This window comes from Poeciliopsis prolifica, unplaced genomic scaffold (assembly GCF_027474105.1).
Source record: "Poeciliopsis prolifica strain line A6 unplaced genomic scaffold, Auburn_PproV2 SCAFFOLD005, whole genome shotgun sequence".
Classification (NCBI taxonomy): domain Eukaryota; kingdom Metazoa; phylum Chordata; class Actinopteri; order Cyprinodontiformes; family Poeciliidae; genus Poeciliopsis; species Poeciliopsis prolifica.
Genome location: NW_026562380.1, coordinates 17,881,079 through 18,002,782, shown reverse-complemented (window position 1 = coordinate 18,002,782; position 121,704 = coordinate 17,881,079). Strand labels below are relative to the sequence as shown.

General features: G+C 40.9%; 7 protein-coding genes across 13 annotated transcripts; 5 read left to right on the top strand and 2 right to left on the bottom strand.

The window, feature by feature from the left end:
* Positions 1-12,792: 12,792 nt before the first annotated feature.
* On the bottom strand, positions 12,793-52,925 carry abch1 (ATP-binding cassette, sub-family H, member 1). Of its 5 annotated transcripts, none has more exons than XM_055029265.1 (23): positions 52,838-52,925; positions 51,439-51,586; positions 51,138-51,270; positions 38,128-38,340; positions 34,193-34,341; positions 31,197-31,356; positions 30,353-30,507; positions 29,222-29,329; positions 27,724-27,817; positions 26,137-26,211; positions 25,763-25,940; positions 24,401-24,497; positions 24,142-24,316; positions 22,881-22,981; positions 19,936-20,006; positions 19,801-19,850; positions 19,540-19,596; positions 19,027-19,097; positions 18,799-18,887; positions 17,779-17,882; positions 14,880-15,039; positions 13,795-13,899; positions 12,793-13,010 (listed from the first exon to the last, which is right to left on the bottom strand). In XM_055029265.1, the coding sequence occupies exons 4-23, from the start codon at positions 38,203-38,205 to the stop codon at positions 12,904-12,906; spliced, it is 2,184 nt and encodes a 727-aa protein (XP_054885240.1). In that variant the 5' UTR covers positions 38,206-38,340; positions 51,138-51,270; positions 51,439-51,586; positions 52,838-52,925; the 3' UTR covers positions 12,793-12,903. The 5 variants fall into 5 exon arrangements, with proteins under 5 accessions (XP_054885240.1, XP_054885242.1, XP_054885241.1 ...); XM_055029267.1 differs by having other exon boundaries at positions 38,128-38,276; XM_055029266.1 differs by lacking the exons at positions 51,138-51,270; positions 51,439-51,586; positions 52,838-52,925 and adding an exon at positions 38,708-38,774.
* Positions 41,044-51,094, top strand: LOC129359572 (galectin-related protein B-like). Its single transcript, XM_055029271.1, has 5 exons — positions 41,044-41,283; positions 41,812-41,898; positions 42,023-42,111; positions 43,069-43,255; positions 45,756-51,094. Exons 1-5 carry the CDS (start codon positions 41,050-41,052, stop codon positions 45,897-45,899), a joined length of 741 nt encoding a protein of 246 aa, XP_054885246.1. The 5' UTR covers positions 41,044-41,049; the 3' UTR covers positions 45,900-51,094.
* Positions 52,926-52,941: 16 nt separating the features above from the next.
* LOC129359571 (zinc finger and SCAN domain-containing protein 12-like) lies at positions 52,942-54,960 on the top strand. The gene is made up of 2 exons (XM_055029270.1): positions 52,942-53,140; positions 53,966-54,960. The coding sequence occupies exons 1-2, from the start codon at positions 52,942-52,944 to the stop codon at positions 54,652-54,654; spliced, it is 888 nt and encodes a 295-aa protein (XP_054885245.1). The 3' UTR covers positions 54,655-54,960.
* Positions 54,961-56,013: 1,053 nt separating this feature from the next.
* On the top strand, positions 56,014-57,678 carry LOC129359807 (zinc finger protein 271-like). The gene is made up of 2 exons (XM_055029707.1): positions 56,014-56,371; positions 56,579-57,678. The coding sequence occupies exons 1-2, from the start codon at positions 56,173-56,175 to the stop codon at positions 57,361-57,363; spliced, it is 984 nt and encodes a 327-aa protein (XP_054885682.1). The 5' UTR covers positions 56,014-56,172; the 3' UTR covers positions 57,364-57,678.
* A 931-nt stretch (positions 57,679-58,609) lies between these two features.
* Positions 58,610-67,455, top strand: aftphb (aftiphilin b). Its single transcript, XM_055030046.1, has 11 exons — positions 58,610-58,731; positions 58,887-59,030; positions 60,838-62,006; positions 62,104-62,270; positions 63,277-63,403; positions 63,502-63,558; positions 64,152-64,268; positions 64,342-64,399; positions 66,719-66,805; positions 66,915-67,038; positions 67,160-67,455. The coding sequence occupies exons 3-11, from the start codon at positions 60,873-60,875 to the stop codon at positions 67,302-67,304; spliced, it is 2,016 nt and encodes a 671-aa protein (XP_054886021.1). The 5' UTR covers positions 58,610-58,731; positions 58,887-59,030; positions 60,838-60,872; the 3' UTR covers positions 67,305-67,455.
* A 1,614-nt stretch (positions 67,456-69,069) lies between these two features.
* Positions 69,070-83,428, top strand: LOC129359640 (actin-related protein 2-B). 2 transcript variants are annotated; one of them, XM_055029413.1, is made up of 10 exons: positions 69,070-69,218; positions 71,900-72,010; positions 72,291-72,305; positions 73,992-74,207; positions 74,415-74,487; positions 76,278-76,414; positions 76,528-76,677; positions 78,774-78,919; positions 79,179-79,311; positions 81,919-83,428. In XM_055029413.1, the coding sequence occupies exons 1-10, from the start codon at positions 69,171-69,173 to the stop codon at positions 82,087-82,089; spliced, it is 1,200 nt and encodes a 399-aa protein (XP_054885388.1). In that variant the 5' UTR covers positions 69,070-69,170; the 3' UTR covers positions 82,090-83,428. The 2 variants fall into 2 exon arrangements, with proteins under 2 accessions (XP_054885388.1, XP_054885389.1); XM_055029414.1 differs by lacking the exon at positions 72,291-72,305 and having other exon boundaries at positions 69,071-69,218.
* Positions 83,429-86,559: 3,131 nt separating this feature from the next.
* Positions 86,560-119,124, bottom strand: LOC129359728 (sprouty-related, EVH1 domain-containing protein 2-like). 2 transcript variants are annotated; one of them, XM_055029572.1, is made up of 6 exons: positions 118,511-119,124; positions 98,893-99,082; positions 98,637-98,805; positions 97,256-97,320; positions 91,683-91,841; positions 86,560-90,808 (listed from the first exon to the last, which is right to left on the bottom strand). In XM_055029572.1, the coding sequence occupies exons 1-6, from the start codon at positions 118,534-118,536 to the stop codon at positions 90,032-90,034; spliced, it is 1,386 nt and encodes a 461-aa protein (XP_054885547.1). In that variant the 5' UTR covers positions 118,537-119,124; the 3' UTR covers positions 86,560-90,031. The 2 variants fall into 2 exon arrangements, with proteins under 2 accessions (XP_054885547.1, XP_054885546.1); XM_055029571.1 differs by lacking the exon at positions 118,511-119,124 and adding an exon at positions 117,547-118,487.
* Between the last annotated feature and the right edge of the window lie 2,580 nt (positions 119,125-121,704).

The following is a 121,704-nucleotide window of genomic DNA, read 5'->3' as shown; positions in this document are numbered from 1 at the left end:
TAGCGGGTGGGGGTTAATTCACTTATGGCATTGTTTTATTTATTTTTTTTAAATGTCTATACATATTTTTAAATGTACTTTTTCTTCCAGCAGTCAGTCTTTCTAAACAAGCCAAACTAGCTTAGACTTTCATCAATTTTATGTCATGAACTTTGAAATTGAGTCAAATCTCATGGCTAATATTTACATAGCTAATATATAAATAATTAAAAGATTTCAAAAACATGGAAATTAGTTAAATGATAATCATAAAAGTATCAGAAATGAAAAATCTTAATGGGAATTATGGCTTGAGAGCTAGAACCTCTTGTTATCTTATGAATTATTTTTTTAGAATTAAAGCAAGGTACTTAGATTAGTAAAAAAAAAATTTAAGCAATTTGTTTTTACATCTTTTTAAATGTTTTCTTACAGCCACAAACTTCCGTGTAATTTACCAGAATTTTATAAAACTTACATTAATGCACACTTTTCGGGCTGAAGGAAATACATAAACATTTGTTTGTTTTTTCAAACAATAATCTGAAAAGTGTGGCATGCATTTATCCTAGTCTCCCTTATTCCCAGACCTAAAAACAACTTCCACTGCGACAAACATGGAGAAAGTGGACATGCAGCATTTTGCAGATGAAAGATGGAAGCAGCACAGGCAGTTACACAAGCCAGGTCTCATTCCAGTAACATCCGCCCCTGATGAGCCTGTAAGCACTGCAGCATGTTGGCGTTTGTGTTACCAGATGAGTGTCAGGTGTTTCTAGTGAACCATGTTTTGTTTCATGGTTGAAGTCACGTGCCTGTCCTGTTGACTCAGTGTTGAACCTACACACTCACAAACAGATAAGACTTGTGTTTTGTTTTTGTTTTGTCATCCGGATGTGCAGCTGACTCCACCAGAACGCTGACAGCGATGCATAATTCATGGAAAGCTGAGTTTGTCATTGGAACGCTTTGAATCTATAGCTCTCCTGTAAAATTGCCCTCTACATTTCACCAAAGTGTCGCATCAGTAGCCGCTCCCAAAAAGTGTCGCTCCAACGCCAGAGTCTCCTCTGATGGCTGATTGACGAGCGCTAGCGCCATAGCTGAATTATGAATATATTCGTACATTTTTACATCCGTTGCTGTTTTTTTAATGACTTATCAGGCGAACAAGCTTATTTGTGTGTGATTTTTATTGAATTTCTTATTTGACGTAAATACAACATTGTGACATTGTGTGTATTTGCCGTTAGCGTAGACAACGATTTGCACACATTTGTAATGGAAACGCTACTGCCTAAAGCTGCGTCCACACTGCAGCTTGAAGTGACCCAATTCAGATTTTTTTTTTGTCTAATTGGATTTCTTTGCCATGGCCGTTCACACTTCCAAAGGAGCAAACGACCTGAAAATGTCTGGGAAGTCCAGTTCACATTTCAACCAGGAAGTCAGAATTTCCCAGTCGCAAAATAACAGAGGGCACAGTGACGTCAGCGTTCTGCCAAACGCCATAAAAAGAAGAGCTCAGTGTTTTCTGAAGTAAACATGAATGCTAAAGGTGGAGCATATTTGAAGTCGTTGGAGCTAGAATATGAACCACTTCATCCTCATTATAGTCCGACATGGTTGATGTTTTTCTTCCCACTTGCGTGTATCAGGACGCAGAATAGTGACATCAGTCGAGTATCAGTGACGTTCAGGTCGGACGAATGCGACCTGGAAGTTTAGGTCACATTTGAATCGGATGTGCATTCGAAAAAAATCCGTCCTGAGTTGGGCAGATGAAAAGATCAAATACCAGGTCAAAAAAATAAAATTATTACTTGGAATTGGGTCACTTCAGGCTGCAGTGTGAACGCAGCCCAGGTACAGGACAAGTTTGCAAAAATTAGGGTTTGCTTGAACCCTTTGCGCTGCACTGAGAAATCACTTTAGGTAGAGACCAGGTAGATCTCTCCGTCCCCTCCACACAGCAGTAACACAAGCCAGACTCGATCGACGCATCCAAAAGTGAGACAGACTTCACTTTTGTACCCACCGAGCTGCTTTAAAGCACATACTTATATCTGCCAATAAAATACACGCCTGCTGCTACACTGGTTGCCATAAGCGAGAGGCGGTCATTACAGGTTAAAGTGGTTTTCAACCAGCTGCAGAGACTTAAGGGAGACTTTATGACTGTGACTCAAGAAACCATCTGTGCCTCTGCGCACACAAACACACACGCACACACTGCCTCCTGCACGCTTGTTGCATAATCTTTGCTCACATTTTAATCAGTGTTTGAATCGTGCTGTTTGTGTTGCCACGGTTACAGCGGATACACCTTTCCTGGACGTCTCCAGGGGCGGTGAGCAGCAGACACACCTTCCTTTGATTGCACGGGTGAAGGAAGGCACGGCGGTCGGTTCAGCTCCCTCCTGATTGATGTTTTGACAAGAGCTTTTCTTCTCAGCAGGCCTCACTTTCTGCAAGCAGAACCAGGGAACTGTGAACTTGTACACACTGATATGCATCTTCAGATTCCACAGTTATGTGTTTGCACAGAAGCAGGACTTGTCGCAAGAAGTTAGAAACCAGAACAGAAAAGTTGCGTGGTATGGAGGAATTTTTCTGCCGTAACCCAAGAATTTTCTCCATGGCGTCGATGCCTTCTGTATAGCAAAAGGCGACCAAAAAGGCTTTTCACATTGAATTAAGTGGATTCAGATTCCTGCAGTGACTGACAGCAGTCAATAATTTTACGAAAAGTGATAGCAGTTGAATGCTAGTCCTTTTGTAAAAGCAACAATAGCTGCATTTCCTTTACAAATGTACGCAAAACCGTGCCGATTTTCCGTTAGTCGAAAAAATAAAATTTTGCAATTGCAGTATTTCCATTAAATAAGAAATGCAGTCAAAGTGATGAATGTGTTTGTTCATGTGATAAGTCATTAAAAACAACATGCAGGCCATCATCCTCCTGCCACTTCCTGTCGACTTCTTCTTTGTGGTTGTCGGCAGTAGCAACATCCGGGTGTTGATCTCATGACGTGGCAAAACGTTTTATTGGAAAACAAAAAGTTTTTGTTTAATTGTTTCCACAAATTTATTTTCAAAAGCATGTTCAATAGATAATTTAAAATTCTAATTATTTTTTTGATCTTTTTAAATCAAATCAGTTCAGAATTACGTTATTGACCACAAAAGAAAATTAAACATTATAAATTTTATCAATACAAGTTTCTTCATAGAGTCATTGCAGATAGTGATGGCTGTGGGCAGGAACGGTCTGCTCTCCTGTAGCAGTCTGTATCGCAGTGTTATTGTGACTTCGTTTCCTTGTGGCATGTATACTGAGATGCTGACCGACATTTGCCATTTAAGTAAAATGGGTTTAGCGCCGCAGATATTACCTGGCCGTTTGAAAAAAGACAATGTATAACTTTTTGCTAAATATGCACTACAGGAAATCTGTTGTCATTTTTCAAAAGCACATCTCTTATTCCAATTTTTAGCTTTTAAAATAACAAAAAATGAGAAAAACTCCTTCAAAAAGGCGACGGCTACATTTTCTTATTCGGGATGTTAATTTGCACTTAGTGTCCAGACTAATAATGAGGAAAACATGTCTACATAAAAAATAACTGATACTTTTAGAGTCACTCCATGAAGTAATTATTTCATGAAAACAATGGAAAAATAGCTAAAATCTGCATTTAAGTTTACACCTGTTTTTCAGACTTCAGTTGTTTCTTTATTGTTTTTAGTATAAGTTCTTAAGAACCATTGTAAATGGTCCAAAGAGCCACTTGGCAAATGTCCTGAACATTTTTGCATTACAACTTCTGCTGTTTTCTTTTTCTTTTTTCATTTTACTCCTGAGAAATGCTTGAAATGTGTCTGTGCAATATGTTTGATAAGTAGCTGTCACTTTTTGAGTTGAATTGCAACATAAGTCCATTTCTTAGGGTTCACCAGTATGCAGCCCAAACAGTCACACGGTAACCTAAAGTGAGTAAACATATCTTCCTGACTTTCTGACATCTGTCTAAACTAATAGATTATGCAGGATTAAAATGCAGACTTAAAGGTTTGTGCAACCGGTCTTGTGGAAGCTTGTCCTGTACCGCAGAAACTGATGTCTGACCTCAGCAGTTGGAGACAATTTAAAGTTGATTTAAAGCAGACCTCTGAACCACTTCTGTGATTTCTTTCTTTTTTTCTTTTTGAAGAAATGCAGATTAAAAATAACTTTTATTTTCACCAACTGGAGCCTTATGACAAAAGATTTGTACTCCCAGTAACATGCTCGTTAACAGGTCTTCAAATCAGGGCTGGCACATATGGCTAAGGGGCGCAAAGCGGCTGACTGGGGCCCCCGCAGCATTAGATGGGGGACCCTACAAGGCAAGTGCACACCATTAGGGTCCCCCAAAGACATGGGTGATGCATCAAAACAATTTCGAAATTGTTTTTAAAGCTGTTGCACAACTTAAGGTTAATTTCTTTCTGATGACGGCTGCTGTCACTGTTGGGGAAACATAATATATCAAACTTGTTTACTGTAAACTATATTTGATGTTACTTCCAAAAAGTTAAAATAATATGACACACTAAAATACCATTCAGCATTTCAAGTTCAAACAGATTTTTGTGGGATTTGTTTCTCCTGTCAGCATAAAATTAACAGCCACAATAGCACTTGTATGATGTAAGCCAACTTCAAATGATGCTAACGTCAGCAGGTATGTAGAGAGTAACTTAGCATCTGGTGTTGGCACGTCGGCATGGGGAGCACACACTGAAAATCTGCTCAGGGTCCCAAAAAGATTTGGACTGGCCCTGCTCCACATCATTTGGCCAAAGTGTGCGGGTCAGTGCAGCCTCCGTCCATGTTTGCCCGATAGAGGAAAACATAGCAACGGCCATTCAACGGCACGTGAGGGGCAGGAGGAGCATGAGGGCCCAGCCACAGAGAAAAAAAACAAAAACAAAATAAAAACACACAAAAAAAGAAAGAAGAAAAGAAAGAAAGAAAGAAAGTGTTCACTGGTGTGACAGGATTATGTGATACAAACATGCTACGCTCGCACGCAGCCAAATATTAAATAACACCGCTGTCCTGTGTTTGAGGGGCCGAGCCGAGCTGCTATGGTGACAGTAACCATGCGCAGGGTAATGTTTACTGAATGTTTGGTGTATCACAAAGCAGAGCGACTGGACCAGATGAATCAAGAGAGAGAGAGAGTGTGTGTGTGTGTGTGTGTGTGTGTGTGTGCATTTGCAAAACTGACTGCTTATTTTTTTCTACTATTCAGCATTGCTCTCATGCATTCACTGTCCACGTTGTGACCGGGCACCAGCTTAACATTGCTGCTCTGCACAAACACTCACACATGATCAAGTGTGCATTTTCATTTATTTCAGAGATTATTTTTTTGCAACACATGAAGTAGGGTGGTTCCACGGCGTTGCTAAATTGCCCTGCAAATAATTGAGGGAAGATTTCAAAAATACCTCCTGCATGTTAGTCACTCACAGGACAAAAGTGATTTTTTTTCTTTTCTTTTTCTTGTAAGCCTTAAGATATGAAGACTGAAGCGATTACGGGCACTTTCAAAAGATAAGGCTGAAACCACAGATTTATACTGCTTAGAAAGACAAGTAGTCATTTTTCTCTTGCTTTCTGACAAATCAGATGAGCTTGTTCTGCTTATGTTCAGCTAGGATTAAAGAAAGTATTTCCCTTGCTTCTCTTTCCACTTAATTCCTGTGAAACCGAGATAAGGACTTTGTGACGACGACCCCAAATTATTGACTTAGTTGTCAAGTCGTTTTATAACAAATTTGCAGGTATGGTTAGGATGGCCATCGATTTGTGAGACGCATTTGTGGCCGCGCTGTAATTTCCTTGTGTGATGTGTAATATGATGTCACATAATGCCATTTCCTTCTGCTGCCGTCAATTTTGTGAACAGCCTCTGCTGCATCAAAACGCACAGTTGGTGAGGCTCGCAAACCTCCCCCCTTTTCCTCCAGACGTAATGATGACCATTACTTGATTTAATGACCATCTAATTATGACAAAAAACTTGATTTTAATAGTTTTGTTCCCATGTGCGTTGACTTCCTTATGTTGCTTCTGAGGTAATGCTTTCGTTTTCCCTCTCATGCCAGCTCCAAATTTGTTTGAAATTGGATTCAGTTTAATTCAATTCAAAGATACTTTATTGACTTTCTTTCATTTGGTTTGCCTTTTTAAGTCACTGGTTAGAGGTTGGATTTGATAAGCTATTTAATGATGTTTATATACTAAATATAATTTTCATCTTATGTTGATTTTCTTGTCAGTTCCTACATCTTTCTGCAGGAAAGATGGAGTTTAGAGGACAAGAATGATATTCCTGTTTGTCATTCTTCACAAACAGGAATGAGATGTGACATTAAATTTATTGTCAAAATTATTACATTAGTAATTAAATAATGAATGAATTAGGGTTACGTAATCGATTCCACAATATTAATCAATTCTTTACCTCAGAAAGTATTGATTTTTCATCTGTGAGAATTGATTAATTAAATCCTACTTCTTGGTTTTATGTCAGATGCACATGAATGAAATGACATGTGATGAAACATCCGGTTACAATTAAAAAATGAAGTAGATAAATGATCTACTCCAAGTGAATAACACAGTTAGGTTGCTTTTCTGCATAACCAAATACACAAAGCCACACAATTACCTTTAAACAAAGCAAATGTAGAATAAAAACAACTTTTATTGCACCAGTCTTACATTTGTAATTAATTCAATACGAGTCTATGGAACAGTCACAAAATATCACCAAAATCCCTCTGTCCTTGTATCATGAGCAGAATATCGCATATCGTATCGTGAGGTTATTGTATCGCTACAGCCTTAGAATGAATTCCATATTTCACTGTTAGATTTCCTAATTAACCTTTTAGTAATTATAATGTTTTAAATAGTATTTAATTAAAGAAACTAAACATCAACAAGCAAAAATGAAATCTAAGTTCTTGACGGGAATTCTAAAGATAAAAGTTTGAATATTTAAAGTATCAGAAGAAACTACAAGGTTTTTGTGTATGATTTAGATTTTGGATATCTGATCATTTCACTTCTAAAAAATGTCTTGTTTAAAGTGAAATAATCTGCCAGTGGAACTACTACTTTTTAAAATTATATATGTATATATTAAGTAATTATTAACTTAAAACAAGCTCCCATATCTTGATTAAAAGTTAGTTGTTAGTTTTGCCGCATTAGAAACTAGACTAAAAATATTTGATATGATTCTGTGCTTTCGTGTTTTTGCTGTACACTGAAAGTCTTCTTAGCTTCTTAACCACCAAAGAAAGGCAAATATTTTTAAAGAGCTTCTTCTAAAATGTACTGACTTGGATCTAAATAGAGATGTCATGAACACCTTTTCCCCGAGTCTTCGTCAGAGTGAGCTGATCTCCCAACAAAATGAGTTTTACGAGTCTTTTCAGCGCAAATTTGCATTTGTTGGAACAAGTGAACACGCTTCCTTTAGGCATCTGGAAATTGTGAGGATGAGCCAAACTTGTGGAGGTACACAGTTTTCTGATTGCTTTTGATTTCAACAAGGAAGCAATGTGTCCTCAAGGTCTTGCCTTAAAGGACACTGATAAGTATACTGCTAGTTTTCCTATAAATCAGAAAATTATAGACACAAGGGCTCATCATCTTGGGTTATCCCAGGGTGTTTCAGGGAGGAGTAATCATAAACTGCTGGTATATATTTGAGTTGGATTTGTTTTCAGATAGCACCACTGAGCTTTGGCCTTAGATGAATTAACTTGAACTTCAAATACTCATATGATATTCATTCAGACCTTGCAGGCAACTCTTCTTTTCCCGGTACGCAAAGTGAAGAAATGAAGTTCAGTTGGGTTGGGGCACTCTGATGAAATCACTTCACAAATTTTCAACATGAGAAAAGTTATCATGTATTCCACCGACTATATTAACTGTGTTTCTTTGATTTCACTGATCTATTGTTGATTAAACCGAGGAAATTGAATGCAAACCGACTCCTTGTGCTTCCCAGAGTTGAGCATTTTATAAATATAATCATACGATGTGTTTTGGAATGATTGGTGGTGATGCGAACCAGATGTGGACAGCTGTAAATTGCATTTAACTGCAGAATTCCCCATAAATGAAAGCTTGGCAAACACGTGGCTCACTTTCATCACTGCAGGATGTATGACTCTCACTGTAGCAAATTGTTTGTACATTCTGTCCACGTTGCATCATGTGTAAACTGGGGCTGTGTGCTGCGTGAACGCTACAGTTCCTATGGTCCGCAGAGTGTCATTGAACGTAATTACGCTGTAATTACTCTATAACTGGAAATGGTGTTGTCACCGAGCTCAACAACCGCTGTAGATGACTATGGACAGGCAACCTTCTCATTTCATTCTTCTTCTAGCAGGAGGACGATGCGTAAAAGACTTTCACTGTTTGAAACACACTGAACTGTGATTGTTTAAAATTTGACAGATGCGTTCTGCAGATTGGGGTTGTTTAGTGTACAGACAGCATAGCTGAGCTTTCTATTCTAACTTTATTGACCCTGACTAACTCTGGAGTGGATCGTTTTGTGTTTAACAGAGGTTCTTTAAAACACAATTGGAGAACAACGGAGCATTTATTTTAATGGTGAAAACACAAAACGTCTTCAGGAAAACCACTAAGATAGTAAAACGAGGAAACCTCAGTTACAGATTTAATAAACGTGAACATTTAGAACTAATTCTTCTAATTCCCGTTTGGAAAAACTATTTTCACCAACCACAAATTTGACATTTTCAGTTTTCACACTGCTAGAATCTTGTCTCATCTTGTTCTCACGACTTCATTCATTTTGTCGTTTTGTAAGCTGAGTGTTTCTGGTTGGATTCTGGTCTTCAGCATCTACAGGGCCTTTGCTGTGAATATCACAGCAATCATTTAGAAATATTTGTATGGAATTTGTATAAAATTTGCCTTAATCTATGATATGAAATGTGACTTTTTATTGATTGCTGTATTGATCACGGACTATTATTTGACATCATGCAGACCCAATGTTTTTGACCAATTTTGAGAAAAAGTCAAAATAAGGAAAAAATGTGGGGATCTGTGGATTTTCTGTGGATTTTGCAAATTGGTGAAAACCAGTGATGTCTTTTATATAATCTGGAGTCTAGATTTGGTTTGACACATGCGGTTTAATGGTACAAAATAAATGTCACATCAAAGCTGGATGTCTCTGGCATGTTAATTGTGATGTGTTGACCTTTGAGAAGGTCACCACTAGCCTTTAATTACCTGGATATGTTAAGGTAATTAAAGGCTTGTAGCTCTACATGATCATTTCTGAGGTTGATTTTAATTTCATTTCATTGTTGTGCATTTAATTAACTCTAGTTTAACTTTTCTCTTTTGGTTTCTCTTCCTCTCAATTGAACTCTATGCGTTACACACACAGAGTTCAAACAGTGAGCCACGCCCAGTCGGGTAGAGACAGATCAAAAACGAATCCATGGCAACGGGCCACACAACCAAGCGAGCAAGGCGTGATGTAACCCGCGTGCCTTTGGCCGTCCGTCACCTCCAGGTGTTTCTGCAACCGCAACATCAGCAGCGACAACAAAGAGGAGGGACTTTTTTTTTGCTTTCCCAACGACATTTATTGTTTCAGAATAAACGAACGGGACTTCATCCAAGCACGTCTGCTGCGGCAGCGCACACGAGCCACAACACAGGAGTGTAAATTCACACAGGTGGAGGCATTTTAACCAAAAAATAAAAAATAAATGAAGAAAAGTTACATTTTAAATCAAAATGGGCAACTTCTGATCAATAGACGCCCCCCGCGTGGCTTGGCTTTGACAGTGGTTTTTGCAAGTATTGGGCAGGATTTCCAATTTGAAGGGTGCGCATGTTCAAAACCAGTCTCATCATGAGACTATTTCAATAATAACAATAAAAAAAGAGCAAATTTGAACAGAAATCACCACCGAATTGCAAAGTTTAAACATGGTTTTTGGCAATGATGACCTCACAGTCCAAATATAGTTTCTTTACATAAAAATGATGTTTAAACAAGCCATACCTGTGAGCCCAGAGAGAGAGCACCTCTAAATATGTTTCACAAAAGTTCAATATTGTGACAGGATCAGACCCAGGCACAAAAACGTTATTATATTAAAGTATATTATCCTTAAGGAGCTTATTAATGACTGTCTGAGCATGTGATCACCCGGTTCTATCAAACAATAGCTCAACATTCTCAGTAGAATATGAACACTGAACTCATTGACAGTGGAGGTTGCTCCGATATACAGTAACCCAACAGGAACAAGTGTTCAGAGAAACCTCCGCCAGCAAAAACACACTCCGATTTATTACATGCACATAACTGTAAACACTTTGAATCTTCAGCTGGCACAAACATGTGATGCTGTTTCCACAGACGATGGATTGAGATTGTCAATCTCTGAGGAAGCGTTGTAAAAAATTAAAATTAAAAGACGGTTTTCCACTGGTTTAGGTTGATTTCACCAGACCGCTTTCAGAGCAATAGTCAGGTACAGATGATGTATTTTCCCTTCGTTATTAGTTAAGTATTTCCAAATTGAACTGACAGCTTAACTGTGACTTATGAAACATTCAGGCACACAACGTCTCCACGATTCAGGGGCTGAAGTAGTTTCCTGTCTGCACGCTTTAGAAAACGTAGCGAGGAGCACGTTTTAAACCAGACATTTTAAACCAGATCTTTTGGGCACTTTGCTTTATTGCTTTTTGCTTGCCACGTCTGCAAAATGTAAAATTCACCTCATTTCAATGGTTAAATAATCTAACGCCAACGGGGTGATTCGCAGCCGGGGACGGGAAGACGAGACATCTCTCTCATCTCTTTCAAATGTTGCTCATTGTTGACGGAAACAACAATGAGCAATGAGAACGGCCTCCACTCTGTCCAGCAAGCTGTGAAGGCTGCAAAGAAAAATACTGAAAAGCCGTCAGAAGGGCTGGAGAAACTCCGATCAGAGGCGAGCATCCGTTTTTTACAGTTCCGAAAACGAAGAGTTCGCGAGTCTTAATGAGATTTCTGATTTCTTAAACAGAAGCGAAGCAGCTCTACAGTTCAGAGCCGAGTCACTTAGAATCACAATTAGTTATAATACAGCAGTGTTTGCAGGTTTCTACAGCGCCTGAATTGCACACAACACATGCAAAGCAACAGAAAACCAATTCCGGTGGAAGTGATGTTAGTTTTTTCCCCCTCCGTCGCTCAGGCCGCCCCCTTCGTTGTGCTGATCTGGGTGGCGACCCGTATTGCACATATCAAAACTCACCACTGCAGCAAAACCAGTTTAGAGATTAAAAGAAAGTTTGGTTCATTGGTGTCACATTACCAAAAATAATCAATACAGCTGTGTTTTTAGGCGTTGAGAAAATATAATTGTATAAATCCCACCTATAAAAACCGATCCATGTTGATAGACCGTTATACGTCATTCAAAATGTGGCTTTTCGACTACAGGTATTTGTCACCATATCAGCAGGACAGAAAAACACATTTTCTGACTTATAAACTTTCCCACTTATTTTGTTTTTCCTTCTTTCTCTGTATTTAACCCCCTAAAGACTCACTCCTGTGTGCTTAAGTTTTCTAGGACTCCTTCAGAAAAAAAAGTTATAAAATATCAAGTTTTTTGACATTTACATTTTTTATATATGAAAAAAAGAAAAAAAAGCATGGATGCTGACGGCTCGAGAGCGGCCTCCACTCTGTCCGGCAAAGTAGAGGGTTTGTGAAAAATATCAAGTCGCAGGACAGAAAAAAAAAAAAAACAATAAAAAAAAAGATCAATTCCCCACCACCAACATTTTCCCTCCTCTAGGAGATACAGGCACAAAGTTATGAGGAACACCACCGACCAAAGCTGAAGAAGAACGACACGTTGAGCACCAAAAGGTCACCGCTTCCCTTCGTGATCCGACGGGAACGATGGGCTCAACATAAACACACCGAGCAAGCAGCGAGAGAGACGCTGTGGGAAGAAGCCTTCACGGGTGAGGCAATCATCACTTTTTTTACTTCCGTCTGCATTCACACTCCATTGTGCAATGATCTCAGTTTCCTGCTTGGAAAAAGAGAAGTTTTCTCCCAGTTTTGTGCTCCTCCTCTTGAAAGTTTCCTTCATTTTCTCCGGTGCCCGTCTTATCTTCATCGTAGCACGGACGGCGCGGACCTCGAATATCCATCCCTTACAGTCAACGTGTTTGTGTGTTTTTCTCTTTTTATATCAAAAATCGAACAATACGGTCTTCATTCATTCTAAAGTGTCAAACAGAAAAATCTCTCGGCATTAAGTCAAAAGGCAAAAAAATGAGAAAGAATAGGAATCAAAAAGTGACCCTGAGTCAGTTCGCGGCTGATCACAGGATGAAGGTTTTCGAGAAACCGCATGTAGAAGTGCGAACGAACATTGACTGCTGCTACTTTGTTTTTTCTACTGAAGCATCTTGAATTTAGACTTTGAACAGAGCAAACCAGCTACTGCAGGATCAGTGTGTGTGTGTGTGTGTGTGCCGAGTGTGTGTGTGTGTGTGTGTGTGTGTGTGTGTGTGTGTGTGTGTGTGTGGGTGGGTGGTGTGTGTGTGTGTGTGTGTGTGTGTGTGTGTGTGTGTGTGTGTGTGTGTGTGTGTGTGTGTGTGTGTTAGGTTGTGTCAGAGAGACGACCAGCAGGAGGGAGATATCTCCCTCTCTTCTCCCCATTTTTCCTCTTTATTTCTTCTGCTTTGCCTTCTCCGCAGGCGGGAGGTCCAAGGGTTGTTGTCGGCTCCTGATCCGTCTCCACTCGAGACGGCGTCTTCCGAGGGGACGGAGGCTGTCACGTTCTCAGCTTTAGGATGACGGTGGCCAGGATCAGGAAGAATGTGTTCCAGCCCAGGGTGACGGCAAAACCTCGCCACACCATCATCTCGGACATCCCCCAGCCTGGGCAGAAGATTGGCTACGCATTAAAATTATATTTCTGGACAAGACAAGTCAAACGAATAATCAGAAACGCCAACAACAGTTTGCAACAACAGCCTGGGCTTTTTTTTTTTGTACCTCACTACGCAAGACTCCACTGTTGAAGAAAACCACAATGACGCGTGTTTAAAATTCACATCAGAGCATCTGGAGAAGCGAATCAATTACTTGCTCTGTATGTTCTTTGAACTATTTGGACGTCCTTGCAAAAAACATATATGCAGTGGAAATGGACCTGGAATATCTTCAAGATTTATAGACAGTTGCGTCAAAATCATGCCTAAACAAAGGAAGGCTAGTTTCTCAATATAAGGGATGCTTAAAAATTCTCATTCCAGGAAGAGGCTTTTCTACCACGTATTGGATGGATTTGTTCAATAAATATTTCTTATGCAGCTACATTTTATCATTCATAATTTAAGGGGTGTTTTTTTTTAAACATGTTTTATTTACTTTGATTACCAATATCTAGAGCATTTCAGGCTCAGAAAACTCGACAGTTTACAGTTTTTGAGCACGTTCTTCCAGCTGTTTGGTAATTCATTCCTTAAAGTGAAGTGAGGTCATGACAAAAATTGGCACACAGAACGAGAGCCTTACATTACTTCCAAGGAACCCGAGTTACCCAGAATCGAAGGCTGATAAATGATTTAGACCCAATGCTTGTGTCATAGACGACGGTAGAAATGAAGTTGTTGGCCTGAGCCTCACGCGGCAGCGGTGTCAGTGTTCGCACACATGTTACCTCTGTACATGATGCAGCGCAGGGATTCGGAAGCATAGGTCTGAGGAAGAGCCAGGCTGAGGTAGCGGAGAGGATACGGGATGCACTCCACAGGCCAGATGATACCTGCAGCACAGGACGGAGAGGACGCAGGGTAAGATAATGGATGAATAAAAAATGCAAACGACAAGTTTGGAGTCATCGCTCATTTTTTTATATTTGTGTTTGAAGAAGGGATTTTTTTTTCTAGTAGGTTTTGCCGTTCTCGAGTTCAGTTTCGTACAAGATGACGGAAACCTGAAATCGTTTTCCAATCGCTGATTGCTCCGCACAATAATGATAGCAATCTGTTGTGTTGGAGTTATTTTTACAGTAGGGCAAAAACTCAAAGTCAACCATTTTCCGAATTGGAGAACTGTATTTCGAAACACGGAGACTTTTAGCAGCAAACAGAAAGGCTAAATGTATTTCAAAACGGAAAGCCAGAAATAGAAGAGATGAAGATCATTTTAAGATATAAAGTCTGACTATTTAGTAGCAAATCAAATAAATTTGAATGTTTCAGAAGTTGTGGACAAATCATTCATTGTTATAATTATAATGTCAAACAAAATTATTTATGAAAATTTGATCCTATTACTGCTTTTTGTGTAATTTTGTTTCTGCTTTTTTAAACATTGAAAAGCAACATAAAGACACCGTTCTCAAGTAATTTGACTGATATTTAGTATTTATGTTAAAAGCTTTAACTATTTGTGCGTCGGCTCTCGTTTTAATACGAAGTGGCGGATACTGCCTTTCTTGTTTGGATTCGATCACCAAGTATTTACATTTTCAATGTGTGTGCCTCAGTATCCTCACCATCAAATCCAGAAATATGTGCTATTTTCTATGACTTGAACTATCTTCAGATCAGGTCTTCTGAACAAATATGGTCCCCGCATCCTGGCTGACATCCAGCTCACAACGATCTTTAATCAGAGGCTCATACTTAACCCAGCAATCAGCCGCCAGCTGTGACTTTGGAGTCTGACAGGCGATGACACCCGAGGCGGTTTTACGACAGACACCCCCCAACTACCCTTCCCCCCTGAGTCTCTGCTTACCGCTCAGGATGAGGTTCGGGTAGAAGATGCCCAGGGCGGCCTGGTTGGCACTCTGCTCGTCGTCGATCCCCGCCGAGATGACGAGGCCGAAGGAGATTCCCGTGACGCCCTGCAGCACGATCAGACAAATGACCAGCAGCAGGGAGCCTTCGTTCGGCATCTGTGAAGAGAGGGGGACAGAAACATAGCACAGTGAGGAAGTGCAACACGCTCAAACACTACGCATCGTTGTGATTTTTGTTTTTTAAAGGCCTTGTCATGTTTCGCCGGGTCACAAAGTTCAAGCAGCCGCTCTTTCCGCCACCAGAGTGAGGCGGAGCAGCTGCTGCTGCGTTTACAGCTGCTGCTGCGTTTACAGCTGCCAGATGGCTTCTGCTGCTGCAGACCAGTCCTTTAAAAACATGACCCATAAATGCTAAATGCATCACTTGCACATTATTGCACCTTTTTGCTGTGGTGAAGTGGGGAGGTGTTTTATTGCTAAACAGGCTGTCCCTCTGCTCCCTGTCATCACGTTCAGTATGCGAAAGCACGGAGGACGGGGTTATGCTGAGACACTTTTGATTCGGTAATGTGCATTCAGTGAACAAGCTGTACAAGAAAACAGTGAAAAATGTAAAAACCAAGGAGATGATATTGACGAGTCAAACTGAAAACCACAGCATTTCCATAGGATTAACACACAGTAACTGGGTCGAGTTATGTTTTCAGATGTATTGGTACTTATTGATACTTTCATTGAACAAAATGACAACTCTGATAATACGGACAGTTTTTTTTAAAGTATTAATTGGGATTTATCGTGACAACGATAAATTAAAATTCTTACCGTGATCAACGATTTATCACAATAAACGATAAGATAATTGCTCCTAGCGAACATTATGAGGGATCTCACGGAAGTAAAAACATATGTTCCTAAACAAGCGTAATTATCCCTATTTCAGATGAAAAACCAGAACAGACTTTGGAAATGCTTCCATGAGTTTAAAGAGCTCATTTTATCAAAAAATGACAAAAATAAAGATCTGCAGGGATCCACGCGCTCTCTGACCTTCTGATGATACGGCGTAAAAAATCTAAGCAAAAACAGACACAAGAAACGACAAGCGTGACTCTGCTTGGATGTGAATAAATACAATTAGAGGCGAAACGAGACTCCTGAAAACCAGGCAGAGGTTTGGGCAGGACCCAGCTGCGAGGAGTCGAGGTGATAAACTCTCCAAAGTTGACTGGAATGTTTGCGTTGCTCCTGGGAGCTCTAAGACACCATCCGTCTCCCCTGACAACGTGCAAAAATAGACCCGCACCCAGAGGCCACATGACCACACGGTTGCCACAGCAATCGCAGGCTGTTGTGGTGGCGATCCTGCGGCGATCCCTGGATACGGGCGATGCAGGAAGTGATTTATGAAGCAGCGCTCTCTTTGGATTTCAGCACCTTAATTAACACGGTTCTGAGCAGGCCTATATGCATTCACACACACTCAGAGGGGAGGACACACACTCTTCTGTTATGGGTAAGACAAACAATGAGTTTATTGAGGACACGTGTTCAAGAACTTTGGGTTTTTGCCATTTTTTTGTGGAGGTGGACTTCAAACTCCGTCCTCTTCAGTCTGAAAGCTTCTTTCTCTATTGATTTTATGAACACACACACACACACACATGCTGACATGCACACATAGAGTGGATCAATCCAGACTCATGCTGCAATGGTGTGTTGTTCTCACGCCGGACTCGACCTTCACTACCGTCAGACTCTGTTGCACACGCAGAAGAAACGCTGATTCCTCACAGAGCGCGCCGCCGTAATGGAAAATAAATCTCAGCTGGTATTGAAAAGCTGTTTGCTGGCTGCAGTGGATTCTTATTAACATAATTACGTCTCTCCTACTTGCCACAGGTAAAGTCGGACTTTTTGTCGACGCAGTAAAAATGCAAATGAACTCCTGGGAAGGCCTGTGAAGGCTGGCGAATCATTAACCTCCAGCGTGTCGGACATGTTTCCCACACGTCAAAACCAAAGCGTGTTCGTAGTGACTTTGGTCAGTCCACTACTGTTTTATTGTTGTTTTTCTTCCTTCTCACTTTTGCGGTTCCTGGGATTTTATGAGACAGACACATTTATGAGTTTATTTGCGGATTTCTCTTCATCTCCTCCTTCTGTTGGAGTTGCAGCTGCGATTCATTTTCACTTTGGGCCAAATCAAGACCAAGAATGTTCTCAAAGGACCAGTTTGCCAGGATCTATTGGTAACACACTCTTAAAGTATGCTGTTTTTGCATTCGATAAGTACTTCTTATAATTAAGTAACCCTGAACATCTTTTAACAGCGATCGCAATTGTTTTTGTGAACGGGGGTGGCGTCAGAGGACTGGTGACGTAGCTGCTATAATACGGGACATTTATGGGAAAATATTAATACGGAAGCACAGCAGTAAACACAGCATACTGTACTTTCCCAGGAGTCTTGACAGGTATGAGCAGAAGTGTAGTAAAAGGGAGAACTACTGCCACCTTCAGGTGAGACTTGGCATCACTTAAATCCAATGTTTTTGCCTGTGTTGGCGGAAACATTTGCTATAAACGCTGAAAAAATAAATGTGTTGCTGTTGATTTCGTCCAAAAAGTGTTGCAGCTGATGGATGTCGTTTGGTGTGACGAATCTAAAGGGCCACTTAAAAATATACGGTGGGCCAGATCTGGCCCGGGAGTCTCAAGTTTGACACGTTTGTCCGGAGCTCATTCTCCTTTTGCAAACTAGCGCAAGTTCTGGACGGGGAACATCGGTTCTAAAAATGGCCAAAATCTGTCTTTTGACCTAAACACTTTTTTTTTTTTTTTAGATCAATAAAATTGCTTAGCGTGAGTGCGGCGTTTGCTCCCCAAGCCAACCTTGAAGACGAGCAGGATGAAGAGCAGCATCAGGGTGATCTGGACGCTGATGACGAAGAGCTGGGAGAAGAGGTGAGCCAGCATCGTCTCCAGGGAGCTCACACCTGACGGAGCGAAGAACAGGAAAGAATCTGCAGCTGAAAACCTTTTCAAAGACTAAAAATGACAGCGGTTTGAGGCAACTTCCACTTGAGACCAGACAATTACATTTCCAGACTATTTTATAAAATTAGAGGACATTTTGTTTCTTATTCAAACCAAGAAAACTTAAATTAAAGCCATGAAATAATCTCTGCTTATTTCTCAATTATTCCTCACTTTTTCTGGGAAAAAAAAAAAAAAGACAAGTTGCAAGTTGGACTATTTTGAGTGTGGAACTCAATTTACCAAGGAGCTAATAGGACAGAAAAGCAGCATTTTGCTATGACTAAATCCTGTTCAAACAACAATTTCAGTAAATTCAGAGTCATCAGATTATCGGCCAACACCAGTGTGATTTTTCTAAATGGGAAAAAAAAGCGACTGAAAACATTTGTTCCAAGTTTTCTGTTGGCAGCTTCACCCTCACCTGTGATCATGTTCTTCCCTCTACTGGCCACGTGTCAGATTACACCTAAATGATGCATCGCCTGGATTTTCATCAATAACTTATGAGTGGCAGCATCGCTGTTATCAACTTTTAGAAGTTTCTATAGATCTGGAGATTGTTAACAAACGCTTTATTTCCTACGCTAAACTGTTAAAAGCAGCAAAGTAAGATAAAGACCAGCTTTAATTTTTCAGAAAAAATATTTATTTTGTAGAAAGTGTTCATTTCCTGTATGATTTCATGTTTTCATCTTGTATTTATTTGTCATTTAAAAGTGATAGTTTGTTATGTGTTAGAAATATTTTTGATTTCATATTTTTTTTTTTTCTTTTTAAAACATTTTTCTACATAATTAAAGTCTGCACTTGCTCCTAGCATTCTTTATTCATGGATGCTCTGCTACGAGAGCAAATGAAGGTTTGGTTTCTCACCTGCCACCCAGCACCTGTCCAGAAGCCCCTCCTTCCTCTCCAGGACAAAGGAGAGCGCCGTCAGACCCACAGCCAGGTAGAAGGAGATGCTGCAGGAACAGAGGCGAGTCAGAGAAAGAGGGACTTGTTCCTTTCAGCGTTTCCCGGCGATGTGCCACGGCAGAGGTTATAAATGAACAAATTCGGACGCAAGCAATACAAAACCGGAGTGGCCCGCTCATCACTGACCTCAGGACGGCTCCGGGAGTCACATAGGTGGTAAAATCCATGTCCAGGCTTCCGTAGATCGGCTCCTCGAACTGGGAAATGACCAGAAAGGGTTTCAATCTACCTGATGCTGCAAAACAGCAAACCTTCTCACACTGCTGATGATTAGAGAGGGCGATATGGACCTCGAATTTTGTGGTAATACTTTGTGACACTATTGTGATAACGATAAAGACAATGATAGAAAAAAAAAAACTATTTATGACCTTTTAGGTTTAAATAGTTCTGCATGGCATTCACAAACATTGCTCTAAGAAAACATTCACAACTCAGCAACTGCATTTAATCATAGTTTAAAATTTTTTGCATTTATTTTCATTAACTGAAATTTATCATGTCAACGATAAATCAAAACTCAAATGGATGATTGCGAAAATAATTTTCCATTGTACTTATCAGTTACAACAAGCATCGTTAAATATTAATCGATCATGATGAATATGTTCTTGTGTAATTTTCCTTGAGGTCGCTTACTTTCACCGGTAGAGCAGCCAGGTACGCCAAAGAGCCCATTTTATAATCCACAAAAGCCTGCAGGCAGATCATAAATAATGTTAATATTGAACTCACACGAAATCATAACAATGGTTTCATCAGGAAGCAGGAAATTTGATAGTTTCTGTTTGGTAAAACTAAAGTTTGGGGAACAATGAATAACAGCCGACATTAAAAGAGGAAGGTCACTCATTGGGTGAAGTGCGTCCAGCTTTCGATCGCATCTTGTCCATGTTGTACCTGAAACGCCTGGTGCAGCTGCTTCTGCAGCATGAGGCCGATCTGCCGATCTGTGCAGCGACGAAGCTTCAGGTCAGTTCGGCGTTTTCCGTCAAAACAAACAAACTTAACACTGAAAACAAGAGCGTGTCTCACTGGTCAGGTCCAGCCAGACGTGCACCGATCCGCCGTCGATCACTTCCTTGGAAACATGCCGCTGCAGAAACCTGTGAAACCAGGAAAACAGTTTCTTTCAGTAAAGGCTCAAAACCTTCCTGTTTAGAGTTGCTTTAAAACCATGATAAATGGAACACTGACCAACATGGCTGACGTGCATTCCTGATTTTGACGGTGGCTCTGGACAGACTGAGTTAATGTTTGTTCCCGGTTTCTCAAATTGTTTTTTCTGGCTTTTTATTTTTGTGTTTTTATGATATAAAGCACTTCGAACTGTCTTGTTGCTAAAATGTGCCATGCAAATAAACTTGATTGACTGATTATGTTCTCCTTAACCTAAATATATTTTTATTAAATATATATATATAAAAAGATTGGTAAGCTAATAATCAAGTCTAAAATAAGCTCTGATTCATCTTACTCTTTTTTTCGAACCAATCTTTTGCTTATTGTGCTTTTTGTTTCTCTTTGTTTGCTCCTTTTGTTGAACTCCAACTAAATATCAAGGTGACGTTTTATTGCAGTATTAACGATGGTAGTAATTGATGCATTGAGGGATGAGTGTGTGGCTGGAGGTTAGTTTCACTAACAGGAACTTGAAAGGTCAGCTGGGCTAAATTTTCCACCCACGGCGAATCTGAGAGTCTGTCAGCCACACTTCTTCTGCTTTCAGCCAAATCAATAGATCTACAAATAACATCTCCAACCAGAGGAAACTCAAGACGTGTTTTTAACTCGGACTGAGAACATGCCACTGGCTTATGCTCGGCTTATGAATTCGATTTTATTTTCCGCAAAAATAATCATTTTGCCTTTTAAGCAGCTTTCTACTGTTGGTTTTCCCATCCACTTTCCTTAAGAACCGTAATTGTTTCCATTTAACCAAATTACTTTAAATTATTTAAAAAATATATTCTTACTGGAAGTATTTGGTGCTTTTTTTTCTAAATTAAACCTTGTTTTTTTTTTTCATATATAGACAGCTGTAACTGTGACATCATCGGGACGGTGGATCAGAGGTACGGTGAGGAAATAAACGGAACCAAACGAAAGTGTGAAACTTTCCAGAAATCCCTGCTGAACTGAAAAGAGCATCTAAACCCGATCCAATTTATTGGCTGACCCATTTATCGGTTATATTGATTGTTGTGTGCTAATGACAGGCTTCTGGTAATCTATGTCTGAGAACATCAAAGTCACCTTTGGAGTCTGCTTGAGGCCCTATTTGTCGACCTCAGGCTGTTTTGTTTCACTCAAGCGGGTTGGTCACATCAGCACCTCGAGGCTCACAGAAAACCGCCGTCTGATTGGCTGACACCCTAAAACCAGACCCCGCCCAGATGTTTTAAGGACAGGAAGGACCAGAATGGCGACCTGCGACTCCCATGCTGCTATTCGCACAGAAAACAAAAACTGGGGACTCTGACTCATGTTCACATGACCGCAGTTCCGATGAACTCGAGTGGCTCAAAGTGAGACTCGAGAGAAATAGTGCCAAGAAAACAAACCAAAAAAACCCAACACTGTGACATATCGTTTTACTGCTGGTAGGAAAAACCATGTAACCCACGAAAACATGTCTGGTTATAAACAACACATTAGTGTTAGGGTTAAGGTTAGGGTTTCAGCTGTGGACGGTCATGCTGCCATCTGCTGAGCAGCTCTACTGCACATATAGTGGGTCAAAGGTCAGAAAGGTCAAACAAAAGGCAGGGAAACAAGTTTCACAACCAGACTGGCCAGGCGGTTCTCTGCACATACAGTTTATGCGGGTCTCCAAGCAACTACGTATATGTACTTTAGCCATGAGCTGGAGGAATTTGTTTTCTGCTTGACACTGCGGCGTGCTTTGGCAGAGCCGGTCCGAACCGGTAGCGTGTTTGCGTAACGACTGAACACCTGTTGGACTGACAGCGCACGGTCGATGCAGATGAACAGCGAGAGCGCCGGTTTGTGAAACCGAAACCCTCACAGTGACAGAAGACAGGAAGGAAAACAGGATGTGTGTTTTCAGAAGCTTTTGATAAATGCAGCTGAACCATGGAGTCGGATGAAACCTTTGTTTTGTTTTGTTTTTCTGGTAGCTGTTCAGTGATGTGTGATTACATATATATTTATATTAGTGTCCAGAATTATACTTCTAATTATGATCATGTTGTAGATCCTTTTAAATTCAAATTTTGGTCAACAAATGAACTTCTAATAACTAATTTGCCTTTTCAGACCAGAGCTCAAAACAAAAATAAAAAAAAAAGCGTTTTGCATCAATTCATACGGAACTTCATTATGTTTCATTAAATTCTATGTCTATAGCACAATTTCATTACACTATTACATCAGGCGGTGTTACAATGCCCGAGTCGAAGAGTTGCTCCAATTACAAAATTCTGAGTGAAAAGGCTTGAATATACAAAACAAAACAAAACAAAACGACTAAACTTAACAATCACAAATCCCTTTCCTTCTTCTTCTCTATTGCTTTGTGTTCCTCTATCAGATAACAGAGGAGTTTAAAGCATCAGAATATGACAAAATGTATAAAAAACATCCAGGGGATTGAAAGCCTCAGCGGGAAACTGTAAACGTCTTGGCGAAGTACAGAGGAGACTCCCGACGGCAGTAGACGTGTATCTGACGGGTAACACTAGCCGAGCGGAGAGACGCGAGAGCTTTTAGTGGAGAGTGGGGGTAGATTTACGAGCGACACGGACTCTCCAACACAAACAGAACGACCTACAGAGGAATTAATACGACCAGTCAGTCAAACAAGAGATCGTCTGTTGTCGTCTAATTATTAATGATGTTACTGTGCCAAATATTTTGTGTATTTCACCCAAACTTTGGTATTTCGCTGTGTCGACTCGCGCAGTGTGATCAAAACCAGATGTATTCAGATGAGGTCATGTCATTAGAGATCGTCTCACCGTTTGGTCAAGTAATTGGTGAAGTTCTGTCCAAAGCCGATGACCCCCCAGAACTCCCCTTTATGGACCCCTTCGAACGCCTCGTTGTGGGGCAGGGGGACCTGTAAACACGAAAAAATAAAAATAAGCAGTTTATTTATGGCTCGTTTCATTTTTCTGCCATTTGAAGTGAAACGTCTCTACACTCTCAGGTCTGGACATAACTGTAAGGTTTTTTTCCCCAAACGTTCAATTACCTAACATGCAGAAAGTCACAGGGGCAGTGGTGCCGACATGGGCCCTGGAGGGCCGACGTCCTGCGTGTCTTAGTTCTCTCCCCGGTGGTACCACTGCACTAGGGAAACTGAGTTTTGTGCACAGCACATTTAAATCCAGTTTGATGTTGCATGTCATATCTAGATACGTTTTAAAATCTAAAAACTACCGGACCGAAAGAGCTGGACTACCAACATCAATCCAGACGAACCAGAGGTGTTTTTATGACCTACTGTATCAAATGCAGCTCTCAGGTCTGACAGAACCCAAACATGTTTGGGAAGAAGACGAGTCTTAAAAATAAAATACTGCAAAGGTTCCAGCAACACGTCGAAAGGAAAATATGGGAAAATGGAAGGAATTGTGAAGGTAAACGTGATTCCAGGTGTTTGAAAGTTTGTCCAGGTTAAGAAAATTGGATTTAACGACGCCCTGGACCGGCTGCTCACAGACTAGAAGATAAAAAAACTACACTATTCTGAAAACTCTCATAATCTGTGACAATTTGTGTCAGTTTGTACTCTGTGTGGTCCATGTGCAGCACGGCAGTTTTCTGAAAGGCTGCGGTTCCTCCACAAATAGAACGAAACTTTCCTAGAAGAAAGGAAGTTTGATCTGTTGGGAAGGAGAACTGAAACTCTGCTGGTCAAGTTTGAATCAAAACACACACACACACACACACGAATGCACACACACACACACACACACACACACCTGCACATTTAAGTGACTAAGTACAGTAACTGCTACCTTCGTAGGAGTTATAAATAAAAAGTAAGGAGATTTCTGTTTGGCTGTTTATTTGCAGTAAATGATAGTCGAGTCAAGACAAAACCTATGATTAAAGTATTTAAGGTCAACTTATTTTCATTTTTTAAAAATGAAGGAATTTAAGTCATATTAAGGATGCACGGACAACCCGGATGCTCTAAGTGAAAACTAAAGCGGGATCGAGCCGGAGAACATCGGCTCGTTGGAATCGCACTCCCCAGAAGCGAAGGAGTACCTGAATCACGCTGGAGTTATCCAGGAAGGACAGCAGCAACTGGCTGAACGAGCTGGATGGGGGGCTGGTGTCGTTGTTCACCACAGCCACCGTGATCCCCTTCGGATCTCCGCCGACGCACAGGCAGATGAGCGAGATCTGGATGACCGGCAGCAGGAACTGGAAGCACAGCGAGCTGCAAGCCCGCAGGAGACCCGACCAGTCAATCTTCTGCTGTTATTGATCGGAAATAAAACTGAAAATACAAAAAAGGAAATACCCTGGCATTCTCTTCATCCGCACCATTGTTTTGATGAACAGCGCTGCGATGTTTCTCCCCTTTGGCAGGACGTGTCTGGCCCGCGCCTTCCAGCCCACTGAGCATCAAATCACAGAAAAGTAATCCGCGATGCTTTGGGAGAACAGCAAGTTAACGTAGATGTGACTGTATAGCACAAGCTGATTGAGCCATGATGTAAGCGCCGCCTTACAGTTCAGGTGATGGGTGGCACCAGGGCACTTTAACAAAACAAATAGTCTGATTTTGTCGTTGGGAAGGTGATCGATTGCTGCAGGTCCAAAACTTCTAACAGGGTTTGAAGGCAAAAGTGAAAGAAAAAAAAGGAATCCAGTTTTCAAAATGTTTAGGTCTTGATTGAAATGAAAATCATTTAGTCAATTCTGTGCAACAACAGGTCTCTTTTCCTTTGTATGTTTTTCTATTCTTTTCTCTAAATCGACTACATGTGCAGATAGAAGCTGCACTTTGGACACCCAAACCATGCATCATTTCCCTTCTATTCTGAATTAGATTGTCACCTAAAAAAGCAATAAAGTCTAAGTAAGTTTGAAACATTTACATTACAAAACACTGATAATGAATGAGCTGACTCTCTATTTTGACTTGCCATGTTTATAGATTCTGAAGAGACTGATCTGCATAGCTTGAAAAACATGAATGTGCTCCAGAGTAGAAAAAAAATATTACTGAAGTGACAAAAACCACAAAAAAAAACCAAACAAAAAATAACAAAACACTTTTTCCAAAGAAGGTCCAGGACAGATAGACGCCAGCGACCTGGCGCCGAACACATTTCCTGAACAGACATGATCCCACTTCATACCGTATCTGTCGTCTCCAGAACGCACTAATGCCTGGATAAGGTCTTCCTGATAAACTGAACTTAGAGCTGCTATTAAAGGCCGTATCGCGACATGGAATCACAAGGCCTGAAGTCATAAAGCGGCTCTGCTCAGACAAATATGGAGCCATAAACCCGAACGCGTTCAGATAAGGTTCCACTTTAATTAAGGAGACGGAACGAAACGATTGGGCACTAAAAGATGGAAGCTTTTAAAGTCTCAAATTCAGATTGCAAGCATAGATATTCATTTGACTTCTATTTAATGTTTATTCAACCAGGTCTTGACTGGGATTTTGTAAAACCGATCCTTGGTCACAATTAGACATATTTTGGAACAACATTGGGAGACATGAGCCTGCAAAATGTTTTCATCAGGAGGGTAAAAAAAACAAACAAACTTGAAATTATGACACTTATTCTGATAACTTTAGTTCATGGAGTTTCATTAAAAAACCCCAAAACATTATACCTGGAATACATCGTGCATACATCGGTACCTGTACATTTAGGAACTTCTTCCACAGGCGTAGGCACAACCGCCAGGATTGGCTGACTCTCATCCCGGCCATTCGCAAACGTCTGGCTTTTCTCCAGAGTTTCGCTCTCTGAGCTGGATTCCTGCGAGGAGTTCTGGTCCAACGACTCGCACAGCTGCAAGAAGGCATGCTCCAAGGTCTGGAAACAGCCCGGAACCAAGGTCAGAACGAGCTGCGGCGCATGTGGTTGTATGAGAACAGCTCACAGAGCAGAGAGCGGTCACCTTCTCTCCGTTTATTTCCCCCCTTCTTAGTCACGTTTCAGTCATTAGAAAGCAGAACCGACTCACTGACTCCGACAGGAGCCACACACCTGAGACCTGGAGAGTACTCACCGTGGCACTGTGCTTCTTCATGACTGCATCTGGAGGACCTTCTGCCAGCAAATGGCCGTTTCTCATCAGACCAACCTTAAGAAAATGAGAGAAAAAAAAAACATTCATAGGAGAATACTTTGATTTCGGTCTCAGTGTTTGTCCAGCAGCAAACCTTTTATAAAGACAACAAGTTAATGGACACACTAAATACACAACCGGCCCCTATGAAAGGAAGCTGATATCTAGACTATCTATTATGTTCCTGAAAGTGGTTGAGAGCACAAACAGAAAGAAGGAAATGAAAGTTATGATCCCCGTCGTATAAGAGAAATAAACTGAAATGTGAGGAAAAAACAGGTAGAACTACAACAGAGAGACTTGGGATTTCAACTAGACCTGCTCTAATGACAGGAAACAGTGCAAGCAGATAAAGGAGCAAGTTGAACTTAAAAAAACAAAGCATTTCGATGTGATGACAGATTTTATGTATTTAGTTTTTGTGACTGTTGGGCGGACAACTTGTATTATTCAAGCTTACGGTGTTTTCCGATAGTCTGAATTCCTTTTGAACGCTGCCGTGTTTTATCACATTAATCCACAAACCTCCGCATGTTTTATGTGATAGACCACCAATAAGAAATGCTACAAGGTTTTCTTTCAGAACTTGAAAATCCACTCTGATCAAAATATGGCAGATATGGTGAACGAAATCGTCGTCGTCAATTAGCTCAGCTGAACCTGCTCTCTCCATACACTAATCTACACCACATAGCTTTGGTTGGATTACAGGAAAGCTAATCTGCATTGCAAACATTCACTTGCAATTTAACTTCTTGGATTTTGTAAAGGAGATTACTTATAAAATGGTACATGAACTCAAAGAATTATTGGATTTCTGGTGAACCTGCAGTCAGGTTTCTGAGAAAGCGACTCGACGTTAATATGAAGGCAAAGGGCTTCTTGATTTCCTAACATCCTTTTCATGCAAATGTGATCATTCTTATGTCCTCTATTTTCAACTTTAAGTTTTACAAAACTCAAGAAATGTTTTTTAAGTCAATTTGAGCAAAGATCCGTCACCAAACTGTGACCTATGTTGAGCATTCGCTGTGCATTTTAATTCCTTACTTTGTTCCTTTTCATCCTATTTGGAAAACCCAATGTTTGTCCCCAGTGTCCTCCAGCTGAGGCGGATCTACCTGGTATGAACTTCAACTCTTTATCATCGGTGACAACAAGTATAAGGGCTGGTTAACGTTTAAAAATAACAAGCCACTGCCGTTTTGCAGCACGTTTAAACTCGCTTAAAGCCGTTATTAATTATGGCAGCGATCTACACCGCATGAAATCTGCCAACCAGAGCAGAAGATGTAAATAAACACACAAGTGAGCCTTTGTGCGTCCCCATCCCACCGTCCCCTTGCCGAACTTGAACTCATGATCCTGCTGTCAAAACTAATAAAAACTACAATTCATCTCCAGACTCATTATTCTGTTTTGATCTGTAGACGTTCTGATAGTTCTCTCTCATGCCTGGCTCGGCTGCATCCGTCTGTTCGTTTTGTCGCAGTGTGTACACATGCGCGCTTGTTCATATCTGCTTACCACGTTGGCTTGCCTGGCCTCCTCTATATAATGCGTAGTAATGATGACAGAGACTTTCCCCGTCTTCACAATCTCCACCAGATGTTGCCAGATCCTAGAACCAAAGATGAAAAAAAAAAAAAAAAACACAACATGTCACATGACTCCTGACTTGTGCATGAACGGAGTTTTCCTGAACTCGCGGCTCACATGTTTTACCGGCCAGACCGTGTCATTATGCAACAACACCACAGCAACACCCAGCGGGGCTGGATTACAAAAGAAAAAAAAACATGTCCGCCTTTCTCAGGAATAATCTAAACCGCTCGTGTTGACCTTAACTGGTGAAACTTTTCACCCTTCTGCCAGTGCAACATTACTATCAGCAGGTTAGCAGAGTGCTAGGCATGAACCGGCCCTGTTGGTGTGAAGGTGATATAATCTGTGCTGATTATCTTTTGGAAAGATAAACTGAACTTCAAACCATCATAAAAAGTGGCTTCAGACGAATCAACTAATCCTAAAACTAATCCATCAATGCTGAAAATACTGAATAATAAAATATGGTGTATTTGTGGCTGATCATAATTACATAATAAGGTGCTTTAGGCATGTAATTTAAGTATTCATATTCAACAAATAAATGGAAACTAACTCTTTATTCGTCATGTTTTTATAGATCTGTCCAGGGTGGACACAACCTTCACACTGCAAAAACTCAAAATCTTGCCATGTTTTTGTTTTTATCTAGTTTATACTGCAAATATTTTACTACACTGGAAATAAGACAAATTTTGAGCAAGATGATGGAGCTTGTTTTAAGTCAATAATTCCTTAATATCTATGAAAAATGTACCAGATCATCTGACAGATTACTTATAGATTCTTATAGATGCTCAACGTTATCATACTGAGAGAATATCTTACTGATGTTCTGCAGATAACATAAAGCAGTTCGGAAAAAAAAAACAAAAGCTACGGCAATAAACTTAAGTTGATGACTAGAGCAATCAGCAACAAATGATATTGTGGTATAAAAGGATTTAACATGAGGTTTTGATTATTGATTTATGAGACGGCATGGTTCCAAAGAAACATTTTCCAGCTGATAAAGTTGATAGTACAGTTTAATGTAAATACTTTCTTGCTCATCTAATCTCAAGCTTCTGGAACTGAGATTATATTCATCGTCATGTCGAAAACTATTTATCCGATCGTCTGTGCTGAAATTAAACTTATCACCAGAAAGAAAAAAAAGATATAGATAAAAGCCTGTTAAACACATAAAAAAGAGACATTTGTTTAGAAAGACAACAATCTAAACAGAAACTATCAGTATTACTTTTTGTAAAAAAAAAAAGTAAAATCCAACTAAAATACAAATCCAGTTCAAACCAGATATTTACATGCATAGATAAAGACGCGGAATTATACAAAACTTTTAGCTTTGAACTGATTGTGAAGCGCAGTCTGCAGACCTGCTGCATGACTCACAGAGAACAGACAGGCGGCTACATACTTGGCTCTAAGCACGGGGTCCACTCCGACCGTTGGTTCATCCAAGATGAGCAGCTCAGGATTCTGCAGCAAGGCAGCTCCGAGAGACACCCTCCGCCTCTGACCCCCGCTGTGACACACAGGGACAAAACGTGAGACAAAAACACACAGGAAGATCCTTCGCCAGTGTCGCCGGTTGATCTCATGCATGCCGCTCGATCCAGAGGAAGGTGAAAAGGTGGGAGCTGGAAGCTTCCAGAACAAAGCGGTCAAGACAAACCTGCCTGGTGGGACTATGGTAAACAACAGCTAACCACAGGGGTGACATCATCAAAAAACAAGCTCTTTATATCTAATATTTAGCAAATCACAAGTCAGCAAATACATCTAACATTGCATTTTAAACATATATGACATAATAAAATAACTAAACGCACAAAACACCATGGTAATGGCCACATATGGTGCCTGTTTGTGCATGCCATTCATATCTTTAGTGAGGCGCGTATTATGGAATTTTCCATATTAGGCCACAGCATTCACACCCGCATAATAAGACTTCACTACTAAGTAAGGTAGAGTTGCAGAGAGATCAGAAAACACAAGCTGAAACTATATATATATATATATATATATTTGAATATATCTTTTTTTTTTCCAAATGAAGCTTTGTCCCTTCATCTTTTCAACATATAATACCAGAGGACACTGAAGCGAATTTTTACACCAAATTAAAGAGAAACAAGAGAACTTTTTTAGCATCAGAACTGTGGTAGAGCTAATATAGAACACAACAACGTAAAAAAGTGAAACTTAATGAAATATAGTTTCACCGAGTTTAAGTAATAGTAAGCCTAACAAGGGATTTCAGTTCTGTCAACACTGCTGCGAACATGATAGTCATAAAGAGGCAGCATAATTTAACTTTCCCCCGTGGGCTTATCAGACAAGCTCTGACCGCTTTGTTGCTTTACAGCCTCTCAAGAGAAGATATCATGTTTGTCCGCACTAATACAGATCATTCGAGGTTCAAAGTCCACAGCACATTATTAACCGGCTGTATCGTACGATAAACTGCTTTTAGCCTCGACCAGGTGCAAGATTTAGTCGTTACTAAATGCAAAGTGCCTGTAAAGTGGTAAATGAGTTTTACCTGAGATTTCGGACCAGGCTGTTTTTCTGAGGTAGATGCAGGAAGTCAATGAGGAAGTTCATGCGTGTTTGGGTTTCCTTCGATGTCAGGCCATGGATTCGTCCGAAGAAAGTCAAGGTGTCGCTAATGGTGAACTCGTTGTACAGCGCCAGGTCCTGCGCAACACAAACATACCCATGTTGTAACTCGTTTGTGTGTTTTTCTACACTAGAAGCAATGAAACCCTCAGCGGACGTCTTAGGATTTCAGTCTTTCCACATGATGTTGCATGATTCTTTTAAGAACACATGAATTTACCATTTATTGGTGACATCGCTTGTTGAGTTGTAAGAGAAAAACATCTAGGCATCAAAGAAAAGTAACATAATGCCACATTGTCACATGTCAGTTATTTCTTTCTATATGGGTCACACTGTGTGGATGAACAGGACGCTTAAGGTAACGTGAAGACAGATAGCATGCAGCTGCCCGGATCTGAACTCTAGTTTGACAGTAACGAGTTCACAATGCAGGTTCACATAGCCTAGCAGCACAGTTTCTAAAGGCCTGTAGCGAGGCAGGGATTTTTGGTCATAAAGAGCAGCTCACTGACATAAAAGCTGGGTCCAGAGTTTTCTGTAAAAAACACTGACATAAAAACTGACCTGAAATCTTCCACACTCCTTCACTTATGAAACTGTTATGTGAGGAATATGTGGATTTTTAACAAGCTCAAAATCAAAACCTTGTCCTAAGATTTTTCCATAGTTTTTTTTTTTTTTTTTTTGAGTTAATGTGTTTGTTTTTCAAAACATTCAAGAACTTTGAGTAAATGACTGTAAGGGAGCTGAGTATTGCAGTGTACCTGTGGCATGTATCCAACCATCTTCCCTGGGACCTCGTGTCCAGGAAATCCAGGCGGCTTCCCTAACACAGTGATGTGTCCTCTTGATATTTTCAGCGTTCCTACGATACATTTTAACAGTGTCGTTTTTCCACATCCGCTGGGACCCAGAAGGCCATAACTGCAAAACAAAATCATGAGCAATTCACGCATGAGCGTAAAACTGAAGAAGATTTTTACGACAAACAAGGTAAAAAAAAAACATCTACTACTAGCACATTCTGTAACAATTTCTGTTGCACACATGTCACTTGGCTTACCAGGTCAGGATGCAAGCTGCGTTGAAGATGATCATGTTAGAGAAACTAAAGGCTTTGGGTGAGACATAATCATGAACCTAAGGGGCCACGTCAGGTATAAATTTTGCTTGGTGTCTGAGTTTTCAGTGCAGATTCTCAGCTTCTGAATATTTTCTGTGTTTGCTAAAACGCTGAAAATTATTATTTTATCCATCTACATAAATACGGAAAAAACTTAACAACAATGAAAATAATCAAATAGGTCTTGGTTAGAGTGCATGGAAACACAACGTTTTGTTTAGTTATATGAATAACTAAACCTGAATACCTTGGTGAAGAGGCAAAATTATTCCTTGTTTTGAAGCATTTAGCAAAAAATGTATAACTGTTGTTGTGCCATAAGTCACTTGAATTTTTAGTAAAAATTCTATTTTCTTATTGTTTACTAGTCTATCATAGTTATATCACAATTTTTGCTTATTTAGCTTAACTATAAGAGTAGAGATGCAAGGATAACTCAGCCAAGCTAAATGGAGAAAATGACATGTAAACCCTTGTAAAATGTCATTATGATTAGACAATATTTAAATATTTATAAGTAAAAATGGACCGCGTATTGTAGATTTATTTTTATTGAAAAGAATATGACACTCTGAGAAAGATAACTTGAAATAAAATTTATGGAAATTATTCAGGGCTGTGAATAATTTAGCTTAGAATAAAAAGTATTAATTTATCTATTTTTACAGTAAAACATAATCCAATGAGAGTCTTAATTTTTTAAAAGTAAAAACTGTTTTAATTTTTAGATCCATTAAAGTTTCTAAGTCTTAAAAACATGTTTATGACAAGATGCACAAGCAGTTTGGACTTCCTGGGCCTGTTTTTAAAGAAAGGGTCTATTTCCCTAATTTTAGCTGTAATTACATTTGATGCTACTCTAAGAAGAAAATCTGAGCTCTTAGAATTTTTCATGCTGTTTTAACAACCACAAGGATGAAAATATTATCACCATAAACAAGTTAATAATAACACGGTTTCTGGTTTTTTTACACAATAATTAAAGCGGAAAACAAAAGTTGTCAGGTTTGAAGATTGAAAGTTTGATTTTTATCATTCTATACTAAATCAAGACATGCTGTCACGGCATACTTTGCATATTCTTAATATCAATACCGTACACATACAGACAAATGTGTTCTTTTACCCTGGCTAGAACAAGAACAAGTCCTAATAAACTAAAGTGCAAAACTCTGGGTTCCTCATAGCTCCCTCTCACTGCGGTGTTTGATTGTGATAGCTGGGCACTGCGAGACAAAAGGTTCTCAATAGAATATGTGTCCAGGAAAACTTGTAAGAACCCCTCAAGCCAGGATTGCAAGAACAAAATAATGTCATTCTTTTCTTGCTTCCCTGGGAGGGAGAACAAAGCTGCCTGTTCTCCTAGTGAATTGGCTTTCAAGCATACATGAAATATTTTAATGACTGTTGCGACTCTTTGAATGTTACGTAATCATTTTGAGAAACACCATGTCATGATGATGATATGTTATTTTCAGTGAACTGTGATTTAAGCAGCATATAGTGCAGCCTTTATGGTTTTTCTCTTTGCAGCAAACAAGCGAGGTACGGTGCAAGATGTGATTATTGTGCTAAATGATTTAACACAGTCTGAAGACGTCTTGCAATGTTTGCAAGGCACTTAACTTATAAGATTCTGCACAGTGAATTTGAATCATTATTTTGTGCATGTTTGAGGCAGATAGATAAGAACCCTTGTTGACATGGTATTCTTTTCTTTGCAGAATCAGTACAAGAGTGACCTGTAATCTGAACCTGAACATATTTCCGAGTGAACTGTACTTTTGTCATTCAAAGAATTTAGGTCAATATTGAAAAAAGTCACATGTAAATCCTCTATGACTGGGCTCAGAAATGACAAAGACAAACAGCGGCGACAGTGGACAAAAGACAGAAACCAGAAGCTAATATTCCAAGACGTTGAAGGCCGCAGTGTCACAGAACAGCATGTTTTCTTTGCTATCTCATCTCTAACTCCATTAGGACTTAGGAGAGATGGAATTTTCCTCTTCACAAAAACCAGCCAAGAGGTATGTACCGGCGGTACCCTGATTTCTAAGCAGGAAGATCACGAGTTTGGCGACTGATTAGTCAAATGAATGACAAAAGGAGAGGGCGAGCGGCCTGCCAGCAGCTCTCTCGAGAATGCAAACATCATTTGCATGGTGAGCAAAGCTTGGATGACCAGGAAGAGTACAAATCCCTGACTTAATGACTGCCAGTGCTACAAGGAGGAACGCCTTGTAGCAATCAAACTCTGATATGGACCAGAGATCTGAAACCAAAGTTTCAGTTCGACTGAAGTGAACTCTAGCAAATCTAGATAGTGGGAAAAATTACTCATGGTGTTTTACCAAAGACAAAAGAAAAAACCTACAACTGCTAATTTCTCACACCACTCCATTTTGTTTACATTTCATGAAGAAAGTGTTTTCTTCATTGGTTCTTAGTGCAGTGCCATCACAGGCAGGGGAGTAAACAAGTTTTTCAAAGGATTCAGTTTGTCTGACACAGTACAGAATGAAAGCAAACCTTTCCAACTAAAAATGTAACAAATATTGTAATGTTGGTTCCCAATCGAACCGAGTCTGATGGACGGTCAGGTGTGAAAATTCCCTCAAGCGTAACATTACTCACATCTGTCCCTGTGGTACGGACAGGTTAAGGTTGGACAGGACCTTTAGCTTTCCGTACGACCGGCATACATCTCGGCACAGGATTGCAAAGTTGTCCGGTGCAGCAGGCAGAGACACGTCCGCATCGTTTTTCATGTTTCCCTCTGTCATCTGGAAGAGAGCGGACAGTTTATTAAAGGACATCAGTGAAAGTTCATACTACGGATCACTTGTCCTTTACTCAGCTCCACATCAAATATTTGCACCTTACAATCTGTGCTTTATCTCTGCAAAATACCTGAATTCAGCAAACCTTTGCACATTTTTTAAAGACTGCAACCAATTTAGAGCAACACATTCCTGGCATTTTCCACGGCAGATGCAATCTACTATATAGATAAGATTTATAATAGCAAATTCTTGGTTAAATAATTGAGTTTCTAAAAAAAAAACTGGAGTTATTCTTTTTCTTACAATAATGTCAAAAACAAAATATACCCATGTATATTGTGTTTATACCTGGTTATAAACACAATACTTATGACTAATGAAACTACCCAAAACATACACGAGGTTTCATTTTTTGTTGTTGTTTGAGCTGCTGTCCTGGCTTTGTGAAAGTCCATTGCTAAGAGAGAATATATAAAATCTCCCCACTGTCCACCAGCATTCCTTGAATTTCTTCATGTTTGTCATTGTGAGCATGTTTACAAATCTTACGTTTAAGACGGAGAAAGAAATGCCACAGGAGCACATTTTCTACTTACCTTTTGGCATATTTTGGTTCCAGGAACATTGTTTGCCAAATGTAAATCAGTTCATTGGGGCTTCGTATGAAAAAGCAAAAACATTTCTGCACACAACAAATTTATTTTGTGGAAATGCCCACTCGTTTCTCAAGTTACAACATGCATCTTTGTCTATCTTGGCAAATATTTATAAAAGTGTTTTGCTGCTGCTTAAAAAAAAAGCTAATTTGTTGTTTCACAAAGAGGCTCAATACTGAAATCATTAATTTTGAGAAACTCCTTCAAGCTTATTTTCCATCAATTATTATGAAGTAAAGAGCAACAAACCAGCATGTTAGGTTTGTTTGGCGGCTTGAATAGCTCCATTAACTGTGTCAAAAGGAAATGATTGATAGGTTGGTGACCTTATGACACCCAGAGACCACTGAGTTCACTCTGCATTGTCTTCTAGACGCAGATTCATGACTGTTGTACTATCAAAGGCACAGACAAAGAAGTTTTCACCAATCATTTTGTACTCTGTAATCAAGCCTGTCCTTATTTTCATTAGATTCCTGTAGAAGTTCAGATTGAAGTTTGTCGAAAGACAGTTTTTAAATTGGCAAATCCATAGTCAGGTTGGGAAATCATCAGAAAAATAAGACATTTAAACAAAGAGGCATCAAATTTTTTTATATCAGCTGAATTGAGGTAGCAGTCTGATCAGAGTTTTTGCAGTCTGCACTCAGTCAAAAGTCTGTTTGGACTTCTTCTGTGGTTACAATATGTACTAAAAAAGTGTCGGAGATGAGTTGTGTTTTGGAACACTGCAATAAGGTCAGCATGGTCATTTGTCTAATACAGACAGGATTGCTCAGATCCGAGTTGTATCTAAAGGAATAAACTTTCCCATATGTGGTGAATTGGCCTGGATGGGGCAAAATGAAGGCTGTAATTTGTAAGTTTCCGTTCTTCAGTTTCCTCAGTCTGGTCAATCAGGTGTCTGAAGGCGAACAAGCCATCTGTTTCTGGAACCTTTTCTTTTCCCAGAGATTTATTCATCATTTTATTTGCTAAGAATGCAAAACCTAGTGGAACATTTAGATCACTTAGAAAATTAATACATCCCAGAGTTTAATACTATAAATGCAGCAACCAGTGCCTTGTTTTTGGTGCAGTTTCTGTTTTGCTGCACAGGCATGTCTAACCTTTACACAAGTGTATTCACAGAATATACTTGTATTAAAATTCACAGTTTATTCATTGTTAATCACATAATTTATCCTCCATCAATATTTTAAAAGTTTTATTCATGCTCTCGGACAAATCTTTGACTGAAATAATGTGCTTTAAACGTATGAACTTTCACTGCCGAATGGAAAAAAGAAGAATGGATTCAAGTGGTGCACGACACTCAGAGACCTTCTTTGAGTTTCATTCCTACAGAAGCTGTTCTATCCAAAGTGCCCTGATGCAATCTGCTGGAAAAAAACAAACTTTGTTTGTTTGACCTCTACTTCCAGACGCACTCACCAAACCACTTAGGGTGAGATCCAGGTCCAATCTTTCAGAATTTGCAGGCAGGAACCCAAACTATGTTGCCCCTTAACCTGAAAAGCACCAAAGAAGCATCACGTCGCAAAGCATCTTCAGGAACGTTCTCAGAGATTCCTCGCAATATGCTTGCATCACCGCCTTCCAGCCATCAGGACACAAATTATGAGGTTCCAAAAACAACCAGGAACCCAGTAAGCTGTAATCACAGCATTTCTTTTGCGGCTTCCCCCCAACTAACTTCCTCCTTTAATCCAGAATTTCTCATTTTCCAGCAGGGAGATTAGAGGGATTGCACTGCATAATCTGGAGCATTTGCTTGGTCTTTGCCACTGTAGCCTAAATATTTCACTCTTAAAATATCTCTGTTCTGCTTGAGAGGAACCCTACATTTGTATACATATGTAGAAACTAAACTGTATAAGAAATGTTGACATTGCACTGCTGATGAAGATTAGATGGAGAATTCCAGCAATAAGACTCACCCAGTACAGAAGACGTGGGTAGAAAGTGAACGATCCAGAGGCGGCAGAGCAACTGACTCCTAACTGAGATCTCACTCTGAAGGCATTCAATTAGGAGCATGTGAACATCAGTTGACACAAACATCTCAACTAAGCAGAAGAACAGGTTTTTGGTCACGAGCCAGCAGGTGGAGAAAGGCATGCTTCCTTCTTTAATAAATACTCAGTTATAATAGCACACACGTGCACACACACAGAGCTAAATCTAACCCTTCACCAAAAAACAAGGCTTCATTTTATGGGGTCCATGCTTTGTGTCCCATAAGGATCAATAGGTCCCCACAGCTTGGTGCATATAAGGTGAACGGTCCTTACAAAGTAACAAATACAAGAACACGTTTTGCTCTTCATCGTTCAGCAGCTGTCTTCCAATTCACCGATTTGAAAATAATAATCAAAATAATAATGATGAAGATGACTTTTTTTTAGCTCCTAATTTCCGACTTTGATCCGAATCCAGATGCCTTTGCTCCAATCAGAAGGCGGGTTGTAATTAATGGAAACACTGCACCGGTTCCCTGCACTGTGAGAACCCATTCCTCCCTCTGATACTGACCCAAGTGAACCCAACGGGTCTGCTCTCATCCACCGCTCGCCCCGCTGGGGCGATCAGGAAGAATTCCTACCTCTCCTGCCAAGTCGTTTGGGACTTGCGTCACCGCCGGGTGAAAGAAAACCAGCTCTCCTGCGTAGACTCTAAAAAGCGGAAAGCCGCGGCCAGTAAAAGAGAACCGACAGCTCAGAGGCCGGCCAATCACCGAGTATTTATGAGCTACGCTTCGGGCCGACCCTCCACTTTCACTTCTCCTGACACATCAGCGCGTCACGCAGGATGTGAGCCACCGATGTCTCCCCCACCCCCGCCTCCATCCAACACCACCTGCGATAATTCGCATCCTTTCTCCCTTTGCGCATTGACCTATCCATAAATATTTGACACATAAACTTCGTCATCGCATGAGAGAAAACCCCAAAACCATGACACGGCTGCTTCTGGTTGCGCGCATCCAGCGGAGTTGAACTCCATCCCGGTGCAGCGGCGCATCAAGGCCCGCTCTATGGAAGGAGTAGCGCCTCGCTGCGCACCGCAAGCAATTTTTCTTTATGCATTTTTTTTAAATTGTTATTATTTTTAATCAAAAGCAACTTACCAGCTGCTCCCGCATCTCGGTGGAGTATGCTGGGCCGGTGATGGTCGCATCTTTCCGGCCGGAAGCCTCCGCAGCCATGGCAGCCGCAGCGAGGAGGAGGAGGAGGAAGAGGAGGAGGAGGGAGCTGAACACCGGTCAGGAGACTGGATCTGTGCAGCAGAGAGCGCCACGGAGGGGCGACAGCAAGGAGAGGCTCCAACTGCTTTCTAACAACTGGAACATAATTGTTATTTTCACCCACAAATGATCACACAGTGCATATTTCTGCAACAGAGTTGCCATAGAAGAGAGCATGACGGTAAAATAAAAAAAAAAAGAATTCCCGTCTGACCCGAACATTTTCTACGGGAGACCGGGGGGGTCAAACTGAGCTGACCCCGCAGCAAGGAAACCAGCTCCACTTCGTTTGTGCCCACAAATGCTACACTTCTATCTCCGTTTCACAAAGCATCACTGATACATGGAACCAATTTGAAAATATGTTATGGTCTAAACTTATATTTTATTTTAAATTCACCTTCAAGATTGAAATGTGTCTTTTAAGAAATAAAAGCCTAACAATGTTACCCATGGTTCTTACCTTTACAAATTTCATTAAATAATGCCTTCTCCCTAACTATTTGGTCACATGATCAATGTTGTTTTTTTGTTGTTTTTTTACTGTTTCCTAGCAACAATCAGTGGCTCTCCCTCTAGGTATTTTATTGGATTTTTTTTTTCTCGATGCAGCAACAAAAGTAGGACGTAATTTTGATGTTGAGGTGAACAAAATGCTTTACTAATCAAATCTGAAAAGTGTGGCATGCATTTCCCCCTTAATGCCGATTCTTGTGAATGAAAGTGCGGCCAAGTTCATCTAGATCCAGCTGTTTCTGTGAAGGCTTCAAAGGTTAGTTAGAGGACAGTAGTGACATGTCAGGAATAAGCTGAAGTCAAGTCATACAACAAAGATTGGGTTGTTTCATCCAGATAAGAGCAAAATCTAGCTTTTTAGGTTCTGCACGGAGCAAAAACACATACGGAGCACAATCAACTTTTATACAGAAGTGTCTGTCCAAGGTTCAGAGTCAGCAGCTCTGGGACTTGAGCCTGCACAGAGCAGACAGAAAAAAAACTAAACAAAAACTTCTGAGCCGTGTTATCAGGCTCGAAGGCTGCCATGCCCACGCTTCGTTCCTCTCCGGACGCACACACTCCTCCGTCGGCACATCGCTTTCACTTCAGCTGCTAAGGCCTCTTCATGTGCACTCGTGCATGTTCTTTTTTTGAAAATTTTACATGGGTGGGAACATACTGCTACGTATTTGATGGTAATGTTATTTAATATTTGTGGATTTGCACACTTGCTGAGTGTTCAACAGAAGCAAAGAGCCAGTGGCGACAGCTTGACATCGTCGCACAACAGGTGTGTCAAAGTCCAGGTTTGTTTGGGCCTCCTTTGGGTCATGAATGTTCCCAAAGGTCTGGTCGTGTCAGAAGGGATCGATAAATAAAACCCATTAAGAGACTGTTAAAACATTCATAACCAACTGTTCCTTCTTGAAGCACTTCTTAAAATTAAGTACAATTTTTACATTTTTCTTTTTTTTTTTTAAAATGTGTTCTTTCAGTACATTTTATTTAGTCAACAAGTCATTTTCTCCCAGCATTCATTGCAGTTTAATTCATCCTATGCCGGGCTTGACTTTGCGGTCACTATGGCAACCAGTAACAGTCAGCCCACCCGTCAGGTCTGCGATTTATTCACGAGCACATTTTATCATAACACGTGTTGTATTTGTCTTTCACTGCTATCCTCGTTAACCTTTCAGTTATTCAGTTCAATTCAAATGTACTTTGTTTAGGCCGACGGGAAATTAAAAGTTGCTGCAAACTCGTTTAGCAGATAATGATGGCTGTGCACAAAATGAAAGCGAAGCAAAAATTTTAATTAAACAGATGTGTTCAATTTTTTTTTTTTTTTACAACCATTAATTGTTCTGTTTCACTGCAGTTAGTGTAGGTTTGTTGTAGAAGTAGCTGGACGTGACTGTTCAGTATGCTCCAATTTTTTTTTTTTTTTATTAAAATGAATATTTCAGTTGCCAGTTGTGTGATAATCTTTGAATTTTTAATACATTAATTGGGGGATAATTTTACCTTCTACATCTTCTTCTTCATCTTGTTATTATTATTATTAGGCTATTATTTTTTTTTTTACAAAGAATCAAGAAAATGATGGCCAACTCTGAGCGTCCTCTTCACGAGACTGTCACAGAAAAACATTATCTTCAGTCAGAGGCCTCTTCTATTTTGCTGTGAAGCAGACTGCTACAAGAAGTCCTGTCACAATAACCCTTTAACCAATCTTGACAGATTTAAATTAGACACAATATTTATTTATTTATTTCCCAATGAAGTAGCCTATACGCTTGCGTTTTTTAGTTTGTATTGTTGTAACGTCTCTAAATGTCCACGCGGGGGCAGAGTGGCTCAATTAACCCAAAGCAGACAGGCGAGAGAAACTGGAGCGTGTTTTATTGGTCAAACCCGAGAGGGCAAAAAAAAAAAAATCTTAAAAATCAATTAACTTAATTTAGCAGGATTTTTTTTTTATGTGCGCATATGCATTTGCGCAATTTTTGGTTGTATTTTGTGCAGCTCATTGCCCTCTGATGCGTCTAAAAGTTTACTTTAAAAGCTCCCCACTTTGTATCACGTTCAGACTTTTTACTCCTCCAACCTCCTCCAGCCTGCTGACAGCGCCGAAAACAAACCCAAAGAGCGCGTCGGCCTAATCGGCTGAAGATCTGTCCGATGATTAGCTCTCTCCGACAGACGGGGATTAAAGCTGTCGGCCTCTAATTATTATAAAGCATTCGTCAGCACATTTATCCTCCCTTTTCAGGAGCCGACAGTAAAAAGCGGAGGCGGGCAGTGTGGATGTCCTGCTCGGTGCTCTTTCTCTCCTCTCTCCGCCGCGCGCGTGTGTGTGTGTGCGTGTGCGTGTGTCTGAGGCGAGGCCTGGAGCCGACCGACGTCGGGGGACGCAGGAACTGGGAAATCCTCCCGAGGCAAGACGCGCCACTCCGCTCCCTCCCTCCTTCCCTCCCCACGCTCGCATCCTGTGCTTTTCGGCTCAAGATGGCGGTGCAGGCAGCAGAAAAGGACGGAATAGTGAGTATTCCCAAAGCCACACCGGGCGATAGGAACCGTAGGTGGAAAGAGTGGGACCGGGGGTTGGGGGGATTGCTTTCATTTGAGCGTTCGGTAGGGATTGCTTGGTAATGCGCATCGTTATCTGGACGTGGAAGTGCTGTAAACGTGGACCAGAGTGCAAAAAAAAAAAAAAAAAAAAAAAACTAGAGGAGGGTGGGTGGAGGTGAGGTGGTGGTGGGGGTGTCTCCTCTTTCATCCAACCATCATCCCCTGCGTGGGGCCACAGGAGGGGGGAGGAGATGAGGAGATCCATCCCGGTCGTAGCGGCATCCCTTCACCCCGCGCCGCGCGGTGCTCAACACGCCATCAGCTCCTCCAAAACCTGCCGGATCGTCATTGTGTTGCGAACCGCGTCGCGCAGCGAGGGTCCCGCGGCAATCATCAATTATTGATCACGCGCAGGCCCGCAGCCTCTCGGTGGGTCTCTGACCCTCGGCCCCTGCTTGCGTATCGGCTCCTGATTTGTGTTCTGGTGTCCTTTTCAAGAACATGGACGGGGATCACACGCTGAACGACTCGCCGGAGAACCCCGGTCTGATCTCACCCGACAAGGAGGATTTATCCCGTCTTTTGGTAAGAAGTCCCTCCGCACAACCCCCAGCACCTTTGTTTGAATCGGGCTTTGAAGAGTGTACCGTCGTACCCCAGTGTTTGATTTGTGTATTTGTTTGGGTGGGTGTGGTGGTGTTGTGCGCAGACGGTGCCTTTCAGCGGGCGCATCCGCGGCGGAATGCGACCGGGGAAGAAGATCATAGTGATGGGGATCATCGACCTGGAGCCACACAGGTGAGATAAGGCCTCAGTCCTACCCTGCACGTCTGCAACGCTCTGAATACAAATCTGATTGGTATCTAAGATAAAATGTTTTTTTTTTCCTTCTTTTTCTTTTCTCCCCTCCACTTTGTCAAACTTGCACATTCAGTTCATGAGGGCAGTGGAGCTTTAAATATGCAGAGATAGGGCGTTTCCTCACCAGCAGGAAGAACAGAAAAGAGGGGAGCGAGGGGGGTGTAGGGGAAAATATGAGGAATAAAACCCCAGTGAGTCAGATTTTGTTTGGGTGTGTCTTTTACCCTTCATGGAGTCTTGTGTTGAATTTGATGAGGGGGGGGAAAAAAATCCTCTCCATGACCTCATCTTTCCTGCTGCTGGCAGAGAATTCAGAGTCCAAAGTTCATGTGAAAAATAAGAGCTGCTCCAACAAGCTGTTTGTTTTGCTTTCTTCTTCTTCTTTTTATTTTTTCGATGCGTCTTGGAAAGTTTGCAGCAAGGATGAGATGCTTGAGAACGTATGAACTGCACAGCTGCAGGGGAGGGAGGAGAAACAGAAACCGTAGCGTGAGGGATTATGCATAATTAACACACACGCTCACAGTTTGCTCTTCGACAGCAACAGCAGAATTATTCATATGTCTCATCCCAGATTAGTTGCGGACGTGGACATGTTTATTGCCCCCAATGGTGAAGATGAGTTAAAAAGCCTAGAAATGAACACATCTTTTATTGAAGTGGTTCAGTGTGAGAAACATATGTTAAGTAATCGTTTAGCATGTCTTCACGGGGAATAAATATGATGCGACACCTAGAGCCATTTCCTAAAATGGGGAGCGTAAGGGAAGACGTTGGATAACCTGGGAAGATTAAAAGCTAAATACATTTCAAGGCTCTTTACCAGAGGTGCCAACATAATAGTCCATTTTTGGATCTACTGTCTGACTCCAACATGTTATATTGTCTCCTCAGCTTCGACGTCAGCCTGACCTGCGGACGGGATTTGGAAAAGGATGACCCGTCGTTCGACGTGGCCCTGAAACTCACCGCTAGCTTCAGCAACCGGCAGTTTCTGCGGCGCGCCCGCGTCTCAGGGAAATGGACAGATGAGGAAGCTTCCACCGCCTACTTCCCTTTCATCCCTGACCAGCCTTTTAGGGTAAGAGCTTCTTCGCTGTTAGTATCTCGGCATAAGAAGAGGTAGTCCCAGAGATCTTCCAGGAGTTTCCCAAACTTGGAGGTCAGGGAATTGAACACCAGAACCAAAGACCGAGACAGAATTTAGGGAGTTTATGTGCTGATGACACAAAATGACAAAAGTTCCTTTTTTGGCTCCGAAAGACTCAAATTGAACAATTTACATTTGACATGCCTTGACTTTTATAAAAAAAATAAACATAAACATTAACAGTAGTTCAAAAAACACTCTTCAGTGTGGAAGTGGAAAGAAGACCCTTTCTGTATCAGTGAAGTGTTTAAAAACATGAGAAAACATGAAGGCTGTTGAAAGCTTCCTGGAAGGAAGATGGATTTTAAAATTGAAAACAACTGAACTGGTTGCTCAGCTGGAAGAGGGGAAGCGCCTAATATCATGCAAATCACGTAGGGAAGGAATGGAGACAGGTCGACATCACCATCCTGTCAAGCCCATTAGGCAACAGAAGGTAACAGGAAGTGGAATCTACTAAAGTAAAGTTGCTAGGTTTCTTCTACTTTTGAAGAATCCAGTTGTCTTTGTCAGCAAACTGGGTAAAAAAATAAATGTTGACGATGTTTTGGGAACCTCACAGTTAAGGCCACGATCTCCTCCCGACTCTACATTTGAGTAAACAGAGACTTTTGTTGGCTAAGAACGGTAGAAACATTCCGATTGGTATCGGATAAAATTGGTCATTTCTGTTGATTACCTACCAAAATCAGTGATCAAAAATCATCTGGAAGATCTCCAATCGGCACCTCTTCATTCCTCTCAGCACTAAAACCGAAACAAAGGGCAGAAACCCTGTGCGCCATCACGTGTGTCTAATGTTAACGCAGCCTGCGTGTGTGAAAATGTGTAGTGGTGTGTTTACAAAAACAGCATCAGCTGCTCACATATAGGATGAAGTCAGTGCTGGGGGCGCTTCGGGTTGAACGGCTGCGACTCATCACTGCTGGACACGAGGGGCCCAGATGCTCACTCACATTCCGCTCTAATAAATTATGAATCACGATCAGCCAGAAATAGTTTGAGTTTAAAGTTATCCCGGGCGTCCGCGTTAATATGTGTTGCGTCTAGGCGTCCTTCCTGCTTCTCGCTGCCGACTCTGTGACAAAGCGATCGTTGCTTGCGGTGGGTGTCAGGAGCTGGAGCCTGGAGATTACAGCTGTTTGCTCGAAACAAAGTGGAGGCATGTGGACAGACACATGATGATCTGTGGTTTTTACAGTGAAAAGGCTTTTTTTTTTTTTTTCCCGCCCCACTGATCTCTTTATGGAAACAGGCCTGTTATTGGCAGGGAGAGCTTACTTTCGTCTAAGGAGTGGGTGGATGCCGACCAGTGTGGTTTATGTGTTTATTGCTGTATTTGGTCAAAAGTTGAACTTGCTGTGATCGTGAGGCATCCTTTGTGCCATGCTTCAGGTCAAAAAGAACAAGTGGAGAAGCACAAGTGGAAAAACATGACCTTTTTTTTTTAAAAAAAATGCAAGAAACAAGGATGATTTAATTACTTTTCGAATGATGAATGTGTAAAACCTTTCATTAAAAAACTTGCTGTAAAACCATAAAGCCAAAAGGTGATGCAATATCTCTCTCTGGCTAACACATTAATTGTTTTCCGGTGCAATAAGCGGCATTTCATGAAGTCAATTTTTTCTCGTTTGTCACTTTGAAAGCACAAACTCTCGAATGGATTTTCACTGAGATCTGAAGACAAAGAGAAAGCAGCCCAGCTTTGTCAAATGAAGGGAAGATTGTACATATTTTTTTAATTTAAATAATAATAGCAAAATCTTAAAAAGGTTTGAGGGTCATGTCTCTGACATCTCTGCATGTTTAGAGACAAAAAAAAAAATCTCCATTCTTCTAAGCAAAAGTTAGTCAGGATGGAGTGTATGTGAATGGCAAATCCTAAATCTAGCCACACACTCAAAGTCAAATGTGAGTCTGTGCTTTGACTAGACCATTCAGTAACCTTAATATGCTTTAATCTAAACCATTCCGTCGTGGCTTCAGGAGCATGTTTAGTGCTTTGCTAATTTCAGCTTTTGTTTTACTAGTTCCACTGGTAGATCTTTTTTTCACTTGCAGGACAGTTTTCCCAAGTTATAAATAATCTGCCAGTGGAACCTCACTTTAAAAAAATAAAAAATAATAATAATATATATATATATATATATATATATATATATATATATATATATATATATATATATATATATATACCATTCTTTGCTTAAAACAAGCTCCTGTATCTTGGTGAAAAGTTGTTAAAAGTTAGTTTTGTCTTATTTCAAGTGTGCAATGATACATTCACTAGAAATTTTCGGGCGAAAATGTCATTTGCCAAATTAAGACTCGCACCGTTTTTTTTTGTTGTTTTTTTTTTTGTTTTAGGCCTTTTGCTTCTGCTTCCCTTTGTTTGATCTGCTTCCTTTTTCTCCTTCCGTTCCTGCAGATTGAGATCCACTGCGAGCACCAACGCTTCCGGATATTCGTAGACGGACACCAGCTCTTTGACTTTTATCACAAAGTAAAATCCTTGCCCTCAATCGACACAGTACGGATACAAGGAGACCTACAGATCACCAAGCTCGGTTAACGCTCCCTGCTCTTCCCTCTCGCAGGAGATCAATTTTGTGTGTGTGTGTGTGTGAAGCAAAGACTTGATCGCAAATGACCGCATGCATACACACACACACGCACACTAGCGCATTGCATCGTCGCTGGTAAGCCATCACACAGCGCTGCAGCAGCAGCATTCCATATTGGGTGTGAAAAAGCTCTCTGTTTAGGATTTCTCAACTTTTTTCTTCAGTTGTTCAGTTTTTTTTCCCTTTTTTTTTGTTTTTAACTTTATATATGATCACTAATTTAAGTTCTAAAACCTTCATAAGTGAAAGCAAACCTCTAAAATAGATTGTTTGGGAGGATAATTTGAGTTCAAGATTGGAAAATGACTGCTTGTTTTGATTATGATCTCTGCGTTCAAGGGATGCTTTGATAGAAATTATACTTCAGATGAAAAAAATAAATCTGCTCATATAAGTCAAGCAAATTTTCCAGTAACTGCTGCACAATGAGTTTTACTCCGGATAAAACTGATGTCAGTAGAAATATCACGTTTTTTTTTTCCCCCCCGCTCTGTGTTTTGTTTCAATTTTTTTCAAAGCTCAGAGATGTCAGTTCAGTTCAAATTTAGTCTTATAACTGCAAAGCTAAAACTTTCCGGCCTGTTTGTTACTTTCCGCCGTTGCACTTTCAACTCTTGTGCTGTCCATGAAGTTTATCCTAGTTTATGATGTGCTGCACCCTCCCCGACCCAAATACCCAAAAACCAGGATTATGTCGAGATGTCCCATATTGCCATGTGCTGCGTTGGATTTCGAGCGACTCCTGCAGACGGAGAGCAGAAAATCATGTCGAAATGACTTATTTTGCGTAATTGGCTTGACTTCAAGAAGTCCTTCGAACCTGAAAGCAGCACCACGTCATTAGTGGTGTTTTGAATGTACGATGTGTATGTTTCCATGGTCGTGCAGACGACAGAGCGACGTACATAATGAATTTAAAACCTTCAAGAGTTCGGTTGTTTTTGCAGTGTGGCTGTCGATGTCAGAGTACAGGAACGTGTTGTGTGTTTGTTATTTGTGTTTTCTGAATCGTTCCACGCCAGCTCATTGCGAGGCAGAACTTTAATGCCACCAGCAGCTCCTTCTGAAGTCTTACCAGTGACAATGCGATGCACCAGTCTGTCACTGACTGTCCCACTACGTTTTTTTTCCTCGGTTATGACAATGCTGCACTAATTGTTGTAGTGAAACCGCTAAAAGTCGTAGCTCCCGGTGGTGCTGCGATTGCTCCTCTTCCAGTATTTAAAGTTTTCACAGGGTTGTAAGTTCCTGCTGAAGCTCCGTAAGATGAAATGTGCAAAAATTTCACAGAGAAAGCAAAAGCTGTGGGTTGCCAGGTTGGGATATGCTGATTAAAACATAATGCATTTTAATTAGCATATAAAGCGTATTTTGTTACTGAGTGGCCAATTCAGTTTATTGAGTATTATTTAAAAGAATTCCATATTCGGCATAGATTTTGCATCCAGTTTGTCTTTGAATTCAGAAGGCGTATCTGGAAATTACATCACAATTTGTTGAATTGTTAACTATTATTAGTAAATAATGCAATTATCTCCACTCAATGTGCTTGTACACTAAAGAGACGTATTCACAAGCCGATATCGAAGAGTGCTGTTTGTGGTTGGGTTTAATGTGATGCAAAAACAGTTTGTTGCTGCAATGTTTACTATATTTATTTGGTGACTGAAGTTGGGGCTGTTGGATTCCTCCAGCTTTATAAAAACAAATTATTTTAAAAATCGCACACATGAAATCTGTTCCGGAAAAGTTTTCACCCATATTAGCTGGAATAAATACGCCTCTCTGTGTTGTTGTAAACATACCAGGCCCACAGAGGGCGGTGTAGGGCGAAGCTAAAACCAATGTCAGCCAATCAGGTTGCTTGAAAACAACCACAACTTCCTGTTAGGGATTAAACATGGCGCCAGGAGGCTCATTTTTGTGGGTTGAACTACTTTCAAAATCGTATTAGAATATGAAGTTAAAACACAAGACGATGTTGATTGGCAATCATCTCAAAGCGAACATGTGGATATGTTGACTCATGAACACGCAGGACTCTTAAGTCTCTGTTTCACCCATATACACACGGAAAGACAAATATGGAGGAGGTTTTTTAAACATAGATTTTGGTCTGAGTTTATATAAATGTGATACTTTAGTGATATTAAACAGTTTTTGTGATTGAGAAAGGCCAAAATGAATGTTTCCTTGATATCCGGCAATGTGTGGACAGGGTCTAAAATTCAAACAAAACTAGAGAACAATGTTTTGTTTAGTCTTTTTTCTTGTGAAGGATATGTTTAGGAAATTTTTATAGAAAGAAATTTGCCACAAATTTGACCTCGGGGCACCATCTGGTGTGCTCCATGTTGATCACAAAGAGTTGAAAGGTTTTTCTGTCGTTGCTGCTGTAAATCTGGAAGAAGCCATGACATCTGTGCCCTAAGCGGTGCCGAGAACTTCATCCACCGTATCGCTTTTTACACATCTTCCTTTTCTCCTTATGCCGCAAACATCAAAATCTGCACTAACTGTTCATTCTCTCCCTACTGTAGCAATAAATGACGTTGCCGCTGTGTGAGCGAAGGCTGCTCTGATGCAGGGCGCCTCTTTGAACTTTGAACTCTTCCTGAGTTCAGTGCTTGTTCTTCGCTGGCAGGCGCTGGTTTATTTTGGACACAAACAGGAAGCGCGCGCGGTGCGGTATGCGAGTGCGCCGAGAGGTCAGATGAGATCTGTACATGATGTGTATTTGTGCATTGATGGTGTGTGGTATACTTTCTTACGTTTTTGTTTTTCAGGTTTACAAACAATGACTTTTTTTTACTGCCTCAACGTGTTGATATGGTCTCCGTGACGAGTGGGAGTGACTCGGTGGTACGGTGCTGGTGGTAGATGTGTGTTCAGCTCGGTGTCATGTTCGTGGGTCGCTCGGCTGTCGCGCAGTTTGCAGAGTTGACTGCTGCAGGAATTATGGGGGAGGGAGATAAACAATTGAGAAATTATAGCTCTGTGTTTATGTCAAGCTTTCTCAGCTGGGACTCTCTGCTCTAGTCACAATTGGCCATTTGCAAGTTTGTTTATTTGTTTTTTAGTTGGTTGTACAAGGCACGGGTCTAAATCAGATCCTCATGGTATAACATTGCCAGAACCAAAGTCTTTTAAGATAAAAACAAGTGCATTGCAAGCTAGGGTTGCTTTTACTTAACACCATAAATGTTCCTACTGCTGATAAAATAGTGGAGGATATTACAAGTTTAATGATTACGAAACAAAGACCTGAGCAAAAAAACGACTCCTGAAATTAATGCTGATCTTGGTTGGATGGATCTTTTTGGGTAGGATTGTCAGTCTTACAGGAGGCTTATCGTGCAAAATTTGTATTCTGCACATTTTTTGTACTTCCGTTCGAGTTTCTATTGCTTCTAAAAACAGCACAAGTACTTTGGAGGAAAAAAAAAATCCACCCAGATGTTTTTTTGGTGACTGGAAAAATACCAAAGTCCTCCACAAAGTAACGATGCAAATCAGCAGGAACTGAGCCTCACCTAGTAACCCAAGCGGAACTCCAGCACGTTGGTCAGCTGGTTTTTACCAGTGTGTGTACAATGCCTGCTGGAAAAGACGAGAGTTTTGTTGTTGACTCAGCATTCAGACACCAGTTGCTACGTTCTTGCTGGTTGCACTAGAAGCGCTACTAATTATTTTCAAAGACGTACGGTTGTATAATTACAGATTTGTTTTGTTATTTTCACATGAGTATAAACATTGAGCTGGAGGGCGTGGCCAGCAGCAGCTCATTTGGATTTAAAGTGACAAAAGGCCCGAAAACGCCTCATTCTGAAATATAAATGTTTTTTTTAATAGACCTATCTTAATCTGCTCCCATAAAAGTGTTAATCAGTGCTTCTTTATTTGTTACACCGTCACTGGATAAAAGCATTTCTACACAGTAGAAACAAGAAAACAAATGACGGTGTGCAACAACGGGTGTGAGAGGGGCAGCAGGTCCATCGCAGCCAAACCCAACTGTTGCACTTTCTCGACCATCTCATCGAAAAGAAAAACGTCAAACTGTTACCAACAATATTCAAGAAACTTTATCGTTTTTTGGGGCAGGGGGGTTTCTGTTTTTTTTTTTTTTTTTTTTTTAGAAACCTTGACCCCGGTATCCATGCCATGCCGAGGTCGTAACCATGTCTGCAGAACATGGGTGCACAGCACATAGCAACCCTGTGGGGTACTCTTATGTTCCTTCTTTGTTCTGTTGCACTTTAACCCCACTTTCGAGACTCCCGGTTTGGTACGTGCGCTCAGAAAGCTTCTGTTCTGTACTTGTTGATCTCCTTATGATCCCATGAATCCTCCACAAAGTGACGGAAAGTAAACTCTGTGAAATGTTTATTGTTTTTTTTCCCAGATCAGATTATGTGCTCTATAAACCCATTTAAAATGGAAAAATGTAACCGAAGAACTGAATGTCTCTCTCTTTCTGATTGTAACCGATTTAAACACAACCCGGCTCCTATTGCCACCAGAATTTATTCCCAGCCTGTGTTCAAGTAAAAAAAACAATCCACATCTTATTTTGAAAGCTTCTTTTTTTTTTAGTTTTTTGATTTTTTTTTTTTTTAGATGTAGACACTGGTGGTTGTGGCCTCAGGGGATTTATTTTGTATATTTTATGAATGACTTATGAGGCATAAATATGTGTGGCAGCTCTTAAAGGTAACTGTTACCCCCCAGTTTCTAGTTTGGTCTCGCATGCTGTTCATTTTTTATTAATCATTCAATGTTCATTGAGGCCGTTTACAGAAAAGTCTGAATGAAAATGTTCTCTTCCAGCACACGCCTTGATTACAAGCTGAAGGATTAGGAAGAAGAAATCCCAACTATTTCAATATCTAATTGCTAATATTTTTTTCCCCTTCCGGTTGGAACAACTTTCTAAAAGTGCGAGAAACTAAAAGGTTGTTGTGTGAAATACTCCGTCCCATTTATTTACAAAGTGTCCTAGTAGAAGTAGGCCGATCTCTTTCTAATGTGTTGTGTGGTTGTACAGGTCATTTTCTAATAATTTATTGTAACTTGCAGGATCAGTGAGCCTGCTCTATGACGCTGTCTAAATAAAGACATATTGAGAAGTCACAGTTTCCAATTTGTGCAAACGTTTCCGTTTCTTTCCTGGGGGCGGGTCTTACCCTTTGCCGTTAACCAACAGGTCGACAGAGTTGGATCATCTCCAATTGGTTTAGCTGTCGGATTATTTGTCATGGTCGTTCTTGGAGCTGCTTTCCAAGTGTGTAATTATAGAAATCACAACATGGATCATTCCTGCAAATATGTGAGGAACAAAAATGCGTCTAATTAGTCAGTCAACTTTGTTGAGGAATAAACTTTAAATATAATTTTTTATTGGAACACTGAAAATTAGACAGGAATCAAAAGGGCAGTAGACTGCACAGGTCTGATGGTTTTAGCTTTGGGTCTCTGCTTACGTACCCAATATCAGAACCAGAAGTAAAGTTCGGCTGTCTTCCTCACATCTGCTTATTTATAAGTTCCATAATGGGTAAAAAGAAGCCTGTCGAGGTGATTGATGGTAAGTTTGAAAGCGGTGTGCTGGTTTCTGCCAAGCGCTGGATCTGTTCTGTAAAACAGAAGCCATTTACTATTCTCTGAAAAGTTCTTTTTTTTTTTTTAGAGAAAAATTTAAGTTTGGGAATGTTTAAGCCAGAGAGAAGAAACAAGTTCCTCAAACAAAATCCGAGGTTACTTATACCAGTGGTCTAAAGATGTACTCACAATCAAATAATCTGGAGAACTTTTGCCTGGTAGAGAAGTAAAATTCTGCCACACCAAGATGCACGATGCCAAAAAAATTCTCCATAACATTGAACGTGACTTAAACGTGAAATGTGAATGACATGACTGTACTAAAGTAAAGCGTCTGAGTGTCCTAATGAAGCGGTATACAAGTCTGTCATTTCTTTTCATTTAAGCTTTTTGCCCCGGCTGCATTAACTGGCAAATTTTAACTGGCGAGCCACGAAGTTTGTTTCGGAAAAAAAAAACAAAGGAACATTTTAATGCTGTAAATTCAATTTTCTTCATGTCTGAGCAGCAAAAAGCAGGCCCCTGTCATTTATGTCCTCACAGCTGCTGAGTGGCCTACCCCAAGCCCTAATCATTTGCATCCTGGTTGCACTGGATAAGCATCTCAAGATGCATCACCCTGCGTGCAACGATAAATGTCTTAACCAGCCGGCCACCAGAGCAAGGAAGTTTTTTAGATGTTTTAAGTAAGAAAAGGAAATAATAAATGTTGAAGAGAAAAAAAAGTATGAATGATAAAGTCAAAAATGGCACCGACACAAGACTCATCCGTTTGAAATGTTATGCTTGAGAACAATAAAGTATTTTTCTTTCTATGAACATCCTGGCATGCATGTGATGGTTGTGACATCTATCAAGCCTGTGTAGGAAGAAAACATGGCAGTTTCTTCAATGTATTTTTCCTATTTCTTCTGTAAACATTCAACAGAATTTCAAATTCTTCATCCCTAGTTTTGTTTATTTATATGTATTTCAGCGTTAATTATGTTATGGAAGAGAGAGAGAAATCACAAAAAGCATCCACCATTTTATTTTCTTCCAAGTGACCCTAACAGCTTTCTCCTTTGTACAAGCTCAAAAAGAAAGAAAAAAAAAGAAACCTATTGTGGTCTAGTAGTCTATTTCTTAAGGAATTCAAAAGACTATTTCTGATGGTATAAAACCCAAACGGCATCACAGGAAGCCGTTATAGTCCTCCTGGGCGACAGGGGGCGCTACAGAACTACATTTTTTAAACGTGTTTTTTATAAGCCAGTATGAAAAGACAAAAGATTAATTAAATTACTTAGACGGGGAACTCATTTGCTGTTCAAAGGGACTAGTTTCCTTTTCCGTTCTCCCTTCCTGTTCGCTGGCTGTGTCTTCTTCCGTCCCCGGGTTGGTTCTGTCATGTCGGGGATGCGGCAGCTCAGGCTGCTGGTCAGCGAGCGGCTAACGGCGGCTGCGGAGGAAATCTTCGGGCTCGTGGAGAGGACAATAGCGGAGTACCAGGAGGAGGTGGTCCGCTCCAAGAGGGAAATCATCCAGCTGAGGCAGCAGATCGAGCAGCTGGCCGTCTTACAGCCCCGAGTGTCTTTGTTCAAAGGAGGTTGGTAGCGACAGCAGCCTTCGAGCTGTTGCTAAGTAACCGATGGAGAGGGAGAGAAAAAAAAAGAAGGCGAAGAAGAAACAAGCACTTTACGGCCATGTGAGCAACAACCGCAGTAATTTGGTTTAAGAACATGTGCTGTAAAACATAGCTAAACACAGTTCAACTGTAGCAAGAAGCGAATAGACCTTTTACAGTCGTAGGTCAGTTATTCTGTCTGTCTTGACAATAACAAGCTTTAGAGGAGGCCTATTCTGTAAAATTCACATTCTGCTGGTTTCGTTTTTAGACCTCCTTCTGCTTCTACAAATAGCCCAAAATAAAACACAAACAAATCCTCCTGATTATTGAGTTTCACTGCAAGCAACCTGGCTGTTACCCAACAACCCAAGCGGAACTGGAGCACACTTGGTCAGCTGTGTTTTTATGTTCTTTACAATGGCTGCTGGAAGTGAAGTGTTTTGCTGTTGACTTATCATCCGGAAACCACTTGGTGCGTTCTTTGTTGGACATGCAAGATGCTCCACTTCTACTTTTCAAAAATGTACTGTTGTGTTATTGCTCACCTGTTTGCAGCCTAAATACATTTTAACATGAACTGAAACTTCATTGAAACAAGATTTGCATCATGATACAATTTTTTAATTTTTTTTTATTACGACAACTGATTCAAACGATGCAGTAAAAGCCGATTCCTAACTAAAAGAGAAAAATTGTCACAGTTAACACAAAGTTTAAGGCTTACATGCAGTTAAAATATATAATGTGTTTTACTTTGTGAATTGGTATATAAAGTCCCTCTTTTGCATGTTTTCTGTCTCCTAGATGTCGAGTCAGTGTCAGAGATCCAAAGCCAGCCCCCAGCAGAGGAACAAAAGGACGATGGAGACCATCAGCAGGTTAAAGAGGAGCAGCTGGATGTCTGCATCATCCCAGACGTGAACACCGATTCTTCTGACGACGTAAAAGTTTCTCCTTTCGAATCAGAGGCAACCCCTCACGTCCACCCCCAGCCGTTACCAAGCGTCAGCTCCATAACTGTGACTCTGAACAGCTGCGATGAGGGAAAATGGATTGAGAATTTTGGCGGGAGCCCGTCGCATTCTGGTCCAAGTCGCGGCTGCGTTTCCCTCGTGCAGCCGGAGCACGTCCTGGACAGCAAGTCCTGCCGTCTCTGCGGCGTGTCCTTCGCCAGGGACTGCGACCTGATCAGGCACGTGGACGAGTCTCACGCGGGGCAGAAGGCCTTCAAATGCTTCGAGTGTCACAAGGAGTTCGCCCGGAAAGACAGCTTGACTTTGCATCTGAGGGTCCACACGGGCGAGAAGCCGCACAGGTGTCCCTTCTGCGGGAAGTTCTTCACCCAGACCTCCAACCTCAGGGTTCACATGAGGAAGCACACGGGCGAGAAGCCGTACTTCTGCAGCTCGTGTGGCAAAATGGTGGCGCACTCGTATCACCTGAAAACATGCTCCAGGCGGTCCTCAGTCACGATGGACGTTAGTGGACATTAGCGGTCTTCTAACTGAATCCTGGGTGGCAAAAACAAACTTACACTACAAACCTGAGTTTGCACAGAAAAGCCTGGGAATCATGTCGTATTATGGAAGCTTTCTTCTGATCAGATACAGATGCTACAGATGCAGACTATTTATTATTTTTATATATTATTATTTGCGTTATTATTATTGAGGTCTTTTGGAATCGCATGAAACTTTTTCAACCCATAAAACATCCGTTTAACTCTTCAAGTTTGATTTGAGTCGTTCTTCGCCAGCTTATTGCGATGTATCTCTAAATAAAGAACTATTTGAGATTTAGCACGTATCGGGTCTTTTTTGGGATAGTTTATCGTTTGGCCTCTGAACTGTGTTTATTTTATGTCCGATTGTAGTGAGCTCTCAAATGCAATCACTTGTTTTCAGGTGTAGGTACCTTTAGCACTTTGGAAAATGATGAGTTCAGAGAACAAAAACATGCAGGACTGGCTTTAGACACCACTGAGCCTCCTTTTGATAATGGTTTGGAAATTCAGGCTAAGAGCGACAGCTAACTTTAGCAGTAACTTTTCACTAACACTTGGGGTTGCTGGCTATATGCCACAACTTTTCCAGGACTTTTTTTTTTTTTGTAAAGTTTCACGAATTTAAGCTGAAAGTAATATATTCCAACCATAATTCCTGCTAATTCTGATTGCCTCCAGCTGCTGTAAGCATTACAAGAAAGGGGATTTCATTCGTCAGAAGGACGTGGCATGTGGTCAGATTGACAGAAGTGCCGATTCTGCGTCAACAGTGGCATCACTTATATGACCAGTTTCATTTAAATTAACCTAAGACAATAAAATCGGGGTTTGTATAAGATGTGAGCAAGACAGAAATTCACACAACCAATCTTGAGATGTCCAATTGTTGAAAGCTCTTGGGATCACACACACAAAAAAACTTTCGGTGCATTTTTAAAAATTATTTCATCTGACCAACAATAAACTAAACCATTTAAATGTTTTTTTTTAAGAACCAGACAGCACGATTTTTGTTGAAAACTGATCTGTAAATCATAGTTTCAAAAATGTCTGGGTTGACTGTTTTCTTATTGGAGAAGAAAGATTTACTTTTGAGAAACAAATAGGTCAATGTTTGCAGTTCTGGTTACTCCCAAAATAACATGAACGTAAAAACCGTGTTAATGAATGGAAATATATCTTTGTACCTACTATCTTATTTTTATTTTTTTTAAACACGCCATATATTTGTAATAAATAAATAATGTTCCCCTAAAAACAGACCTAGTACAAGTTTTACATAAGCTCGTTTCAAACTCTTTAAGTACTCCTAAGCTGCAGGGGGCGCTGTGGATGCATTTTACTTTTACAGGAGAGCGAGGGGGATTTGGGGGGGGAGCGAGTCACGGCGCTGTCATTTAATTAGATTACGGCTATGCTTTTTGGACTGCAGTGATCGTTTCTTTGTTGGACAGTCCGGGGCGGCATCCTTCCTGTTGTCTTCTTCCGTCCCCGGGTTGGTTCTGTCATGTCGGGGATGCGGCAGCTCAGGCTGCTGGTCAGCGAGCGGCTAACGGCGGCTGCGGAGGAAATCTTCGGGCTCGTGGAGAGGACAATAGCGGAGTACCAGGAGGAGGTGGTCCGCTCCAAGAGGGAAATCATCCAGCTGAGGCAGCAGATCGAGCAGCTGGCCGTCTTACAGCCCCGAGTGTCTTTGTTCAAAGGAGGTTGGTAGCGACGCCTTCGTCACTTAGCTGTTGCTAAGTAACTGTGATGTATGGAATGCAGCTGGGGGTAAATGTATCTGTCGATTTCTGTTCTTGCTTCACAAGAACTTTGTGAACATTTACTAACATTAATTGACAATAAATACACAAAGCAACGTTTTTTCTCTGGAGTTTGACATTTATCGTGTGTATTTTGTCTCCTATTAGTGCCAGAGAGTCAAATTCAGCTCCCAGTCGAGCAGCAGAAGGAAAGTCAGGGCGTTAAAGAGGAGCAGCTGGATGTCTGCATCAGCTCCGACCCGGATACTGATTCCTCAGAGGACGTAAAAGTTTTTCCCTGCGAGTCACAGACGGCCCCTCGCTGCGACCCCGAGCTGCTGCCAACCGTCAGCTCCATCACCGTGACTCTGAACGGCGACGACGTGCACAACGAGTGGACTGAGAATCCCGGCTCCGATTTGGCGTACTTCGGCCAAAGTCACAGGGACGCTGCCTTTCTGCAACAGGAACACATCCTGGATAAGAAGTCCTGCCGTATGTGCGGCGTTTCCTTCATCAGAGACTGCGACCTGATCAGGCACATGGAGGAGGCCCACGCCGGACACAAGGCCTTCAAATGCTTCGAGTGCCACAAGGAGTTCGCCCGCAGGGACAGCCTGGCTTTGCACATGAGGGTCCACACGGGGGAGAAGCCGCACAGGTGTCCCTTCTGCGAGAAGACCTTCACCCAGACCTCCAACCTCAGGGTTCACATGAGGAAGCACACGGGCGAGAAGCCGTACTTCTGCGACACCTGCGGCAAAATGGTGGCGCACTCGTATCACCTGAAGATATGCTCCAGGCAGACCTCGTACACGACAGACGTCACCGGGGAGAGAGCGTTTCGCTGCTTCCGGTGTGGCAAAAAGTTTCACACGATTTCAGACCTGAACGTGCACATGAAGATCCACGAAGCGAGAAAATCGCACGCGCTCGTGCAGGTTTTCTCTTAATCTGCTGTTTTGCTCTTCATAATGTCTAGATGTTTAGAATTGTCGAATGCAAATTGTTTTTTCCCCACACGTTAAAAAAAAAAAAAAATGGTGTGCAGGATTATATACAGAAGTTTGGTGTGTTTCATGTCCGTTTACTTCCTGTTATATCTCTGTAATTAAACTGAGAATAATGAACAAAAAATATCTGCTGTGTTGTTGGTTTTATTAACAGTTGTTTTTAGTTAACCTTTGGATTTAAGTTGAGATTCTGGAAATGAGCGTTTTTATTTCCAGCTTGTGATGTCGGAAACCTGTTATATAAAAAAATTAAAAATATATATATATATTTTTGAAATTACGGGTACAAAATGTCTTGCACGAGTAATGCAGTGTCTTTTTCTACATGGCACAGCTAAAAAAAGTTTAACTTATTTATTTCACTTTGATTATGACACGTTATAATAAAAAAAGCACTTTTTTTCTTTATAAATATTCCTAAAATTATGATATTTTAATTACAGTGATTAGACATAAGGTTATTCAGTTTTTATGGAATTTTGTTCCAGATGGGGTGGAAACTGCAAAAAAAAAAGACAAAACCCTTTATTTCAATGTTAAAAAGTTGTATTTGTTTAATGAATAACAAATGGAGCATCATAAATTGTAGTCTGTCTTTCAACATGTCATCATTATTTCTTACTTTGCCACTCTAATGTTTTTTTTTTTTTTTTTTGCTTTATTATTGTTTTATCTTCATTCTAAACATGTAATGCACTTTACATCGCCTTGAATTACTGAAGATGTGCTATTCAATAAAATTGTCTTACCAAATTTGGCCAGCAGGAGGTAGTATTTCACCCAGGAAACCTGGACTTCACCATAGATTGTCTATTTTAAAGAGGCAACACGCTGCTAAGCTTGTAAAAATGCTTCACACTACAAAATTACCTGTATTTCTTTTGGAAAGTTTGAGTTACCCTTTGCCCCATGTACTGCGCATTTTTTAAAATTAGGAATTTATTACCGACAGTCCCAATCCTAGATGTTTCTACTGCTCATTTTCTGTGTCAGCAAGGATGTACTGACATATGGCGAGGAGTGAGACCTCTTCCTCTGTTCTGCATTCCAGTTTCCACCTCATTCCCATACAGAATAATGCTGAGAGATGATGGAGGAATAGGGCTGCGGTTCTGACAGGCAAGCAAAATTAATTGTTGCTGGGAAACTAAAACAAGCGGTACTGACAAAAATGTACTAACTTTTACTCGGCTGTAGAGAGATAGGGCTTTATAACATGGCGGCTGATAAGTTACAACAGAAACCGGGCACTGGCGATAAAGCTAGCTAATCTGCAGCGATGGGAACCAAAAATAACGAGCTAATGGGGTCAGGTTTCCGTTTAAAACACAATTAATTTGTCGGTGTCGGATTACGGCGACGAGCCGCTTCTCTCTCTGTTTTTACTTTATGGTGTCAGTTCTCACTTCATGTTTCTATGGCTTGACATTTGTCTGTTTTTGTCACCTGTCCGCTGTGTTCAGCATGAAGACCGGGGGAAACGGACCAGGTCGGAACCGCAGTGGCTGTTTTCTCCGTCCTGCCAACAAACCCGGAGAGCCGCGCTGACCCACGGCATGGAAACAACGACGAGGGACGCAGAAAGCCATTAGATGGTGAAACAGACAGTGAGTTTAAATTAAGGGACGGTATAATAAAGCCGTTAATCCATTACAGCGGAGCCGCTGCTGAACTCCGAGGCGGATTATCTTTCCTGTGTATCAGTTTACTGGCCTCCGTTTCTCTCTCTCTTTTTTTCTTTTTTCCATAAACCACAAACGCCTCACTAAAGACACGAGCTTCACGCGAACACGTAAAACTGACTTTTAGGGAAACTCGGAAAGACAACTTCCGCAAAATATTAACCGTCAGCAGAGTCTCAACAACAACAACAGTCAGTGTTGACTTCATATGAATCAACACTGACTCGTTAAAAAAACCAATTAGAATATCAGACATTTTAAATGGATTCATTATACCCGGAGGGATGCTTGAAAGCCTTAGTTTCTGTTGATTATGAGGATTTTTCACTTCCAGATGACATTTAAAATAAGTCATCTGTAAGTGACTTTTTTTTAAAAAAAAAAAATTGGTTTGGTGTTTTATGTTACTAATTTAAAACAAAAAAAAAAATCCTAGTGTTGAAAACAGAAACGTGGGCTTCATGAACTGTATGTTTAATACTTTGTCAAAGGTTGTTTTTTTTCAAAAAGTACTTTTATTTCTCGTAAAGAAACTGCTTTACAGAAGATAGTTATATTTTCTAATGTATTATCAAACTTGATAACAGGATCATATTATGAGAGTCTTTGCATATAGTCTTGAGGACGTTGCAACGTGAAAATGTATTCAATTAAATTCAGTTGATTTTATTTACACAGGGCTAGTTCACAACAAATGTCATCTCAAGGCATTTGCAGAAAAAGCATTCATTTAAATATTACATACATTCCAGTTTATCCAAGTTATCAAACAATGTTCTCAAATGAGTAGTCAAAGTAGTTTGAAAAGTTTCTAACTAAGGAAACCCAGCAGGTGGTATTGAGACATTGAATTGCAGCATTGACTCCTCCTGGATGTGCAATCCCAATGAAGAATTCCAGTGAACAGAATGCAAGTATACATCCAGCAGAACATTGAAATAATCAAAGCAAATTCTTGTGTAACCCTAAACAGACTCATAATCAGTAGCAAGACTTAAAATTTAATATTTTCATAGTCTTCCCCCTCGATCTGACTTCTTTGCAAAGTATATATAAACCATCAACAATAAGCAAGATGATTAGTTTATGTCCGGTAGGCCCTGTTTTCTGTCCTGAGGTTACTGTTGAAATCACAAACACCCTGATGTGTCTGGTAGGAGCTGTTTTCTATCCTATGTTGCACTAATTATGTCCTAATGCCAACCTAACTGGTTAAACACAACACAGACAATCCATAGATGCATTCTGTACCAGTTTGTTGTCCCAAGAAGTACCACTGGGTTGTCTTTCTGAATGCTGGTGTAGATGCTGCTGCTGATGGCACATGGTGATGCAGAACACAAAATGACACATAGTCCAAAGGTCTGTTTGCTTTACATTGGTTAGGATGATAAACGGCATCAGAAAGGGTTGAATAATTCTGACTTTAACATAGTTGTCTTGTATTTAGTGCAAAGTGTGACTGTCTTGTCATGTGTTGTGTTTTGGGCAACAGGAGCCTTTATGACCTTTGTAATGTATCACAACATTTCAGAAAATAAGACTTCAGGATGCTTTGTTGAGCATCCTGAACAAAGCTTCAAGACACTTTGTTGTTAAGCAAGAGTTATTTCATCACCAGCACTCAATAGGTTTATAACTAAAGCTTTAACCCAAGCTGAATATAATAAAAAAAAAGGCTCTTAAAGGATTGTGACTCTACTCTTCTTGTTTTCCTCACCTGTCCTGCCAGACGCATGAGGCCTTTGGGTCCTGCTAGACAAACATATGGAGCCTGATGTAATTCCCCCGCCTTCTTACTCCCCTCCTCCGCTGGATGATGATGGTGATGATGGGGTGAGGTCAGAGGAGGATGAATTTGGGGATTTCTCTATAGGAGGCCTTTGCTCCCCGCTTGGTCATGCCGACTTCACAGAGTCAGCAACCCGTCAGTCGGATGGTCACCTGGTTGAACAAAAGCAAAGCACACCGTCTGAGGAAACTGGGAGCCGCGATCCTGAATCGTCTTTGCACTACTCGAATGGACGGGCTGGAGAAGACCTACAGCCTGGAGCCCAGGACTCTTCTGTGGAGGACACGGGGTTTGCTGATTTTGCTATTTTCACAGAGCAGGCAGGACATCCCTGGTGTTGTGGCTTCACGGAGCAGTGGGATGGGAAAGTGGACGAACGCGAATGTGTTTCCGGACAGGAGGTTGTCATGGAGTCTGAGCCTCGATCCCAGCATGCATGCAAGGCAAATGGAGGTATCCGCGTTGAGGACGAGCACTGTGAGAAAAGAGATGCAGCACTTGTGCAACCACCTCAGGACCACAGTCAGCCTCAGGGAGACGAAGGAGATGTTTGTTTAAGATCAGCTGAGGAAGGGCAAAATGTTGGGAAAACGCTGGATCTCTTTGTGGCAGAGCCTGCTTCTGACAGGGTGTCTTGTCATGATGATTGGTCGTCAGAGGAACCAAATGTTTCATCCCTTACATCTCAGTATGCCCAGTCTGATTGGGACCAGACTGATGATGAGGTGGAAGACTGTGGATATTCTGACGCTGTCGTCAGCGGCGCTGTGAACCTCGGCTCGTCTGAGTTGAATGTGCCTCACTGTGATGCCACTCAGGAAACCTCGGCTACCTCCTGCCCAGAGAAATGTACATACTTCACTGACGCTAATACCTTGCGTCACAGGGAACCTGCTGAGACAGCTGACATGGGAGCAGAGAGTCTGGGAACCCTTCCGTCCAGTGACAGCTTTGCGGATTTCTGCTCGGCGCCCACGCAAGACGATGAAGAGAGACCAACGTGGGCGGACTTCACAGACCAAAGCGGACCGACGGAGGGAAGATCGCCGACACAGCGCAGTGAGCCGGGCGATGAACAGGATGGAGTCACAAGAATGAATAGCTGTCAGGTAGAAAACAGATCTCTGAAATAGAATCCCGGCTTTGTTACCATTCATCAGCACTTTTTTTTTCTGAAATCTTATTTTTTTTTTCCTAACTGTTCAGGAGTCCCTGTCCTGCCATGTCCAGCGGCTCCTCCAGTCCAGCTTCCCAGAGGTCTGTGTCCCAGCTGTGGAAGGCGAGGAGGACCTGCCCAACCTCGGTGCTTTACTTCACATCCAGCAGCTTCCAGAGACGGACGAGGAGATCCCAGAACTCAGCCGTTCTCTGAGGTGACGACAAATAACTCAGCTGCTGTGTGCAGACTATACAGCTAGAAAAGACATTCATTATTATCATGAAATTTCTGAATGGGTCACAAATCTACAAAATCTGACAGTGTCTACATTGCTTCTGTCACCTGAAATATAAAATGTTGAGTTTCTCATGAGTGCTAGTAGCTAAGCCTGCTTGATTATCCAGCAATTTTTTTTTTCAATTATGACATCTGAAAAACACTTTATTTATTCAGGGTGTCCACATACTAGCATTCCTTAAAAGTCTTACATTTGTGTGTCTAAATTTAAGGCCTTAAAATGTCTTGAATTCATAAAAAGTTACCTTTTAGTATTTACAACGTTAATCAGGTTTTTATGGCAGGACTGTTCAAAGAGGTTTTTTGGTAAAAGCTGCTAATCTTCTGTTGCAAGCAAGCTAGCTTTTTGCCTCTATAATGGACACAAACCCAGGTTCACAGTTAATGCTATGCTTGATTGTTATGCCATTCCCCAAAGTAATAGTTGTTTTTGGTCTTAAATTTTATTAGCAGAATGTGGAAAAATTATTTTATCCATCATTTTTGGGGGCAACTATGATGTCTGAAACATCATAGTTGATGTTCTAGAACCGTCAAAAAAACATTATACCTTACAGGGCTGTTTGAATCAGATTTGCTTCTCAAATCCTGTCTGCATAATAGACATTTGCATGTCATTTGCAAAGTTTTGATTCTCCAAACCTGTTTTGAAACGCTTACCTAAGTAACCTGATAGCCTTTGATGATGACACACCTTTAAAAAAATCGAATTATTTTACTTAAAAGTGGCATGAAGCCTCATTTATACCTTTGTTTTGTTTAGATTTGCAGTCTCTGTGGTTTCACACTGCCGTTTTTGGCTAAGCACACATTGGATGTGGGCTTGCCAGTCGTGAGCTGGAGATGCATCCAGTCAGATTGTCTAAGATACAAAAGTAACCATTTTTGCTGTTTTTTTGTGTTTCACTCCCAACTCCTCTCAGGATTCAGCAGCTGATGTTCAGCCTATCTGAGGACATGCACTGCTCACTTGGGCTGCAGTTTAAGTGGGGAGGTTCTCACAGTAACACCACACTGCTCAGGTGCCTTGGTGTGGACACTAGGAACATTGTGAGTTCATTTCCAGAAGGATATCTTATTTAACTGTGTCCTCACAAACCTGAGCCAGCATATGTAAGGGATTGTTTTGTGTTTTTGTCCCCTGAAAGGTTTTTATTGGCACAAAGAAGCAGGCGGTGACTGTGCCAGCGTATGCCTCTTCTTTGGTGAGTCCTCAAACTTTTCATGTCATGACGGTAAACTTAGTTCGCACTAATTATTGTGTCATTGCTAAATTTAACACGCTAATATAACCTAGTGCCAATTAATTGGAATTACCCATTTATACCTAAAAGCCTCTCTCCTGCTGAGGGTTCACAGCAGCGTGTTACACGGCCTTATACTGCGGTCAACAATGCAAACTCGCAAATGCAAGCGAAAAGGTGAGCGAGGAGAGTCAAAGTGGTGTGCTTACAAATTTGGATAAAACCAGGGTAGTATGAACTGTCCTTCCACCGAAGCATGATTCAGTTTAAAAGACGATTTTACACAAAATGACTTCCTTTAAGCCTCCCTGAATATGAAAACCTATAAAACTGAGAATATTCAAACATGTTTCATTTTAGACAATAAAACTTATTTTTATTTATTTATTTTTTTAAAACGTGCATACAGTGGTGGTTTTTCACATGAGCAGCTGCTTTCTAAGCTTACAAAGTTAAGCATTGTGATTAATCACAACGCTACCGTTTAATCTGATTCATTTAATCTGTTCACCACACTATTAAAAATGTAACTAAGTCTCTCAATATTTCATCAGGGAATGCTAGACCCCACCAAAGACCCTTCGCCGGCTGTTTGCTCTCCAGGACGCACGGCCGTCTCGGCATCCTCAGGGCCCCCGGAAACACAGAAAGCCTCGACTCGTTCGGCGCAGGTGGCGTTCGCTAAATCAACACGACAATAAACACGTTCAAAGCCGAAACACTGATATGAGTTTGTCTGAGCAGGAGCTTCCTTCGAACCAGCCGGACTGGAGCTGTAGAGGCCTTAGCGGCTCCCAGGAGGGTACGTCCCCTTGCCGAGCCCCTCACCCCTAGTAGTCCACCAGCCACGCCTAATGGCTGCTGCTAAAAAGCCAAAAAGTGTCTCACTTCCTCTGCTTCTGTCTTTTTTTTTTTTTTAGTTCTTTTTTTTCCCCTTTCTTCACTCAGCTGATTAGCGCTGAAATCATGTTGATAGCAAAGCAAGAAGAAAATCTACTTCTTCTGTTGTCTGCTTTACCTCCTGTGACCTTTTGGAGTGTTTATCTCAGTATTTATCAGTCCCATTGTGATGAGGAAAAGATGAACATATTCATATTCAGAGCATATACACTGCAAAGACACAAAATCTTATCAGGCAATTTTTGTGTAGTTTCTAGTGCAAATATTTTAGCACACTTCAAGTAGTACAAAACAAACTTCCAAGTAACTTTTCAGCAAGACATAGGGGCTTGTTTTAAGTCAATAATTCCTTAATATTTATGAAAACGTACGAGTTCATTGGCAGATCATTTAATTTATGACAACATTTTCCTCATGTTGTAAGTGAAATAATCTGCCACTAGAACTAGCACTTTTTCTGACAATATAAAGGAATTACCGACTCAACACAAGCTCCCATTTCTTGCTGAAAAGTTATTTGGAGGTTAGCTTTGCCTTATCTATTTCAAGTGTTCGCAAATATTTTCATTAGAAACTACATAAAAATTACTTGGTAAGATTTTGTTTTATGCCTGCTGCAAAACTCAGTTGTTGTTGTAGTTTTGTCAGTGTCATCTGGTTGTCACCTTCATTTGACGTATGAAGGTTTCTACTTCAAAAAAACATACAAAAAGATTTCCATATTATTTTTTTATGTTTGCCTCACAAGGCCTTGATGGTTCCCCTGAGCTTTGGAAAAGCTTTATAGATAAAATATAAACAATGCACACTTCAGCTCAGGTCATCAGCTCATCTTTGCTCAGGAATATTTTATTAAATCTGCAAAAATTTGATTTGTGAAACTGCTTAGGGGTAAAAAAAAAAATCTAAAATTGTCATAAAACTGGACATAATTGTAGCATTATTTTAAAGTAAAGTTCATAAAAAGAACATTAAAATCTTCATTGCAAAATACCTCAAGCCCCAGCAAATTTTCACACATTTGTTTTTTTCTCAAAGACAATTTTGAGTATCTCGTCTCCTTTTTCTTCTGCACTTCCTTGTGTTGACTTTTCATAAGACATCCATCACAAACACTAGTTTGTGGTTTCGGCATTACGAAATGTAAAAATCTTCAGATCGTATGCACTGTAAATGAAATGTGCCTGTGCTGCAGTACTTAAAATATTAACTCCCAGCATAACTAAACTGAATGTTTACTAACATGCACAGTGAACACACCTGTTACCTTCAGAAACTCACCTGATCAGCATGTTTTTCCTCCTCAAATGAAAACGACATAAACACTGATTCAAATGAGCTCATCTAGCTCATTAACATCCACATTTTCTGAAATGCTAACATTCTTTATTAAAATGAAGAATTTCAAATGTTCCCTATAACAAAAAAACCAAAACACAATTTCCTCTGACCTATAGAGGGCAGTATGTTCTAAAAAAAAAACAACTTTAATCAAAAAATGAATCACACCTCATTGCAACAAATGTAAATAAAGATTTAAAACCTGCATCTTCAATCCACCTGTAACTTTCCACTGATTTTGATCGTTTTCTTTATTATTTAAGCACCTTAACTTGTCTCACAAGCCGAACTCCTCGTTTTGAGGCTTGTAATACAATCATTTTAATAATTTTTGTTTTTCACTACCGATAAAAATGGTTTCTGCTTCAAAAATACGGCAGAAATTTTTATTGATGAGTTGTAACTTGTGCCTGCAGGTTTTTTTTCTACCTTAGACTGTTATTTTCATTATCATTATTTTTTTTCACTTACCCAATTTTATTGCTCAAATTGAGACATGCACTGCATAAAAGACTGTTGGGAAAATCCTTGTAAATACTGAAATAAATCAGTTGATCCTCCCTGTTTGGTCTTCTCCTCATACCTTTCACAACTGTTAAGATTTTACAACTTTGCTCTCTGGTTTGAACACAAAGTTGAGATTTGTTTTTGTATGTTTTTTTTTTTAATAATTATTTTTTTAATGGTTGTTTTATGAAGATAACACAGTTCTTTACAGACACGGACAGGAAAAAACAGCATCTCCTCTAAGTTGCTCTTTTTTTGGATTAAAAACTAAAAGTGCATTTAGAAGAAGCTTTAAAATAGATAGTGAGGTTAAATAGAGACTGAAACCCAAAATCAGTTCTCATTTCCATTCAATTTTTCCTGTTGATATCAGTCTGCTCCTCACTGAACCTTGATTATTTTGGGTCTGAGGATGAGAGCAGATCCAGCAGCAGCAGCCGAGCCAGCAGTCCTCCTCCAGGTCAGCACACAAGACGTTTTTCTGCAAACATTGTTGATTTCTGCTCCTATAAATCTCTTCAAGCTTTTGTTCCCTTTTATGTGTTTGCTGCGCACATCTGCATCTGAAGGCGTCGACTGTGAGCTGTATAAAATAATCATAAGCAAACTGGAAACTGACAATAAAACCAGTCAGACACAAGACACTCTGAACCGCCTGATGTCCACAGCAGAAAGCACGAGCATTTCCCCCAGGTCTGTCAGCAGAAATGTTCAGATGCTGTGCTTTTTTTTGTGTGTTTTGTTAAGCCTAATATAAAACCACTTACAGAGACCAGCTACTAGTGTTTAAATCTGTTTATTTGTGTTTGATCAGGAAGCCTTCAGCCCAAGAAGAGCTGAGTGGAGAAGCTGGCAGAATGATCTCTGAACTTCCTGACTTGTCCTTCATGCAGGCCAAAGTTCTGATGTTCCCCGTCTTTCTCGCACCCGAAGCTCACAATTCCCCAAAACTACTCTAGCTGCTCAGCAGCCACTGATAACTCACTTGTTTGGAAAGACAAATAAAGAACAAAATATAAGTGTGTACAGTACATGAGCTGATGTAGATTTTAAGAAGTACAATATGAGATGCCTCATACTGGCCTAACTTGTTTGGACAAGGATCGTCATGTTTTGTTTGGACAAGGATCGTCATGTTTTGATCAAACTACGCCACCTGCTGGCTACTTAATGTATCTTATTCAAAATGGAAGGCAATCAAAACTTAACTATTAAAACTTAAGCAGATATGCAGCTGCATTACAGTGTATCCAAGTATTACTGTCTTCAGGTTCAGTCTTTGGATTTTGTTGCGGAATTAACCTACATGTATTTACTTTAGGTATTGTATAATGTTGTATTCTTTGAATATTTTGAGTATGCATATTTTTATTTTAAATAAAAATGTGTCAGACTAAATGTAAACTCATAAGTAACAAATTATAGGTTGATTTTTGCTCACATGTTATTGAGGATGGACTTTATGGATCAACTGAGAAGACCTGAAGATGGGAAGTTGCATTTATGTACATTTTGGTGTTATACTCAAATGTTTTAAATTATCATAAAAAATATATCCGATATCTATTTATTAAATATTAATTTCTGATATTAATTCAAAAAGGTCTCCAAGCCCTATGTGAAAGCAAAATTTCTAGAATTTAAATTAACTTCCCACATCCAGGCCTAAGTACTGACAAAAGCTGTAGAATCAAAAAAATCATTGAAACAGTCTCACAATGAGAAGTGGGTTAAAATATCTCTTAAGGTTACAATCTAAAAATATTCAAGAACAGATGAGAAACAAAGTCACAGACTGAGGGACTTCAGTGAATCACAGTTGAAGGAATTATCCACAAATTGAACAATTGTGGGATTTTTACTGCTCTGCCACAAAACATGTTTCTAATCGAGAGTATGTTTTTTTAGGGGGGGGGAGGTTGTGGGTGAGGTAAACAAACAAACAAACTTCTTCACCTGTTTTGATCCATAGTGCTAAGCTGCGTCTCCTGCACAGACGACCTTTGTAGCCGTCTGTACTCCTCAACAAATTATCTTTCTGTGATGACAATATGCAGTACACCTCCAGTCAACAAATTCCTGTTTAAAAATCAAGAAACACAATATGTTTTGTTTATGGCAGTAACAGCATAAGCAGTGACAGGCAGCAAGATGGTGCAGTTACAAATCCTATGTGATCATCCATCGACGGAAGTTCAAATCATGGCAGAAGGATGAGTCACAGGTAATGAAGCAATTTAATATTGTAGGCTCTCTGAACCAACATAATTTTGCTTAGTAACTAGTCTCTTCCGTGGCAACATATGACAGTTTGACCTCAGAGAAGGAGAAAGGGACAAGTAGAAGTACTTAAAAAAACACACAAACTTCATTCATTTTATTGGTAAACATGAACACCAGTGGTTTAAAGTAATACTAATGCAACTCATGTAAAACAGCTAAATAGAAGATGGAACAAATGTACGGTTTTATTAATTATTTCTTGGCATTTGCTGGCCTCCATAGACAAGCATCAAATATGTATTGAACTCAAATGACAAAAAATAAAAACTGACTTTAATATAAAAACTTAAAATACTTCTATTATAACCTCATAACAAGTTTATGAAACTAGACATATGCACAAATACATAAATATCTGTATATAAAAGCATTTTATGTCGAAGACCTAACAATTTCAGAGGGAGTCGCCATTGATTTTAGCGCCTCCGTCACATACCGGATGAGCACCCTTCCCTTCCTCTTCTTGGCCGGGCTGCTGTGTCTTCCTTCCGGCTTGCCGAAGAAAGTTGAGGAGGGTTCAGCGGCAACTGGGCTTTTACACAATGGACAGCCAGGGAAGGAAAGTAGTGGTCTGTGACAATGGAACCGGGGTAGGTTTGCGTCTTCGGCCCGCTGCTTCACCGAGCAGCGCCTCGCTCCAGACGGAGCCGTAATGTCGAACAATTTGCTGAAACAGGAAGTGGGGCTGTCCGCGTCTGCAGCTAGCTAGCCCGAACTGGGCGTGTAGCCTCGGTTCCAGCAAATTTCCATTCATTCGCAATCGCCTCGGAAACACCTCTCTGAGTTTCTACAGTTGTCAGGTTTAGAGCTGAGTTCGTGGCTGTGGCTGAAGCTCGCGTGTTGTTTAAAATCGCGACTAACGGTAACTGTTCATCGTAACCAACGGTGGCTGAGCTAAAGCTGCTAGCTAAGGAGCCTGTCAGGTTAAACAGCTGGTTGTCTGCTAGCAGCGTCAGGAATTTATGGAGATTTACCCGACAAAAGCTCGTAATTTGCAGTTTCATAATTGTTGCTATTCATTTGGTTTGCTTATAAATTTAAACGAATGTTTTTTTTTGTATAAATTGCCATCAACAGCTAGCTTTAAGGCTATCTAGGCCGTGTCAGGTGAATAGAGGAACCTCCTGTATGGTCTTCGCAGCGACTTCGCCCAAAATTATACCCTGGCGGCGCCTAGACTGGGTGAAAAACACACAAACTCGAGTCATGTTTTAACTGCGTTTCACACATTTCAAAAACATTGTTGGGCCCATGTGCTGTTGACAAGCATTTTAGGAAGTCTTAGGATACAGGAAATGCTAGCATAGGAGCCTTCAGTTTTGTGGAAAAATGCCTCCGAACATCAAAGCCATAAATTTGTCACATTTGTCACAGCGGTCGACCAATGTTGAGTTTTCATTAGCTAATAAATATGTTCATCTTAAGGCGCGTTTTTGCCATTTCATCCTAATTGCTTCATATTCACAGGCATTCAAATGTTCGTTGTTTTAAAGGCAGGGATTTGTGACAGTCGATTTAGGACCCTTAGACTTTGATCAGTTTTGTTTTCGATGCATGTAAATTTATTGCTGTACACCGACACAATCATATCTACCGTTTATCAACAAAGTATTGTGATTATCCCAACTAATTGACAAAGACATTCTCTTTATTACATTTCAGCTGTAATTAAGCGTTGGTTGCTTAATTACATGATAGTTATGATTGTGCATTTGTGAACCCTTGATGAATTAAGGATGCACCAGTCAGAAGGCCAGAGGTCGAAATCAGCCAATATTTCAACAGTACTCTGGTCGGTAATTCACAAGTCGAATAAAATCTTTAAAAATCAAGTGGCCTGGCTATATAGTTCCTTCATTTTCTGTTGGATTCAAAGCAAATATCTTTCATCATAGAACCTGCAACACATTTTCCATCTTTGCTTTTAATTTAAAGGGGAAAAAAAGATTCTAAGGTAGATCAGAAAGTGGCATTTGCTCAAAAACTAAATCTACATTCTCCATCCCAGCTTGGAAAATGACACAAAATGTTTGAATAAAAGTGTCTTATGACAAAATCTTTCAAACATATTGTATTGTATCAAGTTTATATAAAAGTTAACTTTTTGTGTCACCACAGCTGAGCTGATTTTGGTGTATCTTCTACCTCTCGACATGCTCAACACACTAGGCTTGCTAATCTTTGCCAAAACTCAGGAATGTGCTCACTGCACACACAGGTACCACTGCCTCGTCTGGAGTTGCAGGGACTTCCTTATCTAAACACCGTCAGCAGTCGAGGAGGATGTTGGCTCAGCGCGTTACTGACTAATAAGGCTTTTTTCGGATGTGAATTTTTCAATAGCTCTGTGTGAAGCCAGCAAAGAGAGAGAGAGCAGAAAAAAAACCCAGCCATATGTCAGAGTTGAATAGAGAAGTTAAGAGGAAGTGAGAAGAGACTAAACCACAGTCGCTTATGTCACAGGCACATATTCAGAGATCTGACACATTCTGTGCCAGATCTGAGTTCAGTGTGAGATTACGTTTTTTTTTTTAAGCTGTCGATGCAGAGAGTTGTAAATCAGCAGAAGAAATGACCTTATTTTAAATTCTTAGCTTTTCCCTGAAGCGGGTAAGGGAGGGTTGAACTAATTTCTGCACTTAAATATTGTGTTCTTATTGGAGAAGATTAAAGCGTGAACAGTTTTTTTTTTTTTCTTTGTCCTTAATTTGACTCTGTTGCACAACTGAAACGAGTGCTTTGTGCACAGAAGCTAAATGTTGCAACAAGAGACCATGAAGATAGTTGTTACTAAATTGTTTGGAATATTTGGTCATTGTACTGAGAGGGCAAAGTTGCAAATGTAATTTTAAAGGGCAAGATTATGATTTCAACAGTTGTACTTTTTCTCACTGTGTCTTGTTTGATACGAGTTTCATCGTATGAAGAGTTTATGTAAAAATGCCACGTTTCACAAAAAAATGTCCCCAAGCCGACAAATTTGTCTTCCTTTGAAAAGGTAGGCAGCTTTTAGTTCTTTGAAACTCCAGTCCCTTCACATTAAATTAACTTTAATTTGTATGAAAATCACAATTTTGAAACCTTACAGCCTTGGAGGTGGAGCCCACAAATTTCTCTTGGATATTTAATGCAAGAAATCAAAACATTTCAAAGGTTTTGGCTTCAGGCGCAAGATTTCTAGAGCCAACTTGTGGGTTGTATATGTCTGAAGAGTTTTAATGCATCTGCTTATCACTTCCTCTTTCCTCTGGTCTCTTCCTGCCTTTTGCAGTTTGTCAAGTGCGGCTATGCAGGCTCCAACTTCCCAGAGCACATCTTCCCTGCGCTTGTTGGGAGGCCCATCATCCGCTCCACAGCCAAAGTGGGAAACATTGAGATCAAGGTACGAAGAGGTTTATTTGACCAAAATGTTCTTTCTTCTTTCTTAATATCTATCTACAAATTCTAAGTAAAAGAACACAGTTTGTGTGAAAACCCCCACCTGTAAATCAGTTTTAGACATCAGGTGTTGTAAGTTCAGAGGTAATCAATTTGGAGACAGCAGAGGGTTCTTATTGGCACCTGTCTCGACTTTTCTTCCTGTTTGTTTTCCTTCATTCGTCTTTTGTTTTTTTCTACCTGTTTTGCCCTTTCTCCACGTTCGTTCTCCCTCGGTGAAGTAGAATTCCCAGAAGATGGTAAGTTCAGGTTGTTGTGGGAGTTCTGTTCTTGCCTGCTGCTGATGGTTTTTAAATGTCATGCTCAAACTGAAAATGAGGAACCTGGGTTCTTTTCTTTTTTTGATTTAACACCTAATTTGTTTGCTGATTTTTTTCTTATGTGTGCGTGTGTGTTTGGTTCAAGTGAGTGGCAGGGAATAAGGAAGACATCCATCACTTAGTTAATGTACTCCCTTCTGCAGGCTGAGCGCGTTGGCAGAAATGCCTGCAATGAATCAGAGGCCAGCTGTTATCGATGGAGCGCTAAAAGAGATTTTGGACCGTTTCCATTTTTAGAGCCTCTGATCTCGTCGCACGCCCTGACAGCCAAAACGCCCACCTCAACCATGCCGCCGTGTTAAGCGGGAGAGAAATTGAAATGTCATCTTAAGCTCTCGGTTCTCCCCGGTTACGTGTTTGTCGGAACTGTAGGCATTTTAACTCATCAGCCAGTCAGGAGCAGAAGAAGTGTCCTCACTTGAGGACGCATGGCAGACAGCTGGTAGTCTGAGATCAGAGGACATCTGGTTTTCTTTTAAGACCACATCGAGGCGATTCTTGCGACTGGTACTTTGTTGATGCCAAAGCACACAGGATGAATCCATAAAATGGCTGCTTTCAGTCGGCTTTTGATGTCTCCAAGCGGAATGTGAGATGCTTGACTGTGTGGCTAACGGCGCGTTCTAACCCGGCAGCTGTGTACATTGCCACGGCGGCCTTGCATGTGGATGGTTGAATGTGGGGGTCGAGGGTTGGTTTGCTATTGCCGAGGGGAAGTGGTTCCAGGTGTAAATGCATGGAAACATGATGCTTTGTAGTGCATGCTGGGTAACAGAGTCCCAAGCTGAAAGGCTACAGGAATACATCTGTTTGCCAGTAGACAGATGGCGCAAGATGTATAAGCTTTAGTCAACAAGGAGGAGAAGAACGTAATAAAGTTACTGTATAGGGCTGCAACTAAAATTTATTTTAGTAATCAATTATTCTATTGATTAATCAAATTGTAAAAATTTACAGAATTTTTATTTAGTCACTTAAGCTGTTTTAAAACCCTATTAGAAATGCATTAAAAAGATACAAATCAACATTTCAATTCCTTTTTTTAAAAAAAAAAAAAAAAAGAAAATGCACATTTTATTTCCTAAAATGTAATAACAAAGCATTCCTTTAGTGAACACTTGATCATTTCTAGCAAAGGATGCATCTGCAGTTAAGAAAAAATAAAAGTACCGTCAACTAATCTGTTTGTGCTTTTGGAGAAACGTGTTTCATATATTTTCTCTCTGGAATTTGAACCAGGTGAAGCTCAAAATGCCACTTGAGGAGTTCTGGGTAAAACATATTTACAATGAATACGTCATCTTAAATGCAAAATGTTAACTTTTTTGTACAGTCTCTCTGACTGTGGTGTTCTTTCAGCAAATGGCCATTTTTAGAGTCTGTATCCTCCGCTGAGCGATTAATTGATTACTAAATTAGTTGGCGATTATTTCAATAATCTATTAATTGCGATTAATACACTTAATCGCGATTAGTTTGATTAATCGTTTCAGCCCTATTACTGTATTGGTTTTCAACTTGTCTGAGTGACACCAGGCGATCCAAATAAGGAGCTTCATGAGCTGAATTCTAACAGTATTCGTCTCTGCTGACCCCTTCCTCCAGGACTTGATGGTGGGAGACGAGGCCAGCGAACTGCGCTCCATGCTGGAGGTGAACTACCCCATGGAGAACGGCATCGTCCGGAACTGGGATGACATGAAGCACCTGTGGGACTACACCTTCGGCCCGGAGAAGCTCAACATCGAGTCTCGCAACTGCAAGATCCTGCTGACCGAACCCCCCATGAACCCCACCAAAAACCGGGAGAAAATCATCGAGGTACAGCGACGCATGTCTTGTTTTGGAGCGGCTTACTTTGCCCAATTGATTGCGTTAAACCGGTTGTCACGGAGGACGCAATGTATTAAAAGCTTTGCAGAAGCGACGCCGATATAAATGCTGTAAATCACGTTTTAAAAGCTAATGTTTCCATGTGCTGCTAGCTTTCTCTTATCAAACCGATACATTTGCTCATTCTCCACACAGGTGATGTTTGAGACCTACCAGTTTGCAGGAGTCTACATTGCTATCCAGGCTGTCCTGACACTGTATGCCCAGGGTAAGAGTTTTGATGCCACAGTTGAAAGTTTATAACATTAATCTGTAACTTTTACAACCCAAACAGGCATTTTTTACTCTGTTCAGCTAAACAAAACTGGCTTAGAGCCACAGTTGTTGCATAATCTTTTTTTAAAAAGACAACTCTCATAACTTTTGGTCTTTCTCTACTCTAGTTAGTTTGTTGTTTTCATTAAAGAATCACTATTTCAATTCTGTCTTTAGGTTTTGAAATAATAAAAACACATCTACATTTGTGTTAACAGATGATGGATACATTTCTTTATATGAAATCAGTATTTGTGGAAATGTGATTTTGTTACTATTAATTTTTTTTTTAAACCCTAATGATAAGAAATGCATCTTTAAAAGTAACAATAGTATTTTTTGAGTCACTTTGGTCTAAAAATTTATTGCAATACTCAATAAGAAACACCCTGCTACTTGTTTTGTCCAAAGTTAGTGAGAGCTGTTGTAGAAGGCTCTGGAGCCGCAGGTTGCAGTCCTCTGGTTTAATCAAACGATTACTGTCAGACATGATACCTTTTCTTCCTTGTTCAACAATATTTCATTCCCATATTTCTGCTGAACTACATAAATAATGTTTTTTTGAGATACACCAAGAAGTTGACAGGTAGCTGAAATTTGAGGGTTTTTTTTTTGTTTTGTTTTTTAGAGGGAAACTGTTTTACAACACGTTGGACACGTTCGTAGTTTATTCAGGCTGACAGAATGACACATTCAGCAAATGACTAGAAAACTGACTAAAGTAGCGAAGCAAGACTGTTTGTCTTTCTAATCTTAGTCTGTAATTGCTGAGTGTTCCTAAAGGCTGACTTTTAGAAACAGAGTTACGACAAGAATTCAAATTTTATCGGAGACTTTAGTTTTAGTAAATCCACTTGTGCTAATTACTGTTATAAGACAACTTTAAGAAGATTTTGTTTGTGTAACAAAAATCTTAAAAATTGGATCTTAAAGAGTCTATTAAATGACAAACTGTTAGAAAAGCATGTAGTTGATTTGATTTCTTCCTGCTTTAGACTTTCCCCATGTCCTCTCCCCTCATTTAAGGCATACAGGACCAGTGTTGGCTATAAAAGCATCACCTATTATCATTACACTAACAAGTGTGATGAACAGTTTTAGGGTTTGATAAGGTCTCCTGCACTCTAACGGGTGGAGTTTCATACAGTGAAAGAGATATTTTCCCACACTCGTTCCAAAATCCTCCTTCAACTCTTTAATTGTTAAGTCAACCGGCAACTATTGAGCTGTTTATAGTTTTGAACTGTCACAAAATAGAGGTGATTTAAGGTTGTGTTCACACTTGTAAAGCAGAACTGATGTCCGATTGCAGATACGCTTTTAAAACAAAGCACAAACACCTTGAGATATGACTTAAAATATATATTTTGAACCGCAAAAAATTTGCCGCCCTGGGTTACTGCCCACATAAGCCCCTTTTGCCCTATTTTTGCATCTCTAACCAGTTGATTGGAGCAGCGCTTGGCTTGTAACACCCCACACGTATGCACAATTCATATATGAGAATGTAATAGAGCAATTTAACTTGTATGTAATGGTGTTGCTGTAAGATTTCAACCTTTCACTTAAAATACTTTTGGAGATTGAATTAATTTGCATAAATCCCGATAATTAAGATGTTGCTTTTATTTAGTGTTTTTGTTCCTCCACTCAGCAAGTCTGTGCCCCTTCGTCATAATGCTCTCATCTGATCAACATTTACCCAGGGAATAAATAATAACCTGCCCTGCTTGCTTGTGTCAGGCCTTCTGACTGGTGTGGTGGTGGACTCGGGCGACGGTGTGACACACATCTGTCCAGTGTACGAGGGTTTCAGTCTGCCCCACCTGACGCGACGTCTGGACATCGCAGGCAGGGACATCACCCGCTACCTCATTAAGGTATACGGTCTCTAAGGAAGACAAAAAAAAAAACCCAGCTCAACTGCCCTGATTTGATCTAATCTAGCTTCCTTTTCCCTATTTTTTTTTCCTGTTTCTTTCTGTGGATTTAGCTGCTGCTGTTGAGAGGCTACGCCTTCAACCATTCTGCAGACTTTGAGACAGTTCGCATGATGAAGGAGAAGCTGTGCTACGTGGGCTACAACATCGAGCAGGAGCAGAAGCTGGCTCTGGAGACCACTGTTTTGGTGGAGTCTTATACGGTACATCTGCACTTATTTATGATTTTTGTACAATCGGTGTAACTTCCTTTGTGATGTCACTTGATAAACTCCTGAAATGGAGCTGAAGGTGTGTTTCACAGACCTTATTGCGTAACCAATGGCCTGCATTGGTTATAAAGGGGTAACTTCTGGTTCAGCCGGTTCACTTCTATATATGGAGAAAAGGAAGTGCTGTGTTGAGAAATCGAGCCACTTATTTTCTTTATTGAATACAAAAGTTGCATCCCTCATATTCAACCGCTACAAACGTTCTTAAGCAAATCGCTTTAAAATATTTTTGCTTGCACTGTCTTCTCACAATTCTACGTTATTTAATTCTGCTGGAATTTCATTTCCACTGAATAGATTTTGTTGTTGTTGTTTTTGCTTGTGTGAAAGTTTTTGCCCAACTCAGTTTTCTATATTCAGCGTCTCTCTATGAATGCAATTTTCTTGGTAGGGAACTTTTCTTATACTCAGATTAATTCAGAGAAGTTAAAACAGTGCAAATAAAGTCTAACTACAAATACGTTTCCATGAAAGCCTGGCTAAAAAGTGCAGTGTTAGGGTCTACATGTAAAAAATTAAAAGCCATTCAGAATAATGAATATTGTTAGTCAATCAAATAAATTACACCAAATGACAAAGTTAGTCATCATGGACCTTAGTTTGCATCAGTCTCTCACTAGACCTCAGACTTTGAATCTGGAGCAGGTTCAACTTATCCTGTCTTTTTATTTTTGTCCTTCTGGCTCAGCTAAACCCCTCAGTAGTCCTGTAGAGCAGGTTTTCAGCTCAGTCAGTCGGGGCAATCGACTGGATCCGCCATTACGAAACCACTGCAGGTGTCACCACTTGTTGGAGACGAGACAAGGCTGCAGCTTTAATATTTAGCAACTTTACAGACAAATCGGATTCGTCAAGTCAAGCTTCTTAGAGGTCGGTGATCGAAGAGAAAACCAATTCTTTGACATCCAACAATGAGACCAACTAAGAGAATAACTTATAAAATATATCCACTATAAGAAAGAGTAAACTGTAGAAATCCTTTTCACTCGTAGACAACACCTAACTGTCTGTGTGGATCTGCATTTTTGAGACAGACGGGTCGTCCTCCTCCAGGTGTCTGGAATAGAACTTGCATCAGATTTTCAGTCACTTGTGAAACAAAATGACAAACTGGAACATCTGCATTCTCCAGGCCTGAGGTATCCCTGCCAGCGAACACACACCCCATGGGGAGGGTAACATCAACGTAGAGTTTACTTTTTTAATCTAAAATTATTTCTTTCCATACGCCACACACGAGCTGAAGCTTCACATTGCCACATAGCACATTATAATCAAAGAACTCTTCTCAAAGGTTCCTTATGAAGTACTGAAACTAGTGGGTTATTAAAACATCAGCAGTGAGCTGGAGGGACTTCCACATGGCCATAGTTGGCTGCCTAATGGCGGGGTAGTGCTATTTTCTCTGGGTCTCAAACATCTGGGCGTGCAGCTCTCCGCCATCAGCCTTGCTTTTCTTTCCGAGGTTCTTTTTCCCCCTCTGGAAGGGGAACCGCAGAATCTAAACGTCTGTGTTCCTGCACGCCTTTTTGAGCACATGTTGTGTCTCGGCGCTCACTGTGACCGCGCGCGCGTGTGCGCTTTACGGTTGGTGTAGGCGAGTCGGCGTGCAAGACGCACCGAAACAAGGAGGGCAATGTGACTGTGGCCGAAGGGCTGCTGAACTGTGCGTGACATCATTTCCTGTGCAGCCACTTTTGTGGCAGCAGCAGGGCTCCACTTCCTCCCACTGCTCTCTACTCAATGAAGCCTTTTTTTAGCATTTTTTTGCTAGCGCTTGAACACATTGGCTGAACCTGGCTTAGAATCCACAGTTTCTGTGGCTGCTCATTATCTGCACTCATTAGAGTGCTCATTATGTTGTTTTCCATATTGGGGAAAGCAGTATTTACAAGTTGTGTGGGGAAGGTTCTACTTTGTTCAGAACCATTTTGGTAGCATTGTACCTTTCTTAACCTGCAATCACACCCCGAGGTGCTCCACCAAACTCTCCTCTTTTCATCTCATTCCCTCCCACACGTTTCCAGCTGCCAGATGGCCGAGTGATCAAGGTGGGAGGAGAGCGCTTTGAGGCCCCTGAGGCTCTGTTCCAGCCCCACCTCATCAACGTGGAGGGCGTCGGAGTGGCCGAGCTCCTCTTCAACACCATCCAAGCCGCTGACATAGACACCAGGTGAGACCCAAGAGTCCAATATGCCATAGTCAGCTAGATTTCTTGATCTTTGTTTGAAATATTAAAACAAACAAAAAAAAGAACAGCTGTCATTTAAAGTCAGTATCTTCCTTTTTTTTAAACCAACGATGTGGTCACTGAGAGGGTATCAATTTGTGTTTGAAGTGAATCTTGAATGAAAGACTTTTAAGGCTATACACACCCGGAGGTGATGGGTTCTCAAGTCTCAATCACTGTCCTCCATCTTCCCTCTGGTCAGGCCCGAGTTCTACAAACACATCGTGTTGTCGGGAGGATCCACCATGTACCCAGGGCTGCCGTCTCGACTGGAGAGGGAACTGAAGCAGCTGTACTTGGAGCGCGTGCTCAAGGGAGACGTGGACAAACTTTCGGTGAGAGACCAACCCTCACATCTTTCTCCTAAACTGACTGTCTGACCTAAAACTGTTTGGATGTGGCTAACAATGTGGCAGGAAGAGGAGAAACCACTGCAATGATTTTATATCACAATCAGTTGAGTTGCAAACACTTCATTTTTATTTATTTTTTTAAAGGAAATGTAACTTTTAGGTTCAGCTGTTATTCTCTGAAATTAAACATCAGAGATCAGATTAGTGTTACTCTAACTTCCAACAAGTGGAAAAAAGTGTAGGCGTTTATTTTAATCTCTTTCAAAGACACTCAGACGATTTTATCTCCCTGAAGTTTGCAAAACAGATTAAGATTTTATATTTTGGATGCAGTATACATAATCAACCACCAGGTGGTGCAAAAAGTGTACAAGACTTTCATCTTTGTACTCGTAGGAATCATCTTTGTGATGATTACTGCCCTAATCCAGTCCTGTATTTTACATTGAACTTCAGCTGCAAATGGCAGCTGTTTGATTTATATCCTTTGATATGAGCAATGAAACGAAGAAAACTATACTGTCTATACAGTAAAAAAAATATCTGCCTTGAGTTTTGACAATTCAGAGAACAGAAAGTTTAGTTGGGTTTTTAAATGATCTTGAAATGAGGTCAAAGTAACCTTTCATAATCAGTATCCTGTATTCTTATTCATTTGTTCATTTAGTGGTAAGATTTGTATTTCAGGATTTCCTTTTGTATGCCAAACACTATTACAATATATAATTTTTGTTTAATCTGAGATTTTCTGGAGAAAGTAAGAAATTCTGTTTAAAAAAATAGTGTTCCTTATTTAACTATCAGAAAAATGAAAGTAAATGACAGCTTTTATCTTTAATTTTTACTTTTATTTACACAGCTTTTTATTGAGAAACAAATAAACAAACACAACAACAAAAAAGGCAATTATATAATATTTAAATAAGAATAAAATATGAGCTCAAACAATAGCGAGTTTCATAATATTTCTTTTTTTTGTCTTCAAATAAATATTAAAGTAATTTACCTTCTGAGCTAGTGTCAAAAATAAAGTTAAAGAAAAATAATTTTCCCAAAAATGTGTTTTTAGATAGACAAATTTCACCGTTGCACATATGAAACGGCAATTAGAAAACTGGAACAAAAACTTAACCAAGTCAAGACAAAAATGTCACATGAACAATTTACGAAGAATAAAGATTGATATAACCTCACTGATCTTTGCACTGAAATTTCCATCATATTATAGGAGATACAGGAAGAATCTGGATGTTTGTCGGAAAATATAGGAAAATTCTGTTTCTCTCACCCCCCCCAAAAAAAAAAAAAAAAAAAACTTATTTTGAGTTGTAAACTATAGATTCTGTTAAGTTGTTTTGCTCTGATCAATAAACTGCAGCTTTGCTTTTCACCCTATCGAGAGGAAACTGGGGTGTTTTAATCGTTCATAACCTGATTGGCATGATCTCAATCTGACCTTCAGTGTCAGGAAGCTCCTGACACGTTTTACACACTAACGCGATGTGACGTGGAATAACTCTACAAAGCATCTGTGTTTCAGATCGTTTTGGTTCGCTCGCGTTGCACGAGGCTTTGAAACATTTCCCAGGAAATGAACCAACGAGGAGGAAGGAAAACATTATGAACACTTTTTATTGTATAAAAACCGACTCCAGAAAGCGTCATTAGCACTGCAGTCTGCAGGATTTAATATTGAAACTGACGTGCCATGCACCAAATAAAATTTACAAGGTAATAACTTATATAAATATTATGCTCGGAGTTTATGCGTCCCCCCCCCCGTAGCCAAAAAAAATACTTTTGTGGTTCGCTGCTTTGACTTCTTTATTTATTTATTTATTTGAATATGAAGCGTCACTACTCGGGACACAGTTCTGAAGTTGCCACATTTTTGTCAGATATATTTAACTTTAGTGTTTTTCATTTAAGGCTATTTTGTGCCTTAAAAGCTGCTTTAGTCGAGGTAATTTGTGAAATTTTAAATATAAAAATGGAGGAATTGGAAGATACGAAGGTTGCTCCAACCAAGCCCGTTTTTTTTTTTTTTTATGTACATGAAAAAATATCAGTTTTCTGTCTCTTCATCTATCCATCTTTCGATTTATCCACCTCTCTCAATCAGTCCGTTTATTTAGCTGTTTTTTTTTTTTTCTGCTGTATAATCACAGAAACTTAAAGATAATTCAGCAAATTTAAGTGTGAAAATATATGGATTTTAGGAAGGGGGGAGGGTGGAGTAAAAACTCTAGACTACTGTTTTTACTGCTGGGTTTGTCTTTTGGCATCTCAGTTTGGGAACGGGATTGCGAGAAGATAAACTGAGAGGAACTTCAAGGTCACACTGTAAAAGCGTTGAGTCTGGAAACACAAACTGGCTTGATTTTAATCATGGTAACTACTCATTTTGTGGCACAAATCCTGATCCTGGGAACAAAAGCTTATCTTCACCCACGGCAGAGGCCGGTTGGGTTTTCGATCCCGATCTCCCTCGCCCCGCGGATCACAGAAACCACGAAGGCCTTCGCTGGGGAACACGCTGTTGTGTTGTAAACTTATTATAACTCCCTCTGCGTTCCCCTTGTCGTGCAGAAATTTAAGATCCGGATTGAGGATCCTCCCAGGCGAAAGCACATGGTGTTCCTGGGTGGAGCGGTGCTGGCCGACATCATGAAGGACAAGGACAACTTCTGGCTGACCCGGGAGGAGTACCAGGAGAAAGGAGTCCGCGTGCTGGAAAAACTCGGAGTCACCGTCAGATAAAGCAGCGGGACGGACAGAACAGCCGCACACCTGAAAACACAGATTCACAAACACATTTCCTCCATTCGCCCATATTGCAGAGTTTATATCTATTTATCCCTCTCTCTCTCTCTTTTTTTTTCTTCTTTTTCCTGAAAGTATCAGCTGCTCTTGAATTTTCCTCAAACATCTGAAAGTATCAAGAGTTTACCTCTCTCTCTTCCTGCTCCTCTTCTCTCCTCTCCTCTTTTCTTCTCTCCTGTTCCAGGATTGGCTCAAAACTTGTCTGGGAAGCCTCCCACAACCCCGCGAAGCAGCTTCCCGCTTCGCGATTTGAAATGTTTTATTTTTACAAGTTCTTTTGTTTTGTTTTTGTTGTTGTTTTTTTTCACGGTGGAGATGATAGATGGGTCATTCCACCAGCTTCAGGCCTTTTAGGAGGATTAAAACGATGCAAAGTCTCAAACTCATAACGCCGCATTCACAGTCCATCACAAACAGCCACGGCCGCTTTCAGCATCTGTTATAGGCGAGCGCGAACTGATCACATTTTTTTGGTGTTTTATTTTTTTTTTATATATATATAAATGATATGACATGGTTTCTGGGTGAGGGTTTATGGCTCTGCTCTTCTTCTGTGGCTGGATTCTTAAGTTCTACATTACTGTTTTGTTTTTTTCATGATTTACTCCTGGTGTTGTGCATTGAGCCGTTGGAAATGGAATGCACAGAGTGACACACATCCTTGTGCTTTTTTCTTTGATTTTTAAAAAAATTTTTTTTTTTATAAATATAAAAGAAAATTGATGGTTGATTCATAAAGGGACAGAAAAAGTAAAAGCCTGACGGAGAGTTTGTGACGGTACGTTTGGGGTTAGTTAGTTAGTTGTGGGAGGGGAAACACGGTTAATAAGAAGCGGGACGGAGTGAGTATTTGTTCATTTCTACCTTCTCTTTAGATGTAAATCTCATGGATACGAGTGGCCACCGCCGCGTCGTACCGCTTTGTCTCTCGGATCCAAACGGTTGGAGGCAGGTTGAGCGGCCATTAAAGTTGGAAAATATCCCAATATTCTAGAAAAAAAAACATATTTAAGTTCTCCAGGCTCCGGCGGTTTGACGTGTTACTGGAGCCACTATTATTTCGGGTATGAAAAATGTGTACCTTTATAATTATTATTTTTTTCTTCCCCTTTCCATGAACGTCTTATCCAGTGCCAAGTGCAGTTATTGTTAACTGGATCTCATGTTTTAATGTCTTTCTTTTTTGTCAGTTTTTTTTTTCTTTTGTTTTTATTTTCCTGTGTCGTTCATAGCATAACTGCCTAACGCTGATTTAAATAAAAGTGATTTATAATGACGGCTGTGTGGGTCTCTTCACAATTTCTATGCCTGCTTAAAGGTGTAGAAGTTTCATTTTAATTTCTTAAACTATGGGATGCCAGACGGGTTACCTGGAGGGATTCTTTGCACTCGACATCACAGACGGGAGAGAGAGAGACGGAGGCTCATCCGCGGCGACCAGAAGGAGGAAGAGGAAATGGAACAGTGGCGGAGGCAGTGGCGCCATCAGAGGAAGAGACTCTTTCCGTGCCTGAAATAAAGATCTCACCCCAGACTCTTCCGGCCCGGTTCTGTTTTAATCCCCTGACAACGCAGCACTTCCCCCGTAACCTTGAACTGGTACCTACAAGTCTGGGAGCCAGCCGAGACGTCGCCCTACTGCACTCAGAACGGGGTTAGGGTTTCTTTTTATAGTGAGTCTGGACCCTCGGCTACTGTGAAACGACTCCTTACTGGAGTTAACTCTTTAAGGTTTTTTTTCTTTAAATATCTCTTACCCAATTGCTAACGTCCAGCCTCCACTGCTGGCGGTGGAGTGTTTCACACTAGGAACGTGAGCAATCAGTGTTCTGGATCAGGTGTTGCTGTTTGATTCATTTTTTTCCTTTAAGCAGACTTGTGAAGACACTTGCAGTAATCAATACGACCAAAGATGAACGCCTGGATGAGTTTCACTAGATCTTCCTGCGACGTTAGTCCTCTACTCTTGGAGATGGTCTTCAGGTGGTGGAAGGCCGACTTTGTAACCGTCTTTATGTGACTCTGAAGGTTCAGGTCTGAGTCCCAACTCTACACCCAGATTTCTGGCCCGATCTCTAGTTTCCAGCTGTAATGAAGCGGCGCGTCGATTCCAGATCGCTCCTCTTTAGGTCCAAACATCATAACCTCAGTTTTGTTTCTGTCCAGTTGGAGAAAGTTGGGGCACATCCACACATTTATCTGCTACTAACCTGCAAGACCTCCGATTATCTCGCTTGCGTGCATCTTTCGTTCAGGCAGCTGACTTGCAGTGGAGAGCAGCAGGTGCACTGCAGGTGAACTAGACTCCAAGGAAAAAAACAAGAAACTTTCCCTGGAATCCAATTGGAAGGATTTTAAACAGAATACAAAAAACTGGAATATTAGTGGCTTTGAAGTGAAAAGTTTGAAATATATCATAAGAAGGACTTGATCGCACTCTCAAGCTGACCGAGGAAAAAAATGGGAAAAATAACCCTTTTTTTTTTAACCCATGACAAGGAATTACACTATTTTTATACTTTGTATAGTAAAAATACTTGCACAATACCAGTATTGCAGACTGGAATACTTGCATGTCTGCAAGTCTGGGTCTGACCTGTGAATTGCCGACGTTACTGAAAAGGCTTCGTTTCGAGACTCGTAAAAACTGTCCACGCCAAAGTATGTCTTCACCAGCCAAACATCCGCTTTTGTGTTGTTGTTTTTTTTCTTCTTCATGTTTTCAAGGACAAATTGGAGCGGAGTGCATTTACTCTCCTGCTTTAAAGTTGCATTTGCTCCAACTCCAATGAGCCAGACGTGACAGAGCAACAACAGGCCAGAATGTTGCAGCTCTCCTCGAGCCATGCCGAACCCAAACCCAAGGCTTAAGAAAGGAAGAAAGAAAAAGGGAAAGAAAAAAAAATCCAAATCCTTCCCTATCTTTGGAGTCAGCTCCACGGTCGCCTTGTTTCTGTAAACTGTGGTGGGAAGTGAACGCCGGTGCTGGGTGCACCGGGAGAGGGGCCATGTTGACCCCATTACACAGGCAGATATCTTAAATGTTTGCACATGTGGACTGTGATGCTGTTTGCAGCCGTTGAGCTGCTTAGCAGGCCCCAAAAGCCCTGAGGGACCCTCTCTTTCTCCCCTCTTTACTCGCCCCCTCTCCCTTCCTTCTCTCCCTCTCTCTCTCTCTCTCTCTCCTGGGCTCCATCATTATCGCCCACATGCTTTTCCAGAGACATCCTGAGTGAAACAGCTCGACGGCTTCGATGGCTATCACATGTTCCTGCCGAGGAGGGAGGCAGCTGTGAAAAATACAAGTTTTTCTTGTTCTTTCCCCCCTCCAATCCGACCGAACTTGAACCACTTTTAATTTTGAATCTCTGATCAGTGCCGTCTCCAGGGATAACGTGGAGTTTGGTTCCATGTCGGGTTCTCAAATCAGCTGCCTGGACGTGGAGGCCCGGCGTCCTCGTCCCGCTGCTCGTGAGGAAATGAGGCCCGCTGCAGCAGCTATCTCAGTACGAAAACAGAAGGTTTTCTGTGAAACACTTTGGTGGCAGTAATATGACGGGTGGTTGATGATCCCAAAAGTAGAAAGCAAAGCCGGTGCACCGGACATTAGAAGAAGTTTGAAGAAGTTCATTCTACTAAATGAAATAGTAAAATGAAGTTCTGGTCTCGGTCACATGACATGAATGGATGGCAAATGCTCATCCAATAAGTTTAGAAATGCCACTGTACAGGCTGAGGTATATTTGAAAGATCATCCAGTCTCATTTTCAAGAGTGACCTGGCAAGGTAGCAGCAGGGTTTACGCTTTCTAAACGCCAACAGACTTCAGCTGCTTTCTTGGCTTCACACACCTTTTGCACATCGTTTTCTTCGTCAAACCTACACATATTTCACAAGAACAGAGAAATGTGAGCTTTAGAGTTGGCCAGAACAATAACAAAGTTCTTTCTTGCCGCGGAGCTTCGTACGTCACAAGAACCCAGTGGTAGAAATCTTGGGAAATTGTCACCGGTTCCTGCCACTGCAGGATTAATAGTTGCTGGATACCAGGCAACAAAGACGTTCTGCCCAGATGTTCTCGCAGCCGCAGGACAGAGAACATATTCTTTTGTTCTTACAGAGCATGTGTAGAGTTTTGTTGGGGTTTTTTTTCCCCTCCCCATCTCGTCATTTGTGCACCTGTTTGCTTTGATTCCTTTGTACATGTGGACCAGTTGGGTCATTGCCAACATCCTGGGTGAATATTATGTCAACTGCCCAACTAGAAATTTTCGACGTCGATAGGCTCATCTGACCCGCTGCACATCACCGTGCGCTGAATCTTGGGTTGAAAGCACACATTTACACGCAGGTCGGACACGTTGGAGCCGAGATACGTGGAATAAACCAGAAACGTCTCGCGGCGGGTTCGTGCGGGTTTTCTCTGTGTTCTCTCGTTTTATTAAAGGCAGAAGGTAAGACACACATTTCACTGTGATTTTTCTCACAGGCCCTGGCCACTCTTTCGTATCTACAAAGTACTTCCTTGTCCTTCTCAAAAGCAAGAGCTACATCCATCATACATGTTATAAACAGTTACTTAAAAAAGCAAATACAGAAATAGAAATGTACAACATACACGTGATATATATAATATAATTTTTGCTCTTATTTTGTTTTGTTGTTTTTTACAGAGGTAAAAATGCTAAGTGTAAAAAAAAAACAAAAGAAAAAAAAAAGATCCAATTTAGTACAGTGTTTTTTTTTTTTTTTTTACCAATTCTTTTTTGTTGTTTCCGATTTAAATACACAAGATAAGGTGGATGTGTTCAGGCACTTTGTTAATGGCTCTGACATGTGAGATCAATGTAAAAAAAAAAACAGAAGAAAAACAACACACAGACACTTTCTGAACGGATTGGCCCAGTCCCTGATGCATCGTCATTAATGGATCCAAAATTAGTAGAACAAAGCCAGGCTGCAAGCTGATCCCAGTATCTTCGGATGGAGAGGCTGGAGAGGATGCCACGTAAACACACACACACGCACGCACACACACACACGCAGTGACACACAAGTGGGTACAGGGGACAGGATGTGTCGAACAGATACAACCAGGGGGGGAAATAGGACATCCTTAAACCCTTTTCAGCTACAGTAAAGGGACGCTTCCTTGGCAAAACAATGAGGGCCGAACGCTTGTTTTTAGAATCGCAGACGTCAATTTTACACGTTGTGCTCTCCGAGGGATTCCTACCGACATCCTGCCTCGTATCTTTAAACGGCTTATTGTGTTCGCCGACACGTTCCAGACGTTGCCATCGCAGAGGCCAAGGGCCAAAGAGACAGTAAAACCGCAGGTGGGACAACGTTTCCACTTTTCTTTTTTTTTCTTTTTCCCTTTCTTTCTGCATTTGCTGCAAAATTCAAAGCGCTCGCAGACCCCACCTGCCCCCCTTTATGTAAACTTCAACCATTTCTTTCCCAATCAGTCGCAGACGAACCCACAGTTCTGTCGCTGAGCCAGATCTGGCATGAGGTTTGAGGGTTGAGGGGACGATTTTAGGGCAGAGATTAATAGCGCACACTGGTCACACGCGGTTTCAGCAAGTTTGTTTCTCATGTTCACAACAACAACTTTTAAAGCCGAGACTTTTGGCAACACACAGAGTCGCTTTATAATTGAGATAATTGATAATTATCTCAATAGAGTAAAATTCTATTGAGAATTTTTTTTGTAAGATAGAGTAAAATTCGTCGGGCCCTGTGCTGTCCCATATGTGACCAGTGAGGGAGTTTGGGGATTTTGAAGGTTTTAAAAACATAAATAAATAAATCGTGTGTTGATTGTGTATCGCAGGCAAACCAGAGCCCATAGCTTACATGTGTAGTGAGAACTTTTTCTTTTTTTCCCTCCAAATTTCCTTGAAATTTCTAGTTAGAAAAAAATAGCTTAAATCACGTCCGGCTGAATAAGTTTGATTGTTGCAGACATCTTTACAGAGAGAAAGTGAAGCGTAGACTGAGACTCCACATTTTAAGGCATATGGGCAAAAATAGGTAAATGGTGGGTGATCGCTATTTTTATTATTTCAGTGTTTGACCAAAAAATAAAATAAAATAATAATAATAGTCCTGATTTCTGGATGGAGGCTCTTGCTTTGCTGAACTAAATGAGCTGACTGGGACTGTCGGACCTGGTCAAGGGAATTTCTAGGCACTGCTTAAAGGTCACGAGAGAGAAGATGAAGGGATGCTAGATTATCGTAGCATTACTTGAGGCAACGGTGAATCACACTTCAAGAAGTAGGTGATGAGTAAATAAATAGGATTTTTAAAAAAAAACATAAATCTTTGGAATATCTTAAGAGTATTAAAAGGATTGATTACATTCGCTGAAGAGAGATTCTGTTAAGGTGTCATCGCTAATGATTCCCTTGCCTGCACTGGAAAGATGTCACATTGCAGTGAGTTCAATGACTATAGGTGAGACACAGTGTTGGTTGGAAGCAGAAGTGTGATTTAAGTGTTCAATTATGAATGAAAAACCTTACCAAATAATAAACCAGAAGAAAAAGTTTCTACTTTGAAGCTCGTTATTTGACATGTAGTAAAATGCATCGACACTCTTTCACATTTAGGACCCTAAAAAGCTGTCCTGAAGATTCAGTCAAGATTTTCCTTTTTAGCTTAGTCTACCGTCAGGAACGTGCGCGCTCATCTGTGCATATTCAAAAAGTCTTATCCATAACACTATGCATCGTGTCAGTCTAATCTCTGGTCCACCAAAAGGGGAGGGAACTGTTGAATTTTGTGACAGGCTGTCTTTTTTTTCTTTTTCGCATTCCTGTGCTTTTCCAGGTCTCGTAAGTTGTTTAGGAATCATTCCGACAGCGCAACTCCTCGTCAGTGGCGTTGACATCGCTCGGCGGAGAAAAAGTGACAAACCTCCCGGCGGCCTCTTGCAGAAGTGTAGACGATGGACATCCGCAACCGCGGCGTCGTGGTCCCGCAAACGTTGTTTTTTTAGTCAAACTGCCTGAGTCAGATGCAACGGAGAGGTTCACGTGAGGATTCATTGACGTTTCTACAAACTCACTGTGATAAGACATCTGCCTGCTCACAAGAAAGGGACCTGTTGCTGATAAGACCTTCACAGAACCTTGCTTCAGAAATCAAAACTGTGCCTTTAAGATTCGTACCGCATTCGGTTGAGCGAGGAAAGATGTCCGCAGAGAACTTATGAAGAGAATATACATTAGCTTTACTACAAGCTTCAGTACAGACAACAAAAGGCCTCAACTTACACTCATATAAACACGCAAATACGCACGCACACACACACACACACACATTCCCAAAGAGGTGTAGTGTCTGATTTCTGTTGAACTGAGCGGGCCTGATGTTTGAATAGAAAATAAACAATATGGCCACAGAGACATTAAAGGAAGGAAAAAGAAATACAACAAAGAATTCAAGTTCTTTGAGGCCGAGTCAATGTACAAATATAACAATATAAAGTACCTGCATATGTGATACATGACGTATAGGTTGGCTATAAAAAAGGCCCCCTGAAAAAGACTGCTCTCTCTTTAGAAACAGAGCATGAAATGGCCACATGGAGAGCTGAAAGAACTGTCTGCCATAAGGGGGAGCTTATCTTCCCAGGCTGTTCACAAAATGCACCAACTGTTTTTTTTTTTTTTTTCTTATTTGGCTTATTTCAGTGTCTGGAATTTGTAGAGAAACCCAGAAAAACCAAGGCAAGAGAGCGAACAGCCGCGACCACTTGTTCCTCTGCTGAGCTTTTTCCCCATCCCTCCTTTTCTCTGTGTTTGCGTTGGGTTAAGTTTTTTTTTTTTTCCAATGTTTCCTCTGAGAGGATTCCAAGTACGACATCTCAGCTCTGGGCCTTGTGTCGGCCTCCGCAGCAGCCGCATGCGAGCCCCACCCGGTGGCAGGCGTGGAGGGGCGGGTAGAGGCAGAGGCACGGCGCCACCGCGGACAAGCCTAGCAAAGCCAGCCAGCGGGTGCCGAGTCGGCCCCCGCCGCTACCCTCGCCTCCGTCGCAGGAGCAGGGGTCCGAGTACTCCCCCTCTGGGTCAGACATGCAGTGGTAGAGCATGGTGTCTGCCAGCCACATGCAGCTGACCCGTCGGATGCACAACCGCAGGGGATCTGGGGCGTCCTGGCACCGTCCTCTCCGGTTTTCGGAGAGGTAGAACGCCTCGCCGCAGTGCTCGCACTGAGCACGCTCCAACCCTTTGCCCTTCCTTCCATTGGAGGACAGGGAAGAGCTCGTGAAAAACGACCGAGGCTGGCTGGAAACGACCGAAGAAGAGGGCTGGTGGTAGGACCCGCTGTGACCCTTAGAGGTCAAAGATCCCAGGGCGGGGTCAGAGTCTGATGGCGATAAGGAAGGTGCCAGCGGGTAGGTATAGTCGTGCTTCTGTGCCTCTGTTTTGTCGAAGTGTACATAGGACTCAGTCTCATCCGGGTGGATGTATCTATCACGCACAATGGCGTGTCGGTAGTCCTCATAGCCCGTGTTCCAGGAGCGATCTGCCTGCCGTCCAAGGTAGCGTTCTGTGCTCCGCTCCCAACTGCGCTCCCGGGGGTTGATTCGGACAATTTCCTCATCCTCGAAGGTGACGTGTCGAGGAATCCGAGACAATGGCTGAAGGGGAGAGGCAGAAAGAACCTTTACCTTTACATTAGACAAAAAAACAATACAGGCCACATTTACAGGTACACCTGGTGAAGAGCATTGGATAAACTTGTCTGTAAACCAAGAAAAATCTCACTGAGGTCGACCAAGTCACTGTCAATGTCAGTTGAGTGCCCATGTAGGTCACACTACATCTCCCATAATACACTACCACAACTCACCTTTGCACAAGTTGTAATTGTGGGAAAGTCAAATGTGGTAAGAAAACTGACTGCATTTTTGTGGTTGCTGTGCAATAACAAGCCAGTGCATTCATATCAACCCTGATTAGTCTACTTTAATTGAACTCCAGTTTGTTTTCCTAGAAAGTCCGGTTCATTTGCAATCGAACTCTAATGCGGACCAAAAAAAGCAATCTCTTGTCCACCTAAAAAACCTAGGTCTAGGTTTGGATGCAGTGATTGGAACTGCAGCCATCGTGATTGGATGCAATTTCAATGCATATGTGAATGCAAAGGAGAGTAAGAGATCCCTCAGGAAGCAGGAGCCGAGCAACAGTGCATGGCATTCTGAATATTTACAACCACAAGAGATGACTCATGGTCTTTAATCAAAGACAAAAGAGAAATCCTACAACTACAAAACTATGACGTCATTCCACAAGAAGAAGAAGTCAGCAGGAAGAAGGAAGATGTGCTCAGTGTCTTTTTCAGAGGTTTTTATGTCACTTCCTTCAGTGGTTCTTGGTGCAGTGCCACCACAGGCGCGATGATCAACAAGTGTTTCAATAGTGACAGAGACGCAACTGCACTGATCAGTGAATGGCTAATACTTGAGAAGATGCACACCTCGATTCAACCGTGAATAAAGGAAACCCGTTTACCTGGTCCAAGTAGTAGTGGTCTGTGAGGCGGTAGGAGTCATGCAGGTCATGTCGATGTCCTGGCGTGCACTTATGTCTCTGAGGAAGGGGCGAGGACTCGAGCGGCGGCAGGGAGCTGTCCAATTTCTGAGAGGAGTTGGATGAGCTGTCTGTGGTGTTCTGAGTGTACAAACAAACACAGGATGTGTGCTCAGTCGCTGCTTTTTCATTGGACGCGGCAGACAAATAGCCAGCGTTAGAGTACACCGTGATTGGACAAACAAAAACAGGAAGCCTTGTAGCAGCACTGATTGGGAAAAAAACACAGGAAAACACGTGCAATGTTTTGTTAGAGCCACTTCGTCAAAGCTTGGGTAACTGCATGTGGAGTCAACGTTCAACATACGAAGAAGCAGCAACATAACCAAGGCCATCTTAGAGACCACAAAACCTTTTTAAAACTCAACAACAAAGATCAGAAAATGTCTATTACAGCAAAAAGATTGCTTAAACATTTGGGAAGAAGAAACACAACTTCAAAAATGCTCCAGAAAAAGCATGTGGTGCAACTCAATATCATAACTCAAGACATTTGCACACGGTCCCCAGAGTCACCTTTTGTGGCCTCTCCAACACACACCCCGGAAACCCCCCACCCCTGATCTTAACTCTTCTAGCCTCACAACAACCTGTCCCCCTCTCTCCCCCCATCGCACTTTTCCCCACATTCCGCCTGCCTCTCTCCTCTCTTGCCGGCGCTCGGCACTGCTCTGCATATGCCTATATGTGCGCGCGCACAAATAGTATCCTGTTCCTTTTCCGCTAAAGGCTGTCGGGGCTCAAATCCAACCCAAACCTTGGCCAGACACAAGGCAGTCGGGCTGCTGCCGTGTCGTTCTCAGACAGACACATTTTCAGACGGAGCAAACCAGGGGTCATCCTCTGAGGGCACCGTCTGACAGTCAGGTCGGTGCTGCTCCTGTCTCATCATGTCATCGTGGTTATTTGAGTGCGAGTGTAGGCGCTATTCAAGCTGTGGTTCAGTCCGGTGAAAGGGGTGAAAGAGTGTAACTGGACTATGACAGGCTAAATAAGTCACTGGTGATTAAGAAAGGGAGTGTTAGAGGAATAGTGACTTACACAGAGCTACATGTTTACAGTCTGAGGACCCTCTGCTATCGACTTAGCCACCAGTGGTAATAACCTTTGGTCCAGCTGGATAGAGGATATTGATCGGATATCCAGTATTGAATATCGCTGACACGTCTTTCCATTTTGGCCTGTGAACATTGTTTGCATATCAGTGACTCTTTATGAATGTTAAAACTGCAAGCACCTGTTCGACATAAAAACACTTGTAATCATAAATATCGGGCAAATTGGAATGGTTTTCATTGTGCATCAATAGTAGGTTACATACAGTCCTTGGATATGTTATCTGCAGGCATTTTGAAACCTTGCATTACATATCATTTCAGATCAAATCTGGGATGTTATTTGAGCTATTTGACCCAGATCTGTTGTGTGTGTCGGTCTGCTCTGTCTGCCGAAGCCATCCCCATTATATCCTGCTCCCCACATGGATACTGCCATGCCGAGAATTTCCCCCAGCTTTCTTACAAAGCCCTGAGAGCAGCTAGCCAAAAATAACATAACATATTGCCTCTGCTCCTGGTCCCGCCCCCCTGCAGAAGCCATTACTGGGGGGAAGGAGAAGTGGAGACGGTACAAAACCAGTCCAACTCCGGCCTCCGTGGCTGCAACTAATTCAAAACACAGACCAGACTTTCTGCTGCTGAGCCCAAACGTCACAAGAGGACAGAGAAAGGGGGGAGAGTTTATATTACTGGACATCCTCTTGCTGTGTATCCCAGTCCAAGGCTGGACGGAGGGCATTTCAGGTTATTTTCTGATTCGAAACATGCCCCGACTAAAAGCCCAGGAGGAGTCATCCTTCAGCAGGTCAATCTTGCACGAACCTTGAATTGCTTCAATAGTTTGCACTCCCCCTGTTGTGAACGAGCCAAAATAGACACAGAGGCAGGAGACGCGCAGAACGAGGGTGGACCGAGTTAAGTTTAGGTTTGATGAACGAGAAATAATTTAGGGAAGTCCATCATTGCTCGTGCTCGCCCCACTAAATGGCAGACGCCATTCCCTTTAAGGGGTTGTTCAAACCATAAGTGACCAAACTGGTATGGAGTTACAATTCTGCACCCGTTGTCAAAAATGTATAGTAAGAGAATGTAGTACACGTAAAATATGGTAGACCATATCTTGAAAAGGTATCACTATCTTTGACTTTTGGTCATGTTACAGACATGAATGCTGTTGTTGGGATTTCACTTGATAAATCAATACAAAGTAGTGCAAAAAATCTTGAGGTGGTTGGAAAATTATGCATAGCTGGCAAAAAGCGTGTATGTATTCAGGTTCTGCAAAGTTAATACGTCGCAACGACGATTACTTTCTCTACTGGCTTCTGCAAAATCTTTGCAAAACAGCATAAGCTGAGGCAAATACAGTAAAGAGTGAATGCGGACCATTTTCAGGTCTTGCCCAAGATTCTAAATTAGATTTAGGCTCATGTATTTCCTGTTGCACGAAGCCACTCTTCAGTTAAACCGTAACATTTCTGTTGTGATCCAGCCGCCCGTTTGCACACCTCCAGTGACCGGAGCTGCTCACACCAGCACTTTTTTTTTTGACACTTTTCTGTAACTCCCCCGCAGAGGTGTGAAGTCGTCTGCTTGTATAAAAGTGCGCATGTGCAGAACACATAGCTTCAGCGTTTCTTCTGCGCATGTGTGGGTGGACAACAAAAGCAATGGCGGACAGCATCGTGCTGCGCTGAGCTACTTGACGTGTTCAGTTTCGCACAATGTGAGTCACATGAGCACTTTGTTCGTGGGAGACGGACACGGGCCATTTTTCACAATGAGGTGGTAGCTAGTGAGATGGAACTAGGGGTCAAAAGTGCAGATGCATTCAACCATGCTGAAACCACAGCGCCATCTAACGGCCTGGCATGACAACTGCGGTTGACACGATTGAAACATGGACCTTTTTCCCAATCAACATCCAAAATCAGTATGTATGTATAGTCTGGACTAAAAACACAGATAGGACAACTCATGGCAAACTCTTTAAAAGAAGGCAGACAAACAGGGATCGCTTTGTATTTGTAACATGCGAAACAAATCCTACTAAAATGGAGATATTAAGCATATTTTTATATCTGATAAGGTTTTATTCACTGCTGCAGCATTACGTTTGGTCTGAAATATACAAGTCTTTATTTAAAAAAATAACAATGCAGTTTCGCTGCCAACAAAAGCCGAGGACTGCTTCGAATTCGTTCCACTGAAAGTTTCTACAGTTTTCCTCGCACCCCCATCTCTCCCCCGAAGCCTCACCTCTCCACTCCTGCTCATGTGTTTGTGTGTGTCTCTGTGGTGGCTGTACACTCCCAGCAGAGCACCTATTAGTCTTGGCCCTAACAGACAGCTCGAGTCAAAGATGAACCACGAGGCACTTCCTCTCGTAAATCAGCAGCCCCGCACTAAGCTGGGAAACAGCTGCTCCGCGCAAGCTCGGCGGCTGCTCTCCCTTCCAAATGGGAGGGCGCAAAGATAGTGTATGTGTGTGTGTGCGCGCGGAGGGAGTTGGTGGGATACAGGAAGTGACCTTGCGACCCTGCCTGCTGGCTCTGGTGTCAGATTTCAGTACTAAAGGAGGAGGTAAATGGTGGGTTAGCATAAAATGCCTTTAAGCTAACCTGAGGTGGAGATTTGTCGGCCGTGGTAGGTATGCATAACCAAAGACTAATATCAAATCCTGAGCTGATGAGATGTAGTTTGCAAATGGTTTATGTGGCAGAGCTGCAGCACAGGTCAATATTTTACGTTTCACTTCTGATTCTTGGAGTAAGCTTTTAAATTTCATAAGATTTGTAGACAGTAGAAGATAAGACGCTGTCATGTCTAGTTTGGTGTATTGTGATATTTTAAGCACAGCCCTATATTAGGATGCCATAGCAAAGTTTCTAAAGGTGAATTCACTCCAGCCCTGTTTAGTCCTCTTTAATCAAACTCCAGTTAGTTTGCCTACAAAGTCCAGTCTGTTAAGGGAGGTGTGAATGCGTAATCAAACCCTGATGCGGGCCCAAAAGAGCAAACTCTGGTCCGCCTAAAAACCAAGGTCTCGGTTCAGTTGAAATGAACAGTAGCACAATTCAAATGAATATGGAAACCGCGCCGAATGCAGGAAGCAAACTACATGCTAGGTAAATACAACCAAAACCAACCGAAAAGTCTGGTGCTATCGCCAGTGGGAACATGTTGCTCAATTAGTTTGGTTCATTTGGCACAATAAAAGCAAACAGCACTACATGAAACAATAAGAAATGCTGCAATTGTGGTCACAAATCCAACCAAGTCTACTGGACTAGCAAGTGTGAAAACACCATAAAAGTACCACAGTATTCTTGGTATATTTTGACTTTATAGTCTCATAATTTTGAGACAAAATTGTAGCCTGGCCTTAACTTTGAAAACCATGATGGTGACTCTGGTAACCAGTTTTTGAACCCAGGTTCTATATGTGCCAAAACTCTCTACGACAGTCCGGGCCATTCTCAGACTCTATGAAAGTGGCATGATGTTGTGTTGCACCAACTGCTTTATCCTGTGTTGCAGCATAAACAAAAGAAAAGCATCAACACGATTACCTGGCCAAATAGCACCACCACTAAGGGCCTACTTCTTCTGTTTAGCCTCTGATGATTGTAATAAAAGATGCACTGCTAGAGGAACAAAATCTACTTCACTGCGTCATAAACTTCTGTAAAGTCAAAATTCTTCCAACCCATGAGACCCGAAGGTCTCAAGTAAGTGTCAAGTGAAATCTGTCCTGATCAGCTCAGGATTATTACAGCTTAGTGATATGAATCTAATTACTTTAGGATGCATTCACACCAGCTCTGTATGGACCGCATCAATCAAATTCCAGTTTTTAAGTTTTTGTTAGCATGTGAATGGAAAATTAAAAGAAACAAAGCACACAAGGTTGTTTTTTTTTTTTGTCTTTGTCAAGCAAAACCACTTCATGTCTTGAGCTTCCTCTTCACATCACACACGCTCCTCTCCGTCCCCCGACCCAGCAGAGGGGCCTGCAGCCAGCTCATACCTCAAACTACGATTCCCAATAGAAGATCACAATCAGTGTCGCATAGTTCCTTAAAGAGCTACTTAGTTGCTTCTTTTGGAGGAAGAAGAGGGAGTTGAAACATTGCCCTGCATGCTGAACGCTCTGAAACATGTTGCACAATAGAAGTTGGCTCTGCGGCTTCCTCCGCCGCCCGCTCAGCTCAGAGATGCATCAACTTTGACCCCGTCTAATAGACCAGCATGGTGCAAGGCAACCACAAATGTCCGGCCTAAAACCAGCAGCGTGAAAAGCATCACCTAGCATGAGTGAGATTCCTTTTTCGTGCATTTGTCAGGGGGAAGAAGAAAACAACAACAAAAAAAAAACGAAGTTTTAACGTTTTGGACTCATTTTCTTAGGGACTCTGTTTATTAAAAAATGCTTACAGTGAAAACGTCGTCGTCCCCCAGTTCTCCCTCGTTCTGGAGTGCCGTAGAGGAAGTCGTGGATCCTGCGGAAAGGGAGACGTCGCAGTGAGCAGCTCGGAAAGCGCAGCTCTATCTTTCATCTCTAACCGATGGTCAGGTTTTACAACTTCTGAATGTAAACTTCCTCCTCCTGTCGCATTATCAAAACTTTAGAATAACTATTTTCGGAACATGATTCTCCGCATACTTTGAGCTCATTCATGTCCTCGCCAGGGCCGACTGGTTTTACCTGCCATGTTTTGGACACCGCCCACTAAACGCCTCTGGTCATGAACCAGAGAGGTGTTTTCTCTGACTTTCAAGAACTCTTAATTTCAGCATGGAAGAAATGGATGCTTATTTAGTTCGAGATACACAAATTACAGTTTTGTTGCCGATCTCCAGTTTTCGTTTTCTTTTTAATCTTTGATCTCCTGACATTGATTTAAGCAGAACAATATTTCTCCTTAAGAACTATAAATTGCATTGATGAGACCGATTTCAAGTTATTATTGGTTATTCAATAATTATTAAATGATTAAGGAAGCAGAATGTTTACATCTTTATTGGCATTAGCAATTGTGTGTTTACTCTCGACAAAATGAAGACCCTTAAGCCTTCACATAAATTTCCACCCAAAAGAACGGATTTCCCCACTTCAACCTTCCTGTTATCTGCTAAACCGGTACTCTCTTTTTAAGTGCTAGTTTGAATAAATGTCTGACAAGAGTTAAGAAAATCTAATTTCCTCTTTAAATCACTTGTTATACCTCGTGTTCTTCCACTGAATATGGAATAAACTGATCACCAAGGTAAAACTTTACCCCAGAAAAACGCCTTGTTCGTGAGGTAACATGTTTTTTTTATTTACCCAGAAGGTTTGCACAAGGTTTTGTGAAGAAGCAGCTGCTGAACATTTCAAATTTGTGGTATTTGTATCGAGCGTTACATTTTATTAATATCAGATTTTAAAAAACAGCAAAATAAACTTAACTAGAGCCATTGCGTTGTTCAAATAATAACATCCATTTACAGTCATCTGTAGATTAATAATAAGTAAAGAACAAATCCTTCATTCAACATAAAATCTATAAAATTACCTAAAATAATAGTTTTTTTTTAATCATAATATTTATTGTTAGACTTATTGCCGAATAAGTGCTGACATAGCAAATGTTTACCTGCTTATTACAGTTGTGCATAAAGTCAACATCTGACATAGTGAAATCAGTATCAAACACGCTGAATTTGCATTTTCTTGTTTTGCAAAATTTTAAAAGTTCGTTCAAAATTTGCATGAGAATTAAATGGAAACGCAGCGAGAGATGACCAACCAAACCCACATTCCAGCACAGCGTACCTTCAGTCAGGTCTTCAATTGCTTTGTGCACCCCTCTGTCGAAGGCTCTGGCATCAGCTGGACACTGGAACGACAGTCCGCACCGCCTGTCCTCCACCTTCCAGTGGTGAAATGTCGGCATTGCGATAGTGTACACTATGTCCTTCCTCAGCGGACAGTCCAGGATCACCTATGCATTCAGCCAGAAGCAACTCAGCATCACTTCCCGTAGCAAAAACCAAATCAGGATATTGAGATTATTATTATTTTTTTTTACCTGTTTGTCACGCAGCCGTTCCCCCCGGATGACGAACTGCGAACTGGAGCCGGAGAGATGCATCACCTCCGTAGGAAGGAGGCGACAGACGCCCACCCGGGTGAGGGCCCCCCCATCCTGAGCCAGCCAGCCGCCGCTTGAGTCGTCCCGCGTCATCACCACCGCTTTCACACGCACGATGTAGCTGTCACTGGACGGAATGATGAAAGAAAGGTGGAAGATCATTAGAACAGGGCTCTCAATGTGACATTTGTGTTAGTCTCAATCTTAATGCTAATTATAGGAAACCGACAATGCTTTAGGAAAAGCATGAACTGATTCATCATTTGAATCATCATTTGGAAAAATGTCTTTAGGGTTAAGATGATTGCTTTGTTAAAGTATAGTCTAGTTTGCTAGTATGTGTTAAGCTGCTTCATGTGCAAACCACTTCCTTCCGTAATAAAAACAGAACGATGGGCAAATCAATACAAAAATGCTTTACTTTATGTTAAAGAACATAAGAAACCCTCCCAATTATTTTAAATATTAAACAAAAAACATCCTCATTAAATTATTAAATTGTTAATATTCAAATTCTGTTTGCTGAAGCTGAAAATGCTGCAAAGTAAAGTGGACTTAATGCTACAGAAGTTTTGTGCAGCATTGGATTCACACCCTGACAGACTGTTTGAGGGCGTCGCAAGTCACGACTTCGTTCAGTCCGCACCATGCTGAAGTGGGAGGTGTTGCACCAGGATAAGTCAGCATTAAACACACACACACACATTTGCGTGGGACTTTCAATTGACTTCCATTCATTTCTACAGCATAACCCAAAACCTTTCCATTACATACCTAACCCTAACCAAAACTCAATTCACACCTTAGTCCTAAATCTAATCTCTGACCCATAAACAGCGTTTCCCTTGTGGGACCAGGCTTCAGTTTCTACAAGGAGCAGTGGGTCCCCACGACGTAGTATGTGTCAGGAAAATGGTCCCCAACAAGTATTACAAACAAACGCACGTACACACAAACACACACACACAGTAAAACTAATGGTAACAGAGCTCAGTGTTCAAAATCTCATGGTCAGCAGTCATAATCTTAACTGGAATATTTCAGACTGACACAAACACAACTTCAAATGGTGGTAGTGACTCTCCTTTGGTACTTGATTTGATCGCATTCCATGTAGTTAACAGACAGTTTGTCGCTTTTTGTTTTCTGCATCATGAATTTAAAAATTTCAGTGTTGGGATTTTAAATTATTAAGTGTAATGTACACTTGCAAAAACTGAGGTCATGCAAGAAATTGAATTGACCAAATAGAACAAAGCAGTGAGGATGTTTTTTTTAGACTGTCATACTGCAAAACATTTTTATTCCAGACTGCATAAAAAACAACAACAACAACAAAAAAACTGTTGCTGTTTGGGTCTTAAATGAGTGATAGCAGCTTCCTGGTTTCAATAGTTTTATTCAAAAAAGCCTCAACGTTTTTGAATAACGTAACCTGTAACTTCACCAGCACATAAATACTCAGAGCCGCTATCCATAGTCACACCGTAATGTTGTTCATCTGAGAGAATAACACTGAAATTTACACAACTAGAGGTTATTCTATATCATTAAACAACTTTTGTCATTTTTAGAAATACTTCCTGCAGTAAGACTGGTTTATTTCACAAATTCTGCAGAGTAAAGTTTATTTTGTAATTTTTAATGTACTTTTAATTAGATCATAACTGCAGTGTAAATTAAAATGATCTACTCTGATACATGTTAAAGGTTTCCCCCAGAGAACTTGCTAAGCCCAGTGATTGGGCGCTAGGAAAGTCATTCATCCAGCGGCCCGTCGTGTTTTAGAGTTAAAAAAAATGTTACAAGTTGACAAGAAATTTTTAAATGTCACTTGATAATTATGTGTTATTGAAAAATTGGAAGATCAATACCATAACACCAACAATAAAGTCTTAAAAAATGGAAAACATTTTAAAAAGACTGGAAAAAAAGAAAAGAAAGTAATGCTTAGTCTTAGCCTGGTTTGGACACAAGTAAAGCCTGGTGGCCCGCCAGGCTTATAATACCCTGAGGAAAATCCTGCATGTTGCTGATCCCCAACATATTATTATGAAATTGTGGGCATTTCCTTTTGTGTTTTAGAAGGCAGCTGCAGTAAAACAAGAAATTAGTTCTGTTACTCCAACTAAGGAAGCAGAGCAGTTAGATATCTAAATGTTAATCTCTGTTTTATGTCAGTTACTTCATAAGAAGCAAATATAAATGTAAAAGTAAGCTGAAGTGAACATAAACAGAGATTAAAGAAATAGGATGCTTCTTTGTTTCCACGTTTAAATATGTCACAATTTTTTTATTATTATTCTTTATCTGCAGTTGTATCTATCTCATATGTAAGACCTGATTGCTTTCAAGTTACGTTTCAGTTAAAACTTTACATCTGAAAAACACTGAGGCAGTTTGTCACAGTTGTAAAGAGCTAAGACTGTGATACAATTAAATTATTAAGTCCAAGAACCAAGTCAAGGTCCTCATTGTATTCGGCAAAGGCCACTACCAAATAGCTAGATGCAACAATGTTCTAAAAAATTGCTTTCAAATCGCTAAAATCTTCCTGCATATGTGCAGCTTGTGAAGTGACAGAAATTTTTTCTGACTGCATGGTGGACAGAGTACCAGAGTGCTATACGTCTCCCACCTGCTGCTGCTGCACAGCACCGACCAGACAACTCAAACGAAGCCACTAAACTGCTCCCACACTATCAAGAAAAAAAAAATTTGACTGAAAATATTTCTGGCTGCATTAAATCTAGACAGAACCCTGCAGGTTTTCTGTAAAGCAGCAGAATGCAGGCTAGCAATTCCACTAGCTAGCCCAATTACTTAGCTAAACAAAAGCAGCAGAATAGCAAAAAGGATATCATCAAGTAAAATACTCATTTCAAAACTTGTACTAAATTACCATATGTTTAGTCTATATTATGGAATGAAAATAAATATCGCTGTTATACAGCAGCTGTAACTTTGAAATACAGCTACTTTTTTGTTTAAAAGGGGATTACATTATGTTTAAAATTTTTGTTTACATTTTTTCTGTTAATACTGTAAAAATTGGCCTTTTTACTCAAGATTATCATACTGTGACAAACTCATATAATTCCAAATATGCCTTTAAATTTAACATTTGCAGCCTTGGTGCAGTTTTTGAAAACGAAAGTAAATATCTGGCAAGTTATTTATCAAATTAGCCTAAGTTATGTTTTCAAATCTAAATGAGTGTTTCTGTGCTAAAACACTGAAAAGTCTCTAGCCAATAAAACTAATAACACCAGTAATCAGGGAAATAGTTGCTTTCTTATCCCCGCTACAGTTTCAGTAAGACAACAACCAACTGGAGCCTGAATCGGACTCACAACAAACCAACAAACAAGATACTGCAGCCACAGTTTAGTCTTGAGGAGCACAAAACAATACATGACAAAAAAACAAAACAAGCAGGAGAGCAGCAAACAACACGAGCCATTCCCCAGCCTTAGCATGACAGCCACCACCCTCACGGGGACACAATGCACACGGTCCCAATCCTCATAAACGACCCGACAATAACAGGATGTGCCTCTGTATATTGAATCGATGCTCTTTGTGTGTGTGTGTGTGTGTGTGTGAAGGGGTTAAGGAAGGACACTAAAAGAGATATGGAGGAAGAGATGCAGAGTGGGAGTGAATGGGAGAGGTGTTATATAATTAGCTTGCAGATAGTCCAAAGGATCTAATGCACATACACACTCTCTCTCTCTGTCACACACACACACGCAAACACAGGTGGCAAAACTGGTTCACCAGCTCCCACCCACACACATTCATAAAAGTGACTGAATGACAGACTGGCTGACTGGGTGATAGCAGACAAACAGCCCATACAGAAAAGCAGCCACACAAACACCCACATTTGTGCTTTTTGTGTAAGACACGCATGCATAAAGTGAGATGTTTTTTTCCATCTAGCAACTACAAGTTGTTGTTTTTATTCTTTTGGACAATATGGGTGCAATAACTGAAAGGATCACTTAAAAAAAAATGTTATGAAACAAACCAAACTGGGAGGTTCGGCGGTGTTTACTGGCAAGAGGACAGAGTTGGCCATAATGTTGGTGTGCAGGTGGAGTAATACTGTCATGTGAAAGCACGATGGGCGTAGGCAAAGAGTCATTCAGGTTCCTCTGTGTAGCTGGAAAACTTGAAAAGCAACAAAGGAAATAACAGAAATTTAAAATAGACACCCCAGTTACCTACTTGTGTTTCCATTAATCTAAACTAACTGCAGCCTAGCTTACACTGTAAGCTAGTAAGCTAGCCAGCTAGCCATCTCACAGTTCATTGGCTAAAGGGCTAAAACTGCTTATAGAAATAGGCCTCATGTGTTATACTTTTAAAATATCATATCTTGACTTCTTTATTCCAATGAGAGTGGTGTTAGCTTTGGCTAAAATATCTTCCCATGTATTTTAAGGTGGCAGTAGATTGAGGCTACTGTGGTGGCAAATAAAGCATTTATGCAACCTTTGTAGCACACCAAAATAATAATAATTAAAAAAAAACAACACAGAGAAAAGTCATCCTATTTCTATCAAAGGAATAAATAGCTTTGTTCCACGCAACTACGATGGATTATCACTATACGCCTCAAATAAAACCACCAAAATAAACACCCCAATCCGGCTATAGAATGAATAACAACCCAAACATAGAGCTCATTTTCCACATGTGGAGGCCAAATCTGAACAAGGCCCATATGCTGCCAGAATTAGTTGGCCCACATGCAGCGAAATGAGTCCAAACACCCAAAAACCAGTCTTCCCTAGTAATTATCACTGAACCAGAGCTCACCAACCAACATTAGAGCACTCCCACACAGACGACGTCATTATATGCCGACTGCATGGGACTGATGAGATCACTTCTAGTATTGCAGAAAGAGAACGGTGATGTGTTCCTCCGCTTGAGCAACAATTTCTCCATTAACTGCTAGAAAAGCATTTTATAAATAATTGTGCTAGCGAGCACGATGACTGAAAAACGACGCAGCAGAAATGCAATTTTTTTTGCATAAGCAGTGACAGGAAAGAATCCAAGTGAAATTTTGCTTTTGCCTAAGAACTTAAAAAAAAGAGAGGAAAAAAAAAAAAGGACCTTTACTTCTGCTTTTATGTTCACTTGAAAATGAACAAGGGTTCTGACTGAAGTTCAACACATTTATTGAAACGCTTCGTCTAAAATGAGACCAAACCAAGAATGCGGCACTTTTAAGTCCTTTCTTCACAGATTGTCACATCTGTGCAACCCTTCAACTCTTCATGGAGCAAACAGGACAGCAATCTGATACTAGTTTGTTAAGCTACCTGAGTCAGCTGTTTACCAGCTGCAGCGTTAAGTGTTACTTTTAAAAACGTGACGTGTGGCGCTCCTTGACCTTCCACTCAGTGACTGTCACTGTGTTTTAATGACCGGATATTTCTAAACTGTAGCTTCCATTACAAACGTGTGCAAACTTTTTCAATGTGCCGCTAATGTCAGGAAGCCCCCCGGTCCCCGTGTGATCTGCTTTTGCACACGGCAGTGTGCAGTGACAGTCAGAGGAGAGGCATCTTAACATTGTTCTTCACATCTTAAGAAAACTCCAGAAAACTCTGGCACTTTTTCAAAATGAATGTTCAAAATGGCGGGCTGGCAATTTGACTGCAGTAACATTTTATTAAACCAGCTTTTCCGGCGCATTAAAGTATACTCAAGACGCGATCACTTTGAACTTTTGAGTCATTCATTCGTTATTTTTGGCTCTGCAACACAGCTATAGAAAATGTTTACATTTGGAAATCCATACTGTTGCCTTTACATGACTCAAACACACATGATGAATCCAGACACAGCGCGACAACGTCCAAGCCGTCCGTGTACAGAAATAAACACCAAATTCTGCAATAAATAGACACATGTGCTTTCAGATACACGATCCAGGCTATCAGCTCTCTGAGATGAACTCGTCACATTTTGGTCCGTCTTGTGACCCATGTCTTGGGCCCCGTCTGCCGACAGGCCCTGTAATCTGTGGTTGGAACACACAGACAGCCACAACCAGCAGCAGAGCGCTGCTTTAATACCCTTGGAGGAGACTAAACATCTTGGCACAGATGCACTCACACTAACATTTAGGAACTGTGAATCTAATTCTGTCCATGTCAATGTTGCATAAAGCGCTGATGCTGGGAAAAAAAAAAAAAAAAAAAAGGGGGCCGACAGCCGCTTTGAAAGAAGACGCTTGCAGTCGTCCATTCATACAGATTACAGCATAAAAAAACCCCATCTTAGTTGATCACTTTTAACCCTGCAGTAAAGTGGCTGTGAATTTTACTCGGCGTCACGACCAAGTGTGAGTGATGACTCAGTTCGGACGGGCGATAAGAGGGGAGCTCACCGCCTCGCAGATAACAGCGGCGAATCCGTGAATCCACGGCCTTTCAGAATTTATTGTAAGCCAGCAGGACAAAAGTGCAGGGTGTGTCAGGCAACCGTGTCCTAAAAAGGCTCACGTACGCCCAATCGCCAGCCGTTATGTATTTGTTGCAATGCCTCTTATACTGCATATCAAACAATAAGTCATGAGCGCAACGGCCTGGAATACAAACCTGAAGTGTCACTAACTGGAGCCCCAAACGTTCTTAGCTATGAAAGCACTGAAATAGTCGAATGGGTTTGTTGCTAAACAGCACAATAGTCCAAGTTCATCTGAAAATAGCGGGTTTTTGTTTTGACCTGACCTATACCCATTTCTAGTATACTTTGAGATTCGTGTTTGATTTTTTCTGTTTGTTACAGAAAGCTGAAACAAAAGTGTTTCAGCTGGTGACTACACTCAGAGTCAAACCAGAGAAAACTTTATTTATTCTGAGGTTCATCAATGAAAATAGAATAAAAACAAACAAAACATGAGAATTTCAAGAAATAATCGGAAGGTTAAACGTCTTGTTTGGTTTCATCTTTATGACCTTTAAGCTCTCGCCTGCTGCGAGACATGAGGAATTTGGATGTGTTGGAAGGCTTTTGGAAATAACAGTGTCGAGGTAATGATTTACATTCTCGAGATTACAAAGTGTCACTTAGCATCGCCTTTGTTATTGCAATGCTAAACCAGCTAACCACTAAAAATGCTAACGGCATTTTAAAATGTCAACTGTTTTGTTTTTTTATTACTTTAAAATCTTGTCTAACAATAACTTTTCTCTCTAACACAATTTCATATTAGTTCCCAATGAGAAATCTGACTCCTAACAATCGGTATGGTCGAACCAGAGTTTGGTATTTGTTAGCTTTCATTGTTAGCTGTTTGCTGGCAGTCTTCAGTAGGAATTGCTTTGCTTCAATTTCTCTAACTTGACCTACAAAAACACTAAAGCTAACATAACTTTGACCAAAACAAAAGGAAAAAGCCTTTTAGCACCAACAACAGCTTCGCCCTCCCCCTCTTTTTGCTTAAAGACAAATGCGATCAAGTTTGGAGCTCGACTCTTCCTTTGTCCTCCTCATACGAGACGGAAAGTATTGGATGTAAAATTAGTTTGAAAAAAAAACAACAACAAAAAAACAGCAGGCAGAGCCTAAAGAAAAGCTAATCGAGACCACTTTTAAAATTTTACAGAGCACGACCGCACTTGAAGCATGGCACAAAAACAATTAGAGCTGCTTTATAACTCTTTCACCATGCCCACTTTATATTTATACTCAACAAACAGGCTATTGAATGTGCTGCAGAGTTAAACGGACCCTGAGAATCCCCCCTTTGTGCAAGAGGGGCGTAATAAAACAGTAAACGGGGCTTGGCAGCCGGCTTGGGGAGGTGTGGAATCCAACTCATGTGTGCCAGATAAATGGGCCGGTGAGGGCAGTCCAGCCATGTGTGATAAGGGTGGCTATACTTCCTGTGATAAAGAATGACTCGCCACGCCTCTGCATGATCAACAGCACCACACACACACACACACACACCCCTCTCTGCACACAGTATGCGCTCTGTTTGCTGCAATCAGGAAGTGACTGAAGGGCACTTCACAATCAGGATCATTTCATTATAGGTTTGTTTTTCTGATGTCCTGAATGCTCACAGTCTCACGGCATTGCGTGATACTCCTGTGGCGAAGGTACTGTAATGTATGGCAAACAAAATAATATAAAAGTAGAAATAAGCCGTCGCAATGCTTCCAGATGTTTGAATTTGCTCGTTTTCCGACTTATACGAGCCTGAACTTTGATGTCTATGGGCTTTTGTTCCTACTAATTAGACCAAGTAAGGATGAAATGTTTTTAATCTGATTTGTTTCTACTGAAGGACAATTTGCTGCTTCTTGGTACAAAAACACACGCTGGTTAGAAGACAGGATCCGTCTGCTCTATCTGATCTTTTTAATTTTATTGCATCTCATTCAGAGAGACAGGAAGTGCGGGGCTGAGAGCCGGGGGAGAGGTGAAGAGAATTCATTCACAACTATTGACGCGGGCGCCTCCTGAGGGGAAGTCTGATCGGCATTCTGTCAATCAGCTGCAGTTATGTGGAACGTTCACATGTCCGGCCAGCACAAGGCTTGAGCCGCTGCTTATGCCCAGTGCGTCAGTTGATATGGGAGCAGCGTTAACGGATAACACGCCATGCCCGACTGGCCAATCACGGCGCGAAAGCACTGAGGGCGCTCTGATCAATTAGTCACCGATCGTTATGGGTCTATATTCCCTCCGAAACAGCGAGGGTGGTTAAAGATCTGCAGAGGAAGGCGACTAAGCCATTCCTGAAAACATTTTTCGTTGAAGTTGCAGGAAATGGCATTCGGTCGTCTTCTTTAAGTAACCAAACAGAACCTCTCCTTCGCATATTTTCACATACTACGCCTGCAGTGGTTTATTTTCTGCTACGACAGAGTAACATTTTCATCATCTCCTGCAAGAAGATGCTGCCCTCCTCAGATGAATGGAAATAATTAGAGATGCACCAAGAAATCGGCCCGTCGGTCGCCCGACAGCCTGTCGGAGGATCTGCTCTTCAGTGTGGAAGTTGTGAAAAGAAGACTAAGCCACTTTCAATATGCATTAGTTTTGGAAGCAGGAAGCAGAAAAATATAAGAAGCAAATTCAAGGAAGTAGATTTTTTCCCCTCCACTTCTTTAGTCTGTAGATCATTAGGGCCGCAAGAGAGAAAATATTCAGTAAAAGGAAATGTTTTAACTTTAAGCTTTCAACCACATAGTGTCTATGTTCTGAAGGGAAAACACAATGAGCCATTTCACAGTTAACACTAACTGTGTTAATTGCAAAACAAAAAGATGCTGAAAAAAATAAAGTCGGCTGTAGTCATTTTGTTGTTTTAAATGAATAAAATCATTCTTTACAATGGCCTTTATACTCAGAAGTATAAGGGGAACCAATCTTTAGGTTGGTATAGCTCTTGAAGCTATACCAACCTAAAGATTATAACTCCTGTGGATGCAAAATATATATTTAACAGTTTGCTTCTTTTTGTGCTTAAACACATAAAACAGGAAAATTATTACAGGATTTTATTGCTAATGGCAGTTAGCAAGGCCACAATTCAAAATTTGGATTGTTTTCCCAACTTGTTCCTTGAACAATGCAAGTCATTCTCAATGCTTACACAAATGGATTGTGATTTTGTGTCTGCTCCCAATATGAACAGATGAACAGATATTCACAAATAATGCGTGTTCAAATCAGAAAGGTGTTTTTATATGCTTTTTATAGCTTTCAATAAGAAATCCGGCAGGTCAAAGCTTTGCCAAACTGAGAAAACAAAAATCAAATCTAAACTTCTACCAGTGCAGCTTTAGTTTTATCACTGGTATTTATTCCTTATTAAGAAAGCTTTATGTATTTTATACATATTTTAAAAAAATCTGGATGGTGTCGGGTATCTTCCTACAATCATGCTCAAAGACACGTCACGAATTCATCATGACTACAAACGTTGCTCGGAGCATAAACACGCTTCACAATTCGTAAAGTAGGAAGTCCAAAAATTGAAAACCGCCGATAAATAAACTCCTGTCTTCTACACCTCTGCCCAATTGTTGGCGCTCAGCATTGCTCTTATAACTGTACTTCAAAAGTGGCAGCCCCTCCCATTAACATGAACTCTACTGAAACTAAGCTGATTGGTCCTAAACCTCTTACAGACCCTCGATAAAGCCTCCCATCCGCTTATTCTTGGTTCGACTTAACGCTTTGGGCTGAGTGAAAGTGACGAGCGGAGGGAGGTGGAGGGGGGGTTTCTAATCCTCTTTGCATCTTTGACGGACGTCCAACACAATGTCAGCCTGAGATGTGTTTGATCAGGTGGACTTCGTTTACATAAACTGTCAGATGTCAATGGTTTATCTTGTAATTGGACAAACTGTGGAGCATCAAACCAACTGAAAACTATTTGCATGATGAACACTAGGAAGCCTGTTCACTCAGGGCTTCCCCAAACGAGGCACATCAGGATTTTTACAGCTGTGCATGAAAGGCATCGGCAATATGAGATGTTACTTCGCCCGAATTTGTTGCAGGTTGGAATTGTATTTCACAACATGTGATATTTCTACACATAATTCACATTCTTAGAATTAATGTAACTCTTCCTAAAACAAATACTTTCGACTGGAGCTTAGCAGCAGCATTGCAAAGACTGGGCCTCGAGATAAATATGCCGTCACACTAGCCAAATAGTTGTGTATACTGTACCTACTGTACTTTTTGCATGACTCCTTCTAAAAACACATGTACTGCCACCAAATGTTGGTTAAGGAGGTAAACTGTAGTCCATCCAAATGATTAAAGCCGTTTTGAACATTTGGTCATTCGGGTACAAAATGGAAACGTCAAGAACAAAATCTGTGCTACCTACGTTGACAGAAAACTAAAGTTATTTTCTGCCTACTGTAAGAAACTTTTCCCACTCAGCACTTACCAGCAGTAGATCACTCCTGGTTATTTAATCACTTTCGTTATTTCACACTATTCATACTTCTAAGCCTAAAAGGGGTTCTTTAAACGTTAATATTATTCAATTTATTGTGCCAATGATACACAAAATACCAATCATGGTAATACATTTGCTATGATAAAGACCCCACCCTATGCTCAACTACAAAAAGAAATAAACAGACACACAATGGCTAAGAACATGAGAACGAAACTTTGATGACAAGCATAAAAGGAAAGTAGAAAGTTACAACGTAGCAACACGTGGGTCTGAAGCGGAGTCATTACCAGAGTGACAAGCTGACTTGAAGTCGTATCCAAAGCAGCAGTAAAAACAAATGGTTAGCGTTGATGTTATGATTCATTGCCCTTTAAAAAAGTAATAACTCCCACAACATTAACACAAGGACCATTTGGGTGAGATGAAAAGTTAAAAACACTAATGATGAAACCGAACTCTAAAGCCGAAAAACAAACCACTTCTTTTTGTTACTGTTAGGGATAATAATAATAATAATAATAATAAAATTGTGTAATGAATGTTTCCTCGGCTTTGAACACCTTATAAATAAAAGTCACCAACACGCCGTCAAGCGAACTATGATGTCACACTAGCTAAAGAACTGAAAGTTTACAAAGTTCATTCACTGGGGATAAGAATGGGAGTTGTCTGCAAACAGCCTCTCGAGTCGTCGTACATACGGGCTCACCGGGGGAAAAGACACACGATGGAGTGAATGAATGTTTGAGCTATTATAATCTTGGTCATCCAGTCAGCTGATGAGCAGAGATTTAAAAAAAAAGGGAGGGGGGATGAGAGGGGAGGAAAACAATCCTGGTCCATTGTTTGGTGTCCTGATATAAACAGCTCGGACCATTATATGGCCTAAAGGCTCCGGAGAGCAAGCGGCGTTGAGCCTCTTTGTGAAACACAGGAAACACTGTGGAAAGCATCTGTTCCATATGATGCATGCGTGCTGCCAGCAGAGGGGGGGTGTATTTAAAAAAAAAATACCGAGGGGTCTGCAAAGGAAGCGGACACGCTGTATGTGTTCACCCAGCTGATTTTGACACGTACCGTTCAATGCATCTCATCGCTTCACCATCTGCAGATAGTGTAAAACGAAGCCACGCGTCTTTAAATACACGGTGAAAATGTGACGCTGTAACAGCGGCGTTGACTTCAGGCTCATCTAGATTTTTATACCTCACCAAGGTTGACAAACTTGGTTACCACGAGACATTAACAGAGACAAAGCAGTGATTGTGCCTCTGCAATGATCCATAGAATACCGGTTCGCAGAAACTTACAGGTGTGTTTTGAGAACTTTTCGACATTTTTTTGGCCTTTTGTAGGTTGTGAAGACTGGGATCGCAGTTTTATCTGTAATGGCAAATTGAAGGGGGGAAAAAGTAAAATACGCTGCAATACATTCATTTGCCAAAATAGCTTAAATCTTTCTGACAGCAATGTGAAAGACGGTTTCTTCCTCCCTGGTCTGCTTTGTATTTAACGCCATCCAACTTCTCATTGGCTGTCTGCCTGTACCTGCTGAACAAAAGCATCCCCCACAGCATGATGCCGACACCACCTCCGCCCAGAGAACGGTATGTTTGGAGTAAAATACACTAGTAGTTGTTCCAACACACATCTCTGTTTGCATGTAACCGGGTTGTATAAGCAGTTTCGTATGACGCAGAATGCACTCTGTAGCAAAAATAGTTCAGATATCTGTCGGTGAACGTCCTGAAAGCCGCCGTGTGCAGCGAGGTGACTTCAAAATGAAGACCCCTCCTCTTGATTTCTCCTTCCCTGCTGTTCTTTTATCTCTTCCTGGTTGTACTTGTAAATAATGTTTGGTTATATTTTTATATTTATAGCCTCTCAGACTGGCCTTCTTGCAGGCGGTGTTTCATTGTGCAGGTAAAAGGTGTTTCTACTTCCCACATGACAACAAAATGTTGCGGTGGGTGGTGCTGCCTTCAAAATTTGATTCATAGTACATTGTTGTTCTGTTCAGTAACATTTTTTATGTACCTACCCCATAACTTGAACATTTAGACACATTTCTATTTGTGAAGTTATACTTATGAACCAAGTTAAAAGAAATACCAAAAGAAATACCAAATGTATGCAACATGGCCGCTCGGCCGTTGGGTAATATCCTCCTGAGAAGCAGGACTCGGAGAGGACGACATTGTGTCCAAACTACTTTAGTGCAACGCGAATTAACTCCGGTCACTAAGGAAAATAAGCTTATTTTAGCTAACTTGACAAATTTATATTGATAATGTTGATTAAATCTGCGGTATGTAACTCTTACAAAAAATTTTTTTTATTTGTTAAAACTGTCACAATGTCATGACGGTGTGAGACAAACAATCTGTGAAAAAATTGCCGCTCTTCCACCTGCCACTACTATTATCGTCTGAGGAAATGCATCGCTCTCGGTCAAAAACAACCAATCAGAGCCTGGAGGAGGATTCTAGAGCTGCCAATCAAGCTTGTGTAAACGCTGCTGTGGGAAAAGGAAAAGCATTTATCCTTCGTCATCACTAGCTTTGCTAATTAGCCTTCGACCTCTTGGCAGTCTATGTTGTGGTGAATCAGCTGCAGAATAGCGCAGAGAAAGGAGGAGGATGTGAGCGGCACATACACAAGAATGATTGGTATCTCTAAACCCTCCTCCCGGCTCTGATGGGTTGTTTCTGTCTGAGAGTTGTATTTCTACAGTTTTCACAGGGAGAAAGCAAAGCAGCTCAATTTCTTTTCATAGTTTATATGATTTATACTGTCATGACATAATGATAATTTAAATAAATATACATATATTTTAAAATAAACATTACATTACTGCAGCATTAAGAAGCATTGAAAGATAAAATCTGGATCAAAAACTTGGACTTTGGGCTCATCTGACCAGAGCATTGTTGTCTGCTATAAACCCTGCAAGTCTTCTTGCAAACTACAAATAGGATTTTTGTTATGGCTTTCTTTCAACAATGGCTCGCAGCATCATATCAGTTTCCAAAAGGGATGAATCATTTAATCATCCATCTATGTCCGGTTTTGGTGAGGCGCTTTCTCGCTGCTCTCAGGTTTGTTGAAACGTTAATATCAGATTCAGCTAAGTCGGAAAAACGGGGAACAGGACAGTCCTGCAGAGGGAACATCCAGGTCGTCTGACTCCTCGCTGCTGCGTTCACCACTTTGTGACTGCTTTTTATTTCAGGGACGGATTCGGTTTCAACTCTTTGTCGACCTTAGCTGAATGTCACCGAGCATCTCCTGTCCAATACTGACTGTGCACATGCTGACTTGGCAGTAGCTCACATCAGATCAATACATCCTCTGCTCATTGTGTTACTCTCTGTGTAGTGGGGGTAAGAGAGAGAGAGAGGGGGGGGGGGGGGGGTGGCAATGCACCCTTATCATGAGTAATAACTGAGGAGAGAAGAGGAACTTCCAAACCTGGGATACGACGAAGATAACACGTTAAATCTGTCGACATTACAGCCCAGGCAGGCGATAAACAAACGCGTCAACAACTACACGGCAACACAACAAAAGGCAGATAATGATCCGCTGATGTCGCAAAAGAGAGACTGAGAACTGTTACCGAATACTGACATCATAAATGAAACATGTGACACCGCGAGAATAAACGGGTGTGTCTTTATGTCCTGACCTGGCATCAATCCCATAACTGGCTTTACTTCAGATAAAGAGACCGCATAACACAAAGCAGATCATTTTTACGACGACCGCTTCCGACCAGCCAAAAAGGTAAAGATAGCAAGGCTACAACCAACAGTAAAAAGCACATTAATAATCTTAATAGATACTGAAATTACGTTGTAATCTCTTTTTTTTCCTATTAAATTGCTGCCTTCCAATAAAATTAGCTCAGACTCTCTTTTACAATTCAGGAATAAGCCCGACAGATGACACGCAACTGGGAGACGCAAAAACTTTCACAAGACGAGAGTACACTAATGTTAAGAGTACACTAATGTTACTGTATATATTTTCAAGTTAAAAAACAAACACAACAACAAAACTATATATGCATGTTTGTATTTGTCATCAGAGTTGTGGTTTCACATTCATGTTAAATAGTCAGTATGACCTTCAAATAAAAAGCATCAGCTGGTCCTCACCAGTTCTTCAAATTATAGGTGAACCCAAACCCGGGCATGGGATGCCTTGACGACATTTACCCAAACACTTGGTCAAAAGTTACCCCGTAGTGCGGCTTTTAAAGCTTCTGCATTAATCAGAACCGGGTCACGCCAATCAAACTAGCTTGTTAAGTCAATTATATATATTCTAATCTGATTCTGGTTTTAAAACAAGTTTAGTTTATCATGCCAGTTGGTAAAAACCTTTTCAGTCAAAGGAAGCAAAGATGACTACCTCGAGTCACAAACTTTGCAGCAATCCCTCCTCCTTGATGACCTTGCGGCGACACCGGACAGTTTATTGCATTGAGTCACCAACTCTGCTGTAAATCCTCACACTGATCATCCATTTGGCAAAAGAAAACTCCCCTCAACTCTCAAATCTGGTACAAAAAGCCCCCGTGACTGTAGGAGTGGGTGATATGGACTTAAATATTGTTTTATTAGAATATTTTCTGGGAATATTGTAATAATGAAAGTGACAAGTGTCAGGCTGTGATAATATGAAACGGCAAACAAGGCCCCACAAAAACCAATAAAGTTCTTGATAAACATATTAGTTTGTAATGCGCTCCTTTAGAACACGGCTCACATAAAGAAATGTGATTTCTGTCACTAAACTCCACACAGTAACTGCATTTAACTAAATTTTCAAATTAAACAATATTTATTGGTACTTTCATTGAACAAACAGTGGAGAAAATAGTAAAACTACCAATCCCGATAATTCGGACAGCGTTTAAACATCATTAATTGAAATTTATCACAGCAACCATAAATTGGAATTCTTTTTATAAGAAACGTATCACAAGAAATGATAAACGATACGATAAAACTCTTGGTTCCAATGCTGGTGACCAAAAACATTTAAATCCAGAAGAATTGTGTCAACTATTCAAACCTTTTTCTGTACGGATCTGTTATGGGTGGCCATTTCCAGAAGCTTAAATGCAGTGAACAACATTTGTTAACTGTAGCTAAATGATTCCGACAGAAATGTCTTAAAATGCTTTTCAACAATTACGAGAGACATGAGGATACAAGTGCAAAAGCAGCACATAGAAAGTCACCCAGCAGGGTTCTTGGAAAGTTTCCAGGGTGTGGTTTGGTTTTGCACATCAGTGACAAAAGCAAACTTTATCAGAAACACGACTTACAACAGGGCCGTAAATGTATCATCTGCAACAGGAAATGGTCCAACAGCTTCAGGGAGAGAATTTTTTGTAGTTGTTTTATATTGCAACAAATGTATGGCCTCTGTCTCACTGAATGTATGGGGACAGAATCAGACGTGGGACTGTGCAACCCAATGAGACGGGTAGAACCGAATCACTAAAACTGATGCAACAATTTGCGAACATCAGCTGATGAAACGTATATAATCAGCCCCTCTGAATAAAAATGGTTAAATTTATTGAATTCCAACCAACTTTTCAGTTTTGTTTTAACAAAAATGGTTTTAAGCTATAAATTTAGACTTATTTTTCGCTGATGTGGATTGTCCTCAGTGTGAAAAAGAAGCACAAACAAGAACTGATTTTTGATTAAGGCATTAAATGTTAATATATGAATACAGTTTCAAATAATTTTGATGGTGGTCGGATGTAAACATTTTCCTTGACAGCCACAGCTAAGACGAATACTTCAGAATTAAGAAGTTTGGTTTCTAACTTACTCGCAATTTAGCATTCTCACTGTTATTAAACTAGCTGTAGCATAAAATTCGACTGAAACCATTAAAAAAAAGCCTTCAAAATGTCTCCTATTGTGGTGGCACTAAGTTTTTTCTCATCATCCATGAATAAAAATAATTAAGAACACCTACAATAAGGTTAAAGAAGCTTAGCACACTAGCATCTTTTTCTTTAGCATTAGCGTTCAGGAAAATGAACGTTATCAAAACCATAACAGATTTTCTACATATGTACTAAGGTAGCATTAAAACCTATTTTTCCTGACAACCATGGTTAAGGTTCCCTATGAACCCTTACCCTAAGAAGCTTAGCTTGCTAGCATGTTTGTCCTCACCATTTAATGTTGCCAAGCTAGATTCAACTGGATAAAAACTCATAACTTTTACTAAATAAATAGAAGTAAATACATTGAGGAGGCAAGGTGATTTATCTGACTTACTCCTATTGTGTAAGAACTTCATCCTTTCCAGTATATATGCCTACTGACTAGTATCAAGGTGCACCAAGTTCCAAAACTATATACATCTTCTATCATATTTTCGATTCGAAGGTTAAAGTCCTTTTTAATGAGACTCCAGGTACAGTGCCAGAACAAAAAAAATTTACTTTTTTTTTTCTTGCTGCAGAGCACAAAGTTTCACAGTGTTCACCTACCACCTGTTGCAGCACACTGCTGGTCAGCAGACTGAGAAAAGGCTACTACACTATTCTTTCACGAGCAAAGAAATATGAATTTGGCTCTTTGGAAATACATCCATTCATAAAAAACACAGACAGCGTGTGTAAGCTAACTCGCAATTCAAGGTTTAGTTGTATATCAACTGGAAGGATCTTGGCCGTCCCAGGCTGTCTCCTGTTGGATTTTTAATAAAAAATAAACGCAACATAACACAACTCCCCAAAAACACACACAATATGCAAATGTCACGATACAGATATCGCTTGCAGTGGATAAATAATTTTTTAAAAAGCACGTCCACTTTGTAAGTAGACCTCAAAAATAACTAGTCTATCCATCTCGACAACATGGCTTTACTGAATGAATTGATTCTGGCTAACACCTGCTGTTTTCCACAGAGATCTACCTAGCTCTTAGCATTCTAAAACATTTTGGGTTGTATTAAACTACAAGGGCCACGGGGAGCCTGGATGTATGGTGCTTAAATTATTAGCTACCATTGACTTTCTTCAACATATGCACATTGTATACACTGTGTGATAGTGAAACCCTGATCAATTTGTGACATTAGCAATAGCAAGTACAATTCTATTTTCACCAGAGGTCATCTTGTTGCTGCAATAATTCAACCTGATCATTATTCCATAAAACACGTTCCTGTGTGACAGCAACTACTACATGTCGGTCATTTTCTCCTTCCAAGTTCAGTCAATTTTGAGTACTAGTATACACTTGACATATATGTTGTATTTTAACTGTACTTTCAACAATCCAATACGCCCTCAGGTTCGGCCGCTGCCAGGCTCCGTCCCCGGGTCTCCCTGTGGGTTCGGAGGCCGAGGGACCAGACACCCAGACGCGGGGCCCGTGCTGACTACGGCACGGCCAGCAGGCATGAATGGGGACTCGCTGAAGGTTAGAGGGCTTTTATGAATGAGCCGCCGTCACGCTACCGCAGCGCAAACATCCCCCCCATCCCGTGCCCTTCGCCCTCCCAACCCCCGCCAACAAATCAGCGCAAGCAGGCAGGCAGGCATTACCACCGAGCACAGAAAAATAAATGTAAAAACTCGCCTAGTGTAGTTCATGTGTCGCCTAACATGAAAGCAGCTCGTTCGGGGGGAAAGCATTCGGCTCGTGCCGTCGTAAACAGGTCTGTGGGCCTCCACGCGGGAGCTACATTTCGCAGGAGGCGAACGAGCCCGCGTGGCGGACAGAACCGAGCCGCGACGACTCGAATCCACCCGAATCTCTCTCTTTCGACTCTCAAAGCCAGCCGTCGTTTACAATCCCACATAGCCTACTACTTTTTTTTCTCTTTTTCTTTTTTTATGAATGGAGCGCGGTAGGCTATGCAAATGAGGGCGATTGAGAAAGAGATGGCGGATGGGGCATGTCGGATATCTCTTATCCGGTGAGACTTCCCCCTTCGGTTGAAAGCAAACACACAGATGTGACTGAACGGCGGAGAGAGAGAGAGAAAGAGAGACAGAGGGGGCATAAAGAGAAACGCGGCCGTCACACCTTAACAAACCGTGCGCGCCCCTCAGCGCGCGCGCGCGTGCGCCGCCGTGTCTGTATTTCTATATATATTTAAAGGCGCCGCTCGTTATAGGCGTGTTTGAGTTCCTAAGTTACGTTGCAACAGGGCCTCACTCGCTGCTCTCTCGCTTGAGATCCTTTCAGAAAATGTTTCCGATCCACCCACGCTTATTCCCCTCCTCCGCCTCCCACTCTTCTCTCTCTCTCTCTCTCTCTCTCTCTCTCTCTCTCTCTCGCCTTCTTTAGGCTGTTTTCTATAACGTAATAACACGGGGGAGCGCCGTAAAAAAAATACAATAAAATAAAAAATACAACAGCAACAACAAAAATGAACGCGCACACAGCCGATGCATTACGGGCACCGTAAAGACACAGACGGTTGCGGTTAAAAGGGAAGTGCGGCTTTTGCAAGGAGAGTTTTTGCACATTCCACCAAGTTGCTCCAAGCAACTTATAAGCACGGGCAAAAGGGAAATCTTCGAGCTGCACTACTTACTCGTTTGGGTGTGTTTCCTCTATCATTTTTTCGTTTCACCTCAGGTAATGGACCACGGCGGTTGCATACTTTTCACTCGTCATTCTTTCGCCTCCGATCCTGCGTCCGATTCCGCATAAATCCCCCCTGCGCCTTTGTGCGAGTGTCGGCTCTCGGGCTTTGCCCTCGACAGTCCCCCTTTCCCCCCCTGAAATTCTCCCTCTCCTTCTTTCCTTTCCACCGAAGCCACGCTGTTTTCTTCTGGATCGCGAAAAGAAGAAGAAAATGAAGGACCTCCTCTTCTCCGTCTGGAACTTTAATACCCAATCAGTGGATAAACGCAGGCTGCACTGGCAATTTCGGTTGCCGAATCCAGCTCTTGATTCTCTCTAACCCCCCCACCTTCCCCAAACACACACACACACACGCACGCACGCACGCACGCAGGCAAACTCGCTCGCTCACTCCCTCTCCCACACGCTCCGTTTTTTAAGTCCTAAGGCGCATGTTTTCACCGACGACTCCGCTTCCAGTTGTGCGTAAAAAAAAAAGAAGAAGCGCGTCTTCGCTGCTGTTGCCGAGGGGTGGCCCCGCTAGAGCCCCATCTCTCACTACTCCATGTTGGATTGCAGGCGGCTGAGCTGCTCCAACGACGCCGGGGGGGGGGGGGGGGGAGGAGAGAGAGAGAGAGGGAGAGGGAAGGCTGGGGGTGGAGAGGGGAGCAGGGCGGAAGCGGTGACGTCGTGCTACATTTTGGTGGAGGGCCCAAGACGGCTGCAAGCTGTGGCCTATAGTGGCCCTTGATAAATGCAACAGCCCCCCTCCCTATTACACACACACACACACACACACACACACACACACACACACACACACACACACACACACACACACACACACACACACACACACGCACTCCTTGATCCTTGATTTCAAATCCGGGCATGTCTCATATCAAAACTCTTAATTCAAGTTCAAGCTTGGTCTAAAAAGATAGACTATTGAGTGGTAAATTGTGGAAAGGTGATTTTGTATGGAAAGCATAAAGTACCAAAAATTTCTAAATGAAATAATTATATGCGAATGTTAAATAAATATAGAATAAAATATATATTTTTTTGTATTTAATCGAAAAGTTTGAAATAAGTAAATATGTTCGTAATTGTTTTTGTGCCAATAGTTAACTTTGTTTGGTTAAAAATAATTACATGTGAACTCTATCAAGGAGTTCAAGCGCTTCCTGAAGACATGAATTCAATTAAATTATTTTACCATTTATTAGAGCTGCATCGCATTAAAACAATTTTAACGTCAAAGAACTTAAACATCAAAATTTTATATGGCTGCTCTTCTTTTAAAAATTAGATATGGTTCCAGATGAAAGCTAGTTTATTAGTACTTTGGATGATTTGTTAGCTAATGAAGTCAGCAGATCCCACTAGTTTTCCAACCTGCACCAGTATTTGGATGTCATTACCAGAAACAAATATCTGACCTCAGAAGTTACTGATGTTCCTGGTCACCTGCCAACCATTTCATCACAGTTATTTTGTTCATATTTACCTTGCAAATAATTACTACAGCCACTTCTCAGTACATCTAAAAGCAGCCGTTGTACCATAGTTTGAGATCAGCAACCCTGCCCACTCACTGACACATAAGACTCACGAATAGATTCATTTGTGATGTGTTGTCGTACGAATAAAGCAGTATTAAATAAAATTTCAAATGTTATTTAATACTTTTCTTTCATAAATTATGACTATTCATCATGTATATCTTGAATACTTTGCCTATGCTGTTAATATGTTTTTAATTCAGGGAATTTTGAATAAACATTGACGGATTTATTATTATTGATAGTTTTTTTTTTCTCAAATAAAATTCTGGCCCTTTCAGACCTCCGTAGTTTTTTGCAAATTTCTCATTTTTTTAAGGAATAAAAGTAACAGAGCCACAAACTATTATTCATTTATGCTTAAACAATCAATGTAAGTGCATGTCTGATCAAACACAACGTGATTTAAGGACTTTCCGGGCTAATCCTGTCAACGTTTTACTAGCATATCAGTAAACACTTCTGTTAATCCTGTATTACCCTTGTGCAAACCACTCTCTGGACTGAGCTCTTTAAAATCTATTGATCTGCCAAAGAGTGAGCAAGTTAAATGATTAGTCACGTTTGTTGGCTAAAAATCCAGTCAGATTTTCATTCCAACCCCCCTAGCAGTTGCCAACATTGTTGTTTTCCTCTCAGGTTCATGTCTGTGTGACGAAAAAAAAAAAAAAGCGAAGAGCTTATCAGGGTAAAATAGTGATGACGCACCGCCCTCTGCTGGTGACTGATCCATTGTACACCAAAATAACGTACCTTGTTTTTTTCCCCCTTACATATTCTAACATAATAGTTGTACACTTTTCTTTTTTTTTTTTTAACCAGGTAAGACTTTAATAAATGCCGAGCTTATTGATCACAATTTTAAACTATATCAAAGCATGACCTGCACTTTTTTTTTTTTTTTTAGTTTGCTGTGTCATTTTACTTTGTTTTAGTTGAACGTTCCTTTCATTTGTCTCCTGTGCTTTGTACTTTTCTTCTTCTTTTGTGCAGTTCCCGATTCAGGAGTCCAATGTGTTGGGGACTAACTGCCCAACACACGTGGGCAGCCGGGTCGCTTTCGAGCAGCAGGTCGTACAGTGTGAGAGGATGATTCATGAATTGTTGAACCTGGCATTGTAGTTGTACATTTTGAGATGGTATATACTCAGCTTTAGCACCGACGGCTTGTCTAACCTGCAAATTAAATTTGGATGTGTCATTCATGGCTGCAGCAGTAAACTGATCAGTGGAGAACTAGCCACCAGCATGTGTTCTTGATTTCTCTATTTTGCATCCTCTGTGCATGTAGAAATGAGTTCTATTTTTTGCTTGATTACAGCCGGCCTTGACTTTTCATACTGTCAAATGTGTGCTTACAGTCAAACAGGAAGTCAAAACGTCTCAATGATTCATTTATAAACCTTCATTTCTAATACCATATATATATATATATATATATATATATATATATATATATATATATATATATATATACTCCAAAGAGTCCCAAAATGGCCTCGCCTGCTCCACTCTGAGACATCAGTGACTTTGTTCTCCATCTTTTCTTGAATTAATTGAGATCTTGACTATTGAGATCTCGTAAGGACAAGTTTAT

Coding starts and splice junctions, on each gene's coding strand:
- abch1 (XM_055029265.1), bottom strand. CDS start 38,205: ATGGCTGCGGAGGCTTCCGGCCGGAAAGATGCGACCATCACCGGCCCA. Junction 31,357..34,192: donor TCCGTACCACAGGGACAGAT/GTGAGTAATGTT, acceptor TTTGTTTTGCAG/TTATGGCCTTCTGGGTCCCA. Junction 13,900..14,879: donor CCCGAACCTCATCCTGAGCG/GTAAGCAGAGAC, acceptor CCTGTGCTGCAG/GTATCATCTGGCCTGTGGAG.
- LOC129359572 (XM_055029271.1), top strand. CDS start 41,050: ATGTCCTGCTCGGTGCTCTTTCTCTCCTCTCTCCGCCGCGCGCGTGTG. Junction 41,284..41,811: donor CAGCAGAAAAGGACGGAATA/GTGAGTATTCCC, acceptor GTCCTTTTCAAG/AACATGGACGGGGATCACAC. Junction 42,112..43,068: donor ATCGACCTGGAGCCACACAG/GTGAGATAAGGC, acceptor TTGTCTCCTCAG/CTTCGACGTCAGCCTGACCT.
- LOC129359571 (XM_055029270.1), top strand. CDS start 52,942: ATGTCGGGGATGCGGCAGCTCAGGCTGCTGGTCAGCGAGCGGCTAACG. Junction 53,141..53,965: donor AGTGTCTTTGTTCAAAGGAG/GTTGGTAGCGAC, acceptor TCTGTCTCCTAG/ATGTCGAGTCAGTGTCAGAG.
- LOC129359807 (XM_055029707.1), top strand. CDS start 56,173: ATGTCGGGGATGCGGCAGCTCAGGCTGCTGGTCAGCGAGCGGCTAACG. Junction 56,372..56,578: donor AGTGTCTTTGTTCAAAGGAG/GTTGGTAGCGAC, acceptor GTCTCCTATTAG/TGCCAGAGAGTCAAATTCAG.
- aftphb (XM_055030046.1), top strand. CDS start 60,873: ATGGAGCCTGATGTAATTCCCCCGCCTTCTTACTCCCCTCCTCCGCTG. Junction 64,269..64,341: donor CCTCGACTCGTTCGGCGCAG/GTGGCGTTCGCT, acceptor TTGTCTGAGCAG/GAGCTTCCTTCGAACCAGCC. Junction 64,400..66,718: donor CCTTAGCGGCTCCCAGGAGG/GTACGTCCCCTT, acceptor TGTTGATATCAG/TCTGCTCCTCACTGAACCTT.
- LOC129359640 (XM_055029413.1), top strand. CDS start 69,171: ATGGACAGCCAGGGAAGGAAAGTAGTGGTCTGTGACAATGGAACCGGG. Junction 74,488..76,277: donor CCTGACACTGTATGCCCAGG/GTAAGAGTTTTG, acceptor TGCTTGTGTCAG/GCCTTCTGACTGGTGTGGTG. Junction 76,678..78,773: donor TTTTGGTGGAGTCTTATACG/GTACATCTGCAC, acceptor ACACGTTTCCAG/CTGCCAGATGGCCGAGTGAT.
- LOC129359728 (XM_055029571.1), bottom strand. CDS start 117,602: ATGCTTTCCCCCCGAACGAGCTGCTTTCATGTTAGGCGACACATGAAC. Junction 99,083..117,546: donor CGACACATGAACTACACTAG/GCGAGTTTTTAC, acceptor CATTCCGTCCAG/TGACAGCTACATCGTGCGTG. Junction 90,809..91,682: donor ACCACTACTACTTGGACCAG/GTAAACGGGTTT, acceptor TCTCCCCTTCAG/CCATTGTCTCGGATTCCTCG.